This window comes from Macrotis lagotis, chromosome X (genome assembly GCF_037893015.1).
Source record: "Macrotis lagotis isolate mMagLag1 chromosome X, bilby.v1.9.chrom.fasta, whole genome shotgun sequence".
In the NCBI taxonomy this organism is placed as follows: domain Eukaryota; kingdom Metazoa; phylum Chordata; class Mammalia; order Peramelemorphia; family Peramelidae; genus Macrotis; species Macrotis lagotis.
The window spans coordinates 293,711,700-293,835,274 of NC_133666.1; the positions used below are offsets into that span (position 1 = coordinate 293,711,700).

At 36.2% G+C, this 123,575-nt stretch overlaps 1 protein-coding gene, 1 non-coding gene and 1 pseudogene across 2 annotated transcripts; 2 read left to right on the forward strand and 1 right to left on the reverse strand.

Moving 5' to 3' along the window:
• Nucleotides 1-260: 260 nt before the first annotated feature.
• LOC141499053 (Krueppel-like factor 10) lies at nucleotides 261-70,672 on the forward strand (annotated as a pseudogene).
• Nucleotides 69,577-69,680, reverse strand: LOC141503777 (U6 spliceosomal RNA). The gene has a single exon (XR_012473088.1). It is a non-coding gene; the product is annotated as a U6 spliceosomal RNA (small nuclear RNA).
• Nucleotides 70,673-73,219: 2,547 nt separating the features above from the next.
• On the forward strand, nucleotides 73,220-117,787 carry LMAN1 (lectin, mannose binding 1). Its single transcript, XM_074208516.1, has 13 exons — nucleotides 73,220-73,478; nucleotides 80,646-80,800; nucleotides 80,879-80,986; nucleotides 90,769-90,830; nucleotides 98,462-98,561; nucleotides 103,381-103,504; nucleotides 105,114-105,172; nucleotides 105,400-105,532; nucleotides 110,549-110,742; nucleotides 110,876-110,946; nucleotides 111,817-111,970; nucleotides 113,922-114,043; nucleotides 114,439-117,787. Exons 1-13 carry the CDS (start codon nucleotides 73,235-73,237, stop codon nucleotides 114,473-114,475), a joined length of 1,563 nt encoding a protein of 520 aa, XP_074064617.1. The 5' UTR covers nucleotides 73,220-73,234; the 3' UTR covers nucleotides 114,476-117,787.
• Nucleotides 117,788-123,575: the final 5,788 nt, after the last annotated feature.

Consider the following 123,575-nt stretch of genomic DNA (forward strand, 5'->3'; position numbering starts at 1 on the left):
CATAGGTGCAGGTTCTCCCTGAAAAGCTCATATATCTCATGTAGATACAATTAATAAAAAGAAAGCCAGCCCTACCCTCAACAAACTTATAAATTGGAAGTGGGAGACCACACACAAAAAGAGGCAGGAAAGTGCTAGGCTGGCCTGGGTGGGGAGGGACACCAGGGGGCATCTTGTCCCATTGAGTTGAAACCAGTCTGGACAGCGCTATAAAGTGGAGTGATCTGAAAGTTCAGTTTCTGCCCTCTATAAAGGTAGGCATGGAAAGGATGTTACTACGCTACCTACAGCCCTCCAGTCAGAAGGGAGAGGAAGCTGAGGGAGATGAACTCAATCAAGGTTTGAGTGAGCTTATGGTGGTAGGTTTAGAAGTGATAAGCTTATACTGGGAGGGCTAGTTTGTTCTACAGGGTTGAAATCAGGATGGGTAAAAGATGTGAAGAAGAAAATATTTCCACTTAATTCCATTATCCAAGGTTGAACTCCATTAAACTTAGCAAAGTTAGTTTATCTACTATTCTGTTTTATTCTAGATCTCTGATTTCACTGATGTGTCCTTAAATAACTCCCGGTTTGGGAATCATCCTTGTAAGTCAGCAATTTCTATGCAGCTTCTAGTCTTGGGCCACTGAGAGGTAAAATGACTTGCCAAAGGTCACATACTTAACGGTATTTAAAAGACAGATTTTGAATTTGTGTTTTTCTGACTCCCAAGGCCTACTCCATATACTATTCTATCTCCCTTAAATTCGTGTAGTAGCAAAAAACTAAAACTAGGAGGAAATTAAATGCCCCTTATGATGGGGGTAGTGATCCAAAATTGGTTAATTTAAATGTAATATATGAAAAAATAGAAGATTTATATCCCTTTCAGTATTTCATTAATCTTTCAATGTTATTTCTAGGACTCATAGACATAACATGTCTTTCACAAATAGAAATTCTTTTTATACTCTTGGTCAGTGTGAAGCTTGATGTATAATCTAACTCCCTAAACAAAATCATTATCCTAATATTTGGGATAAAATACAAAATCTTCAGTCTATGCACTGTCCTCCATAATCTGCTGCATGATAAATATACTTTTCTACTCCTACTTCTCCTGTTACTCACATTTTATAAATTCTACATTCCAACCAAACAGACCTATTTGCTGCTCTCTGTGCATAATGTTCCATCTCCTGGATTGAATAGGTATATTCTTCAATAGGCATAGATAATACCTGTAAGATACTTCTTTTTCATGTCTGCCTCAGAATTCTGAATAATTTTCAAAGCATTATTTAAGTTTCCTCTACTATACAAGGTCTTTTTAGAGTTCTACTTTTCCTCCCAATTGTTAGTTCTTTCACCTTCCAGAGATTGCTTTGTATTTTTTTTTCATTTTTGCAAGGCAATGGGATTAACTGACTTGCCCACCTCACATAATGCTTACTTAGGTAAGCATTAAGTGTCTGAAGTCAAATTTGAACTTCGGTTCTCCTGACTCCAGGGTCAATTCTCTATCCACTACAACCTAGCTGCTCCTGTATTTACTTTTGCTAGTACATGAATCTGCACAGAAGAATGTAAACCTCCTGAGGGCAGGAACTGCTTTATTTTGGCTTTATATCCTCACAGCAAGCTCAGTGCTTTGTACAGAGCTAGTATTTTTTTGTTAAATTGAGCATAAGCATTATAAGATTTCAGTGAATGAAAGAACCTCTTTCAGTCCAAATTTAAGCAGGAATCTCCTCTATTAGATGTCTTAGTCACCCAGCATTCTTCCAGGTGACAATCTCTAGAACTATGTCCCAACAAAACACTTTCTCAATTTAAATAACTAACTATTGGTGAGCTTTTCTGTATATCAAACTAAAACTGACTTATGTGACTTTCATCCAATCAATACAATTCTATTCTCACATTTATTTATCCTGATTCGGTCCTAGGTGCCAAGTAGATTAAGTCTAATCCTTCCTCCACAACACAGCCCTTCAAATACAACATGTCCTCAAAGTCATTTCTTCTCCAGGCTAAACATCCTTTCTTCAACTAGTTGCCATATGGCCCATTTTCAAGCCTTCTGACTATGCTGGTGGCCCTCCATTACATACACTCCAGTTTGTTTATGTTTTTCCAAAATCTGGCACACAAGACTGAACAGAATACTCCAGAAGGGGTTTGAATAAGGCAGAGTAAGGCAAAGCTATTGCTGCTCTGGCCCTGGACATTAGTTGCTGTTACTGTAGCCGAAAATCATCTTAGCAGTTGATTGGTTGTTTATTTGTTTGTCAGTCCTGCCTCAGCATAGTGGTGACTCATATGACCCTGAAGTTGACACCCCAAATTCTGTCCTTTTTTCCCTTTTCTTTGAATTTGGGAATTTATTTCTTTACCAAATTATTTTTATTATGAATTTAACAAACACCAAAAAAGATGAACATTGTCACATATAAATAACAGAAACAGAGGATTACACATGAAACTATAAATCACATTAAATACAATTTGCTCCTTTTAAACTATATACTCATCAGTATGTTTGCTGTAAATCTGTCTTACTTGTATTGTCTTCTGATTTCCTTTTGAATTATCCTGTGTATTTCTTTACTATTCTTTTCTTTCTTCCTTTTTTGAGCATCACTATCACAAAATAATCTTTCTTTTTTTTTCCGTTGATCTCTTTAAGGAAATAGGCTTGGTTGAGGTCTCTATGTCAAATGTTATGCACAGATTAATGTTATGGGGATATAGTTCCAAATGGCTTTCCAGGATGGTTGGATTATTCTCAGTTTTACCAGCAGAGGATCAGACATTTCTGCTTTTCAAAGTCTTTCCAAGACTTGAATATTTTCCTTTTTTTTAATCATTTTTGCTCATAGATATATATGAGATAGAGCAACAGTTTTTCTTTCATAATTATTAGCAAAGACTTAGACACAAAGGGAGGGGATTAACCAAAATTTCAAGAACAGCTGAGCAATTTATAGCATATGAATATTTCAAAATTTTGTTCCATAAGAAATGATGAAATTGAAAACCTTGAAAGATCTATATAAACAATACTTTCTAACTTGGTGATTTCATCAGCTCCTATGTATTCAAGAATCATTTCTACACCAATGATTCTCATTCTTCTGAACTGGTCATACACCACCATCTGCCTTCTGGACATTTCTTATTTTAATTTTTTTAGAAAGATTTTATTTATTTTGAGTTTTACAATTTTCCCCCATTATTGCTTCTCCCCCCCCCCAACAGAAGGTGAATGTTAGTCTTTATATTGTTTCCATGGTTTACATTGATTTCAGTTGAATGTGATGACAGAGAAATCATATCCTTAAGGAAGAAAAATAAACTATGAGATAGTAAAATTACATAATAAGATAATGGGTTTTTTCCCTAATTTGAAGGTAATAGTCTTTGGTCTTTGTTCAAAGTCCATAATTCTTTCTCTGGATACAGATGGTATTCTCCATTGCAGATAACCCAAAATTGTCCCTGGTTGTTGCACTGATGGAATGAGTTGATTATCACCCCCCATGTTGCTGTTAGGGTGTACAATGTTTTTCTGGTTCTGCTCATTTCACTCAGCATTAGTTCATGCAAATCCTTAGAGGCTTCCCTGAATTCGAATAGAACAATAGTGTTCCATGACATACATATACCACAGTTTATTAAGCCATTCCCCAGTTGAAGGATATTTACTTAATTTCCAATTCTTTTGCCACCACAAATAGGACTGCTATAAACATTTTTGTACAAGTGATGTTTTTACCCTTTTTCACCATCTCTTCAGGGTATAGACCTAGTAGTGATATTGCTGGATCAAAGGGAATGCACATTTTTGTTGCCCTTTGGGCATAATTCCAAATTGTTCTCCAGAAAGATCTGATGAGTTCCCAGCTCCACTAACAATGTATTAGTGTCCCAGATTTCCCCACATCCCTTCCAACATTGATCATTGTCCTTTCTGGTCATATTGGCTAGTCTGAGGGGTGTGAGGTGGTTAATTTGCATTTCTCTAATAAGTAATGATTTGGAGAAATTTTTCATATGACTATGGATTGCTTTGATTTCCTCAGCTGTAAATTGCCTTTGCATATCCTTTGACCATTTGTCAATTGGAGAATGGTTACTTTCTTGAAAATTTGACTCAGTTCTCTGTATATTTTAGAAATGAGTCCTTTGTCAAAAATACTAGTTGCAAAACTGTTTCCCAATTTGCTACATTTCTTTTGATCTTTATTAAGTAGTTTTTGTCTGTTCAAAAGCTTTTTAATTTAATGTAATCAAAATTATCTAGTTTATTTTAAATGATGTTCTCCAGCTTTTCCTTGGTCATAAACTGGTTCCCTTTTCATAGATCTGACAGGTAAATTAGTCCTTCATCTTCTAGTTTGCTTCAGTATTGTTTCTTTATGTCTAAATCCTGTATCCATTTGGATCTTATCTTGGTATAGGGTGTGAGGTGTTGGGCTAAGCTAAGTTTCTTCCATACTAACTTCCAATTTTCCCAACACTTTTTATTGAAGAGAAAGTTTTTATCCCAGTAGCTGGACTCTGGGTTTATCAAACAGCAGATTAAATCATTTCCTGCTATTGCATCTAGTCTATTCCACTGATCCACTACTCCACTACTGTTTCTTAGCCAATACTAGACAGTTTTGATGACTGATGCTTTATGATATAATTTTAGATCTGGTAAGGCTAAGTCACCTTCTTTTGCACTTTTTTTCATTGAATCCCTGGAAATTCTTGAGTTTTTCTTTCTCCATAGAAATTTATTTATGACTTTTTCTAACGCATTAAAGTAATTTTTTGGGAATTTTGATTGGTGGGGCACTAAACAAGTAGTTTAGTTTTGGTAGAATTGGCATTTTTAATATATTAGCTTGACCTATCCATGAACAGTTGATACTTGCCCAGGTAGTTATCTGATTTTATTTGTGTGAGAAGTGTTTTGAATTGTTTTCAAAAAATTTTTTTTCAAGTCAAGAAGCATTTTATTTTATTTTATTCTTTTTTTTTAGGTTTTTGCAAGGCAATGGGGTTAAGTGGCTTGCCCAAGCCCACACAGCTAGGTAATTATCAAGTGTCTGAGGCTGGATTTAAACTCAGGTACTCCTGACTCTAGGGCAGTGCTCTAACCACTGTGCAACCTAGTCAGCCCCTCAAAATTTTTTGAGTCTGCCTTGGCAGGTAGACTCCCAGGTATTTTATTTTGTCTGAGATTACTCCGAATGGGATTTCTCTTTCTAGCTCTTTATTCTGTATCTTGCTAGTCATATATAGAAATGTTTAGGATTTATGAGGGTTTATTTTATATCCTACTACATTGCTAAAGTTGTTAATTCTTTCTAGTAGATTTTTAGATGACTTTTTGGGATTCTCTAGGCATACCATCATGTCATCTGCAAAGATTGAGAGTTTTGTCTCCTTCTTCCCTAATCTAATTCCTTCAATTTCTTTTTCTTATCTTATTGATGAGATTAACATTTCTAATATGATATTGAAGAGTATTAGTGATAAATATTGTTTCACCCCTGATCTTATTGGGAATGCCTCTAGCCTACCCCATTGCATATAATGCTTGTTGATGGTTTCAAATAGATGCTGATTATTATTCATTTTTTTAATACTTAATATTTATTTATTCTCATTTTGTACAAAATTTTTTTATACATTAGTAAAATATTCTTGTTTAAGAGTAAACAGAATACCCCCTCCCCACCAAAGAATATAGACTCGCTTGAGCGATAAAATAAAGGGGAGAGAGAAAAAAATTAAAATTAAAAAAATAATAGTAATAATTGTAGGTATGGCCAGGTGGCACAGTGGATGGAGCACCAGCCTTGGAGCCAGGAGCACCTGAGCCCTAATCCAGCCCCATACAGCCAACAATCACCCAGCCATGTGACATGCAAGCCACCCCAATGCCACTGCCCTGCAAAAACCAAAAAAAGAAAAAAAAAGACCCAAATTAAAATAAAATAGTAATAATAGTAGGGGTGGCTGGGTGGTGGACAGAACATTGGCCCTTGAGCCAGGAGCACCTGGGTCCAAATCCAGCCTCAGACACCCAATGATCACCCTGCTATGCGGCCCCAGGCAGGCCACCCAGCCCGATTTGCCCTGCACCCCCCCCCCATAATAATAATTTAAAAAAATGTGCTTCAGTCTTTGTTCCAACAACTCTGTCATGGGTGAATCACGTTCTTTATGATAAGTCCATCGTAAAAGTTACTTCCATATTTTTCCACCGATGCTATTGCTGTTTGCAACTCCCTCCTTTCACTCTGACTCTGCTGTAGGGTAGCTGAGTGGTGCAGCAGACAGATCCCTGGTCCTAGGGCCAAGAGGCCCCAAGCCCCCCTACCACCCCTTAGGACCAGCATCCACCTGGTCCTGTGGTCCCAGACAGGCCATCCAATCCCAGCCACTTGCAAGAAGTAAAAAAGAAAATGTGTTATATCTGACCACTCCCCCCCCCCCCATGGTCCATCCTCTCCTCCATCACTCACATCCCCCCTTCCCCCTGTCCCCCCCTTTTCTTCTTACTCCAGATGCCTATACCCCATTGAGTATATATGCTGTTTCCTCTCCTAGCCACCTCTAATGAGAGCAAAGATTCCCTCATTCCCCCTTGCCTTTCCCCCCTTCCATATCACTGCAATAGCTCATCGTAATAAAGAAAAATATTATTATATGAGATATCTTCGCCTATTCCCCCTCTCCTTTTTCTTTCTCCCATTACATTTCCCTTTTTCCTATTGACTCCATTTTTACACCATATTTTATCTTCAAATTGAGCTTTCTCCTGTGCTTCAACTATAAAAGCTCCTTCTACCTGCTCTATTAACTGAGAAGGTTCATATGAGTATTTACAGTGTTATTTTTCTATGCAGGAATAGATGCAGTTCATCATCATCATTAAGTCCCTCATATTTTCCCCTTCTCCTCCACTCTCTATGCTTCACCTGAATCCTGTATGTGAAGATCAAACCTTCTGTTCAGCTCTGGCCATTCCAAACAGGAACATTTGAAATTCCCCTGATTCATTGAAAGTCCATCTTTTTCCCTGGAAGAGGACATTCATTTTTGCTGGGTAGTTGATTCTTGGTTGCATTCCAAGCCCTATGAGCTTTTAAACTAGTTGCTGCTAAGTCCTGTGTGATCCTGACTGAGGCTCCACGATATTTGAATTGTGTCCTTCTGGCTGCTTGTAATATTTTCTCTTTGACTTGGGAGTTCTGGCACTTGGCTATAATATTCCTAGGAGTTGATTTGTTGGGATCTCTTTTTTGAGGGATTGGTGGATTCTCTCCATTCCTATTTTGCCCTCTGCTTCTAGGATATCAGGGCAATTTTCCTATAGTAATTCTTTGAAAATGATATCAAGGCTCTTTTCCTGATCATGACTTTCAAGTATTCCAATAATTTTTAGATTATCTTTCCTAAATCTGTTTTCCATATCAGTTGTTTTTTCAATGAGATGTTTCACATTTTCTTCTAATTTTTCATTTTTTTGGTTTTGAAGTAATGAGTTCTGATTTCTCATAAATTCATCAATCTCCCTGAGTTCTATTCTTTGTCTGAAGGATTTGTTTTCCTCAGAGTTTTCTTATCTCTTTTTCCATCTGGCCAATTTTGCTTTTTAAAGCATTCTTCTCCTCAATAACTTTTTGAACTGTTTTGTCCATTTGACCTAAGCTAGTTTTTGGCATGCTATTTTCTTCAGCATTTTTTTGGATTTCCTTGACTAAGCTGCTGACTTCATTTTCATGCTTTTCCTGCATATCTCTCATTTTATTTTCCTAGTTTTTCTTCTAACTCCCTTATTTTATTTTTTTAATTTATTATTTTATTCTTATTTTGTACAAATTTTTTTTACATTAATAAAATATTCTTTTTTACAAGTAAACAAAATACCCCTCCCCCCCACAATGAATACAGATAGACTTGCTTGGGTGAAAAAAGTAAAGGGGAGAGAAAAAAATTAAAATTAAAAAAAATAATAGTAATAATTGCAGGTATGGCCAGGTGGCACAATGGACGAAGCACCAGCCCTGGAGCCACGAGCACCTGAGTCCATATCCAGCCTCGTAAACCCAATAATCACCCAGCCATGTGACATGCAAGCCACCCGATCCCCACTGCCCTGCAAAAAACAAAAAGAAGGGGAAAAAAAGACCCAAAATAAAATAAAATAGTAATAATAGTAGGGGTGGCTGGGTGGCAGACAGAGCATTGGCCCTTGAGCCAGGAGCACCCGGGTCCAAATCTGGCCCCAAACAACCAAAGATCACCCTGCTATATGGCCCCAGGCAGGACACCCAGCCCCACTTGCCCTGCACCCTCCCCCAAATAATAATAACAAAAAATGTGCTTCAGTCTTTGTTTCAACCCCAACAACTCTGTCATGGGTGGATCACATTCTTTATGATAAGTCCATCACAAAAGTTACTTCCATATTTTTCCAACGTTGCCATTGCTGATCGCAACTCCCTCCTTTCTTATTTCTCCACTACCATGTACTTTATTTTCTCTCTCCTTTCACTCTGACTCTGCTGTAGGGTAGCTGAGTGGCTCAGCAGACAGATCCCTGGTCCTGGGGCCAAGAAGCCCTGAGACCCCATGCCACCCCTTAGGCCCAGAATCCACCTGGCCCCATGGTCCTGGGCAGGCCTTCCAATCCCAGCCCCTTGCAAGAAGTAAAAAAGAAAATGTGTTATATATGACCACTCTCCCGCCATGGTCCATCCTCTCCTCCTTTATTCACATCCCCACCCCTTCCCCCTGCTCCCCCCTCCTTCTTACTCCAGATGTCTATACCCCATTGAGTATATTTGCTGTTTCCTCTCCTAGCCATCTCTGATGAGAGCAAAGGTTCCCTCATTCCCCCTTGCCTCCCCCCTTCCATATCATTGCAACAGCTCATTGTAATAAAAAAAAATCTTATTATGTGAAATATCTTGGACTATTCCCCCACTCCTTTTTCTTTCTCCCATTCCATTTCCCTTTTTTTCCTATTGACTCCATTTTTACACTATATTTTATCTTCAAATTCAGCTTTCTCCTGTGCTTCAACTATAAAAGCTCCCTCTACCTGCTCTATTAACTGAGAAGGTTCATATGAATATTATCAGTATCATTTTTCTATACATGCAGTTCATCCTCATTAAGTCCCTCATATTTCCCCCCTCTTCTCCAATCTCCATGCTTCACCTGAGTCCTGTATCTGAGGATCAAACTTTTTGTTCATCTCTGGCCATTCCAAAAGGAACATTTGAAATTCCCCTGGTTCATTGAAAGTCCATCTTTTTCCCTGGAAGAGGACATTCAGCCTTGCTGGGTAGTTCATTCTTGGCTGCAGTCTAAGCTCTTTTGCCTTCTGGTATATTGTATTCCAAGCCCTATGAGCTTCCAATGGAGTTGCTGCTAAGTCCTGTGTGATCCTGACTGCAGCTCCACAATATTTGAACTGTGTCCTTCTGGCTGCTTGTAATATTTTCTCTTTGACTTGGGAGTTCTGGCACTTGGCTATAATATTCCTAGGAGTTGGTTTGTTGGGATCTCTTTTTTGAGGGATTGGTGGATTCTCTCCATTTCTATTTTGCCCTCTGCTTCTAGAATATCAGGGCAATTTTCCTGTAGTAATTCTTTGAAAATGATGTCAAGGCTCTTTTCCTGATCGTGACTTTCAGGTACTCCAATAATTTTTAAATTATCTTTCCTAAATCTGTTTTCCATATCAGTTGTTTTTTCAACGAGATATTTCACATTTTCTTCTAATTTTTCATTTTTTTGGTTTTTAAGTATTGATTCCTGATTTCTGGTAAATTCATCAATCTCCCTGAATTCTATTCTTTGTCTGAAGGATTTGTTCTCCTCAGAGAGTTTTCTTATCTCTTTTTCCATCTAGCCAATTTTGCTTTTTAAAGCATTCTTCTCCTCAATAACTTTTTGAACTGTTTTATCCATTTGACCTAAGCTGGTTTTTAGCATGCTATTTTCTTCAGCATTTTTTTGGATTTCCTTGACTAAGCTGCTGACTTCATTTTCATGTTTTTCCTGCATCTCTCTCTTTTCTTTTCCCACTTTTTCTTCCAACTCCCTCATTTGATTTTCAAAGTCTTTTTTGAGCTCTGTCATAGCCTGAGCCCAATTTCCATTTTTCTTGGAGTCTTTAGATGCAGAAGCTTGTGCTTCCTCATTTTCAGACTGAGTATATTGATCCTTCTTGGGATCATAGATAATGTATTTCTCAATGGTGTTCCTCTTGTTTCTCTGCTTGTTCATTTTCCCAGCCTAAGCCTGTTTTGGGGGTTCTTCCTGAGCTTTTGGGACACTCCCACAAGGGTCTCTTTGTGTGAGGCTCTGTCCTTTCTCCTGGTCTGTGAATGACCATATGCGCCCCACTCTGCCATGGGGCTGAGGTGGGCTGCTGTTCTATGGTGGGGCCTAGACTGTGATCAGGATCTGAATGTGGTCAGAACCCCAGAGTCCTGTTCCAGGGGCAGAGCTCTGCAGTCTCTCTCTCCACTCCCCTCCCTAGGTTCAATGGGCTCATGCCCTGGGGGCTCCTGCTTACTGAGTCTGCCTGCTTCTCTTCCTGGATCTGGGCTGTGGTGGCCAGTGGCCACACTGCTTGCTGTGTGCCCTGAGCACTGGGCTTCATATGCTCACTCTGGCAGAGGTGCCCCCACTGTTCCCCCAATTTGTACCTGTTGCTCCCTGGGGCGTAGGTCAGGAAACTCCCCCACTGCTGTGAGCCTCGCTCTCAGTGCCCTGGGGCTTCCTCCAGGAGGCTGAAGTTCTTTCGCTCTGGCAGACCACCCCTCTGGCAGGCTGCCCCTCCAACCCCAGGGAGTAGAGCCTTTCTGCTCTTTTCCAGGTTACCTTGAGTAGTAAAACTGCCTCATTGGGTCCCTTTGTGGGTTCCATCTCTCGAAAATTTAGTTAAAGTCCTTAGTTTCAAAGATTTATGAGAGAGGGCCTAAGACACAATCTGCTCTTGTTTCCATCTTGGCTCCGCCTCCCTGATCATTATTCTAAGGAACAAACCTTTTATTCCTACATTAGTGTTTTTATTAGGAATGGGTGCTGTATTTTGTCAAAAGCTTTTCCAGCATCTATTGATATGATCATATGATCTCTGATAGGTATGTTATTGATATGATTAATTATACTAACAGTTTTCCTAATATTGAACCAACCCTTCATTCCTGGGATAAATCCTACTTGATCATAATGTATTATCCTAGTGATAACTTGTAATCGTTTAGTTAAGCTTTTATTGAAGACATTTGCATCTACATTCGTCAGAGAGATAGGTCTATAATTTTCTTCCTCTGTTTTAACTCTTTCTGGTTTAGGTATCAGCAGCATATTGGTGTCATAGAAAGAGTTAGGCAGAGTTCCATCTTCACCTATTTTTCCAAAGAATTTATATAGAATTGGAACCAATTGTTTCTTAAATGTTTGACAGAATTCATTTGTGAATCCATCTGACCCTGGAGATTTTTTCTTAGGAAGTTCAATATCTTGTTGAATTTCTTTTTCTAAGATAGGGTTATTTAGGTATTTAATTTCCTCTTCATTTGACCTGGGAAACTTATATTTTTGTAAATATTCATGGATTTCACTTAGATTGTCAAATTTATTGGCATATAGTTGGTTAAAATAATTCTGAATTATTACTTTAATTTCCTCCTCATTGGTGGTGAGGTCATCTTTTTCATTTATGATACTAGCAATTTTGTTTTCTTCTTTTTTTTAATCAAATGGACCAGAAGTTTATCAATTTTATTGGTTTTTTCATAAAACCAGATCTTGGTTTTATTTCTTAGTTCAATAGTTTTCTTGCTTTCGATTTTTTAAATTTCTCCTTTAATTTTTAGTATTTCTAATTTGGTATTTAATTGGGAGTTTTTAATTCATTCTTTCTCTAATTTTTTAGTTGCACATTTAGTTCATTGATTTCTTCTTTCTCTAATTTATTCATGTAAGCATTTAAAGATATAATATATCCCCTGACAGTTGCCTTGAGTGTATCCCATAGGTTTTGGTATGTTGTTTCATTATTGTCATTATCTAGGATGAAATAATTAATTTTTTTCTATAATTTGTTGCTCGATCCACTCATTCTTTAAAATGAGTTTATTTAGTTTCCAATTAGTTCTGGGTCTATATCTCCATAGTCCAGTATTGTATATTATTTTTATTGCATTATAATCTGAGAACTATGTATTCACTATTTCTGCCTTTCTGCAGTTGATCATTAGGTTTTTATGTCCTAGCATATGGTCAATTTTTGTGTAAGTGCCATGGACTGCAGAAAAAAAAATGTATATTCATTTCTATCCCCATTCAATTTCTTCCATAGGCCTATCAAGTCTAGGTTTTCTAACAACCTATTTACTTCCTTAACTTCCTTCTTGTTTAATTTTATCATTAGCTTTATCTAAATCTGCGAGCAGGAGGTTGAGGTCTCCCACTAGTAGAGTTTTGCTGTCTATGTCTTCCTGCAGCTCTTTCAACTTTTCCTCTAAGAATTTGGATGCTGTACTATTGGGTGCATACATATCTAGTATCGAAATTACTTTATTGTCCATGGTACCTTTTAGGAGGATATAGTTTCCTTCCTTATCTCTTTTAACAATATTGCAGCTGCTTTGTCTGAAATAAGGATTGCTACCCCTGCTTTTTTCACTTCAGCTGAAGCAAAATATATTTTGCTCTAACCTTTTACCTTTACTCTATATGTATCTCTCTGCTTCAAATGAGTTTCTTGTAAGTAGCATATTGTAGGATTCTGGTTTTTAATCCACTCTCCTATCTACTTATGTTTTAAGGGAGAATTCATCCCATTCACATTCAAAGTTATAATTACTAACTCTTTATTGCCCTCCATGCTATCTTCCATCTGTTTGTATTTTTCCCCTTCCTTCCCTTTATCCATATTCCCCAATGTTTTGTTTGAATATACCTTCAGTATACACCTTCAGTGTGTTTGCCCTCTTATATCAACCCTCTCCCCTTTTTTCCCCTTTCCGTTTTCCCCTTCTTCCTTTCCTTCTGTTAGTTCCCCTTTGTCTCCCCCTTCCCATCTCCCCTCCCCTTTTCCCCTTTAATGCTTGAAAGGTAATATAAATTTCTTGACTTAACTATGTATGTCTAAGTTAACTTTAAGCCAAGTATAATAAGATGAAGATTCAGGTGGTTCTCACCTCCTTCCTTCTTCCCTTCAATTACAATAGGTCTTTTGTACTTCTTGATGTAATGAGATTTACCCCTTTTATTCTCCCTCCATCCTCCCTTCTCCTTACTCTTCCTCTTCTTAAGAAAATATTGTTTTAAATCATTTTATCTGCATCACAGAAAAGTTATGAGTATCCATCTCTTCTGGCTATCTATATTTTCTCTAATAGAATTACAATTCTCAAGAGTTATGAGACTCTTTCTCCCAAGTGTGTATATAGCCAGTTTGATCTTATTGGATAGCAGTTTTTTTTATCTTTTCATGTGTCTCTTAAACCTCCTGTATGATGTCCAAATTTTCTATTTAGCTCTGATCTTTTCATCATGAAATCTTGGAAGTCTCCCATTTCATTAAATGTCCATCTTTTCCCCTGAAAGAGGGGTAGTGGATTCTTGGCTACATTCCAAGCTCCCTTGCTCTTCAGAATATATGATTCCAGACCCTTCGATCCCTTAATGTTGATACAGCCAGGTCCTGTGTAATCCTTACTGTGGCTTCTTGGTATTTAAATTTTTTTCTGTCTTGCAGGATTTTTTCTTTTATCTGATAGTTCTGGAATTTGGCCACAACATTCCTTGATGTTTTCATTTTAGGAACTCTCTCTGGAGGGGATTGATGTATTTTTTCAATAACTATTTTGCCCTCTGGTTCCATGATATCAGGGCAATTTTTCATCACTAAATCCTGTAATATTAAGTAAAGGCTTTTTTTCCCTTCAATATTTTCAGGAAGACCTATAATTCTCAGGTTCTCCCATCTTGATCTGTTCTCAAGGTCAGTGGTTTTGCTGATAAAGTACTTGACATTTTCTTCTATTTTTTGATTTTTGGGTTTTTTTTAACACTATCTTGTTGTCTCATGAAGTCATTAGTTTCTGCTGATTCCATTCTTCTTTTAGAGAAGAAGGTTTTTCTTCATTTATCTTTTGCAACTCCTTTTCCAGTTGGTCAATTCTATTTTTGAAGGAGTTTTCCATTTGCCCAAGTGTAGTTTTGAGAGAATCATTTTCTTTTTGCATTTGCCCAATTGAAGATCTGAAAGAGTTATTCTCATTTTGTATTTGTCCAATTGTATTTTCCAAAGATTTGTTTTCTTGTTATGAGATGTTAATTTTCTCTTGAGTTTCTTTTCCCAGTTTTTCCAAATGATTTTTAAACTCCTTCCTGATTTCTTCAAGGAAGTGTTTCTGGGCTGGAGACCAATTCATATTCTCCTCATCAGTGCTAGATCTCTTTGGGTTAGAATCTGTCTCTTCTAAGTATTTCTCCACACCCCACCCCTTTTCTCTAGCCTTTTTTTCATCTCGTGTTGGGGGCGGGGGAAGCTGGCTCTCAGAGGTTTGCTTTTGAAGATCCTAGAGGCTTTGTTCACTTGGCTTAGTGACCAGTCAGTTGGGGACACTTGCTTTCTCTAGAGTGTTTGAGCTCCTAGGAAGGAGTTAATCTCTTTCCATTGAATGAACTCTGTTGCCCTGAAGGGTTGGGGGTGTTGTTTATTGTTTGTTCTGGGTAAAGGGCTCTGCTGAAAGCCCAGCTGATTGGTCTCCAGGCCTGCTCTGAGACTGCTGAAACAACTCACCCTCCAGTAGCTCCTCCCCCCCCACCCCCAGGAAAGACTCTGAAGCTAAGGTTGGATCTTGCACTCCCCCCAGTTACTGTCCTGCACTGATCCTCTACTCTCACCTCTGAGTTCATCCATGATCCCCTGAGACAGACCTTCTTGGTAGGGGTTCTTCTCCTAGCTTCTCTTTCTGGGTTTTGTTGATTGGATTTCTGTTAGGAGGTTTTTCTCATGTTGTTTTTGCAGGGAAAGAGGAGCACTTATCACAGGGTCTGTCTTCTCTCCACCTTCTTGGCTCTCTCCTTCTGGACATTTCAAACAATGTCTGATAGGTATCTCAAACTCAATATGTCCAAAATAGGGCTCATTATCTTTCTGCAAAACCCTTCCCTTTTCCAAATTTCCCTTTTCTTGTGAAGGGCATTACCATCCTCCCAGTCACCCAGGTTTGCAAACCTGGTATCATCTTCAAGTCAAACTCATATTGAAGTACAATATCAATGTTTGTGAAATTGCTGTATAGAAAGGGGTCCCTGACATCCTTCTGGTTCCCAAGAAACTCCTCAGAAATATAACTTTGGCTGGGCACCTTTGGGTCTGAAAGTAGTCTGATAGGACCCAAGTGCTCGACCCTGGGGGTCATGGACACACCATAAAGTTATTTAAAGATTTACAAAGCACCCTTGTTAGCCTATCTTGCTGTATCTGTTAAATTCCAGGACTGCTTCTGCCCTCCCCAGATGCGGCTGGAACCATAAGATAGTAAATTCCACTCCCTCAAACCTGTGGGAAGCCCATGAATACATGACACCTCCATCTCAGTAAATATGTTCAAACAAAACACAAAGACGCTGACCCTTTTCCAGTCTGTCTAGTCCCCTATCTGTTTACTTATGTTTATGACAAGACAATATATCTATCGCTGTCTTTGCTTCTGTATCCTGCTTGCTCTCAGTATCCTCCCCCCCCCCAAAAAAAAACACTATAAAAACCCTATCCCTTGAACACTCAGGTATTGTCTGATTTGGGTACTCTTCATTCCCAGGAAGTCCCCGGGAAATAAAGATCTCCAATCTTATCACATTCTTGTCTCTGTCTTACTCTTTGGGTTCAGCAATATCACATGTCAAACCAACTGTCAGTTTTTATCATTTCTACAGTCAAAGAATTCCTTATATACTTCTCTCTATTCACACAACTATCACTACAGTTCAGGCCCTCATTACCTCTGTCCTGTACTATTGGAAACAGCTCCTATTCTCCCTAACTCAGGTCTCTCCCCATTTTCCATTTTCCATTCAGTTACCTGGGTAACTCTGAATCATAGGTTTGACTATGCCATCTCCCCCCAACACACACACACACACACACACACACACACACCCTTCAATAAGCTAGAGACTCTATAGGGAAGGAAAAGGGAAAAGAAAAGAGAAAGGAAAATGGAAAGTGCTTTTTATTAAGTGTCTTGTGTCAACACTCTCCTAGCCCTTTACAAAATCTCATTTTATCTTCAGAACAACCCTAGGAGCTAGATGTGATGGTTACTAAGACATAAAGAAATTAAGTGACTTGCCCAGGGTGATATGGCTAGTAAGTATCTGAAGGCAGATTTGAACTCCGATCTTGCTCATTTCTCTATCTACTGTACCCAACTACCATTCTTCCCCGAAAATAAGGCTGAGTCTTTAATTTTTGTTCCAAAGGATTCATTAGAGTTTATTTTCAATGAATGTCTGGAGATAGGCAGTCATTCCATTCTAAATACTTTTTAAGTCAGAATTCTCTGACAATTGTATGTAGCTCATGAGCTATATATTTATTTTTGTTTTTCAACCAGAGGGCATAGTTTACATTAAGGGGTTTTAAAACACAAGAAATACACAAAATAGTTCAAAAGGAAGTCATAAGACAATACAATAAACAATCAGCTTTGCAACAAACGTGCTGAAGAGTATATAGTTTTTAAAAAGAAAATTGTATTTAATGAGATTTTCATATATATATTCCTTTGTATCTGTTCTTTATGTGTGGCAGTATTTTTTCTTTTTTGGCATTTGTCAAGTTCACGTTGCATTCCTACAATATTTGATCTATTCTTTGTTCTGCAAGGACTTCCTCCATATGTTTAGAGTAGTGACTGCCAGCTGAATCCCAGACTAGTGGTGCTCTGGCCACCTTGCAGAACAAGTGGCAGCATTTCATTGGCCCACTTCCTTCTATTTGCTTGTGTCCTCCAGGCTTTTTCAGTTTCAAGAACATAAATGCCTGAACATAAATGCCTCAATCTTATCTTTCTTGTCCTTAGTAACGATTTGAGGTGGGACTTTCTTTTCACCTGTATATTATTTTTTCATCCTCTATTCCAATTTAAGTTCATCTGTTTACATAATAGCTTACTTCTCATCCAAAGGTGGCCACTTGGGTATCTACCAACAATTGTAATTTATATTATAAATTAATTTCACTAATATTATTTATATTTAATTACATATTAATATTATTATTTTATAATTCAATACATCTATCATGTGTTACAATGGACATATTAAATGTGTCCATCTGGCTGACAATCTTAACTGGGACTTCTTTTTGAGTTAGGGCTTATATTAAGAGCATCTCAAAAACTCCTGCTATTTTGGGGGAAATACCATAGCTGTCTTTTCTAGGATCAAATACAAAGTCCTCTGTTTGGTAGTTAAAGTTCTTCATAACTTGGTCCCTTCCTAGGTTTCCAATGTTGTTATACTTTTATGCCTTCCCTGTACACTATGATCTGACTTCACTACTCCTTAATGTTCCTTAAGCCATGCATCTTCTATCTATGCCTTTTCACTGGCCATCATGGGAGGCATTGATCATCATTTTGGGAATGCTTTTCCCCCTCATCTTAACTTCTTAGTTTCACTAGATCCCTTGAAGATAATTTAAATCTCATGTTCTGGAGGAGCCCCTTAATCTCAGCTGTTAGTATCCTCTCCTGTCACTCTATTTTCCATCATACACACACACACACACACACACACACACACACACACACACACACACATATATATATATATATATATATATATATATATATATGTATATGAAATGCACTCATGTACATACACATATCCATATCCATATAAATAGTAATTACCTGCCATTAAACAACCCTGCATCCCCATTAGAATATAAGTTCCTTGAGGGCAAAAGCTGGTTTGTTTGGGGGGCTTTTTGCCTTTCTTTTTGTCCCTAGCACTTAGAACACTTTCTGCAAGTTAATAAGTGCTTAATAATTATTTGTTGACCTTGTTGCTGTTCAGTCAAGCTCAACTCTCTGTGACCCAATATGGGGTTTTATTGACTAAGATACTGAAGTGGTTTGCCATTTTCTTCCCCAGATCATTTTATAGGTGAGGAAACTGGGGCAAAAACAGTTGCGACTTCCTGGGTAAGTATCTAAGGAAAGACTGAACTCAGGCCCTCCTGATTTCAGACCTAGCACTCTATCTACTGCACCACTTAACTCTTAATCACCTTCTGTTTTAATTACTAACCAAACATTCTTTTCATATTCTGTAATTCCCTTCCTTCACCTATGGGACTCCAGTTAGATACCTCAGGTTCTAAGTACTTTGTAGATCAGAATTCTCTAACAGTTGTAGCTCATGCGCTATATGTTTATTTTTATTTTTCAGCCAAAGGGCACAGTTTACATTAAGGATTTTTAATAATATATAAATGTAATAATAGATATTTTCCCCCATAAACCTGAAGCTTCTTTCCCACAAATATGCTTGCATTCAAAGAATTGGAAATTGAGTGAATGTCCATAAATTGGGGGATGGCTTAATAAACCATGGTATATGTATGTGATGGAACACTATTGTTCAATTAGAAACCAGGAGGGATGGGAATTCAGGAAAGCCTGGAAGGATTTGCATGAACTGATGGTGAGTGAGATGAGCAGAACCAGCAAAACATTGTACACCCTAACAGCAGCATGGGGGTGATGATCAACCTTGATGGACTTGCTCATACCAACAGGACAACAATCAGGCACAATTTTGGGATATCTGCAATGGAGAAAGCCATCTGTAACCTGAGAAAGAATTGTGGGATTTGAACAGAGACCAAAGACTATTACCTTTAGTTTTTTTAAAAAATGTTATCTTATTATGTAATTCTGCTATATCTCATACTTTATGTTTCTTCCTTAAGGATATGATTTCTTTCTCATCACATTCAACTTAGATCAATGCATACCATGGAAACAATGTTAAGACTAAAAATTTTAAAAATATGCTTGCATTCTCTAGTCATATATGGGGAATATATATATATATATATATATATATACATATATATACATATATATATATATATAAAGGGTTCAAGAATATGCATAAACCCTGCTTCAGGGAGGGTTTTGTTTTCATCATCAAAACAACTATGAACCAACTATTATACATGAAATTCCTTATATATAGCATAAATGGAGAATTCAGGGTTATGGTTAATAGTTACTATATATATACACATATATACATACTATATATATATATATGTAGTTTTTATGTATATGTACTATATAGATATACACATATATCTATATACACAGACTATATCTACATATGCAGACATATATAAGTATATATAATATCTATATATCTATATGTAAGTATATATAGATAATATAGCTATATCTATGCACACAGACATATATGTAAGTATAAATGAGTGTGTATCGTAAGTCTGTGTGATAGGAATTTGGCTGAGAATGAGTGGATAGAGTCAGCCAGCTCCACCACACTTTTGCTCACCCTCAGATCAACTTCAACCCTGGTCAGAGTCTCCTCCTTGACCCCAAAGTCCCTTACTCTCCCTCCCTCAACACCTTGATCTCTTCAACTTAAATATACTCTTTTTTAGACTCACCTTCTAACTTTACATATGTTCATAATTTCCCCAAATGTAAGCTCCTTAAGGACAGGAAATGTTTTTGCTTTTTTCTTTGCATTTGCAGCATTTCACACAGCCTGGCATCTAACAAATGCTTAACAAATACTTGCTGATTGATTGATTAAAAAAAGTTATTTAGAAAAGTATTCCTATTGAAGGATTGCCAAATAAGTCAGTTGTTTATAAAGCTAAATTTCAATGAAAGGTCATAAGAATCTAATGATATTTTCAAGTAGTATGCACAAAGAAACCCTGGTAAGCAATAATGTAAGGCCCCACTGAACCTATAAAAGAGGAATGAATATGAAAGGCTATATTCACACTTTTCCTTTATATTATGCTACTGTGTTGAGAGGCCTGAATAAAACAAGACCTTCTTACATAAATGCATGCAGATTCCCCATTTCCAGGCCAAATAATTATTCTTTGATTATTTAAATCTTCCAAACAACCTAAAGATCCAGTCCAACTTCAAGCATCTTTGGGTGTACAAGTCTCAGTCTCTATCCTCTCCTCTTCTTACTCTAATTCTAAGGGAAAAGCTAGGGCAGGGTCAAGAGGGGTTCTATGGGGAAAAGCAGAGACTAATTCTTGCATAATCACCCATTCAGGATTTTGTGAGAATAATTCCATGGGAATTGACTGACTCCTCAGGGGACAAGATGACAAGGAATTCATTTAGTTGGGGAAATTTTGTTTTTTCTGTCTGTTTCTTTGGGTCTGTATGACCCTAGCTCACAGGTGCATCCACAAATACAAAGATAGGATAAATTAGAAACACTGTCTATGTATTCTTTAGTTGTTTGAGAAAATAAACTGTGTAAGAAAAAATTCTGGACTGTGGCAGACAGGCAAATATGTGCTTTGAGATCACTGTGCAGAATGCTATTATGCATGGTAAATTTAATTGGTAAATCCCCACCAGGAATAAGAATGTCAGCACAGATTTTTTCCTTTGTAATCATTCATGTAATCATTATTTACGAATGATGAGAACTTCAGTTCTCTAGTGTATTTTTAAGTCCATTGAAACTAAAATTAGTTTACCTAAAACCTAAAAAGTCACTAAAACTTAAAATTTAGATTTAGGAAACTAGTCTCTAAACTTAAAATTAAGATTTAGGGAAACCAAAATAGTTCTGGCTAAGATAATACAAAAGAATCAATTAAAGATTACAGGGTGAGTTTTTAAGTAGAGTTTAAAGAAAAGCAATTTAGTATTTTATTATAAGATCATGATATGACTCCTAGTTCCAAATCAGTGGCCCTTGTCATTTAGAAATGGAAGGGTCTTGAGATATCATATCATTAAAATCCTCTTATTTTATAAATGAGAACAGTAGGGTTGAAAGAAAGCTAAAATGACTTTCTCAAGGTCATTTCATAGCCAGGAAACAACAGAGTTGGAATTCAAACCAAGATCTTTGGACTACAAATTCAGAAGTTCTTTCAATACCTCAGTAGCAATAAATTATTAATTTTAGATTTTAAGGAAGGAAAATGGAGTGATTTTTCCTGTTTCTTTAAACTTGGCTGACAAGCTGTCAGTTTTGCTACTGGTTATTTACCTCAGTAACTGAAGGCACCTACCCCAGATTTTGTTTGGTCTTTCTGCTCTGATTTATCCCCAAAGTCTTTTTTCTCTTTCCTTCCTTCCTTCTCTCCTTATTTCCTTCCTTTATGTACATTTGGTTCCCACAGACCTTCATTATCAAAGTTTCAAATGGTTACTGCTGACCTACACTTGAATCCAAATATTTGTGCTATTCAAAGTGAATGGTTCATTCAGTCCAATGCTGATTATGTCAGCCCTCTTTTGATCATGCTGAATGAAATACTTGACTAAGTAATACCCATACAACCAGGTCATAAGTAGAGGCTCTTTGGTACTGACCATAAACAACCAGGAAGGTTGGAGACAGACTTGAGTTTTCCTTCCAGCACAAGTGAAGAAAAGAAAAGCCATGACATAATTATAAGAAAAATTCCATTTTCTCTAGATTTATGTTATTAGTGCTACATAAATCAAATGAACTGTGGGATAAAGGATGAATTAGTTATCCCTTCAAACATCTCTTTGAAATAGACTAATGTTATCTCTATTGGAAAATGGGAGATGCAACTGAACATCCCTCCCCCATTCTTGCTCCATTGAAGAAACTCTACACAAAGATTACAATGGACTAAGAGTACAAAGGCCTTTTTTGCTTGCTTTTTATTGATTGTGAACAAATAATAAAGATAATGTTGACCTTGGAATTTCCTTTCTCTTGATTTCATTTAAACATAACATATGGCATTATAAACTATGGCATTATGGTATACCAAAACTGTCAGTTGTATCCTAGGCATCTTCAGCTATTTCCAGTCTTTTGATATTGTTCTCACCTGAAATTTTCTGGAGCTTCATGTTAAATGAATATTTTAGACTGTTATTCTGGTTCAAATCCTGTATTTCATACTTGTTGGTTTTACAAACTTGGGAAAATTATTTGTTTTGCTTTCTCAGCATTGTGGGAAAAGGGAAGAATTATTGGGTTAGGAGTTAAATGATTTGAGATCAAATCATAAATCTGTTATTTTTTTTTTACTCAGCAGAGTAAGGAACTTGGAATCCCAGAACCTAAGCTTGAATCCTGATGTTTATATGACCCTGGGGAAGTTATTTAAATTCTCTAGGTCTTAGTTTCCTCATTTTAAAAATGAACTTTGTTGTAGTTCAGTCATTTCAGTTGTGTCCAACTCTTTTTTTGGGGGGGGGGGGGGTTAGGCTTTTGCAAGGCAGTGGGGTTAAGTGGCTTGCCCAAGGCCACACAGCTAGGTAATTATTAAGTGTCTGAGATCGGATTTGCACTCAGGTACTCCTGACTCCAGGGCCGGTGCTTTATCCACTGCGCCACCTAGCCGCCCCCTGTGTCCAACTCTTCATGACCCCATTTGAGGTTTTCTTGGCCAAGAGTGGCTTGCATTTTCTTCACCAAGTCGAAAGTGATTCCTTGATACACCATAAACAACCAGGAAGATGAGAGACAGACTTGAGTTTTTCTTCCAGCACAAGAGAAGAAAAGAAAAACCTGTTATCTTCCATGACGTAATTACAAGTAAATTTCATTTTATTTAGATTTAAGTTATTAGTACTGCAGAAATCCAAAGAACTCTGGAATTTTTTTTTTAAATAGATGCTTTTTTCCATTAATCTTAAGATGGAAGTTTTTGCTTGGTGTTGGTTGCTCTATTATGTCCCAATGGGTTGTAGAACAAAATGACATTGCTACAATGCTGTAAAGGTTGGCAAGATGTTTTATATACATTTTTTCAACTGAACCTCACAACAGTTAGTTCTAGGAGCAGCCATTGCCTGGGGACTCAACTACCACTTCAAACTGGGGAAATAGTAAAGTGTATATATATATACTGTGAAGGTATTTCCCATTGGGGGACTAGTTTCTTCTTTTTTATAGATGAGGAAACTGAGGCAAACAGAATTAAGAAACTTGCCTAGGGTCATACAGCTAGGAAGAGTCTGAGGTTGGATTTGAACTCAGTTCTCCAGTCTCCAGGGACTATATTTATTGAACCACCTAGCTGCCTTTTAAAGTGAAGAGGCTGAACTAAATAACTCTAAGATCCCATCCAGTTCTAAATCTAGGATACTATGATAATGATTACATTGAAGAAATAATTTTCCTGAGCCTTAATTTCCTCATCTGTTAAATAAAGGGGAGAGAAGTAAAGTGGCTGACATCTACAGTATCTTCTACCTCTAAATCTATGTTTTCTACAATCTGTGAAAAGGTAATGATATCATGGACTTCATAGTACTGTTTTGAGTTTCAAAAGAGAAAATGTACATAAAGCCTTTGAAAACTTCAGAGCACTTTCTAATTGTCAGTAGTTTCTATTAGGTGTCTAAATTTTCTAACCCTTTTTCATAGTAGTGGTTCCAAAATCATTTACTACATTTTTTCCCTGGCTCATGTCTCTCTTCCATTTCATCGAATACATTGCCTCAAAATTCTTGTCCCTTTCCCAGAATTGTCCTGTTAAGCTTCCTACAGGCAGAAGAGGGCACCAATGCACTCCCCATTGATTCTACATTTGGTCTTTCATGAGACCAGTTCCTTAGTCCCTGGTTTTGATTTCCTGTTATGGTCACTTCAGTTTCAGTGTTCATATCACAGGCTTTGGGGTTCTGTTTATTATTTTGCTTTTTCTGCCTAATTCTTCCTCCTTTTGTCAAGTAATCATATGCTTTCTCGAGACATTCCATGAATTCTTTAGCTCTTAAATCGTATGCTTTTTTTCAGATATTTATGCCTTATTCCTCAAGTACTTGTTTCCTCAAAACAAGGTCTATGTTAAATATTTCTTTGGATTCTCATATCTGATTTATCATATATACATATATATGTAAATATGTATATATGTAATTTTACAAATGTAGAAACTGAGGTCCAGAGACAGAAGTAACTTCTCTAAGGGATGCTGAAGGGTTTATATGTAAACAAAACTAAAGGATCCCTTGCAAACGTTGAACACTTATCTCTGATGGGATTAGAGGGATAGGTTGGGATTGGCTGGGGTGAAAATCTGGTCCACATTCCTAAAACCCTGAAAAGACTGAGTAAGCTAACTCGACAGTATGTCCAAGCCAAGTATCAGAACTGGAAGAGAAACTAATGTCAGTACACATTGAGCTATTTTCCCAATTTGAACTAGTAGTTGGGTGGCCACTCAAAGAACTAACTTCTTGTGAGGTTCAGGTGAAATAATGTATGCAAACCATCTTGCCAACTTTACAGCATTGTATCAATGCCTTTTCTACTAACTTCCATGTTAAGGTTAATGGGAAAACACCAAAGCATATCTTTCTAAATCTGGTCATTTCAAACACTGATTTCATTTTCTTCTCAATTAAACATGTATCCCAACCAAAGACACAATAATTCAAAGTAGAGTATACGATTCACTGAAATCCAAACAAAAACATTTGCTTATACACTAGAGGATTGTGCGCTAAAATCAGTAACAGTCTTTGTATCTCTCAATGGGTCTAACACAATGCCTTGTATATTTTAGGCAAATCAATAAATATTATTGAATTTAACTGATCTTGCTAAGGGTCCAAAAAAAGTTGGTTTTTATGGTTGATTTTCATAGTGTGTGAAAAAGGCCAGAGACAAATTGCATATATTAATTGGAGGACTCTATCAATAGGTTCACCCGCTTTGGCAGATTCATTCAGTACAGAAAAACAAGTCCTAAAATCACAGAGATAAGGTTGGAAGGAAACTTAGAAGACACCTGATCATCCCTCTCATTTTATAGAAAAGGAGATTGAGGCCAAGATCATTCAGGTAGTTATCGGTAGTGCTTTAGTTTTGAATCCTTATCATTCATTTGTCTCCAAATCGATATATTTTTTGTTTTATTTTTCTCATATGATCATACTTAAAAATTCCCATCACTGCTGTCTCTGGGGGGTTTATGTCAATTGAAGTTGATGCTTTGCACTTTCAAACACAACATTTTGAATTCAGAAGTTTACGGCAAGTTTCCATGGCATCGCTATTATCTGGCATTTTGAAAAGTTGACCCACAAAATATTTTTTCTTTAGTTTAATCTATAGATTTCTCCTGCTTAAAAAAACCTATACAGTTATCCCTGCCACATCACAAGGGGATAGGGCTATTACCCTATTCCCAATATTTGGAAAACCTACAATTACACCCCCAATTACATGCAAAAGCAAGTTTCAATATTTACTTCCAAAAATTTGAGTTCCAAATTCTCTTCCTTCCACCTTACTCCCCTACCCCTACTCCTACCCTACTCCCCACACCTTGAGAAAGCAAGTTACTTGGTGTGGTTAAAAATGTGTAGCCAAGAAAATCATCACTACAACAGTCATGTTGTAAAAGTAAATATAACCCCCGCCACACACACACACACAAAGAAAATCTCAAGAAAAATAAATTGAGAGGGGAAAAAAGCATGTTTCAGTCTGCGTCATATCTGTTTTTGGGATGGATGGATGGCATTCATTATCATAAGTCCATCAGAGAAACTGCTTCAACATTTCCCCCCACAGTTGCTATTACTAACTATTTCCCTGAATCCTATTTCCGCTCACCCCATTTTTTCTAATCTCTCTCCTTCCATTCTGGCCCCCCTCAAAAGTGTGTCCTGCCAAAAAAATTTTGCCCTCCCTTTATATCAGAGAAGTCTGAATTATTATGGCATTAAAGAATAAAATATGTTAATATTATACAATGCTATACATATATTTTATGCATTTCTGAATTTCTAAACTTTTTCTGTGTCATCTGCTGGCTTTCATGTGTCATATTTATACAAAGCTCCCCAAAAATTCCCACTTAATTTCTTATGCTGACCTATGGTATATTGAACCAAGTAACATTGTACCTTCATGTACTTTGATGGTAATAGTTAACAAACTGTTTCTACTTAGAAATACAGAAATTGGGTGGTGGAGAGGACCTGAGTGGAATTTTTGATGTAATACTAGGCTCATTCAGGAATACACATCAGAATATGAGAGAGAGAAGCTCTACACACACACACACACACGTGCACACACACACACACATACATACATAGAGAAAGGAAGAAAGAAAGGAAGGAAGGGAAGAAGAAAGAGGCAATTTAAAAAAACTATAACTTGAACTCATACTCTCATTTTCCTCATCCACAGACAAAAGAAAAACAAAACAATCTACTGAACTGAGGGCTTCCCAAACATGTTCACTTTTCATACTATAGAAAGACAATACAGTTTTTGCTGCTTTGGGTGTTATAATATGAAGATTATTATTATTATCTAACCAACTCTGGGCTTGGACTTTAGTAAATTATCCTGAAAACAAATTGAAATTCATTAAATATAAACAAACATGAATGGCCACATGCTACTGAAAAGCAGATACTTCCTCGTGTATGATCAGAATTTGAAAATAGGTGCTTTAGTGGAAAGAGGATTGAACTCAAAGTTAACCGGTTTGGATTCTAGCTATCCAAGGTTGCAAAGGTAAAGATGGAAATTCTGACAAAGTACACTAATACTCTGCAGGTAGAGCTGTACCCTGTATCATTCTGGAAAACTATTTAGAATTATGGGAGATAAGTGAGATTATGGGGAATATGACCAAGCTAGTCATATATTCTTTGAACCAAGAATCTCATTTCTAAACACATACCTCAAGGAGGTGAAAAATAAAAAGAAAATAGATTTTAAAAACTTGATAGTGGCACTTTTTGTGATAGTAAAAAGCTATGATTTTATGACTATCTAGGTTCAAGTCCTCCCTCTGACACTCACTGGCTATATAACACAAAGAGAGTCCCTTAAACTCTTAGTAACCCCCTAGCAATTCTCTAGGTTTTCTATATGATGTTTGTGAGTTGTTGGATTGCATCTATGAAAGGAGTGATGAAATCGGAGAGAGAAGAGGGAGGGAGGAAGGGAAAAGTAAGAGAAAGGAAAGGAAGAAAGGAGGAAGGAAGAAAGAAGAGAGGAAAGAAGGTAGGAAGAAAGAGAGAAAGAGAAAGGAGGAAGAAAGAGAAAGAGGAAGGGAGGAAGAGAGAAAGGGAGGGAGAAAAAAGGGGAAAAGGTAAAGAAAGAAAAGGGAGAAAGTTTATACAGCAACGAAAGAAAAAGAGAAAGAAAGAAAGAAAGAGACTACATGTTAGTCTGAGTTTAATTTTTTTTTTCTAGCAACTTTGGTCTATATAGGGCTCTTCAAAGCTCCAGTTAGAAACCATGAATAATAAGTTCACGGAACAATGGGACAAAGTGAGCTCATCGAGAAGCAATTGCCATGTGGGTAAATACAACTCCACTGTGTATTAAACAAAAATTAGAGCCCATTTGCTTTGCCGTAGTTAAGTTGCCATCCATTCAGAGCCGGGGAGACCCTGGCGCACTGGACGCAGTTAATAGCCAGCAGACTAGCTGGGCTGGGCTTTGAAAGCTTTTAATATTCGCTCAAGTGCTGCTTGTGCCCAATTATAACTCGCTACTCACCATCTTCATAATTTAAATCTGTCCGCCCCCGGTGGGGGAGGAGGCGAGGAGGACAGAGAAGGGGAGAAAAAAAATTCCCTAATCAAAGCCATGAATGCACCTTTTTACTTTTGACAGCATTAAATTAAAGCTAAATGGTAGGTTTTGAATGAGTGACTGTGCAGGAATAAAGGCATTAATGAGGTAATTTCATTATGGAGACTCATCCAAGCCTATGTGAAAACAAGGGCAGGAGGGGAAAGCTGCTGAGGAAATTAGGGTTCCTTCCACACTAATTAATGTTTGGGAGCATTTTGTACAGGCACCAAATTAACTGCTCCAAAGAACTCTCGTTGAAAAAAAATACATTGTTGCCCTCCCATGTAATTAGAAGACAGTACAAGGAGAACACTCAATGAGTATAAAGGCCGCCTTTAACTTAGCCCGCCCAGCCCCCAAAACCTCACTCTTGGAGAAGCCGGAGTTTAAGGAAGCACTGAGCGTACAATATGGGATTGTTTAGGTCCTCGGGTTCTGTGAGCTGTAAACAGGTAGCTTCTGAATGGGGAACTATGAGACTCCTGGGAGGCCTGGCTTCCCAGCCAAACAGTCTTAAATGCATCCAAAAGGAAGAAAGAGTGGTGAATGGGCCGGGCACAGTTAGGCAAGAGAAAGCCCCGGTCGCTGTCTTAAGTGATTACATGCCGTAGTGCCGCCCTCTCTCTGGGAGTTATCTTTACACTGCCTTTGTCTCCTCTAATTGGAGCTGATGAGGTGCTAATTGGTAGCCCTGGGGGGAAAAAAGCACACTGCCTTCAGGGCGCAAACCAGATAGACCCAGTGGAGTTAATGAGCGAAAAGCCGGGAAAATCTTCCAGTCTATCTTTGTGGAAGTAAATAAATGGTGTGGGGGCAACCGAACTAGGTGATGGGGGAGGTTTGATGGATGAGAAGGACCAGAAAGCTTGCAGGTTTTGAGATGCTTTAAAATTCTAGTAAAACATCTTTGGGGGCTAGTGAAATGAATATGAATAACAATCAGATGAGACAAAGGGCTGCCGACTCTCTTCAGGATGCCAAATCAGTGCTCTTGTTTTCAATCAGTCCAGGACGCTCTTTCTCTGATATTTTAGTAAGGTTGCAGAGTTGGAGTTTGAAGGTAACACACTCCAGAAAGAAAACTGGGTCAGAGATAGAATCATGCTCCTGAGGCCAGAAAGAGAGGGAGAGAAAGAAAGAGAGAGACATAGAGTCAGATACTCAGAGACAGAGACAGACTGACACAAAAAGAGATACACAGAGACAATGTGACAGAAGCAGAGACAAAGAAAGAAAACAAAGAGGAGAGAAGGAGGGAGAAGAGAGATATTCTAGTTGGTTTAGGCCCAATTTCATCATTTAAAGTAAAGAAAAACAAAAGAAATTTAGAGTCAAGCTCATGCTATAGGTTGTGAGGTGGAGGAAAGGGATAGGAATAGTATCTCTGACAGTCCCCTGAGGATTGCAAGATTCTGGAGAATACAGTTTGAAAGTCACAGCTTTGAGAATTACTGCTCTTGCTATGAGACAAGGCTTTGTAAGTGAAAGTAAGGGAAGGAGGGACCTTTGGGGATAAAGATCAAAGTTGTGACTTAATAAGGTCGCTGGGAAGTTTACCTTCCCTGTTGAGCCTACTTGCACTTAAAGTCTATACCAAATACTTTTTGGCTATTTACTAATCCATACTGTTTTCTCTGGAGGTCTATCTCAAAGAAAGTGAGTCTTGACATCAGGAAGGACCTGAGTGAATTTGGGATTCTTTGACACATAGCACCTTCTCATCACCACCAAACAATTCTCTAAAATTGTAAGTTACTGCGTTGCTGATCTAGTTCAAGTTACAACTTTGAACAACATATATAAATATATGTATTACATGTAGAATGTAATTTAATTACATGTATAATATATATGTTTTTGTACACCTATCAATAGAAGAGAAAATATGATTAGCTAGGTTAGAAAAGCAAAGATGAATGTGGAAGAATGATATTAAAAAGATCTCTAGATGTGGAGCCAGAAGATCTGTCTTCAAATTTTGACTCTGCGACTTAGGACAAGTTCCTAATTTTTGAAGCTTCAGTTTCTTTATATTCAAAGAGAGACTGATAATATAACATTCACATTGCCTTTCACACATGTTATCTCATTTACAACTCGGTTTAGTATATTCTCTTATTACCCCCTCCTTTTTTTTCATGACAAAATAAGCCTGAGAGAAGTTGTGATCTTTCCAAAGCTGCACAACTAATAATTGTTTGAAGCAAGTTTGGAACCCACCTTTCTGACTCCAAATCCAACATTTTATTTCATGTACCATCTAGTTACCAACATTTGTCCTCTCTAATACCTGCACTACCTATATGGGGGGGGGGTGTATAGAAAATTCATTATAAATCCTACAAATCAACTATTTCTTTGGAAGAAAATATAAAGGTACAACTTTCTAAATTCTGTTCAAATGTAAAAAAAAAAGTTTCATCTCTATTCTCAGTGGAAGATGTCTATAATTAAAGTGATTTAGGCGATTTATTGGGTTGTAAATAACCTTGTAAAATAAGAGCTCCATATAAATAGTGTTTTAGTGTTCAGTGGGAGCAGATAGGTGGCACTATAGTGCATAGAATGTGAAATCAGGAAGGATTCTCTTCCTGAGTTCAAATGCACCCTTAGACAGTGGCTGTGTTACCCTGGGCAAGTCACTCAGTTAAATGAGCTAAAGAAGAAAATGGCAAACCCTCCAGTATCTCTGCAAAAAAAAAAAAAATTCTAATGAGGTCACAAAGAGTAGGAAATGACTGAAATGATGGAACAACACAAAGGTTGCATTGCTTTTCAGAGGGTTTGAATCAGTCTGTCTACTGACTCTAGGTAACTTCAATATTCATTCTATTGCACAGAGAGTACTCCTGTTCCACCCTCTATTATAGCTCTAGATGCCTAAAGGATCAAGAAATCACTCCAAGAAGTATACAAATCCCACCCCTTTAAAAGGGACCATCATTTAAAACAACTGAATAACTTCTGAGAAAACATTGATCCTGAATATACAGAACTTTGGAAAAAAAGCCCAGAGTGTTCAAGTCACTTTTCCCCCAAACACATGCTTGTGAGAATTAGGTTTTCAGAAAGTCAATTTATTAAATGACTCAGGATAATAAATAAATAAGCAAATATTTTTAGTTGAATAAATGTCTCATATATATTATTATTATTATTATTATTATTGTGTATTAGTATTTCAAGTATATGTGGATGTTGTTGCTAGCTATAGGGGTAGCTAGGTGATTCCCTGGAAAGAGCACTGGATCTAGAGTCAGGAGGACCTGAGTTCCAATTGGATCTCAGATACTTTCTAATTATGTGACCCTAGACAAATCACTTAACTTCTGTTTGCCTTAATCTACTAGAGAAGGAAATGGCAAGCCACTTCAACATTTTTGTCAAGAAAATTCCATAAACAGCATGGTCCACAGGGTCACAAATAGACCCAAATGAATTAACTGAACAACAATAATGAAATGCTGTTGTGATTAATAAAATACAAATTTGGATAGAGCACTGGCCCTGGAGTCAGGAGTATCTGAGTTCAAATCCAGCCTCAGACACTTAATAATTACCTAGCTGCATGGCCTTGGGCTAGCCACTTAACCCCATTTGCCTTGCAAAAATCTATAAAAAATACAAATTATTTAAAACATAGGTAATTTTATCATTTTGCAGTTTCTCAATTAACAGATACTAATGATATAATTACTGTCATATAGGGGTCATGTTGAGATAGCTAGGTAGTGCTGTCATAGTGTCAGGTCCAGAGTCAGGAAGATTCATCTTTATGAGTTCAAATTCAGATTCAGATACTTACTAGCCATATGGCCCTGGACAAATCACTTAACCCTATTTGATTAAGTTTCTTGATCTGCAAAAATGAGCTAGGAAATGGCAAAATAGTTCAGAATTTTTGCCAAGAAAACCCAAAATGGAGCTACAAAGAATCAGACATAACTAAAAACAAGGCAACTATAATAAATGGGTTAGTGAAACTTTTTTTGACATATGATAACTCCATGGATTAACAAATCAGCAGGTCATAGCCTTCTGTAGGCAATAGACATTTTTCATCCATTTAGTTTTTTTCTTCATACTTAGTTTGCTGGACTAATCTTCATTGAATAATCACAGATTTCAATGTTTTAGCATAAAATTCCTTCAATACACTATCATCTGTAAAAGAAGGCAGCTAGGTGGTGTAGTGGATAGAGCACTGACCTTGGATTCAGGAGGGAGTTTGAATCCAGTCTTAGATATATTTGCCACTTGCTAGCTGTGTGACCTTGGGCAAGTCACTTAACCCTGATTGCTTGCATCCAGGGCCTACTCCAGTCATCCTGATCCATATCTGGACACTGGTCTCAGATGGCTCTGAAGGAGAAAGTGAGAAAGGTGACTTAGCACAGCATCTCTATCAAATTCAATCCATGTGCCTGTCATGGCATCACCTCCCTGATGTCATAGTCTTCTTCAAAAATGAAGGACAGAGCATTATCTGTAAAAGAAGTCCCCATATGTAAAAAAATCGAAAACCTCTGCACTACACAGGTTTGTCTCTCAGATCAGCTCGAATAAGAACTTTGCCTTTATATAACAATATCAATAACATTTCTTTAACCTTTTAAGTTCTCAAAGTGCTTTCTTCACAGCAGCTTTGTGAGGTGGGTAGTTTAAGTTTTAACTTTACCATTAGAGGTGGTTACTTGGTCAGAATCATATAAGAACCACTTAACTATCCCAGTAAAATCAATCAGTTTCTACTGATTGATAAGCTCCTTAAAGGTAGTGTCAATTTTTTCAGTCAGTATCTATCTTTGCATATAAATGGCACTTAATGTATACTTAGGGATTGAATTAAACTAGTCTGCATTGGATGAATCCCAGAATTTTGGCACTGAAAGAAGCCAAAGAGATCATATAGCCTGCTTCCTTCCTTCCTTCCTTCCTTCCTTTTCTTATTTAAAACTACCTAAGGTACAGAGAGGTTAAATGGTTTAAAGCTTTCATGGGTAATTTTGTGACCAAGTCAGGATTAGAAAAATAGAATTTCTGGATAGGAAAGAGCCTCAGAGATCATTTTGTCCAAAGTCTTTGTTTTATATCTGGTCACAGAATTAATGGCAGAGATGAGACTAGAAGAACTCAGATTTCTTGATTCTCATTACTAGTTCCCTAACTCATACATTATCACTGAAGAAAGAAATTCCACATTTTAAAAATTAATTCTTTAATAATTTTAAACCAACCTAGTTACTGAATTTTATTAAAATCATCTTCAACCTAAATCACTCATATTATGGTAAAAAATTATTAGCTTTTTATCTGAGTTGGCACTGAGCCATGCCCTAAGCTTCTTGTGAGTTTTTTTTTACCCATAAAAAGATGACTTTTCTTTCTCCAGGATGAAATCTGCAAAGCTCCCACCTTCACAGTCACTGTATAGAGGCAAAGGTTGAGTTATACATGCAGTGCTTTTATTCTATAGGATCAAACTCATTTGATGCCAGCTACATGCCTCAGTCCACCCCCATCACACACACACACACACACACACACACACACACGCACACACACATACACACACACACACACACACACACACACACACACTCTCCTTGTGCTATATCAGTTGACCCTTAAAAGTTTATTAAATATAAAAATAAAAACTATTTTTAAAAAAGGTCTTTCTCCTCAAACTCTTATTGACATCTGCTGAGTTCATTGACAGGTGAGCCCTCTGCTCCTCAATTCCAGCAACAAAAAGAACAAAATGCACCTTCTAGTCCACTGTTAAAAGTGGCTTCTAAAGGTTTGAGCTGAAGCATGTGCTCAACCCTTCACAAGCAGAAGTGAGGCTCAGTTCTGCCTCACCTGTCTGGTCCCCACCCTCCACCTCCCTGGTATAGAGAGGTATGGAAGACAGAATAAACATTTATTTATATAGTGCCCACCACACACAAAGCACTTTGTTAAGTACTTTACAAATATTTTCTCATTATCAGCAACTGTGAGATAAGTGCTGTTACTATCCTCCTTTTACAATCAAGGAAACTGAGGCAGAGATTAAGTGATTTTCTCAGTCATAGAGGTATAAAGTGTCTGAGGTTAGATTTGAATTCAGATCTTCCTGACTCCAGGGCCAGTGATCTATCCACTGCAACTTCTTGTTATCTCATTCTTAGTACAATTAGAACAGTCAAATTATATGACCAGCACAGATCATTTTGTTGTTATTGTTCAGTCATTTTCAGTCTTTTCTGTCTCTTCATGACCCCATTTGGGTTTGGGTTTGGGGGGGGGGGGTTGGGCAGAGATACTGAAGTGGTTTGCTATTTCCTACTCCAGATCATTTCACAGATGAGGAAACTGAGGCAAACAGTTAAATGACTTGACCAGGGTTTCATAGCTAGTAAGTGTCTCAGGTCAGATTAGAATTCATGAAGATGAGTCTTCCTGGTTCCAAGTTCAATATTCTTCAATATCTGACTGTTCTAATAATCATGGCCTATACAGAACTCAAACATGTGACCTTGGAATTGTTGACAACACACTCTAATCAACTCAACTAACCAAAAGAGCATAGGTCATAAAGAGTCATACTTTTTGAGGAATTGTAAAGGAGATTATTTCATACAACCTTTTTTTTTTTTTTTAGGTTTTTGCAAGGCAGTGAGATTAAGTGACTTGTCCGAGGTCACACAGCTAGGTAATCATTAAATGTCTGAGGTCACCTTTGAACTCAGGTCCTCCTGATTCTAGGACTGGTTCTCTATTCACTGCACCACCCAGCTTCCCCATGATTATTTTTACTAATAAAGACATTTATATGTGAATCCACAAATAAGCAACATACTTTTTTTAAAAAATCTATTTTTTAATTAATGAGAAAAGACAAGTATTTTCTTTTTTATTGAAATTTTATTTTTATTTTTCCATTACATTCAATGACAGTTCTCCAGTATTCAGCCATTTGCAAATTTATGAGCTCCACATTTTTCTGCCACCCTCCTTTCCCCTTCCCATGGTGGTGAACAATCTGTTAAAAGTTGTACATGTACATTTCTTTTTAACATATTTACATATTAATCATGTTATGAAAGAGGAAATAGAAACAAGTAGAAAGAAACAATCATAAGAAAGGAAAAACATAAAAGAAGTTTTAAAAAAGTGAACAATGTATACTTTGCATTCAGACTCCGTTGTTTTTTTTTCCCCTCTGAATGTGGATGGCATTATCCATAACAGGTCTCTCAGGGTTGTCCTTGATCTCTGAACTGCTTAGTGGAGCTGAATTCATCATAAGTGATCATTTCACAATGTGGTTGTTAATGTATATAAAGTTCTCTTGGTTCTTCTCACTTCATTCAGCATCAGTTCATGTAATTCCATATTTCTCTAAAGTCCAATCATTCATGATTTCTTATAGAAATAATATTTGCATACCATAACTTGCTCAACCATTCACCAACTGATGGGCATTTCCTCAATTTCCATTTCTTTACTACCACAAAAAGAGTTGCTATAAATATTTTTGAACATGTGAGATTTTTTCCTTTTTTATGATTTCTTTGGGATATAGGCTTAATATTGGAATGATCCTAGTTATGATCATAGGTATGGTCAAAGGGTATGGGCATAGTTCCAGATTAGGTTCCAGAATGGCTGGATCAGTTCACAACTCCACCAACAGTGCATTAATGTCCCAATTTTTCCACAACCTCTCCAACACTGATCATTCTACTTTTTTTTGTCATCTTAGCCAATTAGTTCAGAGGTGATACCTCATAGTTATTTTTATTTGCATTTCCCTAATCAACAATGATTTGGAGCATTTCTTCATATGATTATAAATAGCTTTACTTTCTTCTTCTGAAAAATGTTCATATCCTTTGCACATTTATCAATGGGGGAATGAATTGTTATCTTATAAATTTGATTCAATCCTCTATATATTTTAGAAATGAGTCCTTTATAAGAAATACTAGCTGTGAAAATTGTTTCCTAGCTTTCTGCCTTTGCACTAATCTTGGCTGCATTGGTTTTATCAGTGTAAAAACTTTTTAAATTTAATATAGTCTAAATAATCTATTTTGCAATTTATAATGTTTTCTGTTTCTTGTTTGGTCATAAATTTCTCCCCTCCATAATTCTGACAGAGAATTTCTTGATCTCTTAACTGGTCTATGGCATTACCCTTTATGTCCAAATCTTGTGTCAATTTTGTCCTTATTTTGATAGAGTGTGAGATTTGAGTCTATGCCTAGTTTTTGTCATACTATTTTTCAGAAAAAAAGTATTTTCATAATAGTACAATAAGTGAAACTGCAAATCAACTATGCACAACTTGCTATTCTTTTCAAATATACAACAAAAATTACTATGTAATTAAATTCCCCCCCACCTTAAGGATGGCTACCATTAGATACACACACACACACACACACACACACACACACACATACACATCTGTATGTATGTATGTATGTATGTGTATGCATTATAAACTATATATATATATATATATATATATATATATATATATATTCAATTAATGTGATATTGGTCAATGAAGGCAGCTCCTACCCTATCCATGTCTGTTCAATCTCATGATATCATTTGTGCTATTTTCTAATAAAACCTGTTTTAGGAGAGGAGCTCTCTTATATTTTGGAGGACTTCTTAAAGGTCTTCTCACATTTCATAAATTGTCTCTCGTGGCAACTAGATGGCACAGTGGATGGAGCTCTGGTCCAGGAGTCAGGAGGACCTGAGTTCAAATCTAATCTCAGACATATCACAATTACCTAGCTGTGTGACCTTGGGCAAGTCACTTGACCCCACTGCCTTGTAAAAACTAAAAAAAAAAGATTATCTCTCACTCTTGCTTCATCAAGTAAACATGCATTTTTAATTTTTATATCTTTATTTGTAAACTTTATATAGTAAATAATTATCAAATTATTTGTTAATCAAGTAAATAATCAAATTAATATATTAATAATTTTTATAAAATAATTATTTATTATATTAATTAAGCATTTCTGCCAGGTATTGTATTAAGTGCTGGCAATATGAAGATAAAAGCAAAATAGCCCTTGCTCTTAGAAATTTATAGTCATTAATCTTCCTCTTCCTTTTTAAATTATATGTTTCTTCAATATGCATACAACTTATGTTATGATTAGCATGAAAGTCATCATGGAAAATATCTCAAGCCTACCATCTTTCATCTGTGTCTTGGACACAAGAATTTTTTTTTTTTTTACATTTTTTTTTGCAAGGCAAATGGGGTTAAGTGGCTTGCCCAAGGCCACACAGCTAGGTAATTATTAAAGTGTCTGAGACCGAGGACACAAGAATTTTGAGTTTTTGAAGACTGCCATGATTCAAAATATAACATCACTTCGATTTGTATTAATGACACAGGTTTTTGCAATATGGAAATAGCATGAAATCAATGAAAATTCTGAGGAATTGCCCAAATGTAATGTATTCTGATCCTTTTCTCCTGTTCAATACTGTGTCCAACTTATTGTCTATGTGCACAATGTAATGTCTAGTCAATGAGCATTTTCCATCCATTTTGTATTTATTGTTTGAGTTTTTTTAAGCCAATCTTTTTTTTTGACTAATGGACTACTGTGGAAAGCTCTGGAATATTTTGGAGCTTGATGTATCATCAAAATTTAAAGTCAGGGGCAATTGTTGAACTCTGCCTTCTATTCAGGAACTTTTTTTTCCATTTAGAAGTTACAGTACATCCTCTGTCATCGTTGAAAACACTTTTAGTGATTATGTACATATCTGCGTTTTATGTCCTGAATGACATTAAAAATCAGAGGCTTATTGAATAGTTATTTTGGAGTTGAATTTGCTAAGAAGATTTGTTTGATCTTAGCATCTTTATGAGAGATCCCATATTGGAGGAAAAGTTTGAAGCATTCTTTTTATGCAACTGACTCAATTTTGAATTCAACAAATAATGAATCCAAATGTGATCTGATGTAAAGAATAATTGTGAAAGTGTCCCCATAATTTTATCAAGTTCTCATCAAAGGTACTCTTTTTTTTTTGCAAGGCAATGGGGTTAAGTGGCTTGCTCAAGGCCACACAGCTAGGTAATTATTAAGTGTCTGAGGCCAGATTTGAACTCAGGTACTCCTGACTCCAGGGCTGGTGCTCTATCCACTGTGCCACCTAGCCACCCCCCCCCCAAAGATACTCTTAATCTGTGAAGATATATTCAATAAGACAGCTAGATGGCACAATGGATAGAGAGTTAGACCTAGGGTCAGGAAGACCTGAGTTCAATTCCAGCCTAGGATGCTTAGTAGCTGTATGACATGGGGTAGGTTAATCAACTCCTGTCCCTCTTCCTCAGTTTTCTCATCTGTGAAAAAGTTTAATAATTATAATGCCTGTCTCTCAGGAGTGTTATAAGAATTAATTGAAGTAATATTTGTAAATTGTTTTGCAAATCTTAAAATACTAAAAGTATTAACTAGTATTATTATTCCCCTAAAGATGTTAGGGCAATTGGTGCCAGTGGATACAGCATTTGGTCTGGTGTCATGAAGACCTGAATTCAAATCCAAGCTCTAGAAATTACTAGCTGCTTGAGCCTGGGAAAATCATATGGCCCTGTTTGCCTTAGTTTCCTGATCTGTAAAATGATCTAGAGAAGCAAATGACAAACTACTATCTTAGCCAAGAAAACCTCAAAATGGGGTCACAGAGAGTCAGATACAGCAGAACAAGATCAAGATTTTATATAGATGATAAAATAGACATATTAACTGGAAATTATTGAAATTCTCTTGAGTACTCTTATTTTTTGATGATTACTACATTATGGAATATTTTAATTTTTTCCAATTTCAGGTATAAACAATATTAACATACATTTTTTTAAATTTTGAGCTCCAAATTCTCTTCCTCCCTCCTCTCCTAAACTCCCCCATTGAGAGGGTAGTTTGATATAGGTTATCCATGTTCAGTCATATAAAACATGTCTATGTGTCAAGTGAAAAACAGACAAAAACCATGAAAAAATAAAGTAGAAAATAGTGTGCTTTCATCTGCATTCATATTATATTAGTTTTTTCTTTGAAGGTGGATAGCAATTTTAATCATGAGTTCTTTGAAACTGTCTTGCATCATTGTATTACTGAGAATAGCTAAGTCATTAATAGTTGATCATAAGACAATATTACCATTACTCTGTACATCTTTCACCTGTTTCTGCTCATTTCCCTTTGCATCAGTTCATATATGTCTTTCCATGCTTTTCTGTAAGCATCTTGAAAGCATTCCCTAATTGATGGACATCCCCTCAATTTCCAATTCTTTGCCATTGCAAAAAAGCACTGCCATATCTTTGTACTCATAGGCCCTTTTCCCTTTTTTAAAACTATTTAGAATACAAATTTAGTAGTGATATTGCTGGGTCAAAGGATATGTATGACTTTATAGCTTGAAATTGCTCTCCAGTGTGGTTGGATTAGTTCACAATTCCACCAATAGTGTTTTAGTATCCCAATTTTCCCATATTTCCTCCAACATTTATCATTTTCCTTATATGTCTTATTAGCTAATCTAATAGGTGTGAGTTGGCACTTCAGAATTGTTTTAATTTTCATTCCCCTAAGCAATAGTGATTTAGAGCATTTTTTTCATATTACTATAGATAGCTTTGATTTCTTCATCTGAAAAATGCCTGTTCATATCCTTCGACCATTTATCAATCTGAGAATGACTTGTATAAATTTGATTCAGTTCTCTATATATTTGAGAAATTAGAACTTTATCAGAGAAGGTTTCTGTAATTTTTCTACATTTATGAGTACTATATATTTCCCTCCATCCTTGTTTATTTTTTCTCTCATTTCATCCTGTCCTTTGTCAAAAGTATTTTGCTTAAAACAACTGCATCCCCCAATCTGCTTTCCTTTCTATCAACCCTATCCCCTTCTCTTTTTACTTCCCTATTGGGTAAGATAGATTTCTATATCCAACTGATTGTGTATAATATTTCCTCTTTAAGTCAATTCTGATAAGAGCAAGTTTCAAGTGCTTGTCTATCACCACACACCCCATCTTCCCTCTACTGTAATTGCTCCTTCATGACTCTTTTATGTGAGATAATTTACCCCCATTCTACCTTTCCCTTCCCCATTCTCTTAGTTCATTCATCTTTCTCACCCCTCAATTTTATTTATAGCATCCCATCATAGCCAACTCACTTGCATGCTCACTGACCATGTCCTACTAAACTGTCCTAATAATGAAAAAGTTCTTAGAAGTTACAAGTATCATCTTCCAGTGTAGGAATGTGAACAGTTTAACTTTATTGAATTCCTTATGGTTTCTCTTTCCTGTTTACCTTTTTAATGCTTCTTTTGAGTCTTGTATTTGAAAATTAAATTTCCTATCCATGAAAGACCTCTATTTAATTAAATATCCATTCCCCCCCTGAAAGATAGGATTATATTGTTTTGCTGAGTAGGTGATTCTTGGTTGTAATCCTTCCAAAGTATTACTTTCCAAGCCCTTCAATTCTTTAACAGAGAAGCTGTTAAATCCTGTGTTATCCTGAATTGGCTCCACAAAATTTGAAAAATGTTTCTTTCTGGTTGTCTGCAGTATTTTCTTCTTGAACTGAGAGCTCTTTTGACTATAATATTTCTGGGGAGTTTTCATTTTGGTGTCTCTTTCAAGATATAATTAGTGGATTCTTTCAATTTCTATTTTACCCTATAGGGGCAGCTAGGTGGCCCAGTGGATAGAGCACTGGTGTTGGAGTAAGGAAGAAGCATTTGAATCCAGACTCAAACATTTGACCCTTACTAGCTGTGTAGTCTTGGGCAAGACACTTGACTCTTCCTTGGGCAAGTCACTTAACCCTGATTGCCTCACATCCAGGGCCATCTCCTGTTGTCCTGATTCATATCTGGCCACTGGACCTAGATGGGTCCTGAGGAGAAAGTGAGATTGGTGACTTAGCACAACTTCCCCCTCACTCAAAGCCAAAAGATGTGTTTGACAAAACATTACCTGCTGATGTTGTAGTCTTCTTAAAAAATGAAGGACAAACATTATTATTATTATTATTATTATTATTATTATTATTATTATTATTATTATTCCCTCTAATTCTAGGATATCAGGGCAGGTTTCCTTGATAATTTCTTGGAGATAGTGACTAGGGTTTTTTTTTAAGTCATGTCTTTCAGATAATTCAATAAATTTTAATTATTTCTCCTTCATCTATTTTCCAGTTAATTATTTTTCTGAAATAACAGTTCACATTTTCTTCTATTTTTTCCATTCCTTTGATTTTGTTTTATTTTTTCATGTCTCATGGAGTTATTAATTTCTTCTTCTCCACTTATACCTTTTAAGGAATTATTTTCTCCAATGAATTTTTGTATCACTTTTCCCATTTTTTTTTTTTTAGGTTTTTGCAAGGCAAATGGGGTTAAGTGGCTTGCCTAAGGTCACACAGCTAGGTAATTATTAAGTGTCTGAGGACAGATTTGAACTCAGGTACTCCTGACTCCAGGGCCAGTGCTCTATCCACTGCACCACCTAGCCACCCCTTGACTTATCCTATATTTTTTTTTTTGCAAGGCAATGGTGTTAAGTGGCTTGCCCAAGACCACATAGCCAGGTAATTATTAAGTGTCTGAGGCCAGATTTGAACTCAGGTACTCCTGACTCCAGGACCAGTGCTCTATCCACTGTGCCACCTAGCTGCCCCCCCCCCACTGCGCCATCTAGCTGCCCCTTGACTTATCCTATTTTGAAGGTAACTTTCTTCTGTGTTTTTGTGCCTCCTTTAACACACTATTGACTCTTTTTTTCATGATTTTCTTGTATCACTCTAATTTCTTTTCCTGGATTTCCTTCTCCATCTCTCTTATTTGATTTTTAAAATCCTCTTCTAGGAATACTTTTTTATGTCTGAGACCAATTCACATTTTTTGAGGCTTTGAACATACCAGTTTTTGACTTTATTTTCAACTTCTAAGTTTGTGATTTGACCTTCTCTGTCTTTATAGTAACTTACTCTAATCAGATTCTTGTTTGTACATTTTTCCAGTTTTAACTTTTTATGTTGAAGTTGGTCTCTGTCCCCATGGTAGAGGGAACATTGTCCCTAGATTCAGGTTTTTCATATTGCCTGTCTTCTGAGCTAATTCTGGAAATCTACAAGTTTTCATTTCTTCCAAAGTAGTATTATTTAAAGAGAGGAGTGGTCACTGCTCTCCTGGCCCATGCCCTGGTCTAATAACAACCACAAGCACTCTTTTCCTCCTTGGAACTGTGACCAAGGTCCTCTCCTTCTGTTAGTGCTTCTCCTCACCCTGGGATTGTGACTCAGAATCACAACCCTGCTTCCAGTGCCAGCAAAGTATTCTCTGTAACTGACTTCTTATCAACTGTTCAATCCCCTTTGCCATCTGTGGTCTAAGAACACTGAAAGCCACTGACTCAGATTCAGTGCCATCAAAGCCTGGGATGTCTTGTCTGGGTCTGACCTGTACTAGATTATGTTCTACTCTCACTGCTGCGACAGATCTTTCCTGCTGACCTTCCATGTCGTTTTTGACTGGAAAATTATTTCATTCCATTCTTTTGTGGTTGTGTAGCTCCAGAATCCATTTTGAAACTTATTTTAAAGTTGGTTTGAAGGGAATTTGGGAGAGCTCACGTTATTTTCTGTCTTTATTCCACCATTTTGGTTCTACCTTTGTCTAATACCGTACTGATAGTTTTTCATTCTTTTTTCATTCCGCCATCTGACACACCTTGTAAAATGACTACTCAAATACTTTTAAGTTTTTGTTCCTTCCACCTAGATTGAATATACTAATCTGATACAATTGTTCTTCCTGATTTTTATCTTCTTTAAATATCTCATTTTGCACATCAGAAACTGAAGCATTTAGGTTCAAGTATAAGACCTTTCCTGTCACTAAAATGAAAATATTTGTTATAGAAACTGGATTTGTCTCATTTTCTATTTGTTGTCCTGGAACAAATACTCAGGATAATTTGGGTATTACTCCAAATCTTCTATATATACTTGCTTTCTGATGTTTGAAATAATAATCACTATTATCCTCTACCATCCTCCTTCATGGTGTTTTGCTTAAATACATTATACATTTATAAAATAAAGTATTATAGGGGCAGCTAGGTGGCATAGTGGATAAAAGCACCGACCGTGGAGTCAGGAGTACCTGGGTTCAAATCCAGTCTCAGACACTTAATAATTACCTCGCTGTGTGGCCTTGGGCAAGCCACTTAACCCCATTTGCCCTGCAAAAACCTAAAAAAAATGAAGTATTATAATTATAATAAAGAGTTGATAATGACTTACTCTTAGCATATTTTGCAAGTTCTCTACTAGTTAAAGCAGCTTCTGGACTCTTTTGGATTACTTATTGTGGCAATTGATTTATGCTAGTAAACTTATGTAAGAAATGGTAATACTCCAAAATAAATATCTTTGTCTTTTTTCCAATTTCATTTTTTTTGCATCAATAGCTTAATTTAACATGTCAGATTGAAATTTTATTATGAGGATTAAAGAAGATTATTTGTGCAGCACTTTGCAAATTTAAAGAGTTTTATATATATGTTAGTTATTATTTATAGTAATGTATACATGTAAACATTGTTCAAGTGTATCTTCTTCAAATCCTCCCCTTCCTCCATGTAGATGTGGCAGGGGTGGTATAATGGGTTGAATGCTGAATTCTGGGTCTGGAGTCAGGAGGACTCCTTTTCCTGAGTTTGTATCTGATTTCAGACACTAACTGTGTAATCTTGGACAAGTCACTTAACCTTATTAGCCTCAGCTTCCTCATCTAAAAATATGTTAGAGAAGGAAATAGCAAATCACTCCAGTATTTTTACCAAGAAAACTCCAAATAGGGCCATGAAGAGTCAGACACTACTGGAAAACACCTGAACAACAGTAAATAACAATGTCTTAGGGTTCCTGAGCAAATACAAAGTTATTTATGCTATCCTGGAAAATACCCTACACTGCATCTTTCACTTGGTGCTTTTGCATTGGCTATCTTCCAGGCCTGGCATTAGTATCATAAGCCTCTTCAAAAGATTTTATTATTATTTGTCTAGGGAAACACATCCTCCCAAAAGAACACAAACCTCACTACAGACACTGTTTATTTTTTCTTTTATCTTTATATCACTAGAACCTAGCACAATGCAGTATCTTGCCCTTAACTGGTACTTGATAAATGTTCATTGCATGAATGAGTGGATAAATTACTACAAGAATTAGTTTAGCAATGAATAACATGATGTAGCTTTTTTGTTTTTTATACAAGTTATAAAGATCAAGTCTCTCATTACTCTTGAATTCTGTGCTTTGTTAGCCTGGGCAGATGTCTAAAAATATCCTGTTTGTCATTTCCTCCTGATTAAGATTTGCTGAAAGATGCTTTCCACTTAATAATAAGAAAGAGCCATATTGGCCAATATGACAAAAAAGAAAAATAATCAATACTGAAGGGGATGTGGGCAAATGCAGTGTTGGTGGAGTTGTGAACTGATCCAACCTTTCTGGAGATTAATTTGAAACTATGCCCAAATGACAATAAAACTGTACATGCCCTCTGAGAAAGCAATATCACTGCTAGGTGTGTATCCCAAAGAGATAACATATACAAAAGTATTTATAGTAGCTCTTTTTTGTAGTGTAAAAGAATTGGAAGTTGAGGGAATGCCCAGCAATTGGGGAATTGATGAACACATTATGGTATATAAATGTGATGGAATACTATTATTCTGTAAAAAAAAGAATCATGAGGGAAGAGACTTCATGAAAGCCTGGAAAGACTTGCAGGAACTGATGCTTAGTGAAGTGAGCATAACATTGTATAAATTAATAGCAATTTTGTCCATCAACTATGATGGACCTGCTCTTCTCAGCAATACAATAATCAAAGGGAATTCTAAAGGACTTGTGTTAAAGAATGCCATCCTCATCTAAAGAAGGATCTATGGAGTCTAAATGCAGAACAAAGCTTACTATTTTCAATTTTAAAAATTTGCTTTATTTTCTATGTCCCCCATCATGATTTTTTCCTTTATGTTCTGATTCTTTTTTTCACAACACGATTAATATGGAAATATGTTTAACATAGTTAAAATGTATAATCTATAGACTTCTCTTTGTCAAGAGGAGGAGGGGAGGGAAGGAAGGGAAGGAAAAATGTGGAACTCAAAACCTTCTAAAAATGATTGTTGAAAACTATCTCTACATGTGATTGGAAAAATAAATAAATAAATTTATTAAAATAAAAAATATATAGCAATTATCCATTACTGTAAAGTTTACACACACACACACACACACATACACACACACACACACACACACACACACACATACACACACATGCCAATTTTACAGAACAGAAAATTGAAACTTGCCCAGGTTTACATCAGTCTACTTCACTATCCTCTATTCTAGGTTGCCCACAAATTTATTACTTAACTGCTCTATTTCCTCATGTAGGGTGCTTGACTTAATTGTTCATCCTGCCTTTTCTTCCTAAAAAGTCTACAGTTATTCCTCATCTTAACTTCTTTTAAGGCTCAGTTAAATTTCAACCTTTTGTAGTAAACCTTTCCCTTGTTCCTTTTGATGCTAGTGCTCTCCCTTGCAATTTCTGCAGTATATATCTTGAAATATAGAATGGTGTGTTTTCTTCCCCTCTACATAGAAAATGAGAACTTAGAGGTCAGGGACTGATTTTGTCTTCCTTTTATTGCCATTTCTTATAGCACAGTGTCTGGCATGTAGAAAAATGCTTAATATATATTTGTTGCCTTATGTCTCAGGCATATACACTAACCTATTGCATCTCAATTATGCCAATCAAGTCATGGCTCTGCTTGCAAATCCAGTTTTATTGCTTTAGCAATTAATTGACATGTTTTTATTGAATCCCTGATACCAGGTTTAGGGGGTGGATCAGGAGGAATAGAAATTTGAAGCATGGTCCCTAGCTTCAAGAAATTTACAATCTAGTTGAGACAGCCAAGACTGATATAAGTAAAATGATGATTAAATAAAACAAGGCAGTACATATTTATGTGCTGAATGAAGAGTTGCAGACTGCATGTGCTATACAGGAGTTCTGAGAAAGTGGAATAATTGAAATTGCAAGAGTAAGAATGGATCTCTTGGAGACAGTAGTATTGTAAAAGGACTTTGGAGGATGAAGAGTAATTGAGAGACAGGAAGGGAAATAGCCCGAGATTCATTTTTCCCTTTTCAGTATATTTATACCCATTTACAGATTTTAATTTCCTTTACCACTTTTATTAACTTCAAGACTTTATTATTAGCTCTTTTTCAAGTCTAAACAATGCATTTTCAAAGGTTCTTGCAGTACTTTGGAATCTTAACTCTGCATGATTGTTATTGGTAGTTAGGGTAGTTTTTGTTGTTGTTGGGGTTTGTTTTAAGATCAGATTGGGATACCAGAGATTCTACTCACAATATCACCTTTGTCTCTTCTTCCAATGGTCCCTATAGTAACTTTCATAGACTTGTTATGTCTCCTGACACTAAGTATTGGGAAAATCCAGAAGACTAAGCAGCAATTAGGTCATATGAAGAATTGAAACCAAATTATACAAGGCTAGGGTACAATTCATGAATGAAGAGTGTCCTGACAGGAGTTCAAATAAAAGGTTAGCTTTAGTGATTGGGATTTTGAGTTGAAACCATTGAATGCTCTAAATGACAACTATAACCTTTCTCTAAATGCTGTCCCTATCCCCTTCACCCTCACTCCCCCCACCCCTCCTGTGCTCAGCATTTGTTTTCTGTTGCTGAATCATTAAATAGCAATATGATCATTATTTCCATTCCCCTGGTTCTAACCAGGGTTTTGGAGCCTGGTTCCCGTTCCCAGTTCATTAACTGGCTGACCCCAGCATTAGCACCCCCACCACTGGGGGTTGCCTTGGAGACAAAGCTTCCTGTTCGTAATCCAAGATTATCTGGCTCTTTATCCTGCATGTGACCCTTAATTACTTGCTAAATTAGAATGGTTTTCTGAAAATCACAAGAGGAGGTTAATATGTTCTTCCAGGGCTGGTCAAGCTAAGATGACACTAAATTCACAGGCAATTCAAATTCCATGATCCCTGAAGGCGTCTCTTTCAGGAAGGAGATGAACTCTCCCGGTGGGAGGCAGCGCCCCTCCAAAGAGCTGCTGTCACTCAACTTTCCCCGCCCGATTTTCTAGCCACTGTCTAATCTGCTCCAGACAATTCACTATGTCAGTATTGGGCAGGTTAATTATGGGGCAGGGTCTTGCATCCATTTGTCTTTGACAATTAATGTTGTCTTTGAAATTAATTAGTTCTTCTGAGAATCATCGCATGGTTTAATTATATAAATATACTTTCCCCCCACACCCAATGCTCCATATGCCAGTTTAGAGGAAAAAAAAAGGTGGGAAGAAGGGGTGGGGGTGGGGACATAGAGCAAATCTACCCAAGACTGGAAAAGGGACAGTTGGGAACAATTAACTGGGTTATCTTGGTATGGGTTTATTTTCTTTCTAATTTTATAACCTAAAATTTAAGAAGGCTAGTAAGAAGAGGGGAGGAGTCCTTACATTCTCAGAACTTGGTTTGAAATAGCAGCAAATGCTATTAATGCTCTTCTTGATAATTCAGAAAATCATGGGCATCCTAGCTTTAAAACTAGAAGGAATATTAGATGCTATCTAGCATATATTAAGAGTCCTTCCAGCCCAAGGAATCAGTTTATCTCTTCATTTTATAAAGGAGGCCTAAAGAGTTAATTGACTTGCCCAAGGTCACACAGACAACCTTGAAGATCCAGACTCAAATCCTGATACAGGAAAGTCATCATGCTTTCCTTTCTTCTACCAAAATGCCTCTAAGAAAATTAAAGCAAAACTATAAAATATAGCCTCAGAAAGGACAAAACTTCCTTAAAACCTGAAATAGGGTAAATTATGCATTGACATAATAGCTAAAAAAAACTGAGGGCAGTGATAGGCTCATGGGCTCAAAGTCTGAAGGGACCATAGAGACCACCTTAGCTCTACTACCTCATTTTACAAATAAGGAAATCAAAACCCAGACTGGTCAACTGACCAATTAAAACACAGATTTTAAATGGCAAGTGCCTAACAAGCTATGATACCATGCTGTAGGGGCATAATTAATTATCTTGTCTAATTAATTTTCTTGAGTCCTTCATTCATTTGAGACAGCTAGGTGGCACAGTGCAAGACTTAGAGTCAGAAAGTCTCATCTCCCTGAGTTCAAATGTGACCTCATATACTAGCTGTGTGACTTTGGACTAAGTCACTTAACCATGTTTGCCTCAGTTTCCTCATATGTAAAATGAGATAGATAAGGAAAGGGCAAATTACTTCATTATCTTTGCCAAGAAAACTCCAAATGAGGCCACAGAGAATTAAGGTACAATTGAAAAATGACTTAACAACATAACATCACTTACTCAGGAGTTCTCAGACTGTTTTGTATTCTGTCTCTAGAAGAGACATTTATATTATCATTTCTACTTCTTACACCACTTCCTTAAAAAAAATCCTCTCAGAACTGAGTCAAATTCATAATAAAGACATGTCATTTCCCTAATTGATAAATGATTGATGATGATACAAAGAGATAGTTTTCAGCTGAAGAAATCAAAGTTATCTACAGGCATATGAAGATATGCCCTAAATCACTTCTTATTAGAGAAAAGAAAATTAAAAACTCTGAGCCCCCACCTCAGGCTTATCAGATCGACTAATATGACAAAATAAGGGGGAAATGAAGTGTTAAAGAGGGAAATGGGAAAATTGAGACACTAATTCATTGCTGGTGGAGTTGTGAACTGATCCAACCATTCTGAAGGGTAATTTGGAACTGTGCCCAAAGGGCTGTTAAAATTTACATACCCCTTGATCCAACAATTGCTAGGTCTGTATCCCATAGAAATAGAAAAGGGGGGGGGTGGCTAGGTGGCCTAGTGGATAAAAGTATCGACATTGGAGTCAGGAGTACCTGCGTTCAAATCTGGTCTGAGACACTTAATAATTACCTAGCTGTGTGGCCTTGGGCAAGCCACTTAACCCCATTTGCCTTGCAAAAATCTAAAAGAAAAATAGAAAAAGGGTAAAAGATCTATATGTGAAAAATTATGTCTTTAATAGCCCTTTTCGCAGTGGCAAAATATTAGAAATTGAGGGGAAGCCCATCAATTGGGAAACGTCTAAGCAAGTTATGGTAATATGAATATAATGGAATATTATTGTGCAATAAGATATGATGTACAGGCAGATTTCAGAAAAGCCTGGAAAGACTTGTACAAACTGATGTGAAATGAAATGAGCAGAATAAAAAAAAACATAGTATGCATAGTATGCAACACTGTATGATAATCAACTATGAATGACTCAACTTATCTCAACAGCACAATGATCAAGTACAAAGAATTCACAAAGGAAAATGCTGTCCACATCCAAAAAAGAACTAATGAATTCTGAATGCAGATCAAAGCATATTTTTGTTTATTTTATTCTTTTTTGTTTTTTCTTTTGATCTGTTTCTTCTTTCACAACAGTGACTAATATGAAAGTATGTTTTGCATGAGAGCACATGTACAACCTACATCAAATTGCCTAACATTTTAGGAAGAGGGGAGGAGAGAGAAGGGAAGGAGGGAGAAAAATTTGGAACTCAATCTTGTAAAAAATGAATGCTAAATAACACAATGATCAAAGCCAATTCTAAACAGTTTATGATTGAAAATGTCATCCACATTAAGAGAAAGAACTACGGAGTCTGAATACAGACCAAAACATAATATTTTCACTTCTTAAAAATTTTCATTTTTTCTTTCCCATTTTTTATCCCTTTTGTTCTGATTCTTCTTTCACAAAATGACTAATATTTCTAGCATAATTGTATATGTATAACTTACCTAAGATTACTCATTGTCATAGGGAGAGGGGAGGAAAAGGAGGGTGGTAGAATAATGTGGAACTCAAAACCTTACAGAAAATAAATGTTGAAAATTGTTTACCTGTAATTGAAAACAAATCTAAAAAATAAATAAAATTTTAAAAATAGAATGCTAAAAATGTAAATTGACATGTAATTGGAAAACAGTAAAAATCTACTTTAAAAAATCCTCTCATCCAGAAATGTCACCAGAATTTATAATAATAAGGGGACTGATTAGTAGACATTAATTAAATGATGTCTGATTTTTAGTACTTTGATACTTTCATGACTCTGATCTCTCCAAAGATGCAGAACTTTGATTTTTATCTGTTTCTTCTATGAATGCAGATTGTTATTTCCTCTGCAACTCATTATCTAAGACATTTTGGCACCATGAGAAATAACATGGCATTGATAGAGTGTTGATTTCAGAGTCAGGAAGGCTACACATCTTGTATCAGGATTCCATTCAACATGCTGGACTAATTTCTCTATATCTCTTAGCATTGCAAGGTTATAAATGGAGCACTTAAGATGACCATCAGGGATCTTACACTCTTGATATTTTATAGGTCTTTCTTTTTCCTTCCAGAGATCTCTGTGATAACATCCTCTATACCTCTTTGATGAAGATCTTTGTTTATATAAACAAATTTCAATCTACTTATGCCAATGGTGACCTTGAACTTTAATTTTTCAGTGTCCATAATATGATCTCAGTACTACAAAATTCTGAACTTAGCCCAAAACTTGAAAATATTTAAAAAAAAGATGTAGATGCCAAGAAAAAAAATATTAGCTCTTTATGACATCTATTAATGTCATCTAGAAACTTTCCCATTCCCATTCCTCTATGATTGAATATCATTCTTTACCCCATAATATATTGAGCTGTCTTGGAGCTAAAATATACTCAAAACATCAAAATTAACTTCTCTTACTCTCCCCTAGGACTCTTGCGACTCTTAGATCTGCATAGAAGATTCTGGTAGTACAATCATGGTGCTTGACTAGGAAATGCTGGTTTTGATTAGTGATCTCTCCTCTTATATTTATAATTATGGATGTCTAATAAATAAACTGTATTTGCTATTTCATCAAGAAATATTATTTGAAAAAATATGCCCCTTAAAATTATGTCACCACCAACATTGATCTTCTTTATGTAAAACTGGTCTAGTCCAACAGTTTTTTCCCAATTTCTTTGATTTAGTACCATTTATTTCTTACATTATCCACTCAAATGATAGAGCTACTCTCATAAATATGGAAAGAATATTTTATGAAATCTTTAGAGGTCTCCAATTTTTCAATTTATTTTTTTTCTTTCTCCCAGTTTTATCATTTAACTGTCAAAGTCAAATAGATAACAAGATTGGGATTTTAACTTAGGTAATATGACTCAAAAACCAATACTAGCTTTGTAGTTATGAATTCAAACAAATGTGGAGAGCTATACCCCTACTTGAACATTTCTTGTTCTTGGACTACCCTCTCAGAAGGTTTTATGTAAAATTTATCATACTATAAAAGAGGCAACCAGATTGTACAATATAATAGATCACTGAACCCAGAGACAGGAAGACATTGTTTTAAATCTGACCTATATGACACTTACTAGCTATGTATGCCTAAGTAAGTCACTTTATCTGTGTGAGCCTCATTTTTTTATCTATAAAATGAAGATAATAATAACAATCACTCTCAAAATTGTTATGAAGATAAGATATTCATAAAACACTTTGCAAACATTAAAGTTTAATATAACTACTATCATATACCCAAATACAGAACTTTAATTGGAAAGGTTTAATTATTACATTTTTAGTTTAATGAGAAGAAAATCTCTTGGGACATTAGTGAAATAAATGAATAAATTTATAAAAAAGAATGAATTTAATACCATGTCCTTAGCACTGGAAATATCAATATAAAAACTAAACAATCCCTGCCCTCAAGAAATTTATATTCTAATTGTGGTGAGACAGCAAATGTAGAAAGACAGATAGCAATGCCCAGCAGTAACAATAGCAAGGAAGATACATCAAACAGTTAATAAGTATCAGAAATGGAACTTGAACTCATCCTTCCTAACTCTGAGTCTAGCCTCTAACCACTACACTACTAGGTTAAATTTATACTATGAATAGAGGAATATTGGTTTAACATTAAGAAAGCTATCAAATAATATATCATTAATTTTTAAAATTGCAAGTTTATGTAACACACAGAAAAAGTTTTTGTCAAAACACATTTATGTTTAAAAAACACTAAGAAGCATTTAATGTGATCATAATAATTAGGGCAAGGTTTTATGTTTAATAGTGAAAAATTAGGAATTTTCCTAGTAAGACCTGTGGTAAAGCAAGAATATTCCTTATCTCCACAATTACTTTATATATTACTAGAAATGCTCACTATAAAGGGGGAAAAAAGAATTGAAGAAGTATGTATAAGTAAAAGGAAGCAAATCTATCTCTATTTGCAGATGAGATGCTGGTTTATTTAGAAAACCCTCAGGAGTCAATAAAAGAAAACACTTTCTAGTTTTATTGAAGTAACAGTATTCAAAATAAAGTCATAAGAATTATTAGTCTTTTTTGTATTTTATGAACAAAGCCAGGGAGGAAAAGTTAGAAAACAAAATTCCATTCAAAATAACTTTACAAAATATAAAATATTCAGATATTAACACACAAAAGACATTTAAATGTAGCTTTAAAATTTTTTTTTTAAAATTTTTTTTCAGAGAGTTGGAGAGACATTCATCAATTATGATTGGACCAATAAAGTAATAAAATGTTAATGTCACCCAAATTAATTTTTAAATTTAGTATAATCCCATCACTAATAGTCTACTTTATTTATTATTGTGGTTGCATATTTTCAGTCATACCCAAATCTTTGTGATTCCATTGGGATTTTTTGTGCAAAGATACTAGACTGATTTGTCATTTCCTACTCCATCTCATTTTACAGATAAGAAACTGAGGCAAGCAGGGTTAAGGAACTTTCCCAGGATCACACCCCTAGTAAGTGTCTGAATCCAGATTTGAATTCAGATCCTCCTGACTCTAGTGCCATCACTCTATCCAGTGTGCCACATGGCTGCTCAATCTATCTTATAGAGACAGAGAATAACACAGTCCATTAAGAGGAACAAATAAAGGACTTGAGTACCAGCTCTCAAAATTAAATATAAAATGCTAATGGTTTGATACTAGTCAAAGGTGGAAAAATAAATTAGTGACACATGTAGAATAGATAAGCAAGAAACAAGAATGTTTAATAATCCAAAAGTCAGAAATTATCAAGATAGAGACTCTCTCTATGACAAGAACTGCCAAAGAAAATAAGAACAACTTTTAAAAGTTTTATAAAAGCAACTAATGCTATATGCCAAAATAAACTCCAAATTGATATATTCTAAACACAATTTTTTTAAATTAGAGGCAGAGGGAAGCATGAAAGTAACTAACAAAATACAAAATGGACCATTTCAAATACATAAAAATCTAACACTTTTTGCATGAACAAAACCAATATAGCATGCATGAGAAGTGAAAAAGTATCTGAGTCTGGATTTGAACTCAGGTCCTGCTGACTCCAGGGCCAGTACTCTATCCACTGTGCCACCTAGCCACCCCCATTAAATATTTTTATAAAAGTATGATACCCATATATAAAGAGAATTAAGACAAATATACAAGAGTAGGAGTCATTCTCCAATAGATAAGGAATCAAAAGTTATTAACAAATTGTTTTCAGAAGAAGCAACACAAGAAGAACTATCTGAAAAAATTCTCTAATTAATTAATGAGAAGAGAAATGAACGTTCAATTCTGATGTTTTATCTTATACCCAACAAATTGGCAAAAATGATAAAAATTGAATAGCTAATGTTGGAGGGGTTACAGCTGAGAATTTGTCCAATAATTCTAGAAAATAAATTGTAACTATTAAAGAAAAGCACCAAATTGTTCATACGTTTTGATCCAGAAATCTAAATACAGAAATATAACACAAGGAGAACAAAGACAGAAAGAGCTGGCCCATATATTACAAAATATTGATAAAATTACTCTGTGCCAAAAAAAAATACTGAAAACAGAACAGGTTTGTCTATTGGAGGATAGCTCAATAATTGTGGTATGTGAATATAACAGAATATTATTGGGCCATAAGAAATAATTAATATTTAAAATTCACAGGAATATAGGAAGACAAATTTCAGAAATGAAATATGAAAATTTTCAAGACAGCAATATACAATATGTAAAGGAAAAAAATTTAAAAAAACTTAAATTAATGCAACAATAACTAACAATTATATATCACTTTAAGGTTTGCAAAATACTTCACATTTTATTTTATTTTATTTTATTTTATTTTATTTTATTTTATTTGGTTACATGCAAAAACAAGCTTCAAAATTCACTTTTAAAGTCTTTAGTTCTGAATTCTCTTTCTTCCTCCCACCCCAGTCCCCCCATTGAGAAAGCAAGTTATTGTTATAGGTTAAAAATGTGTAGTCATGAAATACTCATGTTGTAATAGTAAACATAACCCTCCCATCCAAAGAAACCTCAAGTAAAAAAATCTCTGCAGAGTCTTAATCAAGTGGGAAATCACATATTTTTCATCATTTTTGAAATGCATGTGACAGTGAAGTGAAGGACAAAGTGGTGTCCTGACTTGTACATGAGTTTGATTTAAGTGAGACAGCCTCACTCTGTCTTCCAGTATCATCAAAGTCCAGTGGCAGGACAAGTCAAGACAATTGGCAATGGGTGTCTTCAATGTCTGACCAAGCTCTAAGTACTCCACAAAAGTATTGTCTTTTGTTGAGTGTGCAAATTTGATTTTAGTAAGATAGAGTTACACGAAATCAACCGCCTCACTCTCTCTTCCAAAGTCATCATGATCCAGCATAGCAAGACAGTGAAGACAACTGGTGATGGCTCTAGGTGAAGAGGATAATCTTGGTGACTTTGATGTCTAACCAGCCTCTGAGAGCTCCACAGCACCTGCTTCAACTGGCTTCATGGCTGTTGGAATGAATTGTTCTTTACTGCCCTTTCCCGAGTGGAAGACTTCGCATGCCTGGAGTAGACACCCCCCCCCCCCCACTATACACCAATGAGTTTGAGACTCCCTCTGCTACCTACTACTTGGTTCATGTTACTCAGGAACAGTTTACTGAAGTATGGCTCCTGTGCATACTGCAGCTTCTTGTAGCCACAGGTGAGAGTTAGATGGCTCAGGTGGACATCAAAGGTGGAAAGTAGTGCTGAAGACGGCTCAGCAGCCCTCACACTAAGGTCCTAGTCTTCATTGAACATACCCTCATGACCTCATCAGTAAGGATGCTGTGCTCTATGAGGAAGGCAAAATTGAAGCAGTTCAAAGGAAATATGACATCCATAAGTTTAGAGTACCCACCCAAGGTGTTCACATGGATTGTTTCTGACCACCCTGTTGAAGAGCATTCATTGGCCTCATCAACCACATAAGAACACACTGTAATTTGTCTCAATTGTAGTGATGTCATCTTGATCTTCTTTGCTAACGAAGGACAAGAACCAACCAAGTATTCCATAGCATCTGCTTCAGTTTCATGGCAGTTGGAGCAAATTGTTCTCATTTATCCATTCCATTGGGAATAGTCTTCACATTGCTTGGGTTAGACATCTCCTCAATTCATCAATGTGGTTGAGTTTACCTTCAACCTGGTTTAACCCATCTTCTTCTAAAATGGCTTTTACCAGGTTGTGGCCACCACGTGTGCTATAACTTATTGGAGCTACAGGTAAGACTGTCTCAGCAAGTAGAAAGTACTAATTCTAAGAAAATAGAAACACTTTCTTCTTGGTCTCAATCAAATATCTTTATATATATATATTTTTTTTTTCAAGGCAACGGGGTTAAGTGGCTTGCCCAAGGCCACACAGCTAGGTAATTATTAAGTATCTGAGGCCAGATTTGAACTCAGGTACTCCTGACTCCAAGGCCAGTGCTCTATCCACTGCACCACCTAGCCGCCCTCAATCAAATATCTTTATAGGATTTGGTGGTTACTATAGGAAATTTGTGAAGAACTTGGTTATTATTGCTAAGCCTCCAGAAGACCTTACTCATGAATACTTAGTCAAAAAAATTTAGTCAAAAAATTTCCTCTGGCCCCAAAAGGGCCAGAGGAAACAGAGGTCTGAATTCTCTGGTGACTTTTGAAGATCTCTGGGATGAGAAATGTAAGCCAGTCTTAAGGGACTTGGCTAACTTCCCCTCACTTGCAGTACTGTTGGTTTATGCAGAACTAAGTGTGTCATTTGTGTTACACCCTGGTGTCAGTGTAAAAGGGCTTTGGAGCCATTTTATACGAGGAGAGCAATGTCTATCAGAAACCTATTACATTCCCAGTAGAGGATTCTCTGACAATGAGACTTATTATCCCACGTACACATTGGAGGTTTTTTTTTTTTTGCACAAAATACAAAGTCTAATCAGCATTATGAACATGGTCAACATCACTTCCTTCTTTTTTGATTGATATTTTTTCTAACTATATGATATGAAAGTTTTTCAACTTTCAACATTTGTATATTTGTAAGTAACATAATTTTCTTCCACCCTACCATTTTTGATTGATATCTTATTTTATTTTCCCAATTATATGATATGAAAAATTTTCAACATTCAACATTTGCATATTTATAAGTAACACAATTTTCTTCCACCCTCCCACCCACCCTCCCCTCAGCAGCAAACAATCCAGTGAACATTGTACATGTACATTGATACATTAGAGTTCTTAACTATAAAGAGGTCCATCACTGATGATGTCTGAGTCTATGTGAATATATTCATATAGGGAATTGGCACAAAAAATATGAGGAAGAACCATCATCCTATAGATAAGTGGCAAAGGATATCATATGATAAAAATGCATTGTCACTAAAAGAAATGTGAATAAAATAAGTCTGAGTCATTTTAACAGCTCCACCTCATATCTATCAAATTGATAAAGATAATAAAAGACAAAAATTATTAAATATTGGGGAGGCTGTAGGAAGAAAAGTATGCTATTTTTTAAAAAGATAAATATATGGGTGCAGATCCAAGATGGAGAAGTAAAAGGCAGGGAATTGTTAAGCTCTTCCAGATTCCTCTACAAACAATATTAAAATATCAAAATTAATTGGGAGTGGTAGAACCAACAAAAAGACAGTGAAACAATTTTCTATCCCAGGACAACTTAGAAGTTTTTAAGGAAAGATCTGTCTCATTAACGAGAAAGTGGAGTACAATCTAACACAGGTCTCCTCCAGCAAGCCAGCAACAAAATCCCAAGACCCAGTGGAAGTCAGCAGTGAAGTTCCAAACTCTTGCACCAGGCAGTAGAAGTAGCCCACTCCAGGCACAAGCCAACAAGACCTTTGGGATGACTAGCAGCTGCAGTTTTCAGAGATCTCAGTCCATAGGGGATAAGAGATTCAGACAATTGGTCAGAAGGAAATTACAGGAAATCTTTTGCTGGCACTGGAAGCATGACTCTGTTGTATTGCTAATATGTATTACAATCCCAGGGAGAGGAGGACTAGTAGTATAGGGACCCTGGTCATAGTTTCAGGGTGGAAAAGAGGACTCGTGGTCACTCACAGATCAGAGCACAAACCAAGAGAACAACACCTCTTCTGAGATTATAACACCTTAGAAGAACTGAAATTTATAGACCTACAGAACTAGTTACTGATACAGGCAGCATAAAAAACCTGAGGTTTGCTCTGGGAGCAAAGCCCAACTTTCACATAAAGTAAAAAGGCAAGGAAAAGACTAGAAAAAGAACAAACATAAGAAAGAAAGAAAAAGAAGAAGACAACATCATATCTGTCATGGTCATCACCTTTTGGGGCAGCTAGGTGGTGTAGTGCACAGAGGACCAGCCCTGGAGTCAGGAGGACCTGAGTTCAAATGTGGCCTCAGACACTTAATAATTACCTAGTTGTGTGACCTTGGGCAAGTCACTTAACCCCCATTGCTTCAAAAAACCAAATAAGAGAGTCAAAAGAAAAATGAGGATAAGAAATGAAAATTATAGAAAAATTCAGCAGCTTGATAAAGGAGGCACAAAAAAATACTAAAAATAAATTGCACCTTAAAAAACAGACTAGAGCAAACAGTAAAAGGGTTACAAAAATTCACTGAAGAAAAGAACTCTTTAAAAAAGCAGAAATGGCCCAAATGGAAAAGGAGGTACTAAAGCTCAATGGAGCAAATAATTCCTTAAAAAGTAGATTCCAGCAAGTGGAACCCAATGACTCCATGAAATATCAAGAAGCAATAAGACAAAAGAAAAAGAAAGAAAAAAATAGAAGAAAGTATGAAACAACTGATCGGAAGAACAACTGACCTGGAAAATAGATTTAAAAAAGACATAATTTAAGAATTATTGTGGGACAGATGGCGAGAAATGCATAGCTGTAGGAGCAGCAAGGTGTGTGTTTCTGGGAGCCGATCAACAGCCAGCCATGTTCAACTTGGGTCTTCCTTCAGGAACCTTTGGTGGAAAGAATAGAAATGATTTTTGAAAAACTAAAAGAAGTTAGATACTCCTAAAACCATACTACAAAGAAAAATTATATTGAGTCTATAGAAGCACTTCTGTCCATGAGTTGCAGTTGGAAGTCTGATTTCAAGAAATATACTGAAGTCAGACCAATCACACCAGCATCCAATGTATCAAAAGAAACCAAAGAGGATTTGCTACTTGGCACAGCTGATTTCCATAAGATATCAGCATTTTGTTTGATTCCTCCTTAAAGTCTATTCAACTCTGAAACCTTGCAAGTACCCAATTCAGTGATGCCAGTACCATCCACTGGGCACTCCAAATCATTTGCTGACACTTCAAAGCCTCTTGGTCCAGCTGGTTTTAAAGAGAATGATAAAGGCCAGTTACCGGCACCAAATTCTTTGAAAGCTCAGACCACAAGTATAATTTGTCAGCTGATACTCAATTTTGCAATAACAGAACCTACCCCATGGAAGCAGCCAGAAAGCTAAAATATCAGGACAATATTTTTAAAAGAACTCATCTAAGTATTGAGATAACAAGGAGGAATGTATCTTGTGTAGTTGTGTCCCAAAACAGTTTCAAATGTGAGTGCAACAGTGACATATAGGGAAGAAAAAGTAAGTGCAGTTCAATGTCTTCTCAGTGCTTTCTTCAGACACAGTCATCTGTAATGCTTTACTACTTCCTGAATCCCCAGAACAAAAATTAGTATTGCTGTTTCCATTTTCTGTATCAGCAAGTAGAGTTCTACCCATGCCAGTCATTTACAAGATGCTTCCTCTCCCTACAAGTTGTAACAGTTATTGTTCCTAACATTCCATCTGGACAATAGCCAGTCCTTTACCAACCTATTGTGTTCATGGAATCCCAAGTCTCTAAAGGAGCTCTCATCTTTTCTGGGTCATATCACATGGTCTAGAATCCCAAATCTCCAGTGATAGCTCCAGACTACCTCAAATTGTTCCTGCTTCAGGTTTTTCCCCTTCTATGGCAAAAGTTATAGCACAGATTGACTCACTGAGAATAAGAAATCACATCTGCAGTCACTCAGGATGTGGAAAGATTTAGTTTAAAATTTCTCATTTAAAATCCCACATGAGGGGGTGGCTAGGTGGTGCAGTAGATAAAGCACGAGCCCTGGAGTTAGGAGTACCTGGGTTCAAATCCGGTCTCAGACACTTAATAATTACCTAGCTGTGTGGCCTTGGGCAAGCCACTTAACCCCATTTACCTTGTAAAAAAAAAGTTTTAGGTTAGGACAAAAAAGGCAGCATAGGTTTGGAATTGGTGTGCATAATTTGTTAACACACTTTTACTTGAGACCAACTTTCAGTGAGATCCTTTTAAAATGTTTCAATAGAGTATTGGCAGAAAAGAAACATGGTACTGAAATAGATATGTAATGTTGGTTTGCATTAGTTACTACAAATATTGTCATCTTTTCCTAATAGTAATTATCTTGTTTCTTTGTATCTCCAAGGTTAGTTAATACAGTTGTAAATCATTAACTAGTATTGACCATTTTCCACATTGTTCATATTTGGAATTGAGCAAAACAAACTGAAAAAGACCAATAAAATTGGAATTCTCATAATTTAAGTATTTTATTTGGTTTTTTTTTTTAGTTTTCATTTTCAGTCATGAAGTTAAAATAAATGACTATTTAACCACCTCATAATGTTTAAACTTTCTGTATGCCTGCAGTTTCTAGTATAAATTTGAAAATTGTACACCAATGCGTTTTCTGTAAACTCTGAGATACAATGCACTTTGTTAAAAAAAAAAAAAGAATCAGGGGGCAGAGCCAAGATGATGACAAGAATGGTTCCTGTCTTAGGTGCTCTTCAACAATTCTTTGAAACTAAGGACTCTAACTAAATTTTTGAGAGACAAAACCCACAGATGGACCCAGTGAGGCAGTTCTCCTACTCAAGGTAACCTGGAAAAGAGCAGAAAGTCTCTGCTCCCCAGGGTTGGAGGGGCAGCCTACCAGAGCGAAAGAACTTCAGCCTCTCGGAGTCAGCCCCAGGGCACTGGGAGCCAAGGCTCACAGAAGCGGGGGAGTTTCCTGACCTACACCCGAGGAGCACTGGGCAAAATTGGGGGAACAGCAGGGGACCTCTGCCAGAGTGAGCTCGTGAAGCCCAGCCCTCAGGGCACATAGCAAGGTGACCACCACAGCCAAGATCCAGGAAAGAGAAGCACCCAGAGCCTGTAAGCAGGAGCCTCCAGGGCATGAGCCCACTGAACCTAGGGAGGGGAGTGAAGAGAGAGAGACTGCAGAGCTCTGTCCCTGGAGCAGGACTCTGGGGCTCTGACCACATTCAGATCCTGATTGCAGTCTGGGCCCCACCATAGAACAGAAGCAGCCCCCCCCCCCCACCTCAGCCCTGTGGCAGAGGGGGGGGGGTGCACATGGTCATTCACAGACCAGGAAGGAGGACAGAGCCTCACGCACTGAGATTCTTGTCGCAGTGTCCCAAAAGCTCAGGAAGCACCCCCCAAAACAGGCTTAGGCTGGGAAAATGAGCAAGCAGAGAAACAAGAGGAACACCATTGAGAAATATTTTGCATATGAGCCCAAGAAGGATCAAAACACTCAGTCTGAAGATGAAGAAGCACAAGCTCCTGCATCTAAAGACTCTAAGAAAAGCAGAAATTGGGCTCAGGCTATGACAGAGCTCAAAAAAGACTTTGAAAATCAAATGAGGGAGTTAGAAGAAAAACTGGGAAAAGAAATGAGAGAGATGCAAGAAAAACATGAAAATGAAGTCAGCAGCTTAGTCAAGGAAATCCAAAAAAATGCTGAAGAAAATAGCATGCTAAAAACCAGCTTAGGTCAAATGGACAAAACAGTTCAAAAAGTTATTGAGGAGAAGAATGCTTTAAAAAGCAAAATTGGCCAGATGGAAAAAGAGATAAGAAAGCTCTCTGAGGAAAACAAATCCTTCAGACGAAGAATAGAACTCAGGGAGATTGATGAATTTATGAGAAATCAGGACTCAATACTTTAAAACAAAAAAAAAATGAAAACTCAGAAGAAAATATGAAACATCTCATTGAAAAAACAACTAATATGGAACACAGATTTAGGAAAGATAATTTAAAAATTATTGGAATACCTGAAAGTCATGATCAGGAAAAGAGCCTTGAGATCATTTTCAAAGAATTACTACAGGAAAATTGCCCTGATATTCTAGAAGCAGAGGGAAAAATAGAAATGGAGAGAATCCACTGATCCCCCCGAGAAAGAGATCCCAAAAAACCAACCCCTAGGAATATTATAGCCAAGTTCCAGAACTCCCAAGTCAAAGAGTAAATATTACAGGCAGCCAGAAGGACACAATTCAAATACCATGGATCTGCAGTCAGGATCACACAGGACTTAGCAGCAACTACATTAAAAGCTCATAGGGCTTGGAATATAATATACTGGAAGGCAAAAGAGCTTAGAATGCAACCGAGAATCAACTACCCAGCAGAAATGAATGTCCTCATCCAGGGAAAAAGATGGACTTTCAATGAACCAGGGGAATTTCAAATGTTCCTGTTGGAATGGCCAGAGCTGAACAGAAGGTTTGATCTTCAGATACAGGACTCAGGTGAAGCATAGAGATTGGAGAAGGAGAAAATATGAGGGACTTAATGATGATGAACTGCATGTATTCCTGCATAGAAAAATGACACTGATAATACTCATATGAACCTTCTCAGTTAATAGAGCAGGTAGAGGGAGCTTTTATAGTTGAAGCACAGGAGAAAGCTGAATTTGAAGTTAAAATATGGTATAAAAATGGATTCAATAGAAAAAAAGGAAATGTAATGGGAGAAAGAAAAAGGAGGGGGGAATAGGCGAAGATATCCCATATAATAAGATTTTCTTTATTACAATGAGCTGTTGCAATGATATGGAAGGGGAGAAGGCAAGAGGGAATGAGGGAATCTTCACTCTCATCAGAGGTGGCTAGGAGAGAAAACAGCATATATACTCAATGGGGTGTAGACATCTGGAGTAAGAAGGAGAGGGGGGGTACAGGGGGAAGGGGGGAATGTGAGTGATGGAGGAGAGGATGGACCATGGCGGGATAGTGGTCAGATATAACACATTTTCTTTTTTACTTCTTGCAAGGGGCTGGGATTGGATAGCCTGTCTGAGACCATAGGGGCAGGTGGATGCTGGGCCTAAGGGGTGGAATGGGGATTCAGGGCCTCTTGGCCCCAGGGCCAGGAATTTGTCTGCTGTGCCACTCAGCTACCCTACTGCAGAGTGTATGGTAGTGGAGAAATTATGAAAGGAGGGAGTTGCAATCAGCAATGGCAATAGAACCAGAGGGTAAAATAGAAATTGAAAGAATCCACCAATCATTTCCTGAAATGAAAACTGCCAGGAATATTAAAGATTTGTACTAGAATCCCCAAGACAAGGAAAAATATTACAAGCAACCAGAAAGCAATAATTCAAATATCATAAAGCCCCAATCAGTATAATACAAAAATTACCAGTTTCTATATTAAAAGATCAGAGGACTTGTACTATGATATTCTTCAAAGTAAAGGAGCTAGAATTACAACCAAGAGTCACCTACCCAGTAAAACTGAGTATAAGCTTTCAGATGAAAAAAAATAATATTTAATGAAATGGGAATCTTTCAAGGATTCCTGATTTAAAAAAAAAAACATGTTGAATAGAAATTTGACTTTCCAATATGAAACTGAAGAAAAGCATAAAAAGGTAAACAGAAAGGATAAACATTAAAAGATTTAATAAGGCTAAACTATTTACAACCCATTTGGGAAGATAATCCTTGTAGCTCCTAAGAAAGTTTTCTTTACTAGAACATTTAGAAGGAATATACATAGAGGTCACAGGTATGAGTTGACTATGATGAAATGAAATTCAAAAAAAAAACAAAATTAAGGGATAAGAAAATAGGAGAAGGCAGAGGTATACAATAGGATAATTTATCTCACATAAAAGAGTCACAAAAGATGGGAAGATGGGAGGGGGTGGCAAGGAAATCTCTCATTGGACTTGACTCAAAGAGAGAACACAGTAGGTTATAAAAATCTATTTTATTCTTCTAGAAAGTAAGAGGGAAGGGAGATAAAAGAAAAGGTTATTAGAGGATGACAGATTGAAGAAGGTGTTAATCAGAAGCAAAAATAATTTTAAGGAGGGAAAGTATGAAAGAAAAGAAAGAAAAGGATAAATGGTCTGGGTGAGGAGAAGAAAGCGGGAGTGAAGAAAATAAAGTTAGTAATCATAACTGTGAATGTGAATATGATGAACTCACCCATAAAATGGAAGTAAAGAGCAGAATGAATTAAAAATCATAATCCTATGGCTAGGTGGCGCAGTGGATAGAGCACTGGCCCTGGAGTCATGAGTACCTGAGTTTAAATCTGACCTCAGACACTTAATTGCCTAGCCGTGTGGCCTTGGCCAAGCTACTTAACCCCATTGACTTGCAAAAAAACAAAAAAACCCTAAAATAAAAAAAAAGAAACATGCAGAAAGACACACAGAATAAAGGTAAAAGACCAAAACATGCATGATCTCAGACAAATTAAAAGAAAAAATAAATCTAATTAAAAGAGATGAGCAAGGAAATTATATCTTACTAAAAGGTACCACCAAGAAGTCATACCAATGCTAAAAATATATGCACCAAAGGGTATAGCATCCATATTCTTAAAGGAAAAGTCAAATGAATTACAAGAAGAAATAAACAGTAAAACTATACTAGTGGGAGACTTAAACTTCTCTTTTCAAGAGTAGATAGATAAATCTAAGCAAAAACTAAACAAGAAATAAGAGGATGAATAGAATTTTAGAAAAGTTAAATTTGATAGATCTCTGGAGAAAGCTGCATGAAAACAGAAAGGAATATACAAGTTTCTCAGCATTATATAACACTGGTACAAAAACTGACCTTGAATTAAGGCATAAAAATCTCACAACAAAATTCAGAAAAGCAGAAATATTATTTCTATATCATAATGCAATAAAATACATTCAATAAGGGACATGGAAAATAGATTAAAATTAATTGGAAGCTAAATAATTTAATCCTAAAGAATGAATGGGTCAATCATTAAATAAAAAAAATCATTAAAAACAATCAATAATTTCATTAAGAGAATGACAACAATAAGACAACATATCAAAATTTATGGGATTCAGCCAAAGCAATACTAAGAAAACATTTATGTCCCTAACCCTTTACATCAAGTAGAGAAAGAACAATTCGATGAACTGAGTGTACAAATTTTTTAAAAAAAAGAACTAGAAAAAAGAATGAAATAAAAATCTCCAGTTAAACATCAAATTAAAAATCCTATACAATCAAAGGAGAGCATAATAAAATTTAAAACAGGAAAACCACTGTAATAAAACTAGGAGCAGGTTTTCTGGAACCCCCCCCCAACAATTATAAAGTAAATAAACTATAAGTCAATTTGATTAAAGAAAAGAAAGAGACAGACTAAATTACCACTATCAAAAATGAATAGGATGGGGCGGCTAGGTGGCACAGTGGATAAAGCACCAGCCTTGGAGTCAGGAGTACCTGGGTTCAAATCTGGTCTCAGACACTTAATAATTATCTAGCTGTGTGGCCTTAGGCAAGCCACTTAACCCCATTTACCTTGCAAAAAAAAAAAACCCAACAAAAATATCCTAAAAAAATGAATAGGATGAGTTCAATGAAGATGAAATTAAAGCAATTATTAGAAACTATTTTGTGCATTGTGTGTCATTAAATCTAACAATCTCACTGAAATGGAAGAATATTTACAAAAATAAAAATAGAAGAAGAAATTTTAAAAAACTTAAAAAAACTTATTTTAGACAAAATTGAACAAACCATTAATGGTCTCTTTAACAAAAAATACCCAGAACCAAATGAATTTGGCAAGTGAATTCTACCAAACATTTAAAGAACAATGAATTCCAATACTATATATACACGTTTGGGAAAACAGGCAAAGAAGGAATCCTATTAATCACCTTTTACAACACAAATATATTTTTTTTACATAACCAAGGAAGAGCAAATATGGAAAAGGAAACATGTACACACATGAATAAATTACCAACAAAGTGCAGCAGCAAGAGATAGAGAAGTTCCATTTAAAATAATGCTTGACAGCATGCTTGGGAGTCTACCAGGCAAGACAAACAAAGGAATTATATGAATACAATTATAAAGCACTTTTCATACCAAAAAAGTCAGATCTGAAGAAATGGAAAAAAATATGCATCATTCATGGATGGGCTAAGTAAATATAATAATGTCAATTCTATCTAAATTAATTTACTTATTCAGTGCTATGCCAACTAAATTATTTATAAAGCTAGAAAAAATAGCAAAATTTATATGGAAGAACAAATGAAAATATTAAGGGAATTAATGGAAAAATATGTGAAACTATTACATTGCTGGTGGGGCTGTGAACTCATCCAACCTTTCTGGAGAGCATTTTGGATCTATGCCCAAAGGGCAACAAAAATGTGCATATCCTTTGATCCAGCAATACCACTACTGGGTCTATACCGTGAAGAGATGATGAAACAAAAATATTCATTGCAGCCCTGTTTGTGGTGGCAAAGAATTGGAAATCAAGTAAATGTCCATCAATTGGGGAATGGCTTAGCAAACTGTGGTATATGTATGTCATGGAACACTATTGTTCTATTAGAAACCAGGAGGGATGGGAATTCAGGGAAACCTGGAGGGATTTGCATGAATTGATGCTGAGTGACATGAGCAGAGCCAGAACAACTTTGTACACCCTACAGCAACATGGGGGCAATGATCAACCTTGATGGACTCGCTCATTCCATCAGAGCAACAATCGGGAACAATTTGGGGCTATCTGCAATGGAGAATACCATCTGTATCTAGAGAAAGAACTGTGGAATTTGAACAAAGACCAAGGACTATTACCTTTAATTTAGAAAAAAAAACCCTGATATCTTATTGTCTGATATTGCTATCTCTTATACTTTATGTTTCTTCCTTAAGGATATGATTTCTCTCATCACATTTGATTTGGATCAATGTATACCATGGAAACAATGTAAAGACTGACAAATTGCCTTCTGTGGGGGATGGGGGAGGGAAGTAAGATTGAAGGAAAATTGTAAAACTCAAAATAAATAAAATCTTTATTAATTAAAAAAACAAGAAAAAATATGTGAAGGAAGGTGACCTGGTCATACCAGGTATCAAACTGTATTAAAAATTTGTAATCATCCAAACAATCTGGTACTGGCTAAAAAACAGAGTGGTGGATCAGTGAAACACATTAGGTACATAATACATAGTAGGAAATGACCATAGTAATGACCTTGTGTTTAATAAAGCCAAAGATTCAAACTTTTGGGACAAGAATTTATTATTTGGCAAAAAACTGCTAGGGAAACTGGAATATAGTTTGTCAGAAACCAGCTATAAATCAACATCTCTTGTTAATATATACCAAGACAAGGTCAAAATGGGCACATTATTTAGACAAAAAGAGGGACACCATAAACAAATTAAGGGAGCATGGAATAATTTACTTGTTTAATCTATGGATAAAGGAAGACTTTATGACCATACAAGAGACAGGAAACATTATAGGATGCAAAATGAATAATTTTGATTATGTTAAATTCAAAAGATTTCGCACAAACAGAACCAATGCAGTCAAAATTAAAAGAAGATAGAAACTGGAAAAGGGAATTTGTAGAGCAAGTTTCTCTAATAAAACTGTCACTTCTCAAAAATATAGAGAATTGAGTCATATTTATAAGAATACAAATCATTTCCCAATTGATAGATGGTAAAGAAGATGAATAGAGTTTTCAGACAAAGAAATCAAAGGTGGCTATAGTCACATGAAAAAATTGCTCTAAATCTATCTGATTGGCTAAAATAATAAATGTTGGAGAGGAAGTGAGAAAACCAGGACCCTAAAGTACTGTTGGTGGAGTTGTGAACTGATCCAAGCAGTCTGGAAAACATGTCCAAAAGGCTATAAAACTGCTTATCCTTTGACACAGCAATACTACTACTAAGTCTGTATACCAAAGACATTTTTTTTTTTTTTTGCAAAGCAATGGGGTTAAGTGGCTTGCCCAAGGCTACACAGCTAGGTAATTATTAAGTGTCTTGGGCTGGATTTGAACTCAGGTACTCCTGACTCCAGGGCTGGTGCTCTATCCACTGCGCCACCTAGCTGCCGCCCAAAGAGATTTTTAAAAAAAGAAAAAAAATATATGTATAAAAATATATTTATAGCCATTTATAGCCATTCATTTCATGGTGACAAAGAATTAGAAATTGAAGAGATTCCCATCAATTGAGAAATGGCTGAACAAGTTGTGATGGAATACTATTGAGCTATAAGAAATGAACAGGAGGTTTTCAGGAAAACCCTGAATAACTGACATAAATTGATGCAAAATAAAGCTAGCAGAACCAGAAGAAAATTGTACATAATAACAGCAATATTGTATGATGATCAATCATGAATGACTTAGCTATTGTTAACAATACAGTAATTCAAGAGAATTCCAAAGGACCTATAATTAAAAATTCTGTACACTTCCACAGAAAGAAATGACAATTTGAATGCAGATTGAAGCATACTAATTTTCACTCTTTTAAAACTTTATCTTTTGTCCTTCCTCTCAAACCCCTTTCTACCCATCCCTTTTATGTGTCTCCTTTTTCCCTTTTGGATGTTAATAGATTTCTGTACTGAGGTGTGTGTGTGTGTGTTTGTGTGTGTGTGTATCTTTCTATATTTCTTTGTTCCTACATTTCCATTTCAAAATATCTACTCATTTCTTGCCCTTTCATCAGGAATGCTTGGAAATCTACTATTTAATTATCTGCTACTAATTAATCTACTATTTAATTTATCCTGCCATAGTATACTTAGTTTTGCCAGATGTTATTCTTTTTTTTTCCTTTTTTTTTTGAGCATGATAAATTTATTAGTTAGACCAGGAGTAACCAATAAATTAGGTCAATGGCATCTCTCAATAATCTTAAAATAAGAATCACCAGCCTTAATATAGTTCTTTAATATAGATTTTATTTATTTTGAGTTTTACAATTTTCCCCCTAATCTTACTTCCCTCCCCCCATCCCCCACAGAAGGCAATTTGTCAGTCTTTACATTGTTTCCATGGTATACATTGATCCAAATTGAATGTGATGAGAGAAATCATATCCTTAAGGAAGAAACATAAAGTAAAGTATAAGAGATAGCAAGATCAGACAATAAGATATCAGGGTTTTTTTTTTTTTCTAAATTAAAGGTAATAGTCTTTGGTCTTTGTTCAAACTCCACAGTTCTTTCAGATAAGTTATTCTTGTTTGTAAACCTTTATCTTTTGCCTGCTGGAATATTATACTCCAGTTGTAGCTATTAAGACTTGGGGGTGAATGCACCATTCAAGGAAGACTAGCATCTCTGGTGTGAGAGCTTGCTGACCCCTTTTCAGGGCTGCTCATTCACCTTTGGTGTCACCTGTCACCAGACTCTCACTTATGGTCCAAGAAACTATTGCATGTACATAGGTCACATTCTGGTAAAACTATCTCAGTAGACAGACTAATCCAGGTTGTGGGTATCTGACACTGAAACCCATTGGTTAGTTAAGGGGGATGTCTTAACCTCTAAAATTCCTAGTTCTATACCGCTCATTCAGCATCTGCCTCCTCAGTCAACTCTAAGCTCTTGAAGGCTATATCTTATATTTCTTTGTGTTCCTTAAGCCTAAAACAGTGATTTTGACATAAAAACAGATGACTTATATTTAACATGCCTAAAATGTGCCCCTTCTTTCACTTCTTAAAATATCTAGCTTCCTTCAAGGATCAGCTCAAGCAACATCTAAATGACACCTTTCTCACTCTTCCACCTGCTAATGTCCTTTCCCTTTTTATTATTTTATTATTTTGTCCTTTGTATAAATGCAGTTATTTCCTCAAGTGAATGGAAGGATCTTAAGGTCAGGGACTATTTTTCATTTTTACCTTTTTTTCACAAATGCCAAACATGGACTAGATTCTTTTAACTTTTAATAAAAAATATGAAATGCTTCATTAATTTACATATTATTCTTGGATAGAGTCATGCTAATCTTCTAGGTTGTTCGAATTTTAGCAAATGTACTGCTTAAGCAAGCACACAGAATAAATGTTTGTTGGCTGACCGATTCATGTTTTGCAAAGCAATTTACCATATACTGTTATAGGCTCAGTTCAGAATATTGCAACATGGCTACATTTAGGAGCATAGCATTCAAATACAGAAAAGACTTGGAAACCAGTTAATTCAAGTCCTCCATTTTACAAATGAGGAAATCAAAGTCCAGAGAGTTGACATGACTTGTCCTAGGCCACCCAGTAGCAGAACCTGATTATCAAGGACAGCTGATTCCTGCCCAGGTGTTCTAGATTTAGAACTTTTTGCCCTGTTCTAACTTGCTGTCCCAATCTACTTGATTTGCTCAATGACACGAAGGGTTTTGAGTTTGTAGTCAAATCCATACTGAAACAGTTGTTAAGAAAATTAGCCTTGGTGTGTAGTAAGTTTGGAGTAATTGAAGACAGCAGATTGGGAGGCCAGAAAAACAAAGTTAAAACTCTGTGGCCAAAATCATAGCCCCATGATTGGTTCACCTAACCCAGTTTAAGATGGCTAAATGGTAGAAAGTATTGTGGATAGAAAAATGTTGAACTACTTCAAACTCTTCAATAAGAATTTTATTCAAAACAGAACATTTTTCTGAAAAGCAAAACTGAAATAGTTTACAATCCATGAAATATGGTCAATGCCAGGAATTGACAAATGAGTTTTACCAAGGAAGTGAACTAGGTTCATACAATTTTTTAAAACCCTATTTATTGAATAGAACATATTACCCAAAAAGGAGTCATTTTCAATTCCTCCCTATATCTTTTTCTTGCTACTGTATAAGACATTTCATATACTGTCTTTTCCTCTTCCTTAACAACAATCTAAAAAATACCTAAAAACTAGCATGAACTAAATAGAATCTTTCACAGGGACTGCAGCTACTGTTTCTATTTGGTACCTTTTTGGCACCTATGCAGATCTTAGATTCTGAGAAAGAAGATGTTCAGCTTCAGGAGGTGAAGTCTGACTCAACTGTTTAAAGAACTTTTCATTCCATCCTCATGGAGAAGGGGATGAGGGTTCTAGATTTACCCGTCTTGTTATTCTCAGCCCCAACTTTGAATGTGCTCCAATTGTGCTCAAAAGAACATTTGATGGGTTCTTAAGGGGTTAGTATCATAAACTTTAATGTTCTATTATTATTTATCATATAACTAGATTTATATTTTTGTTTCTGACATAGCATGTTAAATATAACCTTTCATAAATACAGGACATCTAAAAATTCTCAGCTCCACAAGGGCAGTGCCTTCTTCCTAGGAATCATTAATGTATACACATTCTACCATTAGCAAAAAACTGGAAACTGAGGGAGTGCCCATCTATTAGGGAATGGCTAATCAAATTATGATAGACTGTGAGTTCCCTTAGAGTGGGGACTATCTTTTCTGTTTCTTTGTATCCCCAGGGTTAAGTAGTCAATCAGTCAGTAAATATTTATTATACAACTATTATGAGTTAAGCACACTGTTAAACATTGGTGGTGGTGGGGGATGTACAAAGAATGGTGAAGGGCAATCCCTACTCTGAAGGATTACATAGTCTAGAAGGAGAGACAATAGGCAAATAATAACTATGTAGAAGCAAATTTTATGCAGGATAAATTGGAAATAAACAGAGGGACCCAATAGAATACAGGACCTGGAACATTGTAGGCATTTAATAAATGTTTGATGACTGACTAGAATATGAATATAATGGAATATGATTGTCCCATAAAAATAATAAAATTGGCATTTCTGAAGAAACTGGGGAGACCTCTATGAACAGAGTGAAGTGAGTAGAACTAGAAAATAAAGCAAACAACTTTGATAAATGTAGTGAAAACCCATGGTTCTTGGAGAAAGATGAAACACAGTATTATACATAAAATTCAAAATAAGACATACAATTTTGTACATGGCCAATGTGGAAATGCCACCCCACTCCCCTGTATTTTTGTTATAAGAATTTTCTTTTTCTTTTTATTCAGGAGGGAGAAAAATGCTTATTGATCACCAGAAAATTAATTTTAAGAATTCCTAAAATGTTGCATCCTTCAAGGAATTTATAAACTACACTAATTCTAGGATAGTTTTGTTTAAATTCTCTTTTTTTTGGTCATATTGAACTATCTGAAGAAGAAAGAATGAAGGTGAGGAGGTTGCTTTTTTCAGGTAAATTGTCTTTAGTACACAGCAGGTGTTTTAAAAAGAGAAAGTTTTTTATAGTAGATGAGAGAGAAGAGAGAAAGGGAGAGAGAGAAGGGAGGGAGAGAGACAGAGACAGAGTGACAGAGAGGCAGAGCCAGAGAGAGAGAGAGAGAGATGGAGAGACAGAGACAGAGATAGACAAAGACAGTGATAGTGACAGAGAGAGAAAGGGAGTGAGACAGAGAGAGAGAGAGAGAGAGAGAGAGAGAGAAAGAGAGACACACAGAGACAGAGAGACAGAGACAGAGAGAAAGGAAGAGAGGAGATGGAGAGAGAGAAAAGGAGAGAGAGAGACAGAGAGAAAGAGAAATGGGGGAGAAAGACAGAGAGAGAGACACACAGAGAGGGAGACACACATAGAGACAGAGAGACAGAGAGAGAGGTAGACAGAGAGAAAGAGAAATGGGGAGAAAGACAGAGAGAGAGAGACAGAGACAGAGACACACACAGACAGAAAGGGAGAGAGGGAGACAGAGAGAGAGAAATGGGGGAGACAGAGAGAGACAGAGAGAGAAAGACAGACAGACACAGAGAGAGAGACAGGGACAAAGACAGAGAGAAAGAGAGACACACAGAGACAGCGACAGAGAGAAAGAGAGACACACAGAGAAAGAGACAGAGAGACAGAGACAGAGAGACAGAAACAGAGACAGAGACAGACAGAGACAGAGACAGACAGACAGAGACAGAGACAGAGAGACAGAAACAGAGACAGAGACAGAGAGAGAGACAGAGACAGAGAGACAGAGAGAGAGACAGAGACAGAGAGACAGACAGACAGAGACAGAGAGGGACAGAGACAGAGAGACAGAAACAGAGAGACAGAGAGAGACAGAGACAGAGAGACAGAAACAGAGAGAGACAGAGAGAGACAGAGACAGAGAGACAGACAGACAGAGACAGAGACAGAGAGGGAGACAGAAAGAGAAATTGGGGCAGAGAGAGAAAGACAGAGAGAGAAAGAGAGACACACAGAGACAGAGACAGAGAGAGAGAGACAGAGAGAGAGAGAGAGAGAGGAGAGAGAGAGAGAGAGAGAGAGAGAGAGAGAGAGTGAGAGTGGGGGAGGGTACGAGAGAGAGGGCAGAGGTCGGGAACGTGCCATCAGGCCGCGGGGGGCACAAGTTCAAGGGATCCTGCCCCCAGGCAGAGGGCCGAGCGCTCTCCCGGCCCCGCCCCCGCCCCGCCCCGCCCCGCCCCACCCCCAGCGCTCCAGACACGCCGCTGCCGGAGGGGGCGGGGCCGGGGGCGGGGCTCCCGGCGGCTCCACCAATCAGCGGGCGCCCTGTTGGCCGTTCGCTCGGCGTTTCGTTCCCTCCGCCGGCGGGCCGCCTGCTCCCAGAATCCAAGATGGCGGGGTCCAGGAGCGGGGGTCCCGGGGCCGGCGCCGGGCCGCTCCTCTGCGCGCTGCTGCTGTCCCTGAGCCGCCTGTCGCACGGCCAGGGGCCGGGCGGGCCCCCCGCGCCGGGTGACGGGGCTCCCGCCGCGCCCCCCGCCCCGCAGCCGCACCGCCGGTTCGAGTACAAGTACAGCTTCAAGGGGCCGCACCTGGTGCAGAGCGACGGGACCGTGCCCTTCTGGGCCCACGCGGGGAGTGAGTGCGGGCCGGGGCGGGGGCCGGGGCCGGGGCCGGGGGGAGGGGACCTCGGAACCTTGGGCTGGCTGCATCAGGTTCCCGTCCCGCCACGTCTGTGCCCCGGAGGCGGGGGCGCCGGCCGGCCCGGCCCGTCCTCACGGCACCAGCGCGCTCCCGGGGGGCTCCGGGGGGCCCCGGGGGGCTCCGGGCGGCCGAGGGCGGGGCGGGCCCGGATGGCGGCCCTGGCCCGGGGCGCCCCTTCCGAACACGTCGCCGCCGGCCTCCTTGCCCCGCCCCCGCTGCCAGGCTCCGGGCCACGCCGGTCTGTGGCCCCGCGCTCGGGGTTCCTCCCCTGCCCCACCGAGGGTAGAAGCTTCCCGAAGGCTCCGCGGCTTCAGTTAGGTCACGGAGCTCTAGACTGCTGCCATCTGACCAAAGCCCCCGAGGCCCTCGTGCCTGGCACAGGGCGGGTAGGCATCGAACATAGGCAGGCTGGTTGCTTGTGTGATGAGAAGCCTTGTCGGGCCGGGTGATAGGAAGAATCAAGGGTGGCCCCGAGCTCAGATGGGACCCCGGACACCGGCCGAGTGGCCTTGGCCAAGCCACTTAACCCCACTGCCTTGCAAAAACCTAAAAAAAAGAAAATTAAGGTGGAAAACAGTCTTTGATCTCTAGGATTCTTTTAAGCTTTAACTTATTTATGAGTTGTGTCCACCACACCTTTGAGATGACTTGTTTTAATTTTAATATTTAGTGAATTCTTGGTGTCAGAACTGATTTCTGAAAATCCACCTTCGTTCAGTTCGTGGCTCCTTTAAGGGGCAGAGAGAGATAAAGACAAGTTTCCTTTCTTGTGTTGTAAAGCTTGTAACTTTATACTGTTTAGAAGAGGTGAGGAGAAGAAAAAGAATGTTTTTAGATTTTTTTTGAAGTCTTATGTCTGTAAGGATTCGTAGGATCAGAAATTTAGACCTGGTTTGTGATCTCAGACCCTCTAGGACTATAGGACTACCCCCTCGTTTAACAGATGAGAAAACTCAGCACCACTACCACTCCCCACCCCCAGTCATTTTTAAAGGTAGGATTCTCTGACAACAGAACCAGTATTCTTTTCACTCTACCTGGTTGCCAATTCATGCTAATTTTATATCTTCAGTTTTTCATTTGATCTTCTGCTCCTTTACAAAATATATGTTTGGAATCTTTATTTCTGAAGGTGACATTCTTTAAAAGCATTTTCTCATGTAAAAAGAAAAAAGTTCTTCAGATTTTAGTGGTAATGGGCCACTGGTAACTGATGTGTCAGTCCTGAACACATTATGCATTAAATTCACTAAAGCATTTATTGTAGATTGAACTCTGGTCATCTTAATTGCTTAATTATAAATAATTAAACACTGAATGGTGTAAGCTTACCATATAAACTTTCATTTATAGATTTGTATACCACTTTAATGCCGTTGACTTTTGAGTTGAGCAAGTATAGGAAGAGTACCTGCAAGCAGAACCCTTCTGTTGCATTTTAACCACTAGCATTATGAAGGGGAGATCTATGTCCCTTCAGATCAGCATGTAGACAATCATTATTTGTTGAATGAATGACCAAGTTTAGGGGTATGGTTTGTTTTCTTTAATGAAGCAAGGGTAACCAGCATACACACAGAATCCATGAACTTGGCTTCATTAATTTCCCTGTAATCAGCTGAAACTAAGCAGTCACAGATTGTTCAGTTGATGTGACTTTCTGAATTTCAGCTCATTGGATAAACTTGAGATATGATAATCAGTGCAATTCCATAAATATTTATTAAGTGTTTTACACTGTCAGCACTGGAGTAGATACAACAGTTAAGTGAAGCAATTTCCTCTGCTTATGGAGGTTAAGATTAATTAGACCACTAATACTCTGTTGATAAATAACTAATATATAAGGGAATGTTCTAAGGAGAGGCAATATGCCTCTTTTACTCATCCACTTTCCAATTCTCAGTGTTCTTTAAAGTGAAAAAGAGGGGGTTTAGAGATTTAAATTTATATACTATACTACAAAGAAAGTAAACTTCTACCTTTCACACTAACAGTCTGTGTATGTTTGTGAACTAATAAGGTTGACATTCATAAATGTGATTACTAGATTAGAATGTTTGGGACTAGAATCCAAAATATTCCATACTTATATTGCATTTCCTCTCAATTTCCCTGTGATTTATTAATGGTATACTCCTTGTTGAAGAAGGAAAGACCTAGATTCAAATCTTTCCCCCAAATCATGAAAACCTTGTGACCTTGGTCAAGTCACTTGTCAATGTTCTAGACAGTTTTCCAAGACAATCAGTTATAAATCAGTGATTGATTTGCATTGGTGGAAGGAGATTCCAAACTGGGAAGAATTTACAATGATGAAATTAAGAGTTCCAAAGTACTCCTCATCCTCGACCCTGCATGGCATGCACGCACGCACGTGTGTGTGTGTGTGTGTGTGTGTGTGAGAGAGAGAGAGAGAGAGAGAGAGAGAGAAGAGAGAGAGAGAGAAAGAAATATGGTCTAAGCTCTCCAAAGGAAAAAAGTTATTATTAGAATGACAGTGGGTAATAAGGAGAGCTTTCTTGGCCTATGAACTAAGTTTTGAAAGATAAAGAGGATTTTATTAAGTTGAGCTTGGTAGGTGATAGAGGATAGAGGAGTACACAGGGAAACTGAGGAAAGGCAATATAAGTATAGAATATTTTGGATTTCAGTCCCAAACATTCTAATTCTGGTAATCACATTTATGAGTGTCAGCCTTATTAACTTATAAACGTACATAGACTGTTAGAATGAAAGGTACTGGTTTACTTTCTTTTCAGTCTAATTAAATCTCTAAACCCCTTTTTCTCTTTTTACTTTTAAGAACACTTGTGAGAGTTGGGAAAGTGGATGAGTAAAATTTGAAGATGCATTATTATAAGTTTTAAAAGTACATGCTGTATGTGTTACTAAATTTCTATTTAAAATTTTATTTTTCTTTTGTGTACTTATTAATCCACCAGTGTAGGAGGCAAAACCTGTTTGATTAAGTTCTCAACATAGTGCTTTGTGTCAGTAAGTTCATTGGAGGCAATGGTAACAATGAAGAGTATCCAACCTTGTCTAAGTGTCTGAACTTTTCTCTGCCTTAGTATTCACAACTGTGTTTACTCCATAGTAGTAGTTTTTGGCTTGGACTGTTACATGTGCCCAGATAGATCAAATCATGGAATTTAATGCCAGAAGGAACCACAGAGAGATCATTTATTCTAATATGTTAATGTTAGAGATAAGAGAGGTTATGACTTGTTTGAAGTCATATAATTAGTGATAGAATCTCAACTTCCAACCGGTGTTCTTTTCCAGACAGCACAATACTTCCCTATTTGAACTTGGGAGAAAGAAAGGAATAATGCTCTTTTCCTTCTTTTGGGAGTAGTATACAAAGACCTTTTGAGATGTTCAAAGGATATTATTAAATATAACTCATGTTCAAAGAACCTAACTCCAAAAAGTTTTCCTTTTCAGTCATCATCTTTTATTGTTTCTCATTAAGAATTTTAAATATAGGGGCGGCTAGGTGGCGCAGTGGATAAAGCACTGGCCCTGGAGTCAGTAGTACCTGGGTTCAAATCCGGTCTCAGACACTTAATAATTACCTAGCAGTGTGGCCTTGGGCAAGCCACTTAACCCTATTTGCCTTGCAAAACCTAAAAAAAAAAAAAGAATTTTAAATATATAATTGTAACTTTCTTTAATCATAGGTCTTCATGAACAAGTTTAACCATGTTACTCCCCTGCTCAAGCTCCCTGGTCTCCCTATCACCTCTAAGATGAATATAATAGTTGAGGATTTAATTCCCCTCATGGTCTAGTTCCAGCAGCCTTTCTTTCTAGGCTTGTTTCACATCATTCACATAATTAGTCTGTTGCAAAGTTTTGTCCCTGTTTACAGTCACTACCTTGGGGCAGGCTGTCATCACCTTCTGTGTTGCATTAGCCTTCTGTGGAGCTCCTTGCCTGAAGCCTCTTTCCACTCCAGTCCATTCTCCATTTAACTGCCAAAGTGGTTTCTATCTGACATTGTCACTCCCTTATTCAGTAAACTCCAGAGGCTCTTAGTTAACCTCTAGAATCAAGTATGAAATGCCCTTTAAAGCATTTAGAGTCCTTTACATCTTGGTCCCTTCCTACCTTCCATATCTATGTTCTTATATTTTATTCCATTCCCCATGTTGTAATGATCCAATCCACTGTTCTATGTGTTGTCCTTCGAACCTGCTTCTCTGACTCTTGACTTTGCCTCTAGCTGCCCCCCCATGCCTGGAATCCTCTCTCTTCTCATCTCTGCTTCCTGACTTCCTTCAGGAAGCTTGTCTCAGCTTTGGCAGGAAGCCTTTCTAGATTATTCTCGCTGCTAGTGCCTTCCTTCTGAGATTACCTTTATTCTACTTGATATATATATATATATATATATATATATATATATATATATATATATATATATATATATATATATCCTCTACTTATATAGTCATTTACATGTTGTCTCTTCCATTAGAATATGAGCTTTAATGATGAAGTCTGTGTTTCTGCTTTTTTTTGGTATATCAAGCACTTAGCACCTTGCCTAGCACATTATAGATACTTATTGCATTTGTTGACTTATGGTTTAATGTATGCTGCATACTGGCTTACTTGCTGCTCCCAGAATTCCTGCCTCCCTGACTTACCACAAGTTTTCTAACTAGCCTACATCCCTAGAATGCTCTCTTTACTGCTTCCCTTCTTAAAAGCCAAAGCTTCTTTTTTCCTTTTTTTTAATATTTATTCTCATTTTGTACAAATAATTTTTTTACATTAATAAAATACTCTTGTTTAAGAGCAAATGAAGTACCCCCCCCCGTAAATATACACTTGGTTGAGCGATAAAGTAAAGGGGAGAGAAAAACATTAAAGTTAAAAAAAATAATAGTAACAATTGTAGGTATGGCCAGGTGGCGCAATGGACGGAGCACCAGCCCTGGAGCCATGAGCACCCGAGCCCAAATCCGGCCCTGGACACCCAACAATTGCCCAGCCATGTGACATGCAAGCCACCCAAACCCCACTGCCCTGCAAACCCCCCCCCAAAAAAAGACCCCAAATAAAATAAAATAATAATAATAATAATAATAATAATAATAATAATAATAATAATACTAGTAGGGGTGGCTGGGTGATGGACAGAGCATTGGCCCTTGAGCCAGGAGCACCTGGGTCCAAATCCAGTCTCAGACACCCAATGATCACCCTGCTATGCGGCCCCAGGCAGGCCACCCAGCCCCATTTGCCCTGCACCCCCCCAAAAAAAATAATAATAATAAATGTACTTGAGTCTTTGTTCCAACTCCAACAACTCTGTCGTGGGTAGATCACATTCTTTATGATAAGTCCATGGCAAAAGTTACTTCCATGTTTTTCCACTGATGCCATTGCTGATCGCAACTCCCTCCTTTCATATTTCTCCACTACCATGTACTATATTTTCTCTCTCCTTTCACTCTGATTCTGCTGTAGGGTAGCTGAGTGGTGCAGCAGACAGATCCCTGGTCCTGGGGCCAAGAGACCCCGAGCCCCCATACCATCCCTTAGGCTCAGCATCCACCTGGCCTTATGGTCCTGGACAGGCCTTCCAATCCCAGCCCCTTGCAAGAAGTAAAAAAGAAAATGTGTTATATCTGACCACTGTCCCCCCATGGTCCACCCTCTCCTCTTCCCCCTGCTCCCCCCCCCCCTTACTCCAGATGCCTATACCTCATTGAGTATATATGCTGTTTCCTCTCCTAGCCATCTCTGATGAGAGTGAAGATTCCCTCATTCCCCCTTGCCTTCCCCCCTTCCATATCATTGCAAAAGCTCATTGTAATAAAGAAAAATCTTATTATATGAAATTATCTTGGCCTATTCCCCCTCTCCTTTTTCTTTCTCCCATTGCATTTCCCTCTTTTCTATTGACTCCATTTTTATACCATATTTTAACTTCAAATTCAGCTTTCTCCTGTGTTTCATCTATAAAAGCTCCCCTCTAATTGCTCTATTAACTGAGAAGGTTAATATGAGTATTATCAGTGTCATTTTTCTATGCAGGAATACATGCAGTTCCTCATCATTAAGTCCCTCATATTTTCCCCTTCTCCAATCTCCATGCTTCACCTGAGTCTGGTATCTGAAGATCAAACCTTCGGTTCAGCTCTGGCCATTCCAACAGGAACATTTGAAATTCCCTTGGTTCATTGAAAGCCCATCTTTTTTTCTGGAAGAGGACATTCAGCCTTGCTGGGTAGTTCATTCTTGGCTGCATTCTAAGCTCTTTTGCCTTCCGGTATATTATATTCCAAGCCCTGCGAGCTTCCAGTGTAGTTGCTGCTAAGTCCTGTGTGATCCTTACTGCAGCTCCACGATATTTGAACTGTGTCCTTCTAAGCTATGGCTTCTTTTAAGATTCAGCACATGTTCCATCTCTTGGAGGGAAGAGATGGACTCTTTCCTGATTCTCGTCTATTTGTTAATGTTCTTTCCCTCCTTAAATTTTCTTAAATATATTTACCTGTGTACATGTTGTATCTCTGCCTCTACTCCACCACCACCCTGCAGTAAAATGAATACAAGCTGTTTGAGGGCAGGGATAATAAAAAAAAAAAACATTTTGTATACCCAACACCTAAAATAGTGCTTTGCATAAAGTAGATGCTTTATAAATATTTGTTGGATTGGGTTTAATTTGATTACATGTGATTTCATTGTTTAAGGAGTATTAAATTTTTGCAATGTTTGCATTTGTTTTTTTTTTTTTTTTAAGTATTTTGCAAGGCAAATGGGGTTAAGTGGCTTGCCCAAGGCCACACAGCTAGGTAATTATTAAGTGTCTGAGACCGAATTTGAACTCAGGTACTCCTGACTCCAGGGCTGGTGCTCTATCCACTGCACCACCTAGCTGCCCCATGTGTTTGTTTTTTAATATGGATTATTTTTTAACTGAATTGTTGTACTTGTTACTGATTTAAGTTGCCAGCGTCACCTCAAGCTTTAGGGTTCATCTTGAAACACTTCTAAAAGATAGAAGAATCTATGTATTTCAGTTTTTATTCAAATATTACTGAAATATCACTTAAATTTTCTTTAAATTTTTTTTTTCAGATGCAATACCTAGTTCAGACCAGATTCGAATAGCTCCATCTTTGAAAAGCCAAAAAGGATCAGTCTGGACAAAGACAAAAGCTTCATTTGAAAATTGGGAGGTTGAGGTGACATTCCGAGTCACTGGAAGAGGACGAATTGGAGCTGATGGCCTGGTATGAAAATTTGTTTAACCTAAAATATACTTAAGTAAATACTTCTAGTCTCCTAATTTTTCTGTACTATATTGACAGGCAATTTGGTATACGGAAAGTCAAGGCTTGGAAGGTCCTGTGTTTGGATCAGCTGATAATTGGAATGGTGTTGGAATTTTCTTCGATTCTTTTGACAATGATGGAAAGGTATGTTTCATTGTCAGAATGGTGACATGTTTTAGTGTAGTATATTGACAATAATGATAGCTAACATTTATGTTGCACATTAAGGTTTTCAGAATACTTAATATTTTATCATCGAATCCTCACAATAACCTTTTGATATAGATGCTGTTAATTATTTCCGTTTTGCAGATTATGAAACTGAGACTGAGAGAGTTTAAGTGATGTGCCCAGGTTCATAGAGCTAGGAAGTGCCTAAGAAGAGATTTCAATCCAAGTCTGTCACTTGATCTGTTAGGCCTTGTTATCTGCTATTATGATACTGAAATTGAGTTTATTTTTTCATGAGTATTATACATAGGACATAATTGTATACTTTAAAGATCTATTTGCTATATAATAATAGTTTATTTTTAAATTTTTATAGATAATTTATAGTTGTATAAGTGTTTTATAAATATATAATTCCAAAAGCCATTCCCTGTTGCATAAAATATTAAAGAATATTAACAAATGGTTCTCAAAAGAAATGAAAAGTATAAAGAAATCTAGGAAAGACTATCAAAATCACTGGTAATAAAAGAAATGCAAGTGAGAATCATTCTGTGGTTTTACCTCTTACAGTGTTTGAATCTAATATGCTATTGGTTGATCTGTAAATTAGTCTAACCGTGTTGGAAAGTCTTTGTAAGGTAACTAAGAGATCCCTCTGTTATGTATTTATCCATATAGTGTTAGTGATTAAGAAAAAAAAGGTTTCATATACCTTTGTTCATGGCAATACTTTCTTTAGTAGCTAAAATGTAGAAATAGAATAAATTGTCCATAATTTTGGAAATCAAATTACATTAAGGAGTGTAATAAAATGCTACTGCATAGTAAGAAATATTGATTATAACACATGAAAAATTGGAAATTATATGATCTTTTATGAAAATAAAATAAATCGAACCAGGAAAACTATACACTATGACTACAATAGTATAAATGGAATGATGACAAAAATTAAAACTGAATCCTGTGAAATTATAATAATTCTATTTTAGCCTCAAAGAAGAGACACAATTCACCTCCCTCTTTGGAAATTGGACTGGTGGAGGTGTGGGTCCCAGCATATAATGTGATATTTGAGTGAATTCTTTTTTTTTTTTTTTTAGTTTTTACAAGGCAAATGGGGTTAAGTGGCTTGCACAAGGCCACACAGCTAGGTAATTATTAAGCTTCTGAGGGTGGATTTGAACTCAGGCACTCCTGACTCCAGGACTGGTGCTCTATCCACTGCGCCACCTAGCTGCCCCTTTTGAGTAAATTCTTGTTTGGTTTTACTGAACTGGTTTTTTTCTTTTTAAAAAATTCTTAGTTATAAGGATTGGTTCTCTAAGTGGGGAAGAGGGAAGTAAAATATTGACAAATAAGATTAACATAAAAAAGTTTTAACAAAAATTTTTTAAAGTGTTTCATGACTTACCAAGAACCTTTTACATGTCTGATTATTGTGACAACCCTGTACAATCAGCAGAACAGGTACTTCTTTGGACAGTTTATAGGGAGGGAAACTCGATTCAAGAGTGGTGGATTGTTTTCTGGCTCCAGGCCTGGCGATCTTCCAGTATACTCCATAGAATCTCCATAGAATCTTCAAGCATTTAGTCATTATCAAGAATAGATTACTAGGGGCAGCTAGGAGGCGCAGTGGATAGAGCACAGGCCCTGGAGTCAGGAGGGCCTGAGTTCAAATTTGACCTCAGGTGCTTAATAATTACCTAGCTGTGTGGCCTTGGGCAAGCCACTTAACCCCATTATCTTGCAAGAACCTCCCCACCTCCCAAAAAACAAATAGATTACTAGAGGAATACAAAGTCAGGACTGTGTATCCATTATGTGCTTAATAACTGTTAATTGAAAGTGTTCTTTATAGTCTAACTATAATATCATGGACCCTTGATTCTGCCTTCCATAAGCAAGCACAGAACTTATTTTACTATAACTCTTTCTAGTCCTTACCCACAAAAACTCTTTGTCACCCAATTTGGCTTGCTAGAGTGAATGCCAGTTTTCACTTATTTTACCCCACTGCTTTCCTCTTAAGTTATGTTGATGATTTTTTGTTTTTTGTGTGACAATCATTTAATCATCTTTCCTCCCCCTCCCAGTAGAATCCTTCTTTGTGACAAAGATCCATTTTGGAAAGTATTCAGAGAAGCAAAACTGACTTAATACAGTAACAGCAGCTGACAGAATTTAGAATAATGCACACCCTAGTTCCCTGTCAGGATCCTGAGGCAGACCAAAGTTGATCATCACAAATAATCTGGGTTATTTGCCTTTTCAATTGTTTATTGATCTGAATGATGATTTTAATCATTCTGTGTATAAATCTTATAGTTCTCCATTCTTCATTCTTTATTAGTTCATACCAGCCATTCCATGTTTCTCTGAGTTTCTCAGGATACTACAATAATATTCCATTATATTTCTATAACACAAGCTATTTAGCCATTCTTATTTAAAGGTACTCACTTTGCTTTCAGTTTTTACTACCATAAAGAGTGCTGCTAGAGATATTTTAGTACATGTGTTACCTTTAAATCTTTGACTTCCTGGTGGTCTGTTCCATTTAATGGGATCCTTGGATCAAAGAGTAGGAACAAGTTAGTCTTTTTTTCTCTCACAATTTGAAATTATTTTCCATACTTGTCCAATTCCTAACTCCTCCAATAGTATTTTAATTTACCTGTCTTCCCACTACATTGGCAATACTGATTTTTAGTTTTATCATCTTTGACAATTTAGGAGAAAGATGAAAGATAGGAGGTTTGGACATTTATAAAGTTATAATTATTGATTTTTTGCATTAATTGCACATCTTTTTTGAAAACAAATAGTATACTTTGATTTAGTGAATGGGACATGACTTTTGGTCCTATTTTTTTGTCAATTCCTCATAAAACACCATGGATCTTATTTTTTTTCCCTCCAATTTAATTTTTTTTAAATTACAGGCAAAAGGTAGTTTTCAGCATTCATCCATTTACAAATTTATAAGTTTCACATTTTTCTACCACCCTCCCTTCCTTCCCTCCTCCCCATGGCAGCAGTCTGATAAAAATTGTACATATACATTCCTGTTTAACGTATTTCCATATTAGTCTTGTTGTAATAGAGGAATTAGAACTAAGGGGGAAAAAAAAACATGAGTAAGGAAGAAAAAACATAAAATAAGTTATAAATATATGATTTACTCTGCATTCAGACTTAATAGTTTTTTTCCCCAGATTTGGCTGACAGTTCCCATAACAGGTCTCTCAAGATTGTTGCTGATCATTGAACTTCTGAGAGGAGCTTCATCCATCATAGTTGACCGGAGATTTTTTTTTTTAACAAAATATTTTACCCCCATTAAACAGTTTTTCTTATTCTATTTATATTAATTTAATTTGGGCAAAAGTTTTTGAATTTTTGAATGGTTTGCCTTTCTGTTGAAATTTTCTGTCTTGTTTTGGTTATATATCTCCTTAGTTGTAATTTTCCCCTTGTTTTCTAGTTTTAACCTGTTTTAACTTTTTCCATGTAAATTATCCTTTTAAAACTTACTGATTCTCTACTGTTTTTTAAATCAGCACAGAGCCTCTTTTTAATTTTTGATTTTTTTTCTTTAAGGATTTATACTTTTGCTCACCACGTGAATCCATAAAGGAGTTTAAAATAATAAAGGGAAATTTTTTTTTTAAGTTTTAGATGTTTTAAAAGCTATTCCAGATTTTTAGGCAAATATAAAGGAACTGATCTGTTTCTTTTTATAGCTCTTCTACTCTTTCCTGACCACGAATTCTCATATTCACTTGCTCCCTTTTGAATCTTGTCTTTAGAATCTCTTAGCCCAGAACCATTTGAGTTTGGCTTTTGTCACTTCTCAGGTTTCAGTTTGATAAGGCTATAAGCCCTATTAAAGCCTGCTTCCCAGCACTGCCTTCAGGTGTTAGATCCTTGGCTTGTTGTGTCTTCCCTCTGTCACCCATCTGCCAAGAAAAAGGAATTGCAGGGGTGGTGTGGTGAAAAAAACATTGACTCTAGGATATGATAATCTGGGTTTGAATCTCAAGTTCTGCCCCTTAATATGTGGGTGATCTTGGACAAGATACTTAGCTTCTTTATATCACAGTTTTCTCATTGTAAATTGAAAAGGTTGGACTAGATGACTCCTGTGGTCTCTTCTAGTTCAAAATCTGTGATTCTATGAATTTTTCCATAGACTCCAGCCTAACCTGCAAAATAGTACCTCTTTTAATCTTGAATCTCAATGGCTTTTGGCCCATTTGAAGACCTACCTTCATTTCTTATTCCCTGGGCAAGAAACTCCCTTCCTTAATTGGCTGAAGATTGCTCAGATCCTAGGCTCCAGATATCCTATTAAGAGGCAGTCACTTCCATCACCAGGTCCTGTGAGATCTAAGCTGTTCTTAACCTGTTAAACTTTTTTTCTCATTGGTTTTCCTGAAGCAAACTTAGCAGCTGATAATTGCAACTAATTTTTCCCATTAAGGGAAGCCTGATATTTTTCAGTTGTTTCTTGTTCTTTGTAGAACTATGTGGCTAGTATGTAGAATCTACCTTCCTGTGCTATCTTCTTGCATAGGCCTTCAAAAACTTGACTTTTCAGAGTCTGTGACGCCCAGTTGGATGTCCCACCAAGTTCCTCTTTCTAGTTTTGCTCCAGGTTTAACACTCAGTTCATGGGTAGAAATGAGATAGCATGCAGTATTTTGTTTAATTCATAAGCCTGGTTCATATAACCTTCTCTATCCACTTCTCTGTGTTCTCAAGTTAATGACTCATTCTCATGTGCTCTCACTCTCCCAACTATCCCATGGATGGAGTGTTCCTAGAATCCATGTTACCAGTCGAAGAAAGACTCCCTTCCTCTCTCAAGTTATTTAATACTTATTAAGATAAAGAACAACTTGTCCCAATCTATTCTTATTCTTTCTTCCTGCCCAGTAAGGACATGTTAAAAAAATACATATTTAAACTAATACTTATTTAAATGAAATAGTTTGCTTTTTTATCAACAGGCGCATGCTTAATGGTTAGTACACATTATATAAATGTTTTTCTAAATTCAATTTGCTGGTCATCACTTAATATGTTGTCTAATATTTTTGATAATCTGTTTTACTGTACTTAAAATTAAAGTTCAAATTTGAATTATTGCTTTGAACAACTTATTTTTTCAGTTTTAAAAGTCCAGACTCAAATACAGATATCATTAGTTAAATATACTTAAAAGTATAAAGTTTCAGAAATTACAAATTTATAAGTTTCTCATTTTTCTACCACCCTCCCTTCCTTCCCTCTTCCCCATGGCAACAAACAATCTGATAAAAATTGTACATATACATTCCTGTTTAACAAAATTTTATTTCAGTCATCAAGAGTTTATCTTGCTATATGCTAGGCACTGTACTAGGTACAAGGGAGACAAATACAGAGAATGGGAGTCCCTTCAGTCAGCGACCTTCCATTCTATCTGTAGACACATCTACATATAGTTAGAAAATAAATAGTAGGTAGTTATAAATGTTTAATGTAGTCAAGAAAGATAATTAGAGGTCACCAGTTGGTTTCTTTTTTCATACCACTAATGAGCTAAAAGTGGTTTTCATAATTTAAAATAATATTTTGTGTTTTAAAATATGAAAACCATTCTTACGTCACTGGCCATATTTGGCCCTCAAACCATAGTCGATTCCTGTTGTTGAAGTGACTATTTTAGCTTTATCTTGAAAAGAGTTTCTGTGAGTTCAAGATGAGGAAGAAGTATACTTTGAACGTGAGAGAAAACAGTGTAAAGGAACAAAGATGGGAGATGGAGTGGGAGGAATAAAGAGGTCAGTTTGACTGTATTATAGAATATGGAAAAGGGAGGAGTATATAATAAGACCAGAAAGGGTGAGTCCAGGTTGTGAAGGACTTTAAAAACCAAACAAAGAATTTAATATTTTATCTCAGGCAATAGGGATCAAAGATTATTGTGTAGGGAGTGACTGCTTAAGGAAAATCACTTTGGCAGCAAGGTAAGTGGACAGATTGAAGTGGGGAAAGTCTTGAAGCATGAAGACCAATTAGGAAGCCACTGAAAAAATTTTGTTCAGAGATGATGAGGACTTGAACAAGATAGTGTGAGTAGAGAGAAGGGTTTAGGGATGAGAAATGTTGTGTAGGTAAAAATGACAAGATTTGGCAACCAGTTGAAAATGTTAGATTAGGGAAAAATAAGGAGTTGAGGATAATACTAAAGTTACAAGCCTGGAAGATTGGAAGAATAGTACATTTGACTGAGAAGTGGTCAAATAGGAAGAGAATCAAAAAAAGCAGTGTCTCCCTCCTCACCTTACCCCCCCAGAAACATAGAAAAGAGGATGTTTCATGATGTAAACTGGAACAGAGCAGTCCAAAAGGGTGAGGACTAAGGAAAAACCCATCAGATTTAGCAATTAGAGATAACTGGTAAATATGGAGAGTGCAGTTTCCTTTGAATGATCCAATTAGAAGTCATGGTAAAAAGGATTGAGGGGTGAAAGGAGAGGAAGTAGAGACAATTGTAGATGATTTCTTTCTGGAAATTTAACTGAGAAAGGGAGGAAAGATAAGACAATAACTTGAGAAGATGAGAGTATAAAGGTAAAGATTTTTTTTTTAAAGTTGTAAGATATGTGAGACTATCTGAAATCAATAAAAATGAACCAGTAGATAGGAAAGGGGGGGGGGTCAGTCTCATGGAGAAGACTAGAGGGAATGGGATTGATGGCTTGAATTTGCTAAAGTCACTTGGCAAGAAAGGACTACTTCATCAGACACTAGAGAAAAGGAGGGAAAAGGGTGTTTTGTGTTATAAAGGGGTTTTGAAATGAAGAAAAAGGGAGAAGGGGACCTTAGTGAACAGCCTCAGTTTTTCAGTAAAGAGACAGTGTCCTCAATTGAAAGAGTGAGAGGAGGTAGTGTGGGACACATTAGAGAAAAGGGTTGGAATAACTTATTTGGGTAGTCAATTTCTTTTCAGAAAGTATTTAATTCCTATCATGAATTCTGATAATGTAAATCTTATCAGAATTAGGTTTTGTGCAAAGGGATGCATCTTTTTCAAAATAAAATCCATATAGCCTTGCCATAGTTAACTGTGTACATGTATTCTTAAATTTCCCATTTCCTTTTCAATCCTGCCCCATGTGTTTCTTTAGTTTTTTCCTAGTTTCCTAATTCTGTCCTTTAACCATTTGAAGGTCCTTTCTCTTTTAAAAACAAAAACAAAACCTCCTCACCTTATCTTTTTAACCCCTAAATCCATTGTTTTATTGAACCTTTTTTTAATTAGCAAATTTCTAGAATTGCCCTTATCTCACCCCCCTCATTCCCTAGTAGTTAAATTTCTCTCCCTACCACTATATTAAAATTGCTCCGTCCAAGATCACTGATAATCTCTTTATTATTAAACCAGTGAATTTTTTTCCCCCTTCTTGCTGGCATTTCATAAGTCTCTAGCCATTTTTGATTCTCTCTTAAAACTCTTGAAACCCTTGATTTCCATTACTGTATGCTCATAATGCTATGCCCCCACTGAACAAACCTGTTTCTCTTTCCCTCTCTCTTTATCCTCATCCCCCTCCATAATGGATGTATCCCTCTAGGTTCTCTCCTTGGCCTTCTTTTCCTTTCCATCTAAATTCAGTCCATCAGTGAGCCTTTAAAAATCATTTAGCATATGCCAGACACAATACTAGATACCAGGGTATCTAGTCCCTGCCCTTAAGCACTTTACAGTTTAGCTAGGGAGACCACATGTACCTATATAGGACATATATTAAAATATATGGAAGGTAACTTGAGAGGAAAGGCCCTCTGGAGCACCTTGTTGAGTCAGGAATGACTTCATGTTGAAGATGGAGTTTGAGCTGAGTCTTGAAGGAAACTAGGAATTCCAAGAGGTGGAGATAATGAGAGGGTAATTTCTATATTTGGGAGACATACACATAGTGCCAGAGACAGGAGAGGAGGTAGCCCATGGTGATCTTGTCCATTTAATCTGATTTCAATTGTCACAAATCCCAAAATTATGTCTACCTTCTAACTTCTCCCCAGAGTTCTGTCCTCTAATTCTAAATTCTTGTTAGTCATCTCTACTTATATTACTTTCCAGCACCTCAAATTAATCTGTCCAGTATGAACAAAGTCTCAAAATTTGACCCTCCTCCTAACATCTCTACTTCTCTCAGTAGATGATCATTCTTTTAATGAACTCAGATTATAATCTTTTATTTCTAGGTGAGAAAGAGAGGAACAGTTATGTACCAAGTCTTTTCAGTACTATCTCTATTGTATTTCTCTTATTCTTTTCCTCTTTTCATTTTCATGGCAGAGTGGAAAGTATACATCTTTGGAGTAAGAGGACCTAAGTTCAAATTCTTTCTCTGTCTTTGGACAATCTTGTGACCTCAGTTATATCATCTGTTAAAAACAAGGGCTTGGCCTCTCAGATCTCCTTCACCTCTCTATCCTTGTATGGTCTTTTGACCTTAATTCAACCATTCATCTATTATCACCTAAATTACTATAACTTCTTAATTTGTTTTCTCACTTGCATGCATACTCTGTCTCTTGACACTTGACACTGCTGCCCCAGGGATTTTCTTAATGTATAGTATTATTGTATCATTTACTACTTCCTTAAGATCGTAATTTTTCCCTTTATTATTTTAAACTTATGTTTTTCCATGTGACAATTGGCAGGAGTTTTAATAATTATGTTTTGGTCCCCATGCTTAGGAAACCATGAAACTTGTGTGAGCTAGTCAGAGGGATTTAATCTGTTTTCTCTAGGTTGCAATCCCAGTATTCCTTTAAAAAATTTGTGTGGTTGATTAAAAAAAACCCAGAAACAGATGACTTTGAACATTAGTACAAATATTTAATTTCAATACATTAGTATCATGACACTATTTTGGTCATTCTTAAGTTACTGCCAGATTCTTTATTCATTCTCATTTAGTTTGTCTCATATGATTAATTTTTGCATTGTTTTACATGGACCTTGACAGATAACTTTGTATTTCTCTTGCTCCTCATTCTTAATTGCAGTGTGACATTCTGTTAAATTCAAGTTTCATATTGTAATGCATTTAGATTGTTTTATAATTATATTGTAATGAAAATCTTCTGAATATAGATAGGTCTTTTCAAATTTGTATTTTCAAAGTTTATATCCTTAGTTTCCTGTGCAAATCAGTGCCTTTGGATTCAATAAATTAGATAACTAGTAAAAAAAAGTCATTTGAATTAGAAGGGATCTTAGATATCGTCTAGATATCTAAATGTAGGGTTTACGAACTTTTTTTTTTTTTTTTTTTTAGTTTTTGCAAGGCAGTGGGGTTAAAGTGGCTTGTCCAAGGCCACACAGGTAATTATTAAGTGTCTGAGGCTGGATTTGAACTCAGCTACTCCTGACTCCAGGGCCAGTGCTCTATCCACTGAGCCACTTAGCTGCCCTTATGAACTTGTTTTTAAAAAATATTTTGATAACAATGTCAGTATGATTGGTTTCCTTTATAATGCTATATATTTATATAGCTATAAATGCTATAATGCATTTATAAAAGTATACTGAGAAGTTCATAGGCTTCATCAGATTAACAAAAGAGTATGATAAGCACAAAAGAAGGTTATCTAGTCCTTATCTGGTGTCAGCTTCTAATTAAGAAGAATTTAAATCAGAAGTTTAAAACAAACTATGTTATGTTTATTTTGTTTTGTAGAAAAACAATCCAGCTGTGGTTGTCATAGGCAACAATGGACAAATACATTATGATCATCAGAAGTAAGTGTTTATACATTGTTTCTGACTTCTGACTCTTTTTGTTACATGCACATCTCAAATTCATCATTTCCAAGAATAGGTATTTTTTTAACCTAAAATCTCTCCCTCTTTTGAGGGTACTGCCATCTTAAGCCACTCACTTTTACCACCTTGAGGTATCCTTAATATTCTTCCTCAGTCCAGTCAGTCAGTTGCCAGTTCTTATCTAATTTACCTCTTCTGTATTTCTAGCATCTGTCTTGTTTTCTCCACTTACCTTTTACTTGGACTATTTGCAATAGCCTTATTATTCATCTCTCCACAACTCAGATATCTCTCCTCTCCATGTTCTCTTCCAAAAAGCTATCAAAATTATATTCTAGTGCTTAGATCTGATCGTGTCACTCATGAACTCCCTATTATAATCTGGGATAAAATATAATGATACTTCTCATTACCATTTTATTAAAGTTTTTTAAAATTTGACTCCAACCCATCCTTACTCAACATTCATTTCCTTCATATACTCTGATGTCCAGTCAAACTGGACTATTACTCAGAAATGATATTCAATTTCTCTATCTTTGACTGGTCTGTCTCTTATATCCTCATATCTGGAGTACATCTTCATCTCTTGGAATTTCTACCTTTCTTCAAAGCTCAGATCAAATGCTATTTCCTACTTGAGGCCTTTCCTTATTTTATCCAAAGTGCTAAATTACTCTGTATTGACTTTCGTTATATCCTTATGTGTATACAAGTAGCCCCTCTTCTCCTCCCCTTCCATAAGCTTGAAGGCAAGAAATATGTAATTTTTTTTCTTCCTAGTGCTGCTCACATAATAAATATGTAATAAATGCTTGATTGCTTTGGTTTTTCAAATTTGGACAGCCCCAAAAAAAGAAATGGTGGCATTTTTGCTCCTCATATTTTTTTAAATAACAAAATTTCAATAAATGATTTGGGTTTGAAGTCCTCACTTTTGGGGCAGCTAGGTGGTGCAGTGCACAGAGCACTAGCCCTAGAGTCAGGAGGTCCTGAGTTCAAATCCAGCCTCAGACACTTAATAATTACCTAGCTGTGTGGCCTTGGGCACATCACTTAACCTCATTGCCCATTGCCTTGCCCAAAAAAACCCCAAACAAACCCCAAAACAAATAAAATCCTCATTTTTCTCCCCCAAAGATTTTATTTAAGTTTTACAATTTTTCCCCTAATCTTGCTTCCCTCCCCCCAACTCCCACAGAAGGCAATATGCCAGTCTATATACATTGTTTTCCATGATATCCATATTGAATGTGATGAGAGAGAAATCATATCCTTAAGAAAAATAAAGTCTAAGAGATAGCAAAATTACATAATAAGATAATTTTTTTTTCTAAATTGAAGGTAATAGTCTTTAGTCTCTATTCAAACTCCACAATTCTTTCAGTGGATACAGATGGTATTTTCCATTGCAGATAGCCCAGAACTGTCCCTGAGATTGTTGCACTGATGGAATGATCAAGTCCATCAAGGTTGATCATCACCCCCCTTGTTGCTGTTAGGCTGTACTGTGTTGTTCTGGTTCTGCTCATCTCCCTCAGCATCAGTTCATGCAAATCCCTCCATGCTTCCCTGAATTCCCATTCCTCTTAGTTGCTAAAAGAACAATAGTGTTGGGGCGGCTAGGTGGCGCAGTGAGTAGAGCACTGGCCTTGGGGTCAGGAGTACCTGGGTTCAAATCCGACCTCAGACACTTAATAATTACCTAGCTGTGTGGCCTTGGGCAAGCCACTTAACCCCATTGCCTTGAAAAATCTAAAAAAAAAAAAAAAGCCCAATAGTGTTCCATGGCATACATATATCAATTTGTTAAGCCACTCCCCAATTGATGGACATTTACTTGGATTTCCAATTCTTTGCCACCACAAATAGAGCTGCTATGAATATTTTTGTACAAGTGATGTTTTTACCCTTTTTCATCATCTCTTCAGGGTATAGACCCAATATTGGTATTGCTGGATCAAAAGTACACATTTTTGTGGCCCTTTGGGCGAAGTTCCAAATTTCTCTCCAGAAAGGTTGCATGACTTCACAGCTCCACCAACAAGGTATTAGTGTCCCAGATTTCCCACATCCCTTCCAACATTGATCATTGTCCTTTCTGGTCATATTGGCCAGTCAGAGAGATGTGATGGGGTACCTCAGAGTTGCTTTAATTTGCATTTCTCTAATAAGTAGTGATTTAGAGCAATTTTTCTTATGACCATGGATTGTTTTGATTTCCTCATCTGTAAATTGCCTTTGCATGTCCTTTGACCATTTGTCAAATGGGGAGTGGCTTGTTTTTTTTAAAAATTTGACTCAGTTCTCTGTATATTTTAGAAATGAGTCCTTTGTTAGAAACATTAGTTGTAAAGATTGTTTCCTAGTTTACTACATTTCTTTTGATCTTGGTTACAGTGGTTTTGTCTGTGCAAAAGCTTTTTAATTTAATGTAATCAAATCATCTAGTTTGTTTTTAGTGATATTCTCTATCTCTTCCTTGGTCATAAACTGCTTTCCTTTCCATAGATCTGACAGGTAAACTACTTCTTGATTTTCTAGTTTGCATATAATATTGTTTTTTAATGTCTAAATCTTGTGTCCAGGATAATCATATAATCATTTCCTGCTATTGCACCTAGTCTATTCCACTGGTCCAGCACTCTCATTTCTTAGCCAATACCAGACAGTTTTGATGGCTGCTGCTTTTTAATATAATATTAGATCTGGTAGGGCTAAGCCACCTTCTTTTGCACATTTTTTCATTGAATCCCTGGACATTCTGGTCTTTTTTTTTCCCTCTGAATTTACTTACAAATTTTTTCTAATTCATTAAAGTAATTTTTTTGGAATTTTGATTGGCAGGGCACTAAAAAAGGTTGTTTACTTTTGGTAGAATTCTCATTTTTATTATATTAGTTCAACCTATCCATGAGCAGTTGATGTTTGCCCAGTTATTTAAATCTGATTTTACTTGTGTGAGAAGCATTTTGTATTTGTTTTCAGAAAGTTTTTGAGTCTGCCTTGGCAAATAATATACCAGGTATTTTATATTGTCTGTGGTTAGCTTTGAATGGGATTTCTCTTTCTAGCTCTTCCTACTGTATCTTGCTAGTCATATATAGAAAAGTTGAGAAAAATCCTCACTTTTGTCATTCAATTCTAAGTTATAATGGTGAATTACCTCAGTTTGTAAACATAAAACCTTCGTATTTTTTAATATAACTCTTAGCAATAATATGTCATCTTTAGATATTTAGATTTGTTGCAATTTTTAATAGTTCCTTGTAATAAGATTAGGCTGATAGTCATATGTTTTGCTTTAATCCTCCAAAGGATATTGGCAAAAATATTGTTATGGCTATAAATCTAGACTTTAAACCAAAGTGATCAGTAAAACAGTATAATACTACATTTAGTCTTTTAAAAATGCTTTTTAAAAAATCCTAATCTTGGGGGCGGCTAGGTGGCACAGTGGATAAAGCACTAGCCCTGGAGTCAGGAGTACCTGGGTTCAAATCCGGTCTCAGACACTTAATAATTACCTAGCTATGTGGCCTTGGGCAAGCCACTTAACCTCGTTTGCCTTGCAAAAAAAAAAACCTAAAAAAAAATTCTAATCTTAAATTCCAAAAATGATCATTTTTCCATCTACAAAATGAGCATTAAAAAAGGTTACATATGTATGTGAAAGTGCATTTCTTCTTTAAAAATATATAGTAAATTCAGCGTATTACTTTCAAAGTTGTCCTGCTTGTTTGTGCCTCCTTCTGAATGTCTTCTTTGTACTTTTTAAAATGTTTCAAAGGCTCTTCTCTTGTTTTCTTTTTTTGATTTACCATAGATAACCTCACTTACCTAACCCCATTAGACTAAACCTGGGAAAAATCTTATTGTAAAATATAAGCATCTTCAAGCAAAACATATGCACATAGTTGCCATGTCCAAAAAAGTATATCCCATTCCTTACCCAAAAAGTATATCCCATTCCTTACCTTGAGTCTCTCTCTCTCCTCTTTGTCTCAAGGTGGGTAATTTGCTCTGTAGAAGGTCCTCTAGAGATATTTTTGGTGGTTGTTTTTGTCAGTTTTTATTTTCTTCATTTTCCTAAATGTCGTTCTATAAACTTTTCTTGGACTGATTTATTGCAATCTGTGTAAATTCATACTTCTCCAGGATTTCATGGAATTGCCTTTCATTATTTCTTTCTCTATAATATTGTTTCATCGCAATTTCTTCAGCAATTCTCCATTTGATGAATATTCTTTTAAGTTCATTTTTAAAATTTTTTCCCCCTTTCAATCTTCACTCAGGATCAGGAAATTTTTCATGTTTGAGGATTTTTTTTTTCTCCCTTTTATCAATCTCTTTAATCCCATTCTCAAGCTCACCTGTTTCCTTTTTGAGTTTGATGTGTTTCTGTACCAAACGCTCTGTGTGTGTGTGGTGTGTGTGTGTGTATATACATGTATAAGTGCACAAGCATATATTCTTGATTCCTCATCGATTTTCACTCATTTCTGTTATAATAATTAGCAAATTGGGTCAGCTAGGTAGTGCAGTGGATAGAGCACCGGCCCTGGAGTCAGGAGGACCTGCGTTCAAATGCAGCCTCAGATACTTAAAAATTACCTTTGTGACCTTGGGTAAGTCACTTAACCCCATTGCCTTGCAAAAACAAACAAACAAGACAAATAAAAAAGCAAAAAAAATTTCCACTATTTTTCTTCATTTTCCCCATATATTTTTATTTATTTATTTCATTAAATATGTGTAAAAATACTTTTTGCATTCTTTCTAATTTTGAGTTTCAATTTCTTTCCTTCCCTTCCTCTTCTGCCCCTTCTTTGAGAAGGCAAGCAATTTTATATAGATTATACATATGGTGTCATGCAAAACATATTTCCATATTAGCTACATTGTGAAAGAAAAGAGACCCTCCCAAAAAAAACCCGAAAACAAAACAACAAACAAGAAAAATAAAGGAAGTAGGGAAAGCATGCTTCAGTCTTAGCATTCAGACTCCCATCATTTTCTGTAGGTGGATAGCATTTTTCATCCTATAGTTTTACAGTTACTGTGTACAATGGTTTACTTACTGTACTTTGCATCAGTTCATATGATTCTTCCCAGGTTTCTGAAACCATCTTGCTTGTTATTTCTTAATGGTATAATGGTATCAAAATCATATGACATTTGTTTAGCCATTTCCCAATTAATGTATATCCCTCAATTTCTAATTCTTTGCCACCACAAAACGATCTGCCAAAAATAGTTTTGTACATATAGGTCCTTATATTCTTTTCTTTGACCCCCCCAACTTCCTTCTTTCTCACTAATGTATTTCTCCTTTTACCCTTTCTTTTTTTCCCTTTTCATGCCCTCAGAACAAAACCAGCAAAACTAGGATCCCCAGGATCTCTGGGGATTTTTGTATTGTGTTGTTTTTGTTTTCATTTTTTCACTTTAATTCCCTTTGAAGACATTAAGATTCTAAAGGAATTGCTTATTTCTTCTCTCTTATTAGAATATTAGCATTTCAAAATTACGCAGCTCCTTCCAATTTCTCAAATAAATTTGCCTTTCTTGATTTCTCTTAAGTCTTGTGTTTGTATTTCATAGCACCTACTCTGCAAAAATGCTTTTTTTTTCCTATTTTACTGAAATAGAAAACAGGATTATATTCAGATTTGAAGGCAAATTATTTATGATGATAAGTTTACACATTTTGTGTTTTTTAAATATTATATTCCAAGATCTCTAGTTTTTAGAGAAGCTTCCAGGTCTTGTGTAACCTGCTCTTTCTTTTTACTTGAACTTCTTTCTGAATGTTTGGTGCTGTCTTTCTCTTTAATGTGGAAACTCTGGATTTTGTGTGTGACTTTCTTGGGTTGTGTTCAATTTTTTTTTCCTTTCAGAAAGTGATTTATAGAGTCTTTTCATTTTTACTTTGCCCTATTGTTCTAATAGATCTGACCCATTTTTTATATATGATTTAGGAAAATATGGTATCCAGGCCCTTTATTTTTTGTTAAATCATGGTTTACAGGAAATCTGATTCTCAAATTGTTTCTTTGTTCTGTTTCCAGGTCAGTTTATAGTAGATATCTTACATTTTCTAATGTAAAAAAAATCTTTTCATTTTATGCTAATATTTCTTGTTGATTCAGTGGAATCATTGATTTCTTATTGGTCTATTCTAATTTTTCAGGGTTTGAGATAGGTTTACTGCTTTCTGTTCTATTTATTTTCCTTCCAATTCTAATTTCAATTCCAATTTTAATTTCATTTTTTGTCTCTTGCTTCATTTCCTATAGGGAGTCATGTAGTCTGTGTAGAAAGTTCACTTTTTTTCTTTGAGTCTTTTTGCAGGTTTTATGAAATTATTCTCTACTAGGTTGGATTTTGGGGTATCTCTGGATCCATTATAATTTTTGGGGGGGAGGTCTGTAACTTGTTACTCTTCAACCTTAGTTCTAAATTGAGGTTTTTATGCCAGAGCCAAGCTGTGCCCTGCCCTGCAGTTTTTGGAATAGTTAGCCCTACTTGGTCTCGAACTGCACTATTGGAATTCTTATATGCACCTCCACTTCTTTCAAGTTGATTCTTTACTTCTAAGATCTTTGAGTTTCAGAATACTGGGTCTTCAGTGTATGGCATCTCAGGACAAAGTCCTGGGGATCTTAGATCTTAGATCCTCTGCATCTGAGCTCTCTCCAATTCAGTGGACCAGCTGCTGCCATTCTTTTTTTAGTTTTTGCAAGGCAGTAGGGTTAAGTGGCTTGTCCAAGGCCACACAGCTAGGTGATTATTAAGTGTCTGAGGCCAGATTTGAACTCAGCTACTCCTGACTCCAGGGTTGGTGCCCTATCCACTATGCCATCTAGCCTCCCCAGCTGCTGCCAGTCTTACTAATTTCTAAGTTACCTTGATTGGTTTCAGACCACTCATTCACTGCCTTAAGATAAAGAGTCCTGTAGGATTTATGTGTCTGGTCAGTCTCTGGTCACCCTAAGGTCATCTTGGGAGGAATGAAACCTTTTTTTCCCTGGCTACTTTTTCTGCAATTCTGGAGTGGATAAAATCATTTATTGAGGTTTTTCTTAGGGTAGCTTAAAGACTGTACAGTTTGGTGTTATTTTTAGGGTTTTGCTGTAGTAGATGGATAGTGTGCCTCCATTCAGACAACTATCTTATAGGGATCTACATCAGGTCTTAAGGCTGACTTATTATTATAGGGCTGGTGCTCTATCCACTGCACCTCCTAGCTGCCCCAAGGCTGACTTATTTAAGAATTACTAAACTTATTAAAATACAAATGGCAGTGTGAATTTAGTATCTGGGCATTTGGGAGTTTAAGATTCTTTTTCTTGGTTTCCAATTTATCTATTGAACTATAAAGGCATGGCTTGTTTGTAGTCATTATGCAGTAACACTAATATTGCACAAAAGTTTTCTCATAAGGAGAAATTTATATTAGAAACTTTAATTTTTACCTTTTAAAGGGTCTAATTTCTAGTGTCTCGACTTTGTTATAATGAGTCTTTTCTCTATTTGCACACAAATCATTTTTGCTGATCATTTTTAAAGATGAAGTTTTCTTTATCTCTTTTTCCATACTGCAGTGATGGTGCTAGTCAAGCTTTGTCAAGTTGCCAGAGGGACTTTCGTAATAAGCCATATCCTGTCCGGGCAAAGATTACATATTACCAGAGAACATTGACAGTAAGTAATGACATTTAACAATGATAGTATTCATAGTTGTCATAGATGGTTACATTTAACATTTACTGTCACTTTCTGTACATTTTCATTTTAACCTCATGATAACCCCATAAGATAGGTAGCACAGATATTTTTATCCCTGTTGTATAGATGAGGAAACTGAGACTAAGAGACTTGCTTATAATCACTTCACCTGTAAATATTGGAGGCAGGATTTGAACCCAGCTTTTCCTGAATCACATGTTAGGGATGACACGAACAGCTGCTTAGGACATTACTTCCTCTATATCAGGTCCTTCATAAGAATGAAAAGATCTGCATTGGTAGCCATTTACATAATACATCATGTTAGTATAAAACAGTAATAACTGCCTCCAAAGTTTTGTGTAATATGACCATCAAATGTGCAACCTAACTAATATCTCTTTATGATGATTTTTTTTTTAATTTTGGACTCTGCTTAGAAAGATTCAGTTATTTGTGATTCTGTACTTGAAAATATCAAAATTAATTCAAAATTTTATTCTTAGATCATTTTCTTCCTATGATACCAAGAATCACTTTGCCTACTCCCTGGCTTTAACACAAAATCAGCATGAATCAACACTAGTTATATGGCTTAAACTTGCTTAACCTGCCTAAGACCAACATTAGGAAGTTGGTTTTATTTCTTTTTAGCATCTACAAAGCATCTAAGAAGTCTGGTAAACCAATTTACCTCCTTTGGTTCCCTTTTTTCCTATTTTCACCCTGTGTACTAGAGTTCTGAAAATTGGAACTGAAAGTGGTTTAGCTTGAAGAAGATAGTGTGGGGAGACATGATAGCTCCCCAGGTATTTGAAAGACCTTCTTGTGAAAGAGGTATACGATTTGTTCTGCCGGGTCTCAGAAAGTGGAATTAGAGTAGAAATCATAGAAGCAAATTTGGAACATTCCTATTTATAAAGAAATCCTTGCTTACATTGAGCCTAAAAGTTCAGCTTTTCAAGATGAAGTAGGTTCTCCTACTTGGATTCTTACTACTGACTTGTCCAAGAGGTTGAATTAGTTTATCTCATGGCCTTTGAGGTTCCAACCAATGCTGAGAGATTATGTAAATCAGAACTTTTTTTTTTTTTTTGCAAGGCAAATGGAGTTAAGTGGCTTGTCCAAGGCCACACAGCTAGGTAATTTTTAAGTGTCTAAGGTCAGATTTGAACTCAGGTCCTCTTAACTCCAGGACCTGTGCTCTATCCGCTGCGCCACCTAGCCGCCCCCAATCAGAGAACCCTTTTGAAAAATAATTAATTACTCTCTATTGGCTCATAATTAGAGGATGGCAGCAATAGAACATTAAGCCCAAAGTAATGCTTTGAATTTAGTGTATTACATATCTGAAAAACTTGGGCCTTCCCTGGAAATTACACTCACTTCAGTTTTATAATCACTGTATATCTTATATGACTTCAGATCATCTGTGTGCTACACTCAGATGAAAAGGTCATGATCACCAACAATAGCAAGTCACAATCACTAAGACTGAGACCTTAAAGGTAAGTTAAAGGAAGATAATATTAGAATATCTATTTGTTTTTTATCTGAAAAAAAAAAGGATATTAAATTTTGCTAATATATAAATATATTGACTGACACAGGTATCCTTAATCCGTATTTTAGATGTTCTGGTGTCATATAGTTATGTGCTATAAATGATTAGAGAGCAAGACGAGTTCAGATCCTGCCTCCTGTCACTTCTCTTTCTGCACTTCTGGGCAATTTCTTTGTCGGTAAAATGGGGAATAGTAAAAGTACCTGCCTCCCTGGGCTGTTGTGAAAACCAATATAAATAAAACCAATAGCTCTTTTAAAAATGTTAGCTATTATTATTACAATTATATAAGACCTCTTGAGGTAAAAGTGGTTATTCCACAACTCAAAAATGTTGATAGCAGTGCCCTGAGGAGTTCCTCTGCTTTCAAAGTATTGTGATTTTATTATACTTTGAATGTGCCTGATTACTATCTAGTAACTAAACTAGCCCTCATAAAGTGGAGAGGTGACTTAAAAAGATTCTATCAAAGAAACCTTATTTTAAAGATAGCACTGATACTGTGAACAATAGCGAATAACAACAAAATGGCAAAGCTGGCACTTTTCCTATTCCTAATAGGAGCTCTTCATTGTGGGGGTAAAAACAAGGATAATCTAGCTAATCTGATAAGAAATTTGCCCCAAAAGGTAAAAAATATCCAAAAAACTATTTGAAATATAGATTTATATCCTTTATCATTATTAATCGCACCCCAAAACTATGTTATGCTCTGAGATGTTCACTAATAATAGTATAAAGTCTATATAATCAGCTAGATGTTTTTATGGTCATATATGTGTACTCTTGGGAATGTCGAAAACAGCATTTTCTAACCTGGAAGACCTAAAGGGTGTTTTGATCTCTTTTGTTAAAAATGTGAAAATGCAACACTTTACAATTAGTTTACAAGAACAACTCATTGACATCAGAAAAGATTAAATTTATTAATTGAATTTCAATGAAAACATTTTCATAATGGATAGGTGATCTTGAAAAAAAAATTCATGATTTATTAACATTAGTGACTAATGGTGTCCATAAGTTTGACTGAATCTATTTTTGTGAGTCTTTTTCAGCCATTGTAAGTAATATAATAAAATAAATTTAACTGAGAAACAGATTTTTGAATCTCTGTATCAAAAAGTATCAAACAGTTTTCAAAAATATTGAAGTTTTTTTGAGTTAAGCATTTATTTCTTTTTCTTTTTTTTAAAGAAAGATCTTATTTATTTTGAGTTTTACAATTTTTCCCTCATTCTTGCTTCCCTCCCCCCACCCCCCCCACAGAAGGCATTCTGTTAGTCTTTACATTGGTTCCATGGGTAGTAAGGATTTGAACTAAGATGTAGTTAGCTATGGAAGTAGAAAGCAAGTGATGTGGAAGTAGAAAAAATTTGGAAACATATTATATTGGACAAAGGAGATTGAAAATTTGGAAGATGACACTAACTTCGTGTGGGTTGCTAAAAGGTTGGTGATACCGTCAACAATTATATATAAAATTCTCTGTGTTACAGTGCCTATGGAAATGTGTCTGTGTATATGTGTGTGTAAGTTCACAATTAAAAAATAAAAATAAGGGGGCGGCTAGGTGGCACAGTGGATAGAGCACCGGCCGTGGAGTCAGGAGTACCTGGATTCAAATCTGGTCTCAGACACTTAATAATTACCTAGCTGTGTGGCCTTGGGCAAGCCACTTAACCCCATTTCCCTTGCAAAAAAAAAATATTTAAAAGTAATAGGGAAGTTAGGAAAACCAAGTGAATTTGAGGGAAAAGATACATATGATGAACTCTGCAATCTGTCACAATCCATTCATGCCTGCTCACCCAATGCTCTCTCCTACTCAAAATGAAAAGCACAGGAAGCAGGAAGGGCACCAACCAAAACCAAATTGTGATCTGAGGGGCAGAGAAGGAGTATGCTGAGGTAGAGAAGTATTATTTTCCCAGGGGCACCCATGAAACTGCTGCTGTGGGTGCCTGAGCAGTGGCTAGGTTGTAACTGTCCTGAGAGGTTGATCCCCTGGTTCAGAAGTAGGGAGGTTGGAACCTTTCGTGATAGGTGAGAGTGAAGAGTAGGGAAATATTAGAGGAAACAGGTGTGATTATGTTGGAGACAAACACTACAGTTCGTCTGCAGCTTATCTTTCCAGCTTCTGGTTGATTAGAAGACAACCTGGAGTCAAGCTACAACCCCTTGAGATTAAACCATTACCTCTTTGAGGAGCCTAGTCCCCAGTATTTCATATCTTGTCCTGAGTGTTTGAAGGCTCTGTTCTAGAGGATAGCTCTGAATTGGGAAATCATTATCATTACAAAGAACTTAAAGGATAGCCATCTTATTCCTTGGTATTTGTGCTCAAAGCCTTAACTCTTGTTAAAAATTCTATCTTCACTAAATCTGGTTATCTGATTTTTCAACTTAGCATGTTAAAAGCAGCAAACTAAAATAATGTTTAGATATAAAAGTGACAAAAGGGGGGAAAAAACCCTTTCTATCGGGGCTAGTATAGTAACAGACTTGAAATCATTAAGAATTGTGAACTTTTTGAGAGGATCATTTTTTTCCCGTTTCTTTGTATCTCCCAACACTCAGCACAGTCTGACCGGTGATTGGTGCTTAATGTATGTTCCTTGACTTAAATTGACTAGAGTTGAAGTTAAGGTCAATTTGTTCAGTATTTAATTCAACATACATTTAAAATATAAAGTGTGGGCATTTGAAAGGCATTAAGTTTAGATTATTTGAGGAATTCACTCAATATTTACTACCTCATTTCCTAATTGTAAATCTGGAAAGAATGCTCTACTATCAAATAGGTGATTTTGGATGTTGCTTATTTGACCAGAGCTTTGACTTTCTCATCTGCAAAAGGAGAGGTGGTTGGATTGAATGATTTCTAATGCCCATTACAGGAATCTTAGCACATAGAGTGCCAAATCTGCCTCTGATACATATTGGCTATGTGAGCTCAGGCAACACACATAATCTCCTAGTTCCCCAGACAGTTCTTTTCATATAAGTTCGAGACAAGTTACAATTCTTCAGTGGTGAAATGAACTTCCTTTTTAAGAGTTCTTTGCACAGATGAAACTCCAGGTCCATACCAAAACAGAAAAAGAAGACAGAATTCAAAATTAAATTAGAAGCTTGAATTAATTGAATTTGTTAGAATCAAAATGATTCCCTGTCTATTCACCATTTAATATGTTTTTTAAAATCTGTAACCAACGTGTATTTTTCTAGGTAATGATCAATAATGGTTTTACACCAGATAAAGATGACTATGAATTTTGTGCCAAAGTGGAAAACATGGTAATTCCTCCACAAGGACATTTTGGAATATCTGCAGCAACAGGGGGTCTTGCAGGTAAATTTTTATAGCCTTTAAATATTGTAAGTTTGGTAGTTAAATTTTACTAGGAACATTGCATTAGTGTAGATATGGTAGAAATGATTTGCTTAGTTTATTTGTTAAAAGTGCAAAGTACTTGGACATCTTAGCAGTTGTTTCCTTTATAAATGAATTATGTAGCCTTTATGAGAAAAAGTCTGAAAACCTATCATAAGAATCTTCTTTGAATTTGGTCTTACTAGAAAAGTTGATGTTTTCTTCTGCATGTCCATATTTCCTTTTTTAGAATTTCATTTCTATCCTTACTTCCAAATATTATCCTTCCCTATATAAAGAGAGAGAGAGAAAGAGAGGCATGCAAATTATATTTCCACATTAGCCATGTTTTGAGGGGGGGGAAGGCAAGAAAAATAAAGATGGGAAAAACATATACTTTAAGTTTGTATTCTGAGTCTATCAGGTTCTCTGAGTGAGTCCATCAGTTAAGTGGACAGCATTTTTCGTCTTGTCCTTTGGAATTGTGGTGAATCATTGTATTGATCAGAGCAGCCAAGTCTTTCACAGTGGATTATCCTTACAGCATTGCTATAATTGTGTACATTGTTTTCCTCACTTCATTTTGAATCACTTCACTTATGACTTCCCAGGTTTTTCTGAAACTATCCCCTTCATTTTTCTCAACACAGTAGAATTTTTTCACAATCACATACTACGATTTATTCAACCATTGCCCAACTGATGGGTATCCCCTCAATCTTCAATTCATTGACATTACCTAAAGAGCTGCTATCATTATTCTGTACATAAGGGTTCTGTTTAATGTAAACATGTCATAAATATACTACAGTTTTTTCTTTGGGTAAGAAAGCAATTTAAGATTGAATGCAGAGTTTTAAATACCATTGCTGCTGCCTTGTAGATATGGCCAACTGAGGAATAGCAATTTGCTTAGACAGCACAAAGAAGTTGTATTTTAAATTTAAAATATTAAAATATTAAAATTATCTTTTTTAATACTTTGCTGACAAGTGTTTGACAAAGATTGCAAATGTAAATAATTTTGTCGAACCCTGACTACCCAAATATATAGGGATAACTCAGTGATGTAATTTTTCAAGGGTATATGAACCTGCCCTTTACATTTTGTTGTTTCTTTTGTCTCCATGACTTTGTCCCTTCTGTTCTCATGTCTAGCAGGCTCTCCTTTCCCCTTCACCTCTCAGAAGACCTAATTCTCAACTGGTCAGTTTCAGGTACTGACTCCACTGCCAGTCTTTCCTCTTTCTCGCCTCTTCCAGGGGACTTTGTCTTTACTTCTCTGGATATATTCCTTTCAATAGAATTTAAGCTTCTTAACAGCAGTGACTGATTTATTTTCTGTTTCCTCAGAGTCTAAAGTTTTTTTGTACATTGATGAGCATTTAACTGAGTCATTTTTTAAATCTTGTTTTTTTTAATGATTTCTTTGGTCATATGTAGTTATCCTCCATGATTATTTATTAGAGAAAAACAAGTTTAAAAGATAACATGAATTATTTAAAAAAATCTAAATGTGATCATTTAGTTCAGAAAATGGTAGAGCAGGTTGCTTGATGTTCAAATTTTATTTTTTTTTAATTTACAGATGATCATGATGTCCTTTCTTTTCTGACTTTCCAACTGACTGAGCCTGGAAAAGAAACAGTAAGTGCATGATGTCTTTTGCTTTTACTAAAAAAGTACTTTTTCTGTTTAGCAGGTATAAATGTGTTACAGCTTGAATTAGAAACTAACTGCTTTTTAGCTAATATTGCACCTTGGTTTTATGACTGTAATGTTCTAAAGGTTTTAGAGGAGTTCAAAATAATCAATTATGGTTAAGTCTCTTACTAATGTCTATTTTTTCCTTATTTATTCTTAAATTATAAAAGCCTACACCTGATAAAGAAATACCTGAAAAGGACAAAGAAAAGTACCAGGAAGAATTTGAACATTTTCAACAAGAACTGGATAAAAAAAAGGAGGCCTTCCAGAAGGACCACCCTGATATTCAAGGGCAGCCAGGTAAGTTTAGATGAACTTAAGTTAGCTCCACAAGAGAAAACTTACCCATTCTGTATGGCTCCATTTCAGCTAGTTGCCTGGTAACTGCTGCATGGATCCTGTTTCTTCTCTGTGATAAACTCAAGTGACTCATAACAAGTAATTTCTCACTCAGTGACCAAGATGAAAGCAATTTTGCATATTAGTTAGACTTGAATATTTGAATGACTTTGAAGACCATCTCCAGTATCCTATCCTCAGTACCCTAGAGGAATAGGCTGATTTAAAGGGTTTAGAGACTATTTCAACTTTGAAGGCTGACAAATACCCTAGAGATTAGAATGTCTTGGGCCTTCTCTAGCACTTTATAGAAGTCTTTACGGGAACCCAGAAACTTAATAGATCTTAAAAGGTCAGGGCAATTAGGTATAGTGGATAGATCACCAGCCCTGGAGGCAGGAGGATCAAATCCTGCCTCAGTTACTAGCTGTGTGACTTTGGGCAAGTTGCTTAACCCTGATTGCCTCGCATCTAGGGCCATCTCCAGTCTCCCTGATTCATATCTGGCCACTGGACCCAGATGGTTCTAGAGGAGAAAGTGAGGTTGGTGACTTATCACAGCATCTCTTCACTCAGATCCAGTTCACGTGCTTATCATGGCATTACCTCCCTGATGTCATGGTCTTCTTTGAGAACAAAGGACAACATCCTCATCAGTCTCCTTAAATATTCTCCTGAGATTGAGATAGTAGGCAGGGAATATCCCTTATTAGTTCATCTGGGCAGAAAAAAGTGAAATATTCACTGAATTGTCCTGTGATAATGTTAAGTGGAAGGATTTAGGAAATATTCAATTGTCATTATGCTTTCTCTTCAGTAAAAATGGGAAGCTTCTTGGAGACTAGACTTTTATCTTTTGGGGAAGCCATAGCTAATTTACCTGAAGGATTGATTTGTAATGATAATTGAAATTTATTCAGTTGTTATTCTTTTATAATATATAAGTTACTTGAGAGCAGAGATTCTTTCATTCTTTGCATTTCTATCCCTAGCCTTTAGGGATACAGATGTGCCTGGCTTATTAATTGTTTGAACCTAAACTTTTCATACAATTCATTTCATACAATTCAGTTTTGAAAGGACTTTACCAAATGACTTTTTTTTTAAGCAAATCACATTAACAAATATACTTTATTTGAAATTGATGAAAAAATAGTATAGGGTTCTGAATTGGACCCAAATTAGAAGCATTGGGTTCATTCCTAGCTTTGTCATAGTCTTTTTAGGTTTTTTTTTTTTTTTTTGCACAAGGCAAATGAGGTTAAATGGCTTGCTCAAAGCCACATAGCTAGGTAATTGTTAAGTGTCTGATTTTGGATTTGAACTCAGGTACTCCTGACTCTAGGGCCGGTGCTCTATGCACTGTGCCACCTCGCTGCCCCTTTGTCATAGTCTTGTGTAACCTTCCATGGGCCTCAGTTACCCTGTATCATAGAGAGAGTAATGTATTTGCTATCTTTGGGAAATTAGATTAAAAGTGCTTAAGAACTATTTAATAAATGTGAAAATTATTTTCTTTTAACTGTCCCAGGGTCTCTTTTCTGAATCTTAGATAAATCTGGGCTGCTTCTACTTCTTCACTTGTATCAATAGATGTGTGCTCAGGGAATACAAATTAATTTCAATAAATATATGGGGGGGAAATGGGTGTTCCTAAGTCATAACACGTGTTCCTAAGATGGAAATTGTTTTAGAATATTTTGTTTTTAAGACTTTTTCTTTTATTAATCAGTCAGCAAGCATTTATTAAGCACCAGTGATACAAAGACAACAAAGGATCTAGTTTTGCCCTCAAGGAGCTTGGGAGAGCTAGGGAAAAGGCATAGAGATTAGAGATGAGATATAGTGAGTTTAGAACAACAGGGAGGCCAGTATGACTGGATCACAAAACATAAGGAGAAGAAAGTAGACTAGAAAGATAGAATGGGGTCTAGCCTACTTAGAGGCCAGCTTGTGAACTATTTAAAGCTTGATCCTCATTGCTGTCAGAATCCATTGGAGTTTATTAAGTTGGGGAGAGAAGATAAGATCAGACCTACATTTTAGAAGAGTCAGTTTGACTGTTGTGTAAGGATAGCTAGAACTGAGATGTCTGAGGCAGAGAAATTCAACAGCAGTATAAGTGAGAGGTGATGAAAGCCTGAACCCTGACTATGAGAGGGAGGGATACTTGTGAGAGAAGTTTGGATCTGAGGTGAGAGGGAGGAGATGGATCACAATGAAGTTGTGAACCTGAGTGATTATATAGAATGATGGTGGTGCCTGCAGTAGGAATAGGGAAGTTCAGAATAGAAGTATGGGATGGGGGGAGGGAGAGTATAATCGATTCTGATTTGAACATGTGGGATGTTAGCTTCCTGTGGAACATCCAATTTGAAATGTCCATGAATACTTGGAAAGGCATAGAAGAAATGTTCAAAGAAGTCTTGTGCAGAAAGATGATAGTTGACTCATAGTAGATGATGAGATGAAGAAGGAAGAGAAAAAAATATGGGGAAATGACCCAGGACAGGACCTTGAAGTTTACCTACAGTTAGTGGGTGTGACATGACTGATGAGTCAATAAAAGAGAATGAGAAGGAGAGGTCATAGAGGTAGGAGGAGAACCAGGAGAGAATAGCATCCCAAAAGCCCAGAGAAGAGAAGGTCCAGGAGGAGATGCTGGATGATAGTGCAAGTGAAGCAGGGGAAGTTGTGAATATTGTTAACATGTGTGGATCTCTGATTCTCTGAGTGATAGAAGTTTTATAGTTCTTTGTGTGCTAAGTACTAGAGAGAGGAGAGTTTAAGTATGGCATGGTTTTTATGTTGTATATAATCAAACTTTGGACCATATTTAATCTATTATTCTCAAAATGGAAAATGAATCTTGCTTTTCTCAAACTTGCCTTACTTTACAACATTATCGCCACCTTCCTAAGACAGGAAGTCTGGGGTCTGGTGGAGGGCAGTTTCTGCCTATTCACAACCTATGTGTTCTGCACATTGCCTGGGTAAGGGCAAGCACTAAGGGATAAAATAGAATTGAGTCTTCTGCTTTTCATGAGATCTGTTACTGATAGTTTACCACCTAGCATCATTCTAAATTCTTAAGTACTGAACTTTTTTGTATTGACTAGAGAAATAAGTAAAGGGAGAGAGAAGGACATGAGATAGGAAGTAAGAAATTTTGGGGAAAAATGCATTATAAGAAACAATTTGGGCATGTGGGAGTAAGGCTATGAAGCAGAAAAATAAATGAAATTATGTAGAGAAAGGAAGAATGTGAAAAAAGTATCAATAATAATTACTAAATTTGTGACTCTTAAGACATTACATAGTTGAATTTTCATAATTTTTTTAAAGAATTCAGCCCCTGAAACAGGAAGAATCAAACATTTGAACTCAATATTCCAGCAAACCTACCTAAGAAAATAAATTACTTAGAAAAGTGCCTATTGAATAAGAATTGTTGGAAAAGCTATCAACTGAATATTAAATTTTAATTTAAAATATTAAATATTAATTTTTTTAAAAAATAGAGCATCAGGGACAGTTAGATAATACAGGGATAGAGCACTGGCCCTGAAGTTGGGAGAATCTGAATTTAAGTCCAGCTTTAGACACTTGACACTAGCTTTGTGGCCCAGGGTAAGTCACTTAACCCCAATTGCCTATCAAAAAAATAATAATAATACAGGATCAAGTTAGTGTTCCTTTCTTAACTATGGGTAGAGGAATAGTTTCTCTTTAAACTTAAATTTTTTTTGAGGGAGAGTTCTTAATGAGATAAAGGCAATCGCAGAAGACAAAATAGACAATTGCATTTACATGAAATTGAAAAGCTTTTGCACTAACAAAATCAAACAACTAGGATAAGGCAGGAAATGTTCAATTGGGGAAGAGAATTTTGTATAAAATATCTCTGATAAGATAGAGTTAAAGAAAACAACTAAAGCAACTATGCTGTTTGAAAGTCATTCCAGTGGTAAGTGGTCAAAGATTATGAACAAACAGCTCTCCAAAGAGGAATTGCAAAGCATTAATTACCATATGAAATATTGTTCCAAAAATAACTCTGAGATTTCATTTCACACTCAGAAAATTGGCAGAGATAATAAAGGATCAAATAGTTAATGTTGGGAGGGACTGAAAAGACAGTAATACATGCTAACCATTTCAGAAAGCAATTTGTGATTTTGCTCTAAAAACAAAAGTAACTAATGTGTTCCATACCTTTTGTTCAGAAAGCCTGCAGCAAAGTATATATTCCAAGGAAGTAAAAAACTATGAAGGGCCCACATATACCAAAATATTCATGGTATCATTCTTTGTAGTAGGAAAGAATCAGCAATAAAATATAGACACTTATCATTTTTTGTTATAGTAAAATAGTGATACATGAAAATAAAGTAAAAATTCTGTATTGTAAAAGTGTTGAATATGAAAAAATGCCAAGAATATAAAAAGATTTTCTGTAAAATGAAAAAAACCAGGAAAGTAATATACAATAGCTACAATAGTATAAATGAAAAGAAGCTTCTCTCCCCTTTGAAGCTAAATGTTGTATATTATAATCAAGTTTTGCTCCAAAGTAAAGAAGAGAAAATACACCTTCCATGCAACTTTGCAGAGATGGGGACTATGGCTGTTGAACATTGTTAGTGTTTTGCTTATTTTAGTGAACTATTTTTCTTTCTTGTTTTTTTTAACTTCTTTTTTTTTAATAAGGAATGGCTGTTTAAGGGGAGGAAGCATATATTTGGAAATTGGGATGATATAAAAGCAAGATGTCAGTAAAAATGAAAAATTAGTATATGGAGATGGTTTGAATGAATATCATTTTACCTTCTCTAACTGGGTATTCACTGGCAGTATATTTGCTGCACTTGGTAAATTATGGTGTCCTTGTGCTAATTTTAAGGTATGTTTAAAACCATGCTACTTTGCCAAGTACATATATGCATGGTTCTGATACTCTAACCTAACTTTTTATAGCTGAAGAAATCTTTGAGAGTGTAAGTGATCGAGAACTAAGACAAATTTTTGAAGGGCAAACTCGTATACATCTTGAAATCAAACAACTCAACCGACAGCTAGATATGATTCTTGATGAGCAAAGAAGGTATGTCTCTTCCTTGACTGAAGAGCTCTCTAAAAGAGGACATGGAAGCCCAGCACAGCTTGGACAGGTGAGCTTAAAAATGAAATTATAGTTCTGCATATGGAAGAGAGGTAGAAGAGAAAATAATGGAAGCTAAACTGTAGCTTGCATAGTGATTGAAGACAGTAGATTATCACAATGGTCTACATTTCTCATTTCAGGCCCCTCAACAAGAACTTGATGCTTTGGTGAAAACTCAGCAAGAGGTCCTAAGAAATGTGAATGAAATGAAGTAAGTATGCACGAAGATAGACAGTATAAAACAGAAGACATCTGTTGTTTTTAATTTATGAAATAAGACAAGCATTTCCATAACAGTAAAAAAGATTGTATGTACAAATATCTATTCCTTTTAAATGTACAATTTACTATTCCTTTTATAAATACACTACAGTTACTACATTTCCTTTTTTCTTATATATCATTTCTTATGCACGGTAGTATTCCATCACAATTATATACCAACAGCTTGTTGAGTCATTCTCTGATTGATAGACATCCAGTTCTTTGCCACCACAAAGAGAACGACTATAAACATTTTTAGAACATATAGTTTCTTTTCCTTTTTCCTTAATCAGCTCAGAGTTAAAGTGACTGTCCCTGTTGCACACCTGGGATTTGTGGGAGGTAAACTTGAAATCCAGATCTCTCACTCCTGTTCTAGCATTCTTTTGTACTCCACATCCCTTGCCTTCTAGATTTATATTATTGAAAAGTTTTTGTGTTTTTTTTTAAGCTCAATTTGTCAGATTTTTCTTGTTTAGCCTGTTAAGACTTATCAAGTGAATTTTCTTAATTTTCAACCAAGTTAAACTTTTTGCAACTGGTCATATTGACTTCTGGACATTGTCGATCTTTGCAATGTTTTGACCTCATACTTGTCATCTTTTTTAAAAAAAAAATTATTTGTTTTTGCAAGGCATTGGCTTAAGTGACTTGCCAAGGTCATGCAGCTAGGTAATTATTAAGTGTCTGAGACCAGATTTGAACTCAGGTCCACCTGACTCCAGGGCCAGTGCTCTATCCACTGAGCTGCCTAGCTGTTCCCACACCTTCTATGTTAACATAATTTCATTAAATGTTGGGTGATTTTCTTTTTTAGGAATTCCATGGGTGAAACACTCCGGCTGGTCAGTGGGTCTCAGCATGCAGGCACAGCAGGCAGCGTGTATGAAACGACCCAGCATTTCAATGATATTAAAGAACACCTTCATGTAGTAAAGAGGGATATCGAACACTTAATACAGCGAAATGTGGTAACTTTATTTTCATTGAACTTCTTTTGAATTCTATCCTTGTCTAGTTAGCAATATTTTAATTTCATTTAAGAAAAGGAATCTCTGTTTTGATTACTTTGATTGAAAATTTCAGGTTTTCACTTTCTTTTCCCTTAAATCATCAGTTTTAAAGTCATAAAATGAGTTGGAATATGTTATATTTCTTTGGTTGTGAACTGATAAAGAGTACTATTAGCTCTTCTCTTTTTAAATCAAAAAAAAATTTTTTTAAGCAAAATTTCAAACATCATCTGAGAAGTCCCAATGGTAAGGTTATTCAACCCTGGATTTTATGCTCATATAATGCCATGGTTCTTACCCTCAGGGCTTTGAACAGTAAAAAAATATTGACTATTGTAGCTTGCTTTTTAACAAAATATACCTAGATTTGCATAGTGATTAAAGATTATCATAATAGTCTGCAGTCACAGTGATCTATCCAGCTCATTATATATATCCCTTTATCATGGAGAGAGGTTTATAGTGTCAAACTCAGACAAAAATAAATACATATTTTTATTAGAGAATTTCATAGAGAACCAAGAGTAAAGTCCAGTGCAGAGTGGGAAAAGATAAGAGAAGAAAGTCAAATCATATTTTATTTAAGTGAATTTTTATTATTTTTCTTTCAAGTACGTATTTTAAGTACTCTTAACCTTAGGTTGCTGAGATGTTTATGGTACCAGTATAGGCCTTAAAAGATTCTACTGCAGGGGCGGCTAGGCGGCTCAGTGGATAAAGCACTGGCCCTGGAGTCAGGAGTACCTGGGTTCAAATCCGGTCTCAGACACTTAATAATTACTTAGCTGTGTGGCCTTGGACAAGTCATTTAACCCCATTTGCCTTGCAAAAAAAAGATTATATTGCCTACTCTTTAGTTTTCTTTATTTCAGAAGCACTGCTCCTTCATTCATTAAGATGGGGCAGTGGATAGAGCATTGGGTCTGGAGAATAGAAGACTTGAGTCTAAAATCCAGCTCTTAAGTGCTGACAAACTGTGTGACCCTGGAGAAGTCATTTAACCTGTTTGCTTCAGTTTCCTTAGTTATAAAATGGGGAGAATCATAGCAGTTTCTCTCATGATGATTGTAGGATAAGCATCAGAATATAAATGATATAATATTTGAGAGCTGTAAATGAATAAGAACTTGTAAAGCACTGTATGAATGTTACTTATTAACTGCTTGGATTATAATCTTGTTTCAATTATTAGAAGAGTATGCAAACAATTAACTAATTCAGACTTTGAATTGTTCATCAATTGATCTTGTTCTAAATACATGCTCTGAGATAGATCTTGTCCAACAAGGTCTCTCAGGTGGTCCCTAAGCTGATTTTTTAAAAATAATTAGTATTTTTAGTAGAACAACCTGTGTCTTTCATTCATGTAGCACTTCATAGTTCTTAGTTTGCTATGTTATCTCCCACATTATTTTGTCATTATATCTTACATTTATATAGGGCTTTATAGTCTCCAAAGTACTTTCATAGACATTTTTTCATTTGTTTCAGCCCTGCCAGGTAAGTGTAGTAGATATTTTCCACATTTAGATGGAGGAGCTGAGGCTCCTAGAACCTGTGTTTTGTCTTAGGTAAGAAAGTGGTAAAGATAGGTCTAGAATACTAGCCTTCTCATTCTTGATCTTCCTTTTCCTCTATACTATACTACACTACCTTTCTGCAAAACTTGTATACATAGCCTTTTCTGTAGTAATCTCAGATCATTTTCATAAGGGGTGTGTGTGTGTGTGTAGAAAGAGAATTGACTGAAGTGACACGTAGGAGTAGCAAGTAGACTAGTTGTGGCTTTTGAAATAGATGTGCTTGAACATCATTGATCAAGAAGCCACCAAGATTGATTTCTGAAATACTAAATATACTAAATGTGCCAGGGGATATTATCTTATAATGTGTTTTTTTGTTGTTATAGCCATCAAATGAAAGAGCAAAATGTCCAGAAGTACCACCATTTCCATCTTGTTTATCTACAACACACTTTTTAATATTTGTTGCAGTACAGACGATGTTATTCATTGGTTATATCATGTATAGGTAAGTTCCTTTTATGAAATCTAATCAGCTTCTCCCCTTTCTCCAAACACAGATTACTGATAGTTATCTATTTCAATTAAAACAAATAGTTTATCTTATCACTAGGTTTGAGGTTCTATAATAGAATAGAGAGATTATGAAAATAAAAATACTTTCTAAATATACCCAAAACTGTAGAAATTTTTTGGCCTGGTTAATTGTATTTTCAGGTAAAGGGGCATGTTAAACTTATGGAGGATAAGATCATTTATATATCTTGGAAATTTGATTGTGTTATTGAACAGGTCATAAAAGTAAAATAGGATATAATGATATAATTACTGTGTTTTCATTTGATTCAGAATGCTAATTTAATGTATTTTAACTTGTCTTGATGTTGTTGTGTGTTTATTTAGGACTCAACAAGAAGCCGCAGCCAAAAAATTCTTTTGATCACCATTTTTGTACATGTACATGTATGTAAGCACAGAACTTTGACTGTAAATGAGGGAATTTTTAATGTTTTTCAATTGCTTCAGTAATCTAAATTATTAAATTTTTTGTTAAAATTGTCTGTTTAAATGTTAAATTGTGGTAAGAATAAACCTTATGGAAGTGAGAACTACAAGAAAAACTGTGCACAGTATATAACTTTATTTAAAATTTATTGAGGTGATGGTTTATGGTAGAAGAGCCATGAAACAGGACATTTATTTCCAATATGATTAGGGTAAGAAAGCCTAGGATATACCTCCCAAATGATAGTTAGCACAATTGATTTTTGGAGCAGAAGAGTATGTATGATGTTGTAAGTAATTTTATTTAAAAAAAAAAACTTTTACAAAATTAAGAAGTTGACCTGAAGTACAAAGTACCATAAGTCCCTTATCACATTGATTAGAGGAACCAAAGTCTTACAATATATGAATCAGATTATCCTAATCAAAGACCTACTCCTGTAATCATTTGTGTTGATTCTCTGAAATCAAAGGTTATTTTGCCCAGATAGAGCTTTTTTTAGGATAAAGATCAAGATGTTAGCATTTCATAATGCCTGTATAGAACTCTTGGGGGGTTTTCCCCCTTTAATGTGATTAATATATTTTGGAGGAAGCTGTGAGGGGAAAAAATTAACTGCTTTTTGTCTAATTTTCATTCAGTTGAAAACATTCTTTTGATTAATGGTTCTTACGGGTATTTTGCCTGCTGATAGATTCATTTCATGCTCCTGAATGTCTTCACCTCACAGAAAGTCACTTAAATCTTCTTTAAAAAAATAGCTTTTTAAAAATTTGTTGTTTATTTCATATTAAACTACAGCATGTAAATTCAGCTCTAGGGTGCATGGGATTTGAATATTGTGAATAACTTAAAAGTAACCACTGTGTTCCAAGTTAACAATGCTGTTTCACTACACAACTCTGAATATGTGAATTTGTGTATCCCTTAAAAATATGGGAGACTGTTCCTTGTTTTAATTGCAAGGCTTTCATGAGCAGATTTTTTTTCTTTTGTTTTTTGCAAGGCAATGGGGTTAAATGACTTGCCCAAGGTCACACAGCTAGGTAATTAAGTGTCTGAGGTCACATTTGAACTCAGGTCCTCCTGACTCCAGGGCCGGTGCTCTATCCACTGTGCCACCTAGGTGCCCCCAAGAGCAATTTTTAAGAAATAAAAAACTTTTGTGTATTTTTTTTAATTTCAATTATCATACTGCATTTGTCAGTAGGGTTTGCCCTTTAAGATGTCCAAGTAAAAGGGTCTTCATAAAGTCCTTGCATAGCTTTTACACTTCTGATTTCTATGCTTTAATGATTGAATTTATAAGTATGATGATAATAATTGGTCTATTATATTTGAAAGACTATCAAAAGTTTGTTTTCTTTTTCCCTCATAACTGAACCCTGATGGCTAACAGAACTTGCCTCTACATCTGCTCCAGCCATTTTTTTTATTTGTCACAGATTTTGGAATAAAAATAAATGATATGTAACTCCATAGAGTCCCAAGTAAGTGACTTTTTAATACCACTTAAAGGTTGATCCTCTCATGCCTCTAGCTACATGAGGACTCCATGAAGACTCTGCTTTTGCAATACTCTATTAGTGTTAATTTGTGAACTTGCCATCTTATTATTATTATTATTATTATTAAAGCCTCTGAACATCTGAGGTGATAAAAATATTCCGGTAAGTGATGTTTCACTCTACCTTATTTATTTACTAGTAATAGAAGTAATTTTTTTCCCTTTATAATATTAACATTTTAAAATCTATTTGGACACATGAATCATTTCAAAGACATTATCACAAATTTATTCCTTTTTATCAGTTCTTGAGAAAATTTTAATACCTTTGAAAGAATATTTAGGTTGTAAAGCATGAAATTCATGCTAGTTATCCCTAAGGAAAAAGCTGCCAAATCCAGTATTAAAAACTCCACAGTCACACTGTGCCTGAAACTTGGAAAGGATTACCAAATCTATGCAGTATATTTTTGTCAGGCTAAAATTCAAGTGGTTTCATTCTGATTACAGCCTAGACAATTGGACCTGCACTATATTGAGAGGGCATAATCATGCATTTTAAACTTCCTATTTCCTTGGATATTGAGTTGCTTTGAAACATTGTAAGCTGAGCAGTTGGGATGGGACAATTGTATCCTATTAATTGGGTCTGGTTTATCTTCCTCAAAATAATTGAAGATAGTAGATTACTTATGAAGAAAAAATGTTAAAACTTAGTGGGGGAAAAAGTCACTGCCAGGATTCTTTGACTTCTTTGTTATTTTGGATAATTAAATTTATTCACTTTCACACCAGCAAATATTTTACAGGGTGCCTTGGATTAAAACAATTTTATTTAGAATATATCAGTGTTCCTGTGCTCTTAAAGTCACTTGTAAAGAATGCAATAACATGATGATTGTTAACTTCTGATTTACTATACCTTTTTCATGTTCCAACCTTCCTTCTATGTTTTATTTAATTGGAAGTTTTAAAATAGTAAAACCATCTAAGTACACCATATATTATACATTGAAAGAATCTAATAGCATCTTCCCTGGTTTAGAACTAGGCATGATATTAATACTTCCATCATTGATCCCTTAAGCCTTTGTGCACTGATTGTTTTGTACATGTAATTCTTTAATGTTCTTTTTTAATAAGGAACAATTGGTATGTATTTTAGCCACCCAAAATGTTGCCTGGCTTCTGAGTCAGTTTAATGAAAACTTTTAAACCCACTGACATTCAACACTGTTCCATCCAAAATCTGCCTACCAAGAAGCTCCTTACATTTAATGGTAGTCATGGTTGTGTTGTTTTGTATAAATTAAAGATGACTTTTTAATAACAAAAGCAAAATAGGGACAGGAAAAACTACTTGAATAAGGGATTGCCTGGCATAATATTACAAAATTGCAAACTTGGGAAAAAATGTAATGTAGAATATTAAAATATGGTGACTGGATCTCCTGACCAAATGTTCATTACAGGAACACAGTATTTTAAAAAAAAATGTTATACTGGTGTTCAAAAAAAGATTTGATGTAAAATCTATACTTGCAATTTTTTAGATCTCTGCGTCGCCTATTTAAATTGTCAATTTTATTGATGTTACTGTAAAATTGAAATGATTTTCTAGCCACTGTCAATTGGTTACTATTTCTCAAGTTTTGTTTTCTGACTAATGTTACTTGATGCTAGCTGGAATTCAAGAAAAGACATTAACCTTATTCAAATAAAGAAATATTTTATTAAAATTGTTTTCTCTTTTATTGAACTCTTGATAATAACTTAACCATATATTTATCAAGGCAATGTTTTATTTTTTAAAATTGATAAGTACAAGATACTATGTAGGTATGGAGTAGCAGTATGTAGATACCCTTTCCAAAAAGAATAAATAGTTTTGAGAGTGTGTGCATATTTGTATTATCATAAATATATGAACTTGTAAAAAAAGATAACATTATATTTTTGTACCTTTTACATATCTGATCTACATGAAAAGAAAACCATAACAATTATTATTTTTATTATTATTTCATTCTCGAAGAAGACCATGACATCAGGGGGGTGATGCCATGACAAGCACATGAATTGGATTTGAGTGAGAGTTTGCTGTGCTAAGTTACCAGCCTCACTTTCTCCTCCAGAACCATCTGGGTCCAGTGACCAGATATGAATCAGGACGACTGGAGATGACCCTGGATGCAGGCTAATCAGGGTTCAATGACTTGCCCAAGGTCACACTGCTAGTAAATGTCTGAGGCTGAATTCAAACTCCTGACTCCAAGGCCAGCTCTCTTTTCACTGAGCCATCTAGTTGAGAAAAGGCTAAAACAAGCAAAACAAAACAAACAGCAACAAAAATGCTCAAACAGGGCTACTCTATTCAGGGCAAGAGATTAAATGCTTCAAGGAGTACAATATCCCAATAAAAACAATGAATGCCATCCAAAGTTTGTAAATGGTTGGCACTAATTACATGCTAATGTGGCTTTAAATCATTCCTATCATTTCTAGGCCCATCCTATGGAGGGTAGGTTGAAGGACTTCAGGAGAAATGAAGCAGTAAGTATATAGGAGTTCAGAGAAGAGAGCCCTCATCGTGCAGTTGTTGGCCTATACAAAGAAAGTTTCATGAAGATAGTGGAACTTAAAATAAGTTAAGAAGGAAAGGTAAGATTCCAATAGGCAGAAAGGCATGAAAGAGCATGGAGGAATGTGCAAAGTGTGTCTTAGGAACAAGATGTAGACCAGTCTGCTGGGAACCAAGAAAGCTTTCCTTCAGGGGAATAGTTAGAAATGTTGAGTGGGATAAGATTGTGAAAAACTTTCAATCCCAAGGAATCAATCAGATTCCAAAGATACCCTTGAGCTCAATCTTTTCTGAGACATGAATCTCTCACACAGCATCCTCAGTGAGAGATTGCCCATGAGCATTTCCAGTGACAAAGGATACATTCCACTTTTTGGTAGTTTTCACAGAATATATTGAACCAAAACCCATTTCATAATTGCCAGTTATTGGTACTTATTTACTTTGGATTTAAAAGGGACAAGTCGTTCTATCTACATGACAGCTCTTCAAATAATAAGGGAAACATGATTTAATCTGATCTAAGGAAAAGTATTAAATTTCCAATTAATTACATATATATATATATATATATATATATATATATATATATATATATATTTAAGCCTTGCCTTTTCTCCTTCAATTTGTCAATATATCCTAAAATGTTGCCCTCAGAACCAAATATAGAATTCCATATGTATGACCATTAAAAAGGAAAATGGCCTTATCACCTTCATTCTGTATACTTCACCTCTATTAATTTAGCCCAAGATCAATTTTGTTGGCATCCATATCTTTTGTCAAGTAAAATTTTTTATTCTCCGTGAGAAGTGTTGAGTAAGACGCTTCTCCCATATTATACTGAATGATCGGTTTTTTAAAAAATCTGATGAATAAAAAGGCATTAGTATTGAGATGGAAGTACAAATCTGAAAGAAAAGACATTCTCTTTAAATTTTTTTTTTTAATTTAAGGTAATGAGGTTAAGTGACTTGCCCAAGGTCACACAGGCAATTAAATGTCTGGGGTCAAATTTGAACATGGGTCTGCCTGACTCCCGGGCCAGTGCTCTATCCACTACACCATCTAACTGCCCTGACAGTCTGTTTTAAAGAAGCTCACATTCTAATGTGGGAAATACTATTGGTTGGGACAGAGGGGTGCAGAACTTTTAACCCCATCCAGAAACAATGACAGTTATTTTTGATGAACTGGTTGGAAGGAGATTGTATAGAAACTAGTTGGAGAGAGAGAGTGAACTGAAGCTGGTTAAAGCTTCCTAAAATAGTGTGGGGTGGGGCAGAGGGGGAATGACAACCACCTACCTCAGGTACAGTGAATGGGGAGGAGGTGGCCATGTAGACTACAATGGATTTGATTGGGAGAGGTGGCTGGAGAGAAAGTCCTTCATTGCCATCTGTTTCACCATCATTTTCACCATCCTCACTTTTCATTTTTGTCATTCTCATACTTGACCAACATTTGAGCAAGATCATCTCAGTGACCAGATTCCATTTAGCACCCCCCAGGGAATAAGTTTATCACATTTCTAAAGTATATTATGGAAGGGGATACTTTATTCAACTAAATTAATGTGATGTCTTCATTGCATATCCTGCTATCATATATAGTAACTTCTATATAAATACTATTGTTTTAAATAAGTTATTGTTGATAGCTTTTTACTTCCATCACCCTGTATTCCATATATTCCTCCTCTTTCCAGAGAATCATCCTGTAAGTCAGCACAACTGATTGATATATTAAAAAATTCCCAAAACACATGCAATATGTAAGACTTGTGTGGATTTCTCACCTCCCCAATGTGCTAGGTTAAGAATGTCTTCTCACCTGTTCGTTTGAGTCTTGCTTGATCTTAATAATTTTGTTATATTTTACTCTTATTTTTTGGTGTATCATTTTTTTTCCATTTACATTGTTAATACTGTGTTTATTGTTTTCTTGAATATGTTTACTTGTATCAGTTCATATATATCTTTTCATATTTCTCTGTATTTATCACATATCATTTCATAAAGCATAGTATTCTATTACATTCACGTACCATGGTTTAGTTAGCCTTTCCTTAATTGATGAGCATCTACTTTGTTTCCAATTCTTAGCTATCACATAAAGTGCTGCTATGTTTGTTTTATCTTATTTATGGCTTCCTTGGGGTTTAAGCCTAACAATGGAATCTTTGTTTCAAAGGTACGGACATTTTAATCACTTTATTTGTATAATTCTAAATTTTTTTTAATGGATGTACTTTTTTTTTTGCAGGGCAGTGGGGTTAAATGACTTACTTGCTCAAGCTCAAGGAGCTAAGTATTAGGTGTCTGAGGTCACATTTGAACTCAGGTCCTCCTGACTCCAGGGTAGTGCTCTATCCACTGTACCACCTAGCTGCCCCTGATAGCTGTGCTGTTTCACAGCTCTGCCTACTATGTATTTGAGCGCCTATTTTTTTATAACCCCCTCCAAAATTAATTACTATTTTTTTGTCATTTTTGCCAATTTGCAGAACGTGAGGTAAGGATTTATTTGATTTCTATTAATAGTGATTTGGAGCATTTTTTTCATGTGATTGTTAATACTTTGGGGTTATTTTGAGAACTTTTTGTTCATACTCTTTTGTTTCATGTCTCTTGGGAAATATATATTAGTCACATATATTTATAATTTTTTTCTATCTCAGATACCAAACCTTGTTAGAGAAATCTGATAACAGAATCCTCACCTGCCCATTAAACCACTTCTTTTCTTATCCTAAATGCATTAGTATTATCATTTGCATTAATGTCTGTTTCAGATTAAGTAATAGATTGAATGATTTTGTTTACTTGTTCACTCACTATTTTTTCATTTTGTTGGAGGACTATTTGATCCATTCACATTTAAAGTTATGAATTAGATTTATATATTCCTCTGTCACTAATTTTTTTGGTGAATTTTCCCTCTTCAACAAATAGTGTTATGTTCCTTCAATTACTTTCACATCTTTTTAAAAGTAGCCCTAAATCCCCCTAGCTTTCTTCTTACCTAATCCTCTCTTTTCGTGTTACTCCTTTCCTTTTAGGGTTTTATTAGTTCCTTCTCTCCTGTTTTGTCTTTTTATATATTTCTTTCTCTGTTTTTTTCCCTTCTCAATCAAGTTGCCTCCTCCTTTCTCTCCTCCACCTCAATTAATCCTATTCATAAGTTTTTTTTAATTTCTAACCTTTTCTGAAAGAATTTCTCTATTATCCATGCTTTCTGTTTATTCTAGACCCTCATTCTCTGATTCATGACCCCTCTACTTTCTCTTCTCTCTTTATTTGTCATATAATCAGAGCTTCCAAGATATCCATCATAGGCTCTCCTCCTTAGGAATTTTCTGCCACTGCCTTATAGGACTAACCCAGATTCCTCTTTTCTATTATGCCTCATTTCTAGAACAATGCCAGTTATTACAGTTGTCAGAAAGGATGTTGCCCATGGACATTCCTCTATCTTGTCCCTGGTTATGTAACCCACCACTAAGCTATACGCTGTCTTCTTGATCTTATTGTCCTCATTTGCTTGGAAATCTCACTGTGTCCAAATTCTCCCATTCTTAAAATGCCGGTTGCCCCCTGGATTCCAATCCCCCCCCCCCCACACTTCTCAGGACAAGTAGACTTTTCAAATTCTCCAGCCTTCATCCAGTGTAAGATTCTCATCTCCCTTCACAGACAATATTTTCACCAAATAAGCATTCATCAGTGGTGCCCCCCCACATTCAAAGTAAAGCTTTTTTCATTCCCCATCTCTTGCTTTTTAGGTTTTTGCAAGGGAATGGGGTTAAGTGGCTTGCCCAAGGCCACACAGCTAGGTAATTATGAAGTGTCTGAGGCCGGATTTGAACTCAGGTACTCCTGACTCCAGGGCCGGTGCTCTATCTACTGTGCCACCTAGCCGCCCCTCCCCATCCCTTTCAATCCTTTCCTCCTCACCCCGTCTTCTAGGTTCTTCTCTTTCTGAGACCAGAAAGGTCGCACTTTCTTCACAGGGCTAACAATTGGACTCTGACAGATAACAAACTCCTCTCTATCTCCCCATTCCCCTTGCTCCCTTATCCTCCCCCAAAAAAGGTTCTGTTCATAATGCCTCTTGTCTGTCTCTTCATTAGTGCTACCAGATTTTTGCCTCACATCTCTGTCTTGGGCACATTTTAAAAGAAGTCTCTTACTGGTAGTCTCTCTGTTTTCACTTTGATGCTGTTGCTTCTATTACCTCATATAATTATTCATTCCTCCTGCATTTCTGTTTTTGGGGGATGTTTAGGAAGCAAATAATCTCTTCAGTTCTGGTTTTCTTTCTAAAAATTGTTGTGCAGGAGGTACATTCTGCTCTCATAATTCTCATTTCTTTTTAAATAACTGGGGAACAGCATATTATAGTTCCATATTCTTAAATTTTATGGAACTTTCTCATCAAATCTTAGATCATTTTCCTTTATTTTGCAGTATTTGTCCTAGATGTCCTAATTCATTTATTAGATCCAGATACCGTTTCCTTATTTTGTTACTGTTTTTTCCTGTTAATTTATCACTTTAAATTCAATGTCTTTGATTTTCTTCTTTTTCTTTCAGTCTCCCCTCCCTGCTTTATTTTCTTTACTACTCATGTCCTGACTCCCTGCCCCATGATGTTAATTTCCTTGAGATCTCAAAGTATCTCAGCTTCTCGTACATCAGGCAATTTGTGGTTCACCAATTCCTGGTCTGCCCTAAGTGACTTTTGGGTGGTCAGAACTGGCCCTAGCTGGATGTTGGACTCTTTCTTTCAGTCTTGGTATAGTTCAGCACAGATCCACACATGTATGGTGCCTTATCCACCTCTTTCTGTTCTTTGTTCCAGTTTCAATAGTTCAGAATCTGATTGCACTGGCACTGGTAGTTCAGAGCTCTACAGTCCTGGTGTTCCTGGGTTGCAGCCCTGGA

Bases quoted from the DNA above. Each gene is read 5' to 3' on its own strand.
- LMAN1 (XM_074208516.1), top strand. From the start codon at position 73,235: ATGGCGGGGTCCAGGAGCGGGGGTCCCGGGGCCGGCGCCGGGCCGCTC. The intron at 90,831-98,461 runs GTAAGTGTTTAT...TCCATACTGCAG, and splicing joins ATACATTATGATCATCAGAA to TGATGGTGCTAGTCAAGCTT. The intron at 110,947-111,816 runs GTAAGTATGCAC...TTTCTTTTTTAG, and splicing joins AGAAATGTGAATGAAATGAA to GAATTCCATGGGTGAAACAC.